The sequence below is a fragment of the Phyllobates terribilis genome, unplaced genomic scaffold (assembly GCF_046119375.1).
Source record: "Phyllobates terribilis strain yellow unplaced genomic scaffold, ASM4611937v1 Scaffold_2__4_contigs__length_985480577, whole genome shotgun sequence".
In the NCBI taxonomy this organism is placed as follows: domain Eukaryota; kingdom Metazoa; phylum Chordata; class Amphibia; order Anura; family Dendrobatidae; genus Phyllobates; species Phyllobates terribilis.
Window position 1 is genome coordinate 407,652,827 of NW_027362762.1, and position 144,179 is coordinate 407,797,005.

A 144,179-nucleotide genomic window follows, 5' to 3' on the forward strand; every position below is an offset into this window, starting at 1 on the left:
TTAGTATTTACCCTGGGCTCCAATACCGCTAGTTGCTGCTCAGAAGTGCCGTCTGCACAGTCAACGCTTGCTCCAGTGTTATTGGGGTTCAGTAACGTCAGCTGATCCCTAGCTGTGTGTCCGGCAAATTCTCCTGCTCTGTCCACATCCACTGTACTACAGATTTAAAACTTGCTCCAATTACACCTCTGGCTCCTCTGTTTTTAGCATTTACCCTGGGCTCCAATACCGCTAGTTGCTGCTCAGAAGTGCCATCTGCACAGTCAACGCTTGCTCCAGTGTTATTGGGGTTCAGTAACGTCAGCTGATCCCCAGCTGTGTGTCCGGCAAATTCTCCTGCTCTGTCCACATCCACTGTACTACAGATTTAAAATTTGCTCCAATTACACCTCTGGCTCCTCTGTTTTTAGTATTTACCCTGGGCTCCAATACCGCTAGTTGCTGCTCAGAAGTGCCGTCTGCACAGTCAACGCTTGCTCCAGTGTTATTGGGGTTCAGTAACGTCAGCTGATTCCCAGCTGTGTGTCCGGCAAATTCTCCTGCTCTGTCCACATCCACTGTACTACAGATTTTAAAGTTGCTCCAATTACACCTCTGGCTCCTCTGTTTTCAGTATTATCCCTGAGCTCCAAAACCGCCAGTTGGCGCTCAGAAGTGCTGTCTGCACAGTCAACACTTGCTGCCGTGTTATTGGGGTTCAGTAACGTCAGCTGTTCCCCTGCTGTGCTTACGGCAATTTCTCCTGCTCTGTCCACATTCACACTACTACAGATTTTAAAGTTGCTCCAATTACACCTCTGGCTCCTCTGTTTTCAGTATTATCACTGAGCTCCAACACCGCCATTTCGCGCTCAGAAGTGCTGTCTGCACAGTCAACACTTGCTGCCGTGTTATTGGGGTTCAGTAACGTCAGCTGTTCCCCTGCTGTGCGTACGGCAATTTCTCCTGCTCTGTCCACATTCACACTACTACTGATTTTAAACTTGCTCCAATTAGGCTTCTGGCTCCACTCTGTTTTTAGTATTTACCCTGGGTCCAGCACCGCCAGCTTTTTCCCAGCAGTGTCTTTGGCACGGGTACTCCCTCCTGCCCAGCCTGGTTCCAGCACGCCAGCTGTTTCCGGGTAGTGTCAACATCACTTTGCCTCCAATGCGTTGTCCTGTCCTGTTGCGGTCGGGTTAGCCGACTCTATGGTGCCTGCAGTTTAGGTGACTCCTTTGTGGGCTGCGGGATCTGGCAATGAAGGCTGGTTCCATAGTGCTAATAGGACAAGCACCCCCTGTAGGACTGTGGGTTTCGGTAACTCAGGCCGGCTCGCGGCCTTGCAACTTTTTTTTTCATGGGTACCTTCTGCTACCCATCCGAGTTCCAGTACCGTCAGCTGGTTCTCGGCAGTGCCTTTGGCTTAGGTGCCTCCTTCTCGGTATCCAAGTTCCACCAACGTCTGCTGGTCCTTGGTAGGTAGTGCTTTCTTGCACAGGTACCTCCTACTTAGTAACCGAGTTCCAGTACCGTCAGCTGGTTCTTGGTAGTTCCATTGGCTCTTGTACCTTCTGCTACCCATCCGGGTTCCAGTACCGTCAGCTGGTCCTCGGCAGTGCCTTTGGCTTAAGTGCCTCCTTCTCGGTACCCAAGTTCCACCAACGTCTGCTGGTCCTTGGTAGTGCTTTCTGGCACAGGTACCTCCTGCTTAGTAACTGAGTTCCAGTACCATCAGCTGGTCCTCGGTAGTTCTATTGGCTCTTGTACCTTCTGCTAACCATCCGAGTTCCAGTACCGTCAGCTGGTTCTCGGCAGTGTCTTTGGCACGGGTACTTCCTCCTGCCCAGCCAGGTTCCAGCACGCCAGCTGTTTCCGGGTAGTGTCAATGTCACTTTGCCTCCAATGCATTGTCCTGTCATGTTGCGGTCGGGTTAGCCGACTCTATGGTGCCTGCAGTTTAGGTGACTCCTATGTGGGCTGTGGGAATCTGGCAATGAAGGCTGGTTCCATAGTGCCAATAGGACAAGCACCCCCTGTAGGACTGTGGGTTTCGGTAACTCAGGCTGGCTCGCGGCCTTGCAACTTTTTTTTTCATGGGTACCTTCTGCTACCCATCCAAGTTCCAGTACCGTCAGCTCGTTCTCGGCAGTGCCTTTGGCTTGGGTGCCTCCTTCTCGGTATCCAAGTTCCACCAACGTCTGCTGGTCCTTGGTATGTAGTGCTTTCTGGCACAGGTACCTCCTGCTTAGTAACCGAGTTCCAGTACCGTCAGCTGGTTCTCGGTAGTTCCATTGGCTCCTGTACCATCTGCTACCCATCCGGGTTACAGTACCATCAGCTGATTCTCGGCAGTGCCTTTGGCTTAGGTGCCTCCTTCTCGGTATCCAAGTTCCACCAACGTCTGCTGGTCCTTGGTAGTGCTTTCTGGCACAGGTACCTCCTGCTTAGTAACCGAGTTCCAGTACCGTCAGCTGGTTCTCGGTAGTTCCATTGGCTCTTGTACCTTCTGCTACCCATCCGGGTTCCAGTACCGTCAGCTGGTTCTCGGCAGTGCCTTTGGCTTAGGTGCCTCCTTCTCGGTATCCAAGTTCCACCAACGTCTGCTGGTCCTTGGTAGTGCTTTCTGGCACAGGTACCTCCTGCTTAGTAACCGAGTTCCAGTACCGTCAGCTGGTCCTCGGTAGTTCCATTGGCTCTTGTACCTTCTGCTACCCATCCGGGTTCCAGTACCATCAGCTGGTTCTCGGCAGTTCCTCAGCCTTCTTGTACCTTCTGCTACATTTCCAAGTTCAAGCTTTTTGAAATGGTTCTTGGTAATCACTCTGGATCTCCCTGACGAGGACCCTGAAGACGAGGACCCTGAAGACCACCTCGAAGAAGACGAGGACCCCGAAGACGAGGACCCTGAAGACGAGGACCCTGACGACCAACCCGAAGAAGACGAGGACTCCGAAGATGACGACCCTGAAGACGACGACCCTGAAGACCACCCCGAAGAAGACGAGGACCCCGAAGACGAGGACCCTGAAGACGAGGACCCTGAAGACCACCCCGAAGAAGACGAGGACCCCGAAGACGAGGACCCTGAAGACCACCCCGAAGAAAATTAGGACCCCGAAGACGACGACCCTGGAGACCACCCCGAAGAAGACGAGGACCCTGAAGACGACGACCCTGAAGACGACCCTGAAGATGAGGACCCTGAAGACCACCCCGAAGAAGACAAGGACCGCGAAGACGAGGACCCTGAAGACGAGGACTCTGAAGACGAGGACCCCGAAGACAATGACCCTGAAGACGACGACCCTGAAGACCACCCCGAAGAAGACCAATTCAATGACCCTGAAGAATTTGACCAGGAGGACGAAGAACAAGAAGACAACCACCAAGATACAGAAGAACAAGAGACAGAAAACCAAGAAGCAGAAGTACAAGAAGCTGCAGAACAAAAAGCGGAAGAACATTAAGCATAAGACTAAAAATCAGAGCAAACGGTATTATCTAAATTATAAGCAGATGATGACTAAGCAGTGTATGGGGGTGAGTCCGTTCCTCCTCGTGGTGCCCCTGGAAAAGACCTGCTGCTGTAGGCCAAACTGAACGCGGACAAATCCTGTTGTAAATCTTTTGTGACGGGCAGAACGAAAGGTGTAATTTTCAAACTTTTATAGATAACAACTACAGGAATGCCTGTCACAAATAAGAATATGATGAAGAAGAAGAATATGAAGAAGATGAAGAAGTAGAATATGAAGAAGAATAATAGTTGAATAAGAAGAATATGAAGAATGTAAAAAAAAAGAATAATACGAAGAAGGTGAAGAAGGAGAAGATGAAGAAGAAGTTGATGAAAAAGATGCTGATGCTGAGGATGAAGAAGGAGAAAGTGTGGGAGAAGTAAAAAAGAAGGTGAAGAGCATGGAAGTAGTGAAACATAAATATCTGACAAAATATAAAAAAACTTAACATAGTCAATATTTCATAACTCAGAACGTCTTAAAAAAAATATTAATTCCTGCTATTCCATTTGATTGGGCTAAACCTCTATGCCTTTATTGTCTCCCCCACCTCCCCCAATACATTCTACATTATTCTTAGTTGCTTTCCTTCATGTAGAATTAACCTACAAGGAAAGAAAGGGTTTATTTTTATTCCGATATTTCTGTCCCATTGACTTGCATTGGGTTCCGGTATCGGAATCGGCGATATCCGATACTTTTTGGGTATCGGTCCGATCCAATCCGATCCGATATTTCCCGATATCGGAAGGTATCGCTCAACACTACCTATGACACATTCATGGTCAGAATATGTCAGAAAACATTATAAATATCATGCTCAAAGCACTGAAGATATCATAAGTAGCAAAGTAGTTAGTGCATATGTTTGATCTGTGGGGGATAGCTGAGAATAATTTGTTCATACTGTATGTTCAATAGCCAGACTAGGTCACTTCTCACACATCAATCAGGTTAAAAAAGGATTTGAATGGGATTGGCAGCTTCACCTGGTATGTCATATACGCTGCATAATTCCACAAAAAGATAGGCAGTTGAGGAACCACAGTAGAAAGATTTCAATATAAAGAAGTGTTACCCATTGTTATAGACAGGGCAGTGTTCCAGTCCTGACTCCCCAACGCGCATTTCATGGTTGTTGCGTTCTCAGGGGGCGTGCGTGTCAGAAGCTACTGTTTTTCTTGCACATCTGTTTTAGTAGTCAAATTTAACATCCAAACATATCACACCAGTTCTATGGCCTGTTGCTGCTTTTTGGACGTCTACCTAGCATATTTTGCTCAGAATTTTTGGGAAAGCTAGGAATTGTGGTTGAAAACACTAATAAAATGTAATTATAGTTTTGTAAGAAATATATGGTAACATTTAAATTGGCAATGGATGGGGTAATGTGAAAGAAAAAAAAACATACTGGCAATAAAAAGCTTAAAGCAGCAGCACCACTGGCACCATCTGCAGGAGTAAGTGTAGTACCAAATGCAGGTCACAATTGGCCACTTTTGCCTTCAGCAAATTTATTAGCTGGGAGGAAGAAGAGGATTTTATGAATATGTGGCACATCATTCGTCTTAGTCACAGCAGAATAATGTTACCTCTAAAAGCAACACTCTCAGTTTGAGTCTGTGTTCTTCACAGTCCTCCTGCTCCACTGCTATAAAAGTTAATTTTTTACATTGTGAACTTTCAATTTCATAAATGACACCTTTATCTTTTCTGCCACTTACTCCCCTAAAGTCTCAGACTAAGTAAAATATTTCATAACGACTTCCAGTTAATTTATTGCATGAGATGAATTTTTACTCAGATGAGATGGAGAAAAGGAAAGGGCTTACATGATTGAAATGCCTGTGTTGGTGGCTCTGTCAGTCATGGTGGTAGGGGCAGTGGCAGCTAAGGTAGTAAAGGAAATCTGAATTAAAGCAAACCTAAAGATGGGAATCAAAATTTGGGCATGGAGCTGAGGTAATTTCCCACAATGATAAAACTGTCAGTCTAGTCAGGGATGATGATTATTGTGTGGAGCACTGGAAGTGGGAACCAGATTGTGATGAAAAAGAGTTGATTGTGACACAGACTAAAAGGGTGGCGGAGTGAGTGATAAAGACCAGTTGCAATTGTGTCACCCAGGGGGAATATAGGGAACTCGGTACCCGGGCCTTTTACCTTGTTTAGGAGGTCACGGCAGTCGGCTCCCGGGCCCGTACTCTGGGTCTCTCTTTAAAAAGTGGTTTTAGTGTACAGTTTGTCTCGTGATGTCACCTGTGGTTTCCGGTAATGGTTAATGGCGCTGCTGCAGACCTCCAGGGGGGTGATGGGATGGCAGCTGAGATGTTTCTGCTCCCCACAGGCAGAGCGGGCCCCCGGGGCAGTGTAGGTGCAAATGGTGGTGATGCTGGGGTTTGTAGTGCAGGAGAGATGGCACAGCAGGAGTAACTGACAGAGACAGTGGATTCACTTCAGTACCTTTACTGGTGAGGATGTCAGGTACGGTCCAGGGTACTCAGTAGGAAGGGTGTGTGACACCCCAGGGGTCTGGTTGCCACAGTAATAGAGCTATTATGTCTGAGAGCAAGTGGGAGGTTTCTCTGGTCAGGAGCCCTAAGCATGCAACACTGCCCACCCAGACCTGGGAGGGGAGGAATCTGCCCTTATAAACTGGGTCTGGGGCGGGATTAAGTGAGTCAGAGCCTGGAGAGGGAAAGTGAGAACAGGAGCTCTGTAGGAGCAGCAGCTGAAGGCCAGGGGCTGTGAGCAGAAATATAGCTCGCCCTGGCTGAAGTTACTAAAACCGGACACAGGAGTCCGAGGCTGTGGGGACTGATATATACCCAGCAGCAGAAACCAGCCGGCAGGGGATTCCAGGTCCTCTGGCCATAGAAGCCCGGAGGCTCAGTCACAAAGAAGGGACCAGCGCCGCCATCCAGGAGCGGAGGCTAACAGAAGGCCCCAAGTCACCAGCCATACGGGTGAGCACCACACGGTATACTCAGGGACGTGGGCTACTTGTAACCGCTGACAGCAAGGTAGCCAGGAAGAGTGCAGATAAACGGGGAGGCCTACAACTCCACCTGGCCAGGGGAACTCCTGCTTGCTCGCAGACTGACCAGGCCCCTTATACTAGCCAGTACTCCCGGGAGGGTCTGCCTTGTACCATCAGTAAAGACCCTGAACTGCACCTCACGTCTCTGTGATTCCTTGCCGCACCAGCACCATTAGCACTGGGACCCTCACACCATCACTCCCATCATCTCTCACATTAGCTGCCCTGAGGCAATACTTCTCCCGTGGGGAGTTATCCCATACTCGGCTGCGCAAACAACATCAGCCTCAGCGGTCGGCAGCGCAGCGGCGGTCCCCACTGACCGCATTCCACGGGTGGCGTAGTCGGACATTTGCTATACATTAAGACTGCCACTGGTTTGACCACCCTGGGCATGGACCGGGTCACCGCCACACGGAGACTACCACCCCCAGCATTCTACAACAGGCCCGGTTCCGGGTTCCCCTGCACAACACAGACCCAGGGGGCGCGTCAGGTGCACTTCAGGACTTCTCCCCAGTGAGCAGGTATAAGGCCTCCTGGTCCGTGTCTGCCTCTCTCTAAGCTCCTGACTAGCCTGCAACTGTGCCTAGCTTCTGTGTCGTGCTGTTCCTTCACCTGTCGCTTGGTAGTAGGACCTTTTTCTGGTAACCACTATGCATGGACGCCGGGGCCTGTCCTGTCAAGGGTTTAGCTTCTGGTCGACCAGGGACTTGTAGTCCTCCTGTTATGCCGGTGATCCCTACTGGGTATAAAGGACCCTGTAAGCGCGGACTCGGTGTCCGGTTCGTGTCTTGGGGTGAGCCTATGATGCTCCTCTGCCCCCTCATCTCCTCTCTCCTCTCCTCTTTGCCTCCAGCCACACTCGGGGCCCTCAATCCAGCAGCAGACGTGCTGCGTCTTCACTGCTCTCAGTGGCAGCACATTCTCTGAACTACTAACTCTGACTGAAATGCCTGGCTCCACCCTCCATATATATATATATATATATCTATCCCTAATGGGCTCCCTCTGGTGGTATGAGGTGGAAGGGTGGAGGTGTTTGTTTCTAATGAGGGCCTCTTGTGGAGAAGTTCATCCGTGCACCCTCTTGGGTCCTGTGGTACCTGTGAACAGCAGGGTGCCACATTCCCCCCTAGTACAATTCAGTACTCCTGGACTGAACCATTTTGTAACAGGTTACAACAATAACAATAATAAAGTTACAGTAAGTCCCGTAACCCGGTGTCCATTTCACCGATGAAAGTGCAAAATGAGTAACATTAGGGACCCGCTTGAAAACCCTCAACGTAGGCCCTGGGCATGGCAACAGGGCATAAGTGATCCAGGTGTTGGACCACGTCTTCGGCCACGCCAAGCGGGTGTTTGTTCAGTGGTCAAATAAGGGGGCACTTTTGATGAGTGCAACTATTTACAAGGACAGTTTTTGGCTGCTCACAGTCCTCAGCCTACAAGTCTCTGTACCCTGACGGGTAACTAAATGAACACATATTATTTTCAGTTTACACAATAAACAATAGGCAATACCCAACTGGGTAACTATTTATAATATAGGCACTTTGTGCTTATTCCCTAAACCTGGCAGGGATTTGTCCTTGTGTGCTACGTGTGGACCTTCATAGCACTGGGGTGATACTGGTGTCTGTGCATGCACTCTCTGCTAACCTATCAGGTGTACGTGCTGGTAGCTTATAAAACTGCCTCAATCTCTCTGTGGGACTGGCAAGTGCACTGATTACTGGGCCTTCAGGCTCTGCTTCAACGGGTGATCCTCCTATGAGTGGGGACTCTTCCTGTTCCTGAGCAGGTTCCTCTAGGGCGCTCACAGGTTCTTCTTGTGGTTGATAGAAGTGTATTACTGGTATAATCAATGCTCCAACAAGTTGAGGCCAGTCTGCAGGGAAATCTCCTAGAACTGTGTAAAGCACATCTTCCTTGGGTTCTTCCAGTGCTATAGGAGGTACTTCTTCCTTCGTTGTCTTCAGTAGACCTGGGCACACTTTCAAGTGGTCTCTTGAGACTGTTGCGGTTGTCTTACCTCCATCCTTACTAATCAGACAGGTTTTACTGTTTTCAAATCTGGAGTTTAGCACAGTGTAGGGCTCTCTTTCCCACTGGTCATCGAGCTTGTGACCGCTTTAGCACTATCTCTCCAGGTGCCAAGGGTTCTGCTGGTGCATGTATATTGTACTGCTCTTCCTGTCTTTCCCTCACCTTGTTTAGACTGTCTTCGACACAGGCCTGTACCTTCCTGTACTGCTCTTGCCGACTTGTGTCCCAATCTTCAGTGGATGTATCTGCAGCAGGTTCTACCACTCCGAGCTCCAGGTCCATGGGCAATTTTCCAGGTCTTGCTCTCATAAGGTACGCTGGGGTACAATTAGTAGAACTCATGGGTATGTGGTTATACAGGTCCACTAGGTCAGGTAGCTTTTCTGGCCACTGATTCCTTTCTTCCAAAGGTAGGGTTTTCAACAGGTCTATAACGATGTTGTTCATTTTCTCGCACATACTGTTGGTTTGCGGATGATATGGCATAGTCCGGATCTTCTTGCACCCATACAGGTGGCAGAATTCCTTGAATAGCTCAGCTTCGAAAGCAGGGCCTTGATCTGTGAGCACCTTTTCTGGATATCCATGGGGTCTGCAGAAGTAGGCTTGGAATGTTCTTGCTGCAGTTTCTGCTGTCAGGTCCTTGACAGGGGCTACCACCAGGAACCAGGAATAGTGATCCACCATGGTCAGGGCATAGGAATAGTCTGATCTGCTGGGTGACAGTTTGACGTGATCCAGAGCGACTATCTCCAGGGGTTGGGTTGTTTTGATGGACTGCAAGGGTGCTTTCTGGCTGCCGTAGTCTTTCCTTCTGAGGCTACAGGGCCCACATTCCCGGCACCACCTTTCTATGGAACTCCACATTCCAACTCAATAGAACTGATCCTTCAGCAAGGTTTCCAGCTTCTTCCAGCCAAAGTGACCTGCTTGGTCGTGGTAGGCCTCTAACACCATCTGGATATCTGTCCTGGGTACAACAATCTGCCACACCATTTCATGGGTCTTGGCGTTGACATACCTTCTGCACAGATTCTCTCTGTAGATGAACAGCCGGCTTCTCTCATTCCACAGGTGTTTGGCTTGTGGGGGGGCACCCTTCTTCTTGTGAGAACCTTCTTGGGTTATCAGTCTTTTGATGAGGCTGACAACCAGGTCACTGACCTGGGTCTCCTTCCAGCTGTGATGTGGTAAAGGATTCAGCGTCCTACCATGACGTCTTCTGGAGGCGTGTTGCTTGTGGACCATTCCATTTCTGTGGAAAGCAGGTAGTTCAATTTCTTCGAGATCATCCACTTCATCCTCGGTGTCCGACTGGTGGGGCATTCTCGACAAGGCATCAGCATTGATATTCTTGTGACCTGCCCGGTACTTGATTGTGAACTGATAATTCGACAGTCTGGCCACCCAACGCTGTTCCATGGCTCCCAGCCTGGCTGTCTCCAGGTGTGTCAAGGGATTATTGTCGGTAAAGGCTGTGAACTTAGTTGAGGCTAGGTAATGCTTGAATCTTTCAGTGATAGCCTAGACCAAGGCCAGGAACTCCAGCTTGAAGTAACTGTAATTCCCCGGGTTCCTTTCAGTAGGGCGAAGCTTCCGACTGGCATAAGCAATTACCTTTTCTGTGCCATTTTGCTTCTGGGACAACACAGCTCCCAGTCCTTAGTTGCTGGTGTTGGTGTACAACAGGAAAGACTGGCTGTAGTCAAGGTAAGCCAGGATTTCTTCACCAGTTAGGACTTCCTTCATTGATGCAAAGGACTCAGCCTGCTCTTTGCCCCACTGGAATGGGGGACTTTTTCCTCTTTTGGACTGTCCTACCAGGAGATCTTGTAGAGGTGCTACCTTTTTGGTATAGTCCTTTATAAACCTCCTGTAGTACCCGACCAGTCCCAGGAATTGCCGTATTTCTTTGATGCTTTTCGGTTCAGGTCACTTCTGGTTGGCAGTGACCTTCTCCGGGTCTGGTGCTACTCCCTTTGAGCAGACTACGTGTCCCAGGAACTGAACCTTCTGCTTGAGCAAGTGGCACTTAGAAGGTTTTAGTTTCATCACATACCGGGACAATGCTTCAAATACCTCTGCCAGGTGCTTCCGATGGTCTTCATACGTCTTTGAGTACATGATAACGTCATCCAGGTACAGCAGCACTGTCTCAAAGTTCCGGTGTCCTAAGCAACACTCCATCAGCCTCTGGAACGTTCTGGGGGCATTGCGGAGTCCAAACGGCATGCTGTTGAATTTGCACAGTCCCATCGGGGTGGTGAAGGCTGTCTTCTCCCAGTCTTCCTCAGCAACAGAGACTTGCAAGTACCCGCTAGTGAGATCCAGTGTGGAGAAGTAATTGGCAGATTTTAGTGCAGCCAGGGATTCCTCTATACGCGGCAAAGGGTATGCATCTTTATGTGTTATTCGATTAATTTGTCTATAATCTACACACATCCTCATGCTACTGTCCTTCTTTCTGACCAGGACCAGGGGAGCTGCCCAGGGGCTACAGCTATCCCTTACTACCCCTGCCTTTTTCATGTCATGCAACATTTCCTTGGCTTTTTGGTAATGTGCTGGTGGTATGGGTCTATAACGCTCCTTAATGGGTGGATGGTTACCGGTGGGTATGTGATGTTGTACCCCTTTAACCCTTCCAAAATCAAGTGGGTGTTTGCTAAAAACTTGTTCATATTCCTGAACCAGTCTGTAGACACCGTGTTTTTGATGGACAGGAGTGGCGTCAATTCCAACATGGAGCTGTTGACACCAATCCTCCAGTTGAGCTTCGGAGTCATTGTCCTCCACTGTATCTGGTGGGGTCAAGGATTCCACTGTGTGTATGGCATCATTATTCACAGTATACAGTCTGGCAACAGTGGCGTATCTTGACAATTTGACTTCCTCCTCCCCATAATTTAGGAGACGTACAGGTACCATCCCATTGCGTACATCAACTACGCCTCTAGCAGTTAGGAGTGTAGGTCTGTGCTCTGAGCTAATGGGCTCCACTACAGCCTGGTAGTTCTGTCCCTTGAGACCTATTGCTGCCCTACACCAAATCAGCATTTCACTCATTGGGGGAATCACAAGGGGTATCGGGTCTGTCACCCGTACATTACCAATCTCACCCGTTTTACCCGTTGCTGGTACATGAGGGCTCGAATTTCTTTCTGGAGCACCTTCTTCTTCCTTGATTTTGCAGTGTCAGCCATCTGTTGGAGTATAAACAATACTTCTTCCAAACAGTTACCAACAATATTTGTACCAAGTATCAAATACGGATTGGTATCACCAGGGTTAGATTCTATGACAATTAGTCCTTGGTCCTTTAGCTCCACTCTCCCCACCTTCACTGTCACGTCCTTAATCCCTACTAGGTTAAGAGGAAAACCGTTAGAGGCATACACAGAGAGGTTCGAGACTGGCGGGTGGAGTTCATCTATGGACCAGTACCTTTTGTAGAGGACATCAGGCATGATGGTTACCTGTGAGCCAGTGTCCAGTAATGCTGGTGCTGTTATGCCGTCCAGCATGATGGACAGGAAAGGCCATCCTCCTACAAACCGGTCGTACCAGCTGGATGGGCCTGGTTGATCTACTCCTGGGTGTCGGCCCTTGGCCCCAGGGTTTACCCGTTTAAAAGACAGTTTCGCGCGGTGTTGCCTGCCTTGTGGCAACGGTAGCAGATGAATTCTCCTGGAGGGCGACGTTGGTCGTTGGGCCTCCAACGGGGTGGCGTTGTCCTCCTATGGGGTGGCATTGTACTCCTTCTTCTCCTCATCCAGGGGACATCCTCAGGACTGTCGGCGAGTAGGATCCTTCCTTCCGGCTCAGGCTCCGTCTGTAGCTGCAGGGTGCTCAGGACAGTGGCCAGGGTTTTACTTAGCTGACACACTTCAGAGCGCAGGCTGTCCAGCTCGCTAGGGGGCACTGTTTGCATTTTTGTTTCAGCCGTTAATGAAGGAGCAGTGGGTGCTGCGGTCACTGGGCTGGCCCTACCCTGGTAACGCTGGATAGCAGTATCTGATGGTGACAGGGGCTGCAGACTCTTAATAGCCATGTCCTTCAGGGCGTCAAAGGTGACATTTGGATGATCTAAGGCCCACCACCGTACAGTTCTGCTCTCTTCCTGGGACCTCAATCCCCGGATGAACTGTTCTGTCAGCATTTTGTCCTCACCATGTATGCTGGCTGGACTAACCTGTTTCAGGGCCCTCAGGGCTTCCTGTAAGCGCCAGGCATAGTCCCAGATACTGTCCTCAGGTTTCTGGGTACAGTGGTAGAACCTCATCCGGAAATCTTTCTCAGTGCGGTTTTCAAACACAGTTTGCAGTCTCTTAAAGGTAATGGATACTGATTCCTGGTCTGCAGCTGGCCAGGTTTCAACTTAGCGCTCTACGGCACCAGTCAATTGTCCCAGCACAACAGCGGCTCTCTGTTTACCAGTCATTGAATACATGTCCAATACACCGCATATCTTTCTCTTGAATCCAGACAAGGTGTCTGGCTTGCCGTCATACTGGGGAAGCCATTTTGCTCCAGGGATATACGGCAGGGCCATGGGTATTAACGGAGTCACGACCCCTGCTGGTGGGGTGGCCGCTCCGGCCTGAGCAGCGACGGGCGCGAGTTGAGCATCAGGAGCATTAACCTGTGCTTCGGCGTTTTGCTGGTCGTCGGCCATGGTTGCGCCCCCCCTTGTAAACCGTAGCCTACCTCCTGTTTCTTTTCCGGGTAGGCCACAGCTCCGCAGACGACGGTCTCCTTCCAGGACCTGACGCTTCCTGCTGCTGCGTCAGAGCGCAAGTCGGGGCCTGAGCTTCGCGCGCTTCTAGCAGTCACGCCTCTCTGATTCTCGCTGTTACGCCCCTCTTCTTCCCGCGCGGCGACGCGGTAATGGCGGCGATGTTCACCACAGTTAAAACACAGTTCAATACGGCACACAGTACCCGGTGGCAACGGGCACGAAATCGTGTTCGTGACGCCAGGAAGGAGAGCTGTGTCACGCAGGGGGAATACACTGTGTGTAGAATTATTAGGCAAGTTGTATTTTAGAGGATTATTTTTATTATTGATCAACAACTATGTTCTCAATCAACCGAAAAGACTCATAAATATCCAAGCTTAATATTTTTTGAAGTTGGAGTGGTTTTTTTTAGATTTGGCTATCTTAAGAGGATATCTGTTTATGCAGGTAACTATTACTGTGCAGAATTATTAGGCAACTTAATAAAAACCAAATATAATCCAATCTCACTTGTTTATTTTCACCAGGTAAACCAATATCAGTGCACAAAATTTAGAAATAAACATTTCTGACATGCAAAAACAAAAACCCAAAAAATTAGTGATCAATATAGCAACCTTTCTTTATGATGACACTAAACAGCCTTCCATTCATAGATACTGTCAGTTTCTTGATCTGTTTTCGATCAACATTGCGTGCAGCAGTCACCACAGCCTCCCAGACACTGTTCTGAGAGGTGTACTGTTTTCCCTCCCTGTACATCTCACATTTTATGATGGACCACAGGTTCTCTATGGGGTTCAGATCAGGTGAACAAGGCGGACATGTCCTTATTTTTTCTTCTTTTAGACCTTTACTGGCCAGCCACACTGTGAAGTAGTTGGATGCATGTGATGGAGCATTGTCCTGCATGAAAATCATGTTTTTCTTGAACGATACCGACTTCTTCCTTACCACTGCTTGAAGAAGTTGTCTTCCAGAAACTGGCAGTAGGTCTGGGAGTTGAGCTTCACTCCATCCTCAACCCTGAAAGGTCCCACAAGTTCATCTTTGATGATACCAGCCCATACCAGTACCCCACCTCCACCTTGCTGGCGTCTGAGTCGGAGTGGAGCTCCCTGCCCTTTATTGATCCAGGCTCTGGCCCATCAAGAGTCACTCTCATTTCATCAGTCCATAAAACCTTTGAAAAATAAGTCTTAAGATATTTCTTGACCCATTCTTGAGGTTTTATCTTATGTTTCTTGTTCAAAGGTGGTCGTTTTTCAGCCTTCTTTACCTTGGCCATGTCCCTGAGTATTGCACACCTTGTGCTTTTTGATACTCCAGTAATGTTGCAGCTCTGAAATATGGCAAAACTGGTGGCGAATGTCATCTTGGCAGCTTCACGCTTGATTTTCCTCAATTCATGGACAGCTACAGTTATATGAAAAAGTTTGGGCACCCTTATTAATCTTAAGCTTAATGTTTTATAAAAATTGGTGTTTTTGCAACAGCTATTTCAGTTTGATATATGTAATAACTGTTGGACACAGTAATGTTTCTGCCTTGAAATGAGGTTTATTGTACTTACAGAAAATGTGCAATCTGCATTCAAACAAAATTTGACAGGTGCATAAGTATGGGCACCTCACCAGAAAAGTGACATTAATATTTAGTAGATCCTCCTTTTGCAAAAATAACAGCCTCTAGTCGCTTCCTGTAGCTTTTAATGAGTTCCTGGATCCTGGATGAAGGTATTTTTGACCATTCCTCTTTACAAAACAATTCCAGTTCAGTTAAGTTTGATGGTCGCCAAGCATGGACAGCCCTCTTCAAATGATCCCACAGATGTTCAACGATATTCAGGTCTGGGGACTGGGATGGCCATTCCAGAACATTGTAATTGTTCCTCTGCATGAATGCCTGAGTAGATTTGGAGTGTTTTTTTGGATCATTGTCTTGAGGAAAGATCCATCCCCTGCGTAACTTCAACTTTGTCACTGATTCTTGAACATTATTGTCAAGAATCTGCTGATACTGAGTGGAATCCATGCGTCCCTCAACTTTAACAAGATTCCCGGTGCCGGTATTGGCCACACAGCCCCAAAGCATGATGGAACCTCCACCAAATTTTACTGTGGGTAGCAAGTGTTTTTCTTGGAATGCTGTGATTTTTTGCCGCCATGCATAACGCCTTTTTGTATGACCAAACAACTCAATTTTCGTTTCATCAGTCCACAGGACCTTCTTCCAAAAAGCAATTGGCTTCTGCAAATGTGCTTTTGCATACCTCAGCCGACTCTGTTTGTGGCGTGCTTGCAGAAACGGCTTCTTTCGCATCACTCTCCCATACAGCTTCTCCTTGTGCAAAGTGCGTTGTATAGTTGACCGATGCACAGTGACACCATCTGCAGCAAGTTGATGCTGCAGCTCTCTGGAGGTCGTCTGAGGATTGTCCTTGACTGATCTCACCATTCTTCTTCTCTGCCTTTCTGATCTTTTTCTTGGCCTGCCACTTCTGACCTTAACAAGAACTGTCCCTGTGTTCTTCCATTTCCTTACTATGCTTCTCACAGTGGAAACTGACAGGTTAAATCTCTGAGACAGCTTTTTGTATCCTTCCCCTGAACAACTATGTTGAATAATCTTTGTTTTCAGATCATTTGACAGTTGTTTTTAGGAGCTCATGAAGCCACTCTTCAGAGGAGATTCAAACAGGAGAACAACTTGCAAGTGGCGACTTTAAGTAGCTTTTCTCATGATTGCATACATCTGGCTGTGAAGTTCAAAGCTCAATGAGGTTACAAAACCAAAAAAAGTGCTTTAATAAGTCAGTAAAAAGTAGGTAGGAGTATTTAAAACAAGAAAATTATAAGAGTGCCCATACTTATACACCTGTCAAATTTTGTTTGAATGCAGATTGCACATTTTCTGTTAGTACAATAAACCTCATTTCAAGGCAGAAACATTACTGTGTCCAACAGTTATTACATATATCAAACTGAAATAGCTGTTGCAAAAACACCAATTTTTATGAAACATTAAGCTTAAGATTAATAGGGGTGCCAAAACTTTTTCATATAACTGTATTTTGCGCCTTTTTTGGCCAACACGCTTCTTGCGACCCTGTTGGCTATTTGCCATGAAACGTTTGATTGTTCGGTGATCACGCTTCAAAAGTTTGGAAATTTCAAGACTGCTGCATCGCTCTGCAAGACATCTCACAATTTTGGACTTTTCAGAGCCCGTCAAATCTCTCTTCTGACCCATTTTGCCAAAGGAAATGAAGTTGCCTAATAATTAAGCACACCTTATATAGGGTGTTGATATCATTAGTCAACACCCCTCATTACAGAGATGCACATCACCATATTTACTTAATTGGTAGTTGGCTCTCAAGCCTATGCAGCTTGGAGGAGGACAACATGTATAAAAAGTATCATGTGATCAAAATACTCATTTGCCTAATAATTCTGCACGCGGTGTATAGGGGGACTCGGTATCCGGGCCTTTTACCTTGTTTAGGAGGTCACGGCAGTCAGCTCCCGGGCCCGTACTCTGGGTCTCTCTTTAAAAAGGGGTTTTAGTGTACAGTTTGTCTCGTGATGTTACCTGTGGTTTCCGGTAATGGTTACCTGCGCTGCTGCAGACCTCCGGGGGAGGGTGATGGGATGGCAGCTAGGATGTTTCTGCACCCCACAGATGGAGTGGGCCCCCGGGGCAGTGTAGGTGCACATGGTGGTGATGCTGGGGCTTGTAGTGCAGGAGAGATGGCGCAGCAGGAGTAACTGACAGAGACAGGGGATTCACTTCAGTACCTTTACTGGTGCGGATGTCAGGTATGGTCCAGGGTACTCAGTAGGAAGGGTGCACTTCAGGACTTCTCCCCAGTGAGTGGGTATAAGGCCTCCTGGTGTGTGTCTGCCTCTCTCTAAGCTCCTGGCCAGCCTGCAACTGGGCCTAGCTTCTGTGTCGTGCTGTTCCTTCACCTGTCGCTTGGTAGTAGGACCTTTTTCTGATAATCACTATCCCTGGACGCCGGGGCCTTCGTGGTTCCTAGTCCTGTCAAGGGTTTAGCTTTAGGTCGACCAGGGACTTGTAGTCCTCCTGGTATGCCGGTGATCCCTACTGAGTATAAAGGACTCTGTAGGCGCGGACTCGGTGTCCGGTTCGTGTCTTGGGGTGAGCCTATGATGCTCCTCTGCCCCCTCAACTCCTCTCTCCTCTCCTCTTTGCCTCCGGCCGCACTCGGGGCCCTCAATCCAGCAGCAGACGTGCTGCGTCTTCACTGCTCTCAGTGGCAGCATACTCTCTGAACTACTAACTCTGACTGAACTGCCTGGCTCCACCCTCCATATATATATATCTATCCCTAACAGGCTCCCACTGGTGGTATGAGGTGGAAGGGTGGAGGTGCTTGTTTGTAATGAGGGCCTCTTGTGGAGAAGTCCATCCATGCACCCTTTTGGTTCATGTGGTACCTGTAAACAGCAGGGTGCCACACAATATCCGGCCAAAAAATCTTCTAGGGGACAGATCTTCTTTTATGGTCAGCTCAGGAGCAAGTGATATCATGTCTGCTTTTGGTAGAAGAAGCTCAACAGCAACTGATAGATCTGGTCGTGGTCGTTATGGTGGCAATTCCTACTTGCGTGCATCTCTGGTATGGGAATTCTTTTCCACGAATGTTTTACAGTGTGTAGGCTCTGGTGAAGGAAAATAAGTTGTGCTCAAATAGATTTGGTAGTGTGGATTCGCCATCAGGACATGAATCAACATCACACGCTCTTATGTCAAAAGCAAATTGGCCAGCAAAATGAGTAAGGTTCAGGGTGCTCTCCTACCCTTCCTCATCACATTTATCTCCCTGGTAACCATACCACATCCTCAAGTAGTATCCACCTAATATCATCATCATCATCTAATGCTTGTTGTAATCCAACTACTCTTTTTCTTCCTTCTCTGTTGCATCGTCAGATATACCTGATTATATGTCAAAGAAATAAACATATACTCCTAGTTATTTACTTGCATACCAAAATGTTGATGTACCACATGGTGGATTCCACTAACTTTTGAGAACTGATCGCATGTGCCCAGTCTTGCTGAAAGAGAAAGGGGGAGCCTGCTCTGTGCTCTCACATGCAGGGGAATGTGGGCCAATTTCTAGATTTGACATTAACCCTTTCACCCTAACTTCACGATTTTCCATTGTTTTTGTGTTTTCTTCCCCTTCTTCCAAGAGTCATAACTTTTTTATTTTTCCATCACTACAGCTGTTTGAGGGCTTATTTTTTTGTGCGACAAGTTGTACTTTTGAAAGACAGCATTCATTTTAGCAAATATTGTACTGGAAAAGGGGGAAAAAAATCCAAGTATGGTGAAATTGCAAAAAAAAGTGCAACTTCGCAATTGTTTTTTTTATTATTATTTATCATGGTATGGTAAAAAATGACCTGGCTATATGATATTTCAAGTCAGTATGAGTACGTAGATACCAAACATGAATAGGTTTGTTTATTTAAGTGGTGAAAAAAATTTCAGAAATTTGTATGAAAAAAAATTCTTGTTTTTGTCACCATTGCTGAGACCCATAGTGTTTTTATTTTTCGAGATATGGGCCTGTGTGAGAGCTTATATTTTGTGCCCTGAGCTGACGTTTTTACTGATACCATTTTGGGGTAGATACAATATTATGATCATCAGCACTGCTATGTATAGCAGAAATCATGGTCTCCTATGCATGCCTGCCATGGCATTGCAAAAACAGAAAGGTCATAGTGTATTGTCCATCTCTAGTGAACTGTCAGAGAGGGTATTCAGTACAGCAAGTGGCTTTGTCACACTCAAGCAGCTTGTGCTCCTCAAAAAGTGGAAAACCTTACATTTTTCAAAATGCATTTTTATTCATCTATAGCTGTTTGAATACATGGGCCATAGCATCTGCCTAACAGTCCATTGCTTTCTACACTGTTCTGCTGTAGCCAGTATTGATGCCGCACACCCAGTCAGGCATGTCTTGCCTGTGCATCATCGGATGGCCAGTGTTGGCCCTACACTGGTGGATATCTTCTTGCCTATTCCATTATATTCTATATACTGTGTCTGCTAACTTTGTCTATATTATACTGACTAGTGGTGAGCGAGTATGTTCTATTAACCCTTTCGCCGAGTATGCTTGGGCCGAGCTCCGAGTATTTATAGCTGCTCAGTGATATGGTTGAATCGCTCCCGTGTGTGTTTGCGACTGTTTGACAGTTTTATTACATGTGAGGAATGTCTATTTCTTACACATTCCTCACATGTAATAAAACTGTCAAACAGTTGCAAATCATGCACACGGGAGCGATTCAACCATATCACCGAGCAGCTATATATACTCGGAGCTCGGCCCGAGCATACTCGGACAGAACATACTCGCTCAACACTAATCCTGACAAAAGACAGCCACACATTTCCTGCCTGTCCATAGTTTTTTGTACAGCTATACTGTACGGCTATATACAGTGTGGTTGCAGCCATGATCAATCACCCTGCCTTGTTCAGGTTAAATGAACTTGAAATTGCTGCCAAAACTGGGATAGTTGTGTTAAGAAGCAATTACTTTTTAACAATTTTTTTTTTCACCTCCCAAACAGCAAACCCATTGCTGCTTTCAAAAAATGGATAATGTTTGGAGCCTGGATAAAACTATTGCTTCTTCTTTTTCAAATCAACAAACCTCTTATTATTCCTCAAATAAGGATAATTTTGGACCAAAGTCATGGCTTCTTCCATCTTTGATTAAACACTATCACCGCAGGCATCTGTTTTCAAAAAATGATCATTTGTACATCATTTTTACATTTAAAAAGCATAAAAAAAGTTTGTCAGTGCACTGTGTTATTAAACAGGCTATTAGCTCCCTCCGGTCACCATCTGTTTACCCATAGCCATATATGCTGAGGACAGTCTGACATTACTAAGACCGTGTTTGCATTCAAGAGCTTGAAAGGAAAGGGGTTAAAGTCAACTTGAGTTTTGTGAGAACTTGTCATTCATGGTGATTGAATTCTCTGCATATTGAATTTTTGGAAAAAAATTGGTGAATCTGGTAAATTCAGATTTGAGAAGATTAATAATTGTATGTTCAGACACTAATCTGAATGTGCAACATATGATTTCCCCCATGGCAGCCACAAGATAAATGTATGGCTGGCTGCTGGTTCCCCTATTTATAGAATCATAAGGGTTTTTGATGCAAGAATTAAAACAAATTATTGATTGCCAAGCTATACCGCATTGATAAATAGGTTATCTTCCTGATAAAAATAATAATTGGAAATAATAAAAAAATGAGGAAAATGTAGTCCTTTGAAACTGTAGGGGAGCCATGCTGTTTACTCTGTTGGATATTTTGTTTAACCAATACCGCGTTACTGAACATAACAGAATTAATAAAAGCCTGAATATGGAAGAGGGGGATTCAGAGCTCCACATGAAGCAAATTACCATCTTTCTATATTTTCTATATTAAAGCTACAGTAGCTTCACTTTACAGTTTATATTTCAATATTAAATATAAGATAAGCGCTAAATCGGAAATTATTTTCAACACAATATGTTGCTCTAGATGTATGGAAGTAAAGTTGTTGGGTATTAGGTCACATACAGTGCCTACAAGTAGTATTCAACCCCCTGCAGATTTAGATGGTTTGATAAGATGCAAATAAGTTAGAGCCTTCAAACTGCAAGCGAGAGTAGGTTTTATGAACAGAAGCATAAATCTTACAAACCAAAAAGTTATGTTGCTCAGTTGAATTTTATTACATTTTAAACATAAAAGTGTGGGTCAATTATTATACAACCCCTATGTTTAATATTTTGTGGAATAACCCTTGTTTGCAATTACAGCTAATAATCGTCTTTTATAAGACCTGATCAGGCCGGCACAGGTCTGTGGAGTTATCTTGGCCCACTCCTCCATGCAGATCTTCTCCAAGTTATCTAGGTTCTTTGGGTGTCTCATGTGGACTTTATTCTTGAGCTCCTTCCACAAGTTTTCAATTGGGTTAAGGTCAGGAGACTGACTAGGCCACTCCAACACCTTGACTTTTTCCCTCTTGAACCAGGCCTTGGTTTTCTTGGCTGTGTGCTTTGGGTCGTTGTCTTGTTGGAAGATGAAATTACGAACCATCTTAAGATCCTTGATGGAGGAGCGGAGGTTCTTGGCCAAAATCTCCAGGTAGGCCGTGCTATCCATCTTCCCATGGATGCGGACCAGATGGCCAGGCCCCTTGGCTGAGAAACAGCCCCACAGCATGATGCTGCCACCACCATGCTTGACTGTAGGGATGGTATTCTTGGGGTCGTATGCAGTGCCATCCAGTCTCCAAACGTCACGTGTGTGGTTGGCACCAAAGATCTCGATCTTGGTCTCATCAGACCATAGAACCTTGAACCAGTCTGTCTCAGAGTCCTCCAAGTGATCATGAGCAAACTGTTGATGAGCCTTGACATGACGCTTTGAAAGTAAAGGTACCTTACGGGCTCGTCTGGAACGGAGACCATTGCGGTGGAGTACGTTACTTATGGTATTGACTGAAACCAATGTCCCCACTGCCATGAGATCTTCCCGGAGCTCCTTCCTTGTTGTCCTTGGGTTAGCCTTGACTCTTCAGACAAGCCTAGCCTCGGCACGGGAGGACACTTTCAAAGGCTGTCCTGGCCGTGGAAGGCTAACAGTAGTTCCATAAGCCTTCCACTTAAGGATGATGCTCCCAACAGTGGAGACAGGTAGGCCCAACTCCTTGGAAAGGGTTTTGTACCCCTTGCCAGCCTTGTGACCCTCCACGATCTTGTCTCTGATGGCCTTGGAATGCTCCTTTGTCTTTCCCATGTTGACCATGTCTGAGTGCTGTTCACAAGTTTGGGGAGGGTCTTAAATAGTCAGAAAAGGCTGGCAAAAGAGATCTTTAATCCACACATGTGAAGCTCATTATTCTTGGTGCCTGAACTACTTCTTAATACTTTAGGGGGACCAAACAGAATTCTTGTGGTTTGAGGGGTTGAATAATAAATGACACTCTGAATTAACTTTTAACGTTTTAAAAAAAAAAAAAAATTTGCTGCAGTGCATTTCCCACTTCCAGGCTGATCTACAGTACAAATGTCACAATGCCAAGTTAATTCCGCATGTGTCAACCAGCTAAATCTGCAGGGGGTTGAATACTACTTGTAGGCACTGTATGTAAACAAAACACATATGAATATGAACTAGTGAACCACAATAGAACACAGGTGTGTACAGAGTAGAATGTAACAATAACAGTTGGTGTGATTCAACCGAGTGGTATATACAATAGGTATCTTCACCAACAATAAAGAGTAACTTATGTCCACAAAGAAATAAGTTAAAATAAAAATAAAAATACACCCTGAGAAAGAAAGAACGTATCTTCTTCTATTTGAGTCACAGCTTTGTTGTTAGTGACATCACACTTCTCATGCCCCCCCCCACTCGTGCTGCAACCTAGCAGCAGAGCTTCCAGCCAGAGCACATTGCCGTCTCAACATCTCCTGATAGGCATAGGAGAGTGGCATCCACGGGAGGACGCTCCAGAAATGGATTCACCTTGCAATAGGACCTTGCTATAATTACAACTCCGGATTGGGAGCTGGATGACTGCTACCAGCTAACACACAAAGCTCTGGATTGGGAGCGGGATGACTGCCACCAGTAATACACTACTTACATCAATTATTTTAAGAAACTGTTCTGCACATACTTAGGAAAATTGTATTTAAGCAGTCTCCCTGCGGTGGATTAGGGAACATCCTTTGGCCATTGATCCCCTGAATTTTATTTTTATTTTAACTTTATTTCATTGTGGGCACAGGTTACTCTTTATTGTTGGTTAAGATAACTATAAACCACTCAGTAGAATCACACCAACTGTTATTGTTACATTCTATTTTGTACACACCTGTGTCCTGCTGTATGTTCATATGTGTTTTGTTTACATTTGTAACCTAATATCCAACCAATTTTCCATACATCTATCCTGTACTATGTATATGTGTCTTGAGTAGTGTGTTAGTTTATACTGATACCACTCTTTACCCATTTTGCTGATAGACTAGCACACAGAGCTTGCCTCACCACCAGCAGCTTCACTATACCAGCACTCAGTGAGCACCAGTGTGTTTTTTCTTATTTTTTTGGTCAGGATTACTAAGCAGCTTGTTTAACTCAGTGAAATTACAGGGGGATACAGCACTCTTGAAATTGCTAAGATATTGGGGCATGATCACAGAACCATCAAAAGTTTTGTTGCAAATTGTCAACAGGGTCATAAAAACATTTTGACAAAAGAACACACATTACCTGCTTTGATGAGACAGCATTTATTCTTATTTATGCCAGACGTATATTTAGTAGGCCCAGGGACATGAGCTATTGTTCATATGAGTCTGAATGTTCACTCTTGTTATAGATTGAATTGATGTTTGTGAATTGTTGAATGGCTGCTGTTTACCTATTATATCAGCACCTACAGTTTATTATGCTGATATCCTTGGAGGACTGGGACCCAGGGTCATTAAACAATTGATGTTTGCTAATATGTTGATTACTCATTGTATCAGTCCATGCTGCTTGTTGACCTGTAAACATTGACAGGCAAACTATACAGATTGATTGAATATTCGATGAATGAGAGTTGACCTCATCCCACCTTCTCCCTGACTTGTGGATGGTGGCCTGAAGGACAGATGTGGGTATAAAAAGGGACCTCTATCCTTCTGCAGAGAGACTCTACAGAAAAGCAGCCAGGGAACAATGGCTCCAATATACAGATTTGACTTTCTACAGTATGCCAGCTTAAGGGGACACGTCCCCAACTAGAGGGATACAGATCTGCTCCATTGACAATTGCTGAACCCATGGAGACGTTCAGAGAAGCCAGGTTGGGACCATTAGATCATCTGGTCCCATGGAGAAATTCAGAAAAGCCAGATTGAGACTATCCGGTCATCTGGCCAAATGGAGACATTCAGAGAAGCCGGGTTAGGATCATTCAGTCACCTGGCCCCTTGAAGACATTTAGAGAAGCCAAGTTGGGACCATCCAGTCACCTGGCCCCATGGAGACATTCAGAGAAGCCACTTTGGGATCATCCAGTCACCTGGCCCCATGGAGACATGCAAAGAAGCTAAGTTGGGACAATCTTGTCACCTGGCCAGGTACCTCAATGGAATGGACTGTCAGCTGCCTAAGCTTACTTCCTTTCTGTGGGTGACCACCAAAATTGGGGTGCCATTGGTGGGGGTAGTTGGCCCTGTATGCTCCAAAGAGGCTGCTCTAATCCCGGTGAGTCAGCAGAAGGATGAGAATCTGTAATTTGCACCATCTTGTGTATCTGCTGGTGGTTCAATAAAGTATTGCCACACTGTTTTACCCTCACTCTGTGTTGAGTGAGTAATATTCTGCCCATGTCAAAGGAGTGCGGATGTTCAGTGGGATGAGCCCTAGTCCATGCAGTTTTTCTAAAGACAACAGAAACCCACTGACCCTCGTGTCTTCACACTTGCCAAATATTTGAGAAGGTTCAAGCATGAAGTAACCAGGAACCCATTATCCTCCAATGCTCTCATATTTCAAAACATCAACCTCCTTGGAGTACCCAGAAAAACTAGGCGTTCAGTGTTCAGTGTTCAGAGACATGGCTAAGATAACGAAGGATGAAACCTGACTACCACATAATAAGATACATAATCAATAGTGTTGAGCGAGCATGCTCGACACTGCTCGGTACTCGCCCGAGCATCACGCTACTCGGGATGTTCGGCGAGCATCGAGCAATTTCCGGGTTACTCGGGCGGGAGCTCGGGTCTCCACCCTGCATGTTTGGCGATCTTTATAGAGCCAATGAACTTGCAGGGATTTCCAGCCAGTCACTGTAATGCCGCAACCATGTTGTTTGTGGGCATTACAGTGATTGACTGGCCGCACAGCGTCACCTCGAGTATTTAAAACTGGGCGCCGCCATCTTGGACACAGTTGCTCCGGATTAGACAGTGTAGGGACAGCGCTGCTGAGCTAGGGAGAGATTTATCCTGCGAAATAGTTAGTGTAGGGTCTGTAAAGGCTGCCAGATCAAACAAACAGTCCTTCTCAGGACTAATATCCATCCCAGATATCAGGCAGACAGGCAGGCTGTATAGGAGACGCAGTGGGGTTATACGAGCAAACGCTGCATTACAGTCCTGTGTGCTCCTGTTTCTGAAATTGCTGGACTTAGCTCCAGGTCTCTGGGGCCAGGAAAAATCCTTTTTTTCATCTAAATCCTCTTTTTTTCCCCTCCTTCACGCTGTACAAATACCCGTCTTATTAACCTATTGGTCTCCCACCCCCCCCCCCAAAAAAAAAGTGTGTCTCTGAATTTTCAGACACAAATATATCTGTTGAAAAGAGTCTGGTGTAGGCCACAGAAACAGAAGTGTGGTTTTGCAGTTCCACGGGTGAAATCTCTGTATTATCCAGTTTTGTGCCTTTTGTATCTAAAAAGAACCAGTTTGAGTGTGTCGCTCACTGTACAGCCGCAAATATATATATATTTAAAAAAGTCTGGTATACACCAGTAAATTATAACTATGGTTTTGCTGTTCGACGTTAAAAAATCTCTATTATCCTGCTTTTGGCATTTTTGCCGTAAAAAAGAAATAATAGTGTCTCCTGATTGTTCAGACAAAAATATATCTGTTGAAAATAGTCTGGTGTAGACCCGAGAAATACAAGGGTAGTTTTGCAGTTCCACGGGTCAAATCTCTGTATTATCCTGCTTTTCGCAATTTTTGGCCGTAAAAAATAAATAATAGTGTCTCCTGATTGTTCAGACACAAATATATCTGTTGAAAATAGTCTGGTATACACCAGTAAATTATAACTGTGGTTTTGCTGTTGCACGGTAAAAAATCTCTATTATTCAGCTTTTGGTATTTTTTCCGTAAAGAAAAACAGTAATATTTTCTCCCTGATTGTTCAGATTGTTTAAAAGAGTCGGGTGTAGGCCAGAGAAATAGAACTGTGGTTTTCCTCTTCCACGGTTCTAATCTACTTTTTATTACCCTTTTTCCATTGATAGTGCAAGTGTAAGCTATTTTACTTCCTTTACAATGGGCAAGGCGCGTGGCAAGGGACGTGGAAGTGGACGTTCTGGTGATGGAGCGTGCAGAGGACGGGGCCGTGGCCTAGGTGAAAATGTGCCACAACCAACAGCCACATCTTCTCGCTCCCACTTCTTGACCGAATTACTAGGGAAGCACAGAACAACACCAGTATTGCGAACTGATCAGTGTGAACAGGTTATTAATTGGATAGCAGATAATACTTCCAGTTACCTGGGCACCACCACCTCCGGCCTGTCTTCTACACGGTCGACTCTTAGTAGCCGTGAGTCTCGACCGCATACTCCTCCTCACCCTGATGCTCCTTCCTCCCACCATGCCGAGTGTCGTCAGACAGCAACTGATCCCACACTTGGACACTCTGAAGAGATGTTCACTGGTCCATTTTCAGATTTGTGCCCCTCGCCTGCTTCGCTTGAAGTGGTGGAAGAGGAGATGCCATGTAGCGATGCACAAATATTTAAACAGCCACGGCCACAGGAAGTTGACGCTGGCAATTTGTCACAAGACGTGGACGATGACGAGACACAATTGCCAGGAAGTGAGGAGGAGGATCGTGGTGCGCAAGTGGAAGAGGAGGAGGTGGTTGATGATCTAGTAACTGACCCAATGTGGCAGGAGGACATGCAGAGTGAGGCCAGCAGCACACAGGAAGAGGGAGGCAGAGTACCCCAACAGGCAGGAAGAAGCAGTGTGGTGGCCGCAGACAGAAGGCGGGCAACCGTTCCCCGTAACACCAACACGAGGGACGTTGCCAGTCCAAGCGGTAGGTCTTCCAGAGTCTGGATTTTTTTTAAAGACTGCTGATAACTCCAAGAAAGCCATTTGTACCACCTGCCATGCCAGCATCAGCAGGGGTGACAAAACTACCAGCCTGACCACCACCAGCATGATCAGGCACATGGCAGCAAAGCACTCAACTTTGTGGGGCGAACCCCAGGGTCCATGACCAGTGTCAGCGGGTGTCACCACTGCTTCTTCCGCTGTTGTGCGTGCAATAGAACCCCCTGTTGTGTGTGCAAAGCAATCCCCTGTCCATACTGCATGCAAAAATGCCCCCTCCTCTCAGTCTTCACTTGTTATGGCAGTTTCTCAAGAAACAGCATCAACGTCCACGTCCACGTCCCACCGCAGCGTTCAATTGTCCATATCCCAGACCTTTGAACGAAAGCGGAAATTTGCAGCTAATGCCCTACAGGCCACAGTCCTAAATTCACACATTTCATGACTGCTTGCGTTGGAAAGGCTGCCTATTAGGCTGGTAGAGACGGAATCCTTCCGCGACCTTATGGCGGTGGCCGTCCCTCGGTACTCGGTCCCCAGCCGACACTATTTTGCCAAGTGTGCCATCCCCGCAAACACAAGCACGTGTCCCAAAACATCTGCCGTGCCCTCAACAACGCAGTTACTGGGAGAGTCCACATGACAACGGACACATGGACAAGTGCTTGTGGCCAGGGACGGTACATCTCCCTGATGGCACACTGGGTAAACATAGTGGAAGCCGGGTCCCAGTCGGACCTTGGGACTGAACACATCCTCCCCAAACCGAGGATTGCGGGCCCTATGTCAGTCAGAGTTGCCCCCACAGTGTACAGCTCCTGCGCATCATCCTGCTCCTCCTCCTCATGTTCAGCCTCCTGCTCAGATATCAACACATCAGCTACAAGCTGGAAGCACTGCAGTACTGCCTCAGCCAAGCGGCAACAGGCTGTGCTGAAACTCATAAGCTTAGGTGAGAAACCTCACACTGCTTGTGAGTTGTGGACAGCTGTGAAAGAGCAGGCAGATCTGTGGCTGAGACCATTGAACCTACATCCAGGCATGGTCATGTGTGACAATGGCCGTAACCTGGTGGCGTCTCTGAGGCGAGGCGAGATCACACACGTACCATGCCTGGCTCATGTGCTTAACCTCGTGGTTCAGCGGTCTCTTAAATCGTACCCCGAGTTGCCAGATCTGCTCGTCAAAGTACGCCGCCTGTCAGCTGATTTTCGCAAGTTGGATACAGCATCCGCCGCCCTTGCTGTGTTGCAGCAGCGTTTGCAGCTTCCATCACACCGACTGGTGTGTGATGTCCCCACACGTTGGAACTCTACCCTCCACATGTTGCAAAGGATTTGTGAGCAGAAGAGAGCAGTTGTGGAGTACCAGCTGCAACAAGGCCGTCGATATTCAGGTCAGACTCCACACATAAGACCTCAGGAGTGGACCTGGATGTCTGACATCTGTACCATCTTGACAAACTTTGAGGAGTCCACCCAGATTGTGAGTGGCGATGATGCCATCATTAGCGTCAGTATTCCACTTGTCTGTCTTTTGCAATGCTCTCTGCAGAGAATTAAAGAGGAGGCATTGCAGCCAGAGCATGATGAGATGGATCAAGAAGCCGTAGCGGTCGATTTCACACAGCCCAGCCTCATCTCTTCCCAACGTGCATTGGGGGACAATGAGGGAGAGGAGGATGAGGAGGAAGAAGAACAGGAGCTTGTGTCATGCGCTGTAGACGGTAGTAGCTGTACAACTGTCATACCGTCGCTTCAGCGTGGGTTGCCTGAGGACAGGGGGGGGAGGAGGAGGAGGAAAGCATGGTCAGTCGTCATCTTGGTGAGGACACATAAGTCTTGCCCGTTACCAGTCTGGCATGCATGGCTGACTTTATGTTATACTGCCTTAACCGTGACCCTCGCGTTGTCAAAATGTTGGGTGACAGTCATTACTGGTTGGTGACACTTTTAGACCCCCGCTACAAGGAGAACTTTCACTCTCTTATTCCTGAGGTGGAGAGGTCTACAAAAATGGGGCAGTAACAGAAGGCCCTTGCTGCAGAACTGTTAAAAAGTTCCCATCTGAACACGCTAGCGGCAGAGGTCACAGTTCGTTTACCAACCAAGGCGTACATGCGCGAGAGAGGCAACTCCAATCCAGAAGAGGCAGGGGAACACTGTCAACTTTCTGGGACAGTTTTCTGAGAGCCACCCAGCTTACAGGCCCTGAAGCGCGGGGTACTCTCACAAGGAGTGGAAAGTTTCAAAAGATGGTGAGGGAGTACCTTGCCGACCGTACCAGAATCCTCCGTGATTCCTCTGTGCCTTTTAATTATTGGCCATCCAAGCTGGACACTTGGAATGAACTCGCTCTGTATGCTTTGGAGGTCCTGGCCTGCGCTGCTGCTAGCGTGTTATCGGAGCGTGTTTTTAGTGCCGCTGGGGGAATTATAACTGATAAGCGCACTCGCCTGTCAACTGACAATGCTGACAAGCTGACCCTTATCAAAATGAACAAGGGCTGGATTAGGCCAGACTTCTCATCACCACCAAATGACAGCAGAGCAACATAAAGTCAAATCCACAGTGTTTTTTCGGGAGGTGTATTCACATGCACCACTTCACACCAACACATGGGTATACGCTTCTTCATTTCGGCTGTTTAATGTTCTTCTCCTTATCCTCAGCCTCCACCACCACTATACCACCAGGGTGACCGTGGTCCGTGTTGCCAATATTGAAAGTTCCTCCGTCCTTATCTTTGTCAGCTTTTGCTTGGAAGGCATAAGCCAAGACTGTGGTAGACCCACTCCTAATGGGAATAATATTTTAAAGATGCTGTAATGTATGGCTCTTGTAAGGGGCATTGCAAGTTCCTCCATCCTAATTTTTGGCAGCTTTTGCTTGGAAGGCATATGCCAAAACTATGGGAGACCCACTCCCCAATAATGGGAATAATGTTTGTAATATGCTGTACTGCATGACTCTTGTAGGGGCATATGAAGTTCCTCCATCCTAATTTTTGGCAACTTTTGCTTGGAAGGCATAAGCAAAGGCTAAGGGAGACACACTCCCCAATAATGGGAATAATGTTTTTAAGATGCTGTACTGTATGGCTCTTGTAAGGGGCATTAAAAGCGTCTTCTTAAGCTACTGCGACATCCACCACTTTTCCGAGGGGCATTAAAAGCATCTTGTTAAGCTAATGGGACCTCCATGTCTCTTCTGAGGGGCATTAAAAGCATCTTGTTAAGCTACTGGGACCTCCACGTCTCTTCTGAGGGGCATAAAAAGTGTCTTGTTAAGCTACTGCTACCTCCTCGTCTCTTCTGAGGGGCATTAAAAGCATCTTGTTAAGCTACTGCGACCTCCACGTCTCTTCTGAGGGGCATTAAAACTGTCTTGTTATACCACTCTGACCTCCACGTCTCTTCTGAGGGGCATTAAAAGCATTTTGTTAAGCTACTGCGACCTCCACGTCTCTTCTGAGGGGCATTAAAACCTTCTTGTTATACCACTCTGACCTCCACGTCTCTTCTGAGGGGCATTAAAAGCATCTTGCTAAGCTACTGCGACCTCCACGTCTCTTCTGAGGGGCATTAAAACCTTCTTGTTATACCACTCTGACCTACACGTCTCTTCTGAGGGGCATTAAAAGCGTGTTGTTATACCACTCTGACCTCCATGTCTCTTCTGAGGGGCATTAAAAGCGTGTTGTTATACCAATCTGACCTCCACGTCTCTTCTGAGAGGCATTAAAAGCTTCTTGTTATACCAATCTGACCGCCACGTCTCTTCTGAAGGGCATTAAAAGCGTATTGTTAAGCTACTGCGACCTCTATGTCTTTTCAAAGGGGCATTAAAAGCGACTTGTTATACCACTCTGACCTCCACATCTCTTCTGAGGGGCATTAAAATGGTCTTGTTAAGCTACTGGGACCTCCACGACTCTTCGAACGGGCATTGCATTTCCTCATAATTTTTGGCAGCTTTTGCTTGGAAGGCATAATCAAATACTATGGGAGACCCACTCCCCAATCATGGGAATAATTTTTGTAATATGCTGTACTGCATGGCTCTTGTAAGGGGCATTGCAAGTTCCGCCATCCTAATTTTTGGCAGCTTTTGCTTGGAAGGGATAAGCAAACACTATGGGAGACCCACTCCCCAATAATGGGAATAATGTTCGTAATATGCTGTACTGTATGGCTCTTGTAAGGGGCATTAAAACTGTCTTGTTAAGCTACTGCGACCTCCACGTCTCTTCTGAGGGGCATTAAAACCGTCTTGTTATACCACTTTGACCTCCACGTCTCTTCTGAGGGGCATTAAAACCGTCTTGTTATACCACTCTGAACTCCACGTCTCTTCTGAGGGGCATTAAAAGCATCTTGTTAAGCTACTGCAACCTCCACGTCTCTTCTGAGGGGTATTAAAACCGTCTTGTTATACCACTCTGACCTCCACGTCTCTTCTGAGGGGCATTAAAAGCGTGCTGTTATACTACTCTGACCTCCACGTCTCTTCTTAGGGGCATTAAAAGCGTGTTGTTATACCACTCTGACCTCCATGTCTCTTCTGAGGGGCATTAAATGCATCTTGTTAAGCTACTGCGACTTCCATGTCTCTTCCGAGGGGCATTAAAAGTTTCTTGTTAAACTACTGCGACCTCCACCACTTTTCCAATGGGCATTAAAAGCGTCTTGTTATACCACTCTGACCTCCATGTCTCTTCTGAGGGGCATTAAAACGGTCTTGTTAAGCTACTGGGACCTCCACGATTCTTCGAACGGGCATTGCATTTCCTCATAATTTTTGGCAGCTTTAGCTTGGAAAGCATAAGCAAATAATATGGGAGACCCACTCCCCAATCTTGAGAACAATGTTTGTAATTTGCTGTACTGCATGGTTCTTGTAAGGGTAGTGCAAGTTCCTACGTCCTAATTTTTGGCAACTTTTGCTTGGAAGGCATAAGCAAAGACTATGGGAGACCCACTTCCCAATAATGGGAATAATGTTTGTAATATGCTGTACTGTATGGCTCTTGTAAGGCGCATTAAAACCATCTTGTTAAGCTACTGCGACCTCCACGTCTCTTCTGAGGGGCATTAAAAGCATCTTGTTAAGCTACTGGGACCTCCATGTCTCTTCTGAGTGGCATTAAAAGTGTGTTGTTATATAACTCTGACCTCCACGTCTCTTACAAGGGGCATTATAACCATCTTGTTATACCACTCTGACCTCCACGTCTCTTCTGAGGGGCATTAAAACCATTTTGTTATACCACTCTGACCTCCACGTCTTTTCTGATGGGCATTAAAAGCGTCTTGTTAAGCTACTGCGTCCTCCACGTCTCTTCTGAGGGGCATTAAAACTGTCTTGTTGTACCACTCTGACCTACACGTCTCTTCTGAGGGGCATTAAAAGCGTGTTGTTATACCACTCTGACCTCCACGTCTATTCTGAGGGGCATGAAAAGTGTCTTGTTAAGCTATTGTGACCTCCACGTCTCTTCTAATGGGCATTAAAACCGTCTTGTCATACCACTCTTACCTCCACGTCTCTTCTGAGGGGCATTAAAAGTGGCTTGTTAAGCTACTGCGACCTCCAGGTCTTTTCTGAGGGGCATTAAAACTGTCTTGTTATACCACTCTGACCTACACGTCTCTTCTGAGGGGCATTAAAAGCGTGTTGTTATACCACTCTGACCTCCACGTCTCTTCTGAGGGGCATTAAAAGCGTGTTGTTATACCAATCTGACCTCCACGTCTCTTCTGAGAGGCATTAAAAGCTTGCTGTTATACCAATCTGACCGCCACGTCTCTTCTGAAGGGCATTAAAAGCGTATTGTTAAGCTACTGCGACCTCTATGTCTTTTCCAAGGGGCATTAAAAGCATCTTGTTATACCACTCTGACCTCCACATCTCTTCTGAGGGGCATTAAAATGGTCTTGTTAAGCTACTGGGACCTCCACGACTCTTCGAACGGGCATTGCATTTCCTCATAGTTTTTGGCAGCTTTTGCTTGGAAGGCATAAGCAAATACTATGGGAGACCCACTCCCCAATCATGGGAATAATTTTTGTAATATGCTGTACTGCATGGCTCTTGTAAGGCGCATTAAAACCATCTTGTTAACTACTGCGACCTCCACGTCTCTTCTGAGGGGCATTAAAAGCATCTTGTTAAGCTACTGGGACCTCCATGTCTCTTCTGAGTGGCATTAAAAGTGTGTTGTTATATAACTCTGACCTCCACGTCTCTTCCAAGGGGCATTAAAACCATCTTGTTATACCACTCTGACCTCCACGTCTCTTCTGAGGGGCATTAAAACCATTTTGTTACACCACTCTGACCTCCACATCTTTTCTGATGGGCATTAAAAGCGTCTTGTTAAGCTACTGCGACCTCCACGTCTCTTCTGAGGGGCATTAAAACTGTCTTGTTATACCACTCTGACCTACACGTCTCTTCTGAGGGGCATTAAAAGCGTGTTGTTATACCACTCTGACCTCCACGTCTATTCTGAGGGGCATGAAAAGTGTCTTGTTAAGCTAATGTGACCTCCACGTCTCTTGTAATGGGCATTAAAACCGTCTTGTCATACCACTCTTACCTCCACGTCTCTTCTGAGGGGCATTAAAAGTGTCTTGTTAAGCTACTGCGACCTCCAGGTCTTTTCTGAGGGGCATTAAAACTGTCTTGTTATACCACTCTGACCTACACGTCTCTTCTGAGGGGCATTAAAAGCGTGTTGTTATACCACTCTGACCTCCACGTCTCTTCTGAGGGGCATTAAAAGCGTGTTGTTATACCACTCTGACCGCCACGTCTCTTCTGAGGGGTATTAAAAGCGTATTGTTAAGCTACTGCGACCTCCATGTCTCTTCCGAGGGGCATTAAAAGCGTCTTCTTAAACTACTGCGACCTCCACCACTTTTCCAAGGGACATTAAAAGCGTCTTGTTATACCACTCTGACCTCCACATCTCTTCTGAGGGGCATTAAAATGGTCTTGTTAAGCTACTGGGACCTCCACGACTCTTCGAACGGGCATTGCATTTCCTCATAATTTTTGGCAGCTTTTGCATGGAAGGCATAAGCAAATACTATGGGAGACCCACTACCCAATCATGGGAATAATGTTTGTAATATGCTGTACTGCATGGCTCTTGTAGGGGGCATTGCAAGATCCTCCATCCTAATTTTTGGCAGCTTTTGCTTGGAAGGCATAAGCAAAGACTATGGGAGACACACTCCCCAATAATGGGAATAATGTTTGTAATATGCTGTACTGTACGGCTCTTGTAATGGGCATTAAAACTGTCTTGTTAAGCTACTGCGACCTCTACGTCTCTTCTGAGGGGCATTAAAAGCATCTTGTTAAGCTACTGCGACCTCCACGTCTCTTCTGAGGGGCATTAAAACCGTCTTGTTATACCACTCTGACCTCCACTTCTCTTCTGAGGGGCATTAAAACCATCTTGTTATACCACTATGACCACCAGGTCTCTTCTGAGGGGCATTAAAACCGTCTTGTTAAGCTACTGCGACCTCCACGTCTCTTCTGAGGGGTATTAAAACCGTCTTGTTATACCACTCTGACCTACACGTCTCTTCTGAGGGGCATTAAAAGCGTGTTGTTATACCACTCTGACCTCCACGTCTCTTTGAGGGGCATTAAAAGCGTGTTGTTATACTACTCTGACCTCCACGTCTCTTCTTAGGGGCATTAAAAGCGTGTTGTTATACCACTCTGACCTCCACGTCTCTTCTGAGGGGCATTAAAAGCGTCATGATAAGCTACTGCGACCTCCATGTCTCTTTTGAGGGGCATTAAAAGCTTTTTGTTAAACTACTGCGACTTCCACCACTTTTCCAAGGGGCATTAAAAGCATCTTGTTATACCACTCTGACCTCCACGTCTCTTCTGAGGGGCATTAAAATGGTCTTGTTAAGCTACTGGGACCTCCACGATTCTTCGAACGGGCATTGCATTACCTCATAATTTTGGCAGCTTTTGCTTGGAAAGCATAAGCAAATACTATGGGAGACCCACTCCCCAATCATGGGAATAATGTTTGTAATATGCTGTACAGCATGGCTCTTGTAAATGGCATTGCATGTTCCTCCATCCTAATTTTTGGCAGCTTTTGCTTGGAAGGCATAAGCAAAGACTATGGGAGACCGACTCCCCAATAATGGGAATAATGTTTGTAATATGCTGTACTGCATAGCTCTTGTAAGGGTATTGCAAGTTCCTACATCCTATTTTTTGGCACCTTTTGCTTGGAAGGCATAAGCAAAGACTATGGAGACCCACTTCCCAAAAATGGGAATAATGTTTGTAATATGCTGTACTGTATGGCTCTCGTAAGGGGCATTAAAAGCGTCTTGTTAAGCTACTGTGACCTCCACCCCTTTTCCAAGGGGCATTAAAACCGTCTTGTTAAGCTTCTGTGACCTCCACGTCTCTTCCGAGGGGCATTGAAATGTTTTAATTACTTCTAACATCCACGACTCTTCCAACGTGCATTGCATTTCCTCCTAATTTTTGTCAGCTTTTGCTTTTCAATGCAAAGGCGAAAACTAACGGAGACCCACTCCCCAATAATGGGTAGAAGGTTTATAGTACGCTGTAATCCACGTCTGTTTCAAGGGGCATTGCAGTTCCTCATAATTTTTGGAACGCCTTCCATTCACTGCTTAGGCCAACAGTGTACAGGAGACCCATTTGCTATAAATGGAAAAAACAGTTTAGTTAAGGCGCTCTGACCTCCATGTCACTTCCAAGGGGCATTGGAGTGCCTCGAAATGTTTGGTAGGCATTTCACTCACTAAATGCCCTATAACTGTGTAGCAGAACCGCTCCTTTTGTTACAGAAACATATCCTACATGACATGTGTGGTTGACTGGCCTGATATTGATGTGAATGGTCCCTGTTCCTCCTGCTCTTTCTCCTTTGCCACCACCTTTGTTTTAACAAAAGTCATAGAACTGGGATAGTAGCAGGAAAACATCCAGCAATCCTCGTAGGAGGTAGGATATGCGCCAAAACGCTGACCACCTCAGGCCTATCCGCTACTACATACATGTGCTTGCATTCCAAGAAAACAAAGTGGATGCTATCTTCTATCATCATCATGCTCCTCTCCTTGGCACTCTCAACTCCCCTGATGGAGAAGCCAGGGCCCAACGGAGGAGTCTGGTTCTCTGGTGGGCTAGTCCAATGCTGCCCTAAAGCAGGCCAGTCTAAGAAAAGTGTGTGGGTCGGTAACAGGAGAAATCGGGGCGGCTGGGGACCGTTTATGGACATCCGGCCGCCCCCAGGCGGCTGGGGACCGTGTGTGGACACCCGGCCATGGGGCGGCTGGGGACCGAGTGTTGACTCCCGGCCGCCCCCTGGCGGCTTGGGACCGAGTGTTGACACCCGGCCGCCGGGCTGCTGGGGACTGAGTATGGATACCTCGCTGCCGAAGCAGCCATGAGGTAGTGGCCAGCTTCGGCCTCCTCAAAACTAAAAGGCAGCATTTCAAGTGCAATCTAGCTGTATGGTATTGCAGCCTGTGGGTGGGTGGGTGGTTGGATGCATATTTGCGCTTGCATTGCAAGGAATGAGGGAGGTACAATTGAACACTGCCCTGGGACAAGGACTTGCATGGGGGTAGTAGCAAGTCTGCATCTTCTGATGCGGCAAGGATCACTTCTGATGGGCACACTTTTAGGCAGTGACCTGGGAGTCAGAGATGCTTCCAGGGGTCTTCCCCATGCTGTCCCCATGTCTTTTCAGCACTGTATGCATGTGTCACATAGCACATAGCAATACAAAAGTGCAAAAGCGCATAAAAAATGCTAGTTGTGAACATAGCCCAAGGTGTGGAGGAGTATTTTTGTTTTTGGTTATTTATTTTACCTTATACACAAGTCTTTACCCTGGAAAAGAAATTCCTTAACATATTTTACAGGAAAAAAGTTTCACTTTCGTTTTTGAACGTTTTATTATGAGCCTGTAAAAGTGGCTTAATACCTCTGACCACGTTGTTGACAACAGTGACCTGGGTGTCAGAAATGCTTCCTGGGGCGATCCCCATGCTGTCCCCATGTCATTTGAGCACTGTCACTATCGTTTTGGGCACTTGTTAGACTTTTAAAAGACTGCCGGAGGTGCCGCCGCAAAAATGCTCGGGTCTCCCATAGACTAACATTGGGCTCGTTGCTCGGGTCGAGCACCTGTAGCACCCTGAGGATTCGGCTGCTACAGGGGTATTGCACCTCAACCCAGAGGTGTGATATTCCACTCCCGGGTAAGGATGGAGTGTGGAACTGAGCTCGGTAGGCTGCATGCACTACACACATCCCATTTCCGAGGAGCAGACCGACGGTACTCCCACTTAGAAATGTGCAGGTACGACCGAGTCTGTTCCTGGCTGGAGTGGGAGGGGGGTGGTACATCCCAAGTAGTGTAGGGGCAGATAGGGGGAGCAGCCTGGGTAAAGATAGGAGCTCATTGGGTGCTGGTCGCCTGAGCTCACACATAGAGGGTGTATATAAGGTGGGCACCATCAAAGAACAGGGTCAGTCTGTCAGCCTTTGCAGAGAAGTCAGAGGAAGAGGAGCAGAGCAGTCCCAGAGAGAGAGAGAGGAGAAAGCAAGAGAGACCCAGAGGGGGAAGCAGAAGAGAGGACTCTGAGACCCCAAATCCAATCCACGGGTGAAGAGTCGGCATCAGGGTACCGGAACCCAAGCTGGTGGGGGCAAAAACACACCCCAGCCAGAGACCGGAGGCCGTGGGCAGCGTCTGCCACGGCCACCCACCACATCCACCCCGAAGGCATACCACGTGGAGGGTCAGGGAACCCAAGGCCAAGGGTCTCCCAACAGAAGGCCCGAGGGAGCTGGACCTGGGTGGATCACTAGTGGGGACGGCCAGAGAAAGGACAGAAGGAGAGCTCAGGGTCACGCTCCGGACTCGCTTGGGGGTTGGCTGGATCCAGGACCTGGTGGATGCAGCACGGCTCGGGAGGTCACTTGAAGCTGGAGTGACCGGAACATCAGCAGTGAGTAAATACCCTTAACTGCATAACCCGACTCTGTCTTCCTTTAACATCTATGCTGCACCACCACAACCCCCATCCTCTGCACCTGACCCCCTGAGGCTATACCCCACCCGTTGGGGGTTATACCATCAAAAGCTGCACCTACACCATCAGCCTCAGCGGACCCTGCTGCAGCGGCGGCCATAGTGACCGCAATACAACGGGTGGCGTAGTCGACATTAAGAACTTATTAACATCTGTAGGACTGCCACATACAACTGAGTTTGACACCCTGGGCACGGACCGGGTCACAGCCACTCGGAAGACTACAACTCCCATCTGATCCGGCTCCGGATATTCCCCCTAAAGAATATGGCCCAGGGGGCGCGTCAACTTTGGCGTGGTCGGCGGGATTGCGTGCCCGCAACAACCGGGTGCTGCGTGCCTGAAGAAAGGTGCAAGTTTGCCTCAAGGAGAAGTCTCCTGCCGGTTCCGGAGGGTCCCCGCCATCGGACCCCATCACCAGTCGATTCCCGCCGGTTGTCCGCCATTAACAGCTTTTTCCCGCCATCTGCAGAGTTTCCCGCCACTGGGAAGCGATTCCCGCCATTTCCAAAGGTTTCCCGCCTTGGAAGAGCGGACGCCATTATGGGCGTGCCAGAGGGTGGCGAGAGGCCACCTCCCATCGTGGGCCAGGACCGAAAATGGCGCCAAAAGTGGAAACCGCCCCCACCAACAGAGACTGTGATGCTAGAGGTGTCTGTCAGCGTGAAAGAACAGCCCCTGGAGCTGACAGTCACCAAGTGGCCCCGGGACCGCCCTCGAAGGGGGAGGAGACGAAAGGAGAGAACAAAGATGGGTGCCGCCTGGAGCAGTCTAGAGCGAGCGCACCCGGAGGCAAGAAGCCTGGAGAAGAGTATCGGAGGAGCTTACCCGGAGATGGCGAGAAAGCAGAGCAGCACCGGCCCAGTGGCCAGGAGCCTGCTAGAAACAGAGGAGGGAGAGCAGAGCAGCACCGGCCCGCTGGCCAGGAGCCTGCTGGAGACGACTGTAGGAGAGCAGAGCAGCACCGACCCGTTGGTCAGGAGCCTGCTGGAAACAACGACCCCACTAGGCCTAGTGGAGGTCCTAGCACAGCTCCCCCGAGACCGGGAGTGTGCACAGACCGCTCTGGAGGGCCTCGCAAGGAGGATGGCCCGGGTGCAGCGAGAGACGTTGGCGGAGTGGAGCCGTGAGATGGCCCAGCAGACCGAGACCTGTCAGCGGAGCACGCCACCCGAGACGAGGAGACAGACCGCCTCTGAGGATGGCGCGGGAGGACTGAAGGCCGGAGACGGCGCCGAGAAGGGAGCCGAACGAGTGGAGGCAGGTAAAGGGGACGTCTATACCCCAAACCGGGAAACCGCGTACCTGCCCCAGCTCCCCGTCGCAGAGCCCGAAGTCTATCCTGCCGTGCCCGTCGCTGCAACGTCACCGCCGCAGACTAGGCCTCAAACGGGAGCCGCGACCCCTGTGACGTCACACGCCTCGACCCCGAGCGTGACCAAGCAGGAAGTACCACCAGCCTGGTCGCAAGGCCTAGTACCCCCGGGCGCCGCAATACCAACAGCGCCCCCTACCTCCGCGGAGACCCCGGCCTGGTCGCAGGGCCAAGTAGCCCAGGGCGCCGCCGTCCTTACGGTGCCCTTTACCTTCCAGATACCCCAGGCCTGGCCGCAAGGCCCGGGCAACCCGGGCGCTAACACCACCGCGCCCATAAGACCAAGAGTGCCGCATCTGGGAGAGGACCTGTACGCCCAGCACACGTGCCCGGATGGGCAGCCATTTATATGGCCACCGGAGTTCCACCATCCCCGACTCCGGAGAGAGAGACCCCTGGATGAACCCCTGATCCCGGCTCCAAAGCCCGTGAAGAGGATCTCGCCCCCGCTAGCGGAAGCGCAGTTTGAGTGGGACCCCACCGGAGAAGATCTTATGGGGTTCACTCAAGAAACTCGGGCAGCTGCAGCGGAGCGTGCTGAGTGCTGCCGCCAACAGCTCGAGGACTTCGAGAGGGAGCGGAGAGAGAGGCGGGTCCGGGAACAGCAAGCTCAAATAAGGAGCGCGGAGCAGAAGAGCCGGGCCAGGAGAGACCCCCGTGCAGCGCATAGTCCCCGCACCACCGGGACTGTGATAAAGTTTAACCTGCAGCATGGGTGGGGCTTCATCCGAGACCACCACACCCTAGGCGACGTCTTCGTAACCAGGAGAGACGTTGAGTCCCACCTACCGGAGGGACACAGAGGTCGTGACCTTTACATCGGGGACGAGGTCACCTTCACCCGGCACAAGTGTGCCAAAGGTCCCTACGCCCTCCATGTGCATCGCCTGACGGAGGAAGAGCTGCGGTGTGAGGAGGAAGAACAAGAGGACCCGGACGGGTCTGAAACTAGAGCCAAAGGTAACCAAAAAGCAAGAGCAGGAGGACGCCGTCGCTAAGGACAGCGAAGCAGAAGCTGTATATAGTTGCCCGTCGGGGCACCGTAAACTGAAACCGTAAACTGAAACCGTAAACTGAAACTGTGAAACTGAAACTGAAACTGAAACTGTTGCTGTTGCTAATATAGTCCCCGTTGGGACCAGCATGTGTGAACTGTTACCCGTATTTCCCTAAATCCCACTGACCGAGGACTGAGAGCGGTCATTCCTCCCTAATACCTGGCCGAGGACTGAGAGCGGCCACTACCCCTTGTAAATAGTTACGCGTCCTAAAGCGCCCCCTACCGGTTTTATAGGAAAACCATTTTTCCAGAGAGACTGTCGCACTTTACCCGGTCACACGTTGCACAGTGACCGGAGGGAGGAGCCAGAGGCGACGAGAATGTTTTATATGAAAAGTTTTATGCTAATATATGTTGTTTTATATGTTTTATATGTTTATGAAAAAAAATTGTATGTTTTGGTGTTGTTTTATGTCTTACAGCCCGAGGACGTGCTGTGATTTACCAGGGGGGAATGTAGCACCCTGAGGATTCGGCTGCTACAGGGGTATTGCACCTCAACCCAGAGGTGTGATATTCCACTCCCGGGTAAGGATGGAGTGTGGAACTGAGCTCGGTAGGCTGCATGCACTACACACATCCCATTTCCGAGGAGCAGACCGACGGTACTCCCACTTAGAAATGTGCAGGTACGACCGAGTCTGTTCCTGGCTGGAGTGGGAGGGGGGTGGTACATCCCAAGTAGTGTAGGGGCAGATAGGGGGAGCAGCTTGGGTAAAGATAGGAGCTCATTGGGTGCTGGTCGCCTGAGCTCACACATAGAGGGTGTATATAAGGTGGGCACCATCAAAGAACAGGGTCAGTCTGTCAGCCTTTGCAGAGAAGTCAGAGGAAGAGGAGCAGAGCAGTCCCAGAGAGAGAGAGAGGAGAAAGCAAGAGAGACCCAGAGGGGGAAGCAGAAGAGAGGACTCTGAGACCCCAAATCCAATCCACGGGTGAAGAGTCGGCATCAGGGTACCGGAACCCAAGCTGGTGGGGGCAAAAACACACCCCAGCCAGAGACCGGAGGCCGTGGGCAGCGTCTGCCACGGCCACCCACCACATCCACCCCGAAGGCATACCACGTGGAGGGTCAGGGAACCCAAGGCCAAGGGTCTCCCAACAGAAGGCCCGAGGGAGCTGGACCTGGGTGGATCACTAGTGGGGACGGCCAGAGAAAGGACAGAAGGAGAGCTCAGGGTCACGCTCCGGACTCGCTTGGGGGTTGGCTGGATCCAGGACCTGGTGGATGCAGCACGGCTCGGGAGGTCACTTGAAGCTGGAGTGACCGGAACATCAGCAGTGAGTAAATACCCTTAACTGCATAACCCGACTCTGTCTTCCTTTAACATCTATGCTGCACCACCACAACCCCCATCCTCTGCACCTGACCCCCTGAGGCTATACCCCACCCGTTGGGGGTTATACCATCAAAAGCTGCACCTACACCATCAGCCTCAGCGGACCCTGCTGCAGCGGCGGCCATAGTGACCGCAATACAACGGGTGGCGTAGTCGACATTAAGAACTTATTAACATCTGTAGGACTGCCACATACAACTGAGTTTGACACCCTGGGCACGGACCGGGTCACAGCCACTCGGAAGACTACAACTCCCATCTGATCCGGCTCCGGATATTCCCCCTTAAGAATATGGCCCAGGGGGCGCGTCACACCCAAGTATCACGGCGAGCTCGGCCCGAGCTTTGAGCACCCGAGCATTTTAGTGCTCGCTCAACACTAATAATCAAGACTGGTCTAAGAAACAGCTGAGGACAGATTTTCAAAGGGTTATGGACTGATGAGATGAAAGTGACTCTTCACAGACTAGGTGGATGTGCACATGACTGGGTCAGAAATGTGCAACAGACCTCCACTTCAACTCAGATGCCAGCAAGATGGAGGTGAAGTTTTGATATGGGCTAGTATTATTGAATCTCAGCTATTTGGACCTTTTCAAATTGAAGATGGACTCAAAATCAATTCCCAAACTTACTGCAAGTTTGTATACGAGACTTTATGCAAGCAGTTCAAGAAAAAGTCTGCAGCTTTCAAGAAAAACATGATTTTTAAGCAGGACAATGCTCAATGAATCAAAGTAATCTGCTTGACTAGACAATCAATGCCTTAAAGATGAAAGAATAATGACATGGTACCCTTCCTCACCTAACCTAAATCCTGTTGAGAACTTGCAAAATCTTCTTAAAGAAGCACTCTCATCAAAGTTTTAATCCTTTTAATATATTGCAATCATCATATTATATACTACTGTGTACTTACAATTGCTCATTTTGCCTTTCTACCCAGTTAATTTTTCTATTTTCCATTAGGTCTATGATATCACATAATTAAAAACAGACTAGCTGAATCCTTCTATACTTTATGTAGAAACAGGAAGTCTCTATTCTCTACATGAGTTATTCCCCCTCTTCAACTCCTGACCCAGCTGCTCTGCAACCCCCCACCCCCACTCCGCCAGGGACTTTGCAGTGATGACTCATGCAGGGAAAAGAGACTTCCTGATTATACATAGAGCTTAGAAGAATTCATGTGATGTCATAGACCTAATGGAAAAGAGAAGACTTAACTGGGTAGAAATGCAAAATCAGGAATTGTAAGTTCACAGTGCTATATAATTTGACGACTGAAATGTATTTAAAGAAAAAACAATTTGATAAGTGTATTTCTTTAAATGGGAGATTTACGGTGAAGGAAAAAAGTACACTTCTCTGAACAGTGTCTTGCAGGCTGTGGCTGGTGCTGCTCAAAACTTTGATCAACAGATTAACAAGCCGACAAACTCCATGGATGCAAGGGTTATATCTGTTATTGAAAAGAAGGGAGGATATATTAGTCACTGATATTTTTACAAAATGTCAGTAATGTATTTTTGTACATTTTGAGCTGTTTGGTTATTTCTCTCACTTAAACAGATGAAAAAAAAACTACTGAGATCGGAAAATTTAAGGCTTTCATTTAGTTTCATAATAATTCTGCCCGCTGATAGTTGCCCAACAATTCTGCAAATGTAGATATTCTCCTAAGAATGCAATAACCTCACTTTTACTTTCTTACATATTCAGGTTTCAGGTTTATTAACCTTTTGGATTGAGCAAAAGCACTGTTCAATAATGGAATTAATAATTAAAAATACAAATTGCCTACAAATTGAGCACACAGTATATATACTCACCTTATTGATTACTCCCATAAGTATGCATGCAGGCTTTGAGGATGAAGTATATAATTATTTTCTCTTATTACTATGTCCTAGAACCATATCTATTCAATTTTTGGCTTTTTTAACATCGCCATAAGTGGTCTTATTTTCTGTCATGCAAGCTGAATCTTTTTCTATAGGCACAATTTTGAGGTATGCATAATGTGTTGAAAAACTTTTCAATTTGGTATGGATGGGAAGGGAATGGCAAACGCTGCAATTCTGTAATATTTTTCAGTTATGTTTATTTCGTGTTCACTGACAGGTATAAGTGACATGTTAACTTTATTCTGCAGGTGAGAATGATTATGGCTATAAATTTATATAGCTTTCTATGTTTTACACAATAAAAATGAATACCTAAATAGATACATAATTAATTAAATAAAACTATTTTTTTTTGTGCTTCCATATTCTGAGACATCATTATTTTTGTCTTATTCCTATGCAAAAGGATTTTGTTGTGGGGTTATGGGATGATGATTTTTTTTTGTACTCTGTCAGGGAATTTAGGATTTTTGGATGATTTTTTATTCTAGTTTTGGAAACAGGTGAAGGAAATACAGAAAATCTTCCTTGCTGCTTTTTTGTTACCTTTTATTGCACTTATGATGCATGTTAACTGCCATGCTTTTAGATATGCAGTCATTACTGTATACTGTATAGCAATACCAATTAAGAGTAAAGGTTTTTTTTACATAATGAAGCAATGGGTAAGGGAAAAAAAATTAACATTTTCCTTTATGTTTTTTACTATTTTATTTATTTTTATTATTCCACTAGCTATTTCCTTTTATTTAACCACTTAAGGGTAAAGGTGATAGTCTGCTAGGCTCCTGCTATTGATCTTGGAAAAACAGTTTTTTTAGTACGTCATAGAGTGAGAATTTCATCATGAGTATGTATGTATATGTATATATGGAGTGAAAGAGGTTGCTCAACGAGGATCATGCAAATATTTTTTATCATCCCTACCAGGCACCTATATAATGCATACATACAGTCTACACTCCCCTGTTAAAATGCCAGTTTGTCATGCAAAAGAACCATACCAAAAAGAAGAATTTAAGAGCATTTTCCACTTTTAATGTCACCCATCATCTGTACAAATCCATTGACAAACAAAACTGAAGTCATTTTGAGGAGGAAAATAAAAAAAAAAAACTACAATAATGTAATTTTATAAATTTAAACACCCTCTCATAATTGGGAATTAAGGGATGTAGTTGTGTTCAGATTTGGTCAATCACATATAAAATTATGTTAAATTCTAGGCAAAACACTTTTATAGTTAATCTGATTAACTCCATTTAAAGTATTGCTGTTCTAAGACGATTTTCCTAAAAAATAATGTTGTTGCATTTTCCAGCAAAAAACATAGACCATAAAGAGATTACAACCGAGGAAATACAGGAAATAGATCTTATTGTTGATAGTTATTACTAAGGGGAAGGGTACAGAAAAGATCAAAGGCATTAGATATACCATAGAACACTGTGAAGACTATCATCAAAAAATGGTTTAAATACAGCACAACAGTGACAATAGGAGGAAAAACTAATGAGCCAACATGGGATCTTCCTTAAAATCCTTTGTATTTATTCAACAAGTTCACATATGAAAAAGGAGGTCATAGCTCCACATCCAATAATGAGTTAAAATCGATAGCAAGCGCATTTCGGTCATCTGACCTTATTCATTGCATATGAAAATGTTTTTTCTTATATAATGAATAAAGTCAGACAACCATTTTCTATTAATATTCCTATTCATCATATGTCTGGCCTGTTGGGTGGGCTGGAATGGCAGAAGCCTTTTTTTTTTTTTTTTTTTTTTTTACAAAGAAACACATCCAAGCCTGGCTATGATTTGCAAAAACCTAAATCAAGTCTTCTAAAAGCATGTGAAAAAAACTTATTATAGTCTGATGACACCAAGGTTGAACTTTTGAGCCATAATTCCAAAAGGTATGTTTTGTGCAAAGCCAACATTGGGCATTACCAAAAGATCATTATATCCACGTTAAGCATGGTGGAGACAGCATTATGCTTTGGGGCTGTTTTATTGCAGCTGAAAATGGGGATTTAGTCAAGGCAGATAAAACTATGAATATTTCTAAATATCAGTCAATTTTGCAACAAAACTTTCAGGCCTTTGCTAAAAAGCTGAAAATGAAGAATGAATAGGAATTTCACCTTTCAACACAACACCAACAATAAGCATACTTCCAAATCAACAAAAGAATGCTTTAGTCAGAAGAACATCAAAGTTTTAGAATGTCTCAACCTGAATCCAATTGAAAATATGTCTACATAGAGCTGCCCACCATTCTCTTTTATTAGAGCACAATCATTTTTGTTTCAATTCACATCCATTGAGCTTCTGCCTTCTTAAGAATATCACCTTAAAGTGAGAAAAAAAACACAGCACACAGTTCAACTTCACAGTAATGTTTCTTTTTACACTAATTTGACTCAGTATGCTTGAACTATGTCTGAACTGCAGGAGGAGGATATATACACATTCGGCCTCGGACAGCTCATAGAATCCCACAGTTTTCGGTATCATCTCTATGCTGACGACACACAGATCTACCTCTCTGGACCTCATATCACCTTCTTACTAGTGATCAACGAACGTGCTCGCCACTGCTCGGTACTCGCCTGAGCATCACGGTGCTCAACAAGCTCGGCGATTATTTCCTGGTTGCTTGGGTGGGAACTCGGGTTTCCACAATGCATGTTTGGCACTCTTTAGAGAGCCAATGAACATGCATGGATTGCTTGCCATGCATTGTAATGCTGTAGCCATGTTGGTTGTGGACATTACAGTGATTGGCTGGCCGCACAGCGTCATTAGGTCTATAAAAGACCTGGCTCCGCTATGCTTGTCACAGTCTACCCCAGAACCAGGCAGAGTAGGGAGAGCTGCTGCTGAGTCAGGGAGAGATTTTCTTGTTTATAGTTAGTAAAAGTATTCCACAGCATATCTACATATCCATCTGAACTAACAGTCCTTCTGAGGACTAATCCAGCTGCATATATTCAGTGGTGATAGCAGGAGTTAGGCAGGTAGGCAGTGTATGTGGCAGACTGCCGTGCATATAGTGCAAGAGGGTCCATAGCATGTTCCTGCTGCTGCTGTTCTTACATATATTTGTAGACATAGCCCCCTGTATCAGGGGCCAGGGCAATTTTTTTTTTATCTTAATCCTGGTTGTTTGCTTAAAAAGCAATCCAGAGTACACCATTTTTCTGCTCCATTTGCTTGTTAGCACTACAGAATACAGCCAGATCTGTTCCATATTTCAGCGATAGAAATCACCACCCTGTCTTCCACAAGGTCAAGTCTCAGTAGCCGTGAGTCTGGACCTCATACTCCTCACCCTGATCCTCCTTCCTCCCACCATGCCGAGTGCCCGGATACAACTGATCCCACACTTGGACACTCAGAAGAGCTGTTCACTTTTCCATTTGTAGATTCTGGCCTCTCGCCCAGGCAGCTTCAAGCGAGTCAAGAGGAGAATTCGTGTAGCAATGCCCAAATATTTGAGCAGCCATGCTCACACAAAGGCAACGGTGGTGGATGATATAGTGACAGCACACAGGGGGAGGGAGGCATAGCACCACAACAGGCAGGAAGAAGCAGTGTGGTGGCCGCAGACACAAGGCGGTAAAGCATTTCCCATATCGCCAAAACGACGGAAGTTGCCAGTACAACTGTTACATTTTCCCGAGTCACGTTGTTTTTTAAAGACTTTGCAGATACCAACAAAAAGGCCATTTGCACCACCTGCCAGGCCAGCATCAGCAGGGGTAGCAAAACTAGCAGCCTCACCACCACCAGCATGTTCAGGCACATGGCAAGAAAGCACCCGACTAAGTGGGCCAAACCCCAGGGTCCAGAAACAGAGTCTGTAGGTGACACCACTGCTTCTTCCACTGCTTTGCGTGCATGCCAATCCCCTGTCCATGGCGCATGTGAAGATGCCTCCCGCCCTGCACATCTCGTTGCACACTCTCAACTAGTAGCATCAACAAGCACGTCCACGTCCTTGTCCCAATGCAGCATTCAGTTGTCCCTACCCCAGTCCTTGGAACGCAAGCACAAATACGCAGCCAATGCCCCACAGGCCACACTACTAAATTCACACATTTTGCGAATGCTTGTGCTCGAAATGTTGCCTTTTAGGCTCGTGGAGATGAAAGCTTTCCACAACCTGATGGCGGCGGCCGTCCCTTGGTATTCAGTCTCCAGCCGCCACTATTTCTCCTAGTGTGCCATCCCCTCATTACATGAGCATCGTCTCACAACATTAGCCGTGCCCTCAAAAACGCAGTTACCGGGAAAGTCCACCTAACCACGGACATGTGGACAAGTGCTTGTGGGCAAGGACAACACATCTCGCTGATGGCACACTGGGTTAATATAGTGGAAGCCGGGACCCAGTCAGACCTTGGGACGTGTCCTCTCGACAAAGAGGATAGCGGGCCCTGGTTCAATCAGTGTTGCCCCCATATTCTACAGCTTCTGCACCTCCTCCTACTCTTCTGCCCCCATCTCCGAAATGACCACATCAGTCAGAAGCTGGAAGCACTGCAGCACTGCCTCGGCCAAGCGGCAACAGGTTGTGCTGAAGCTAATATGCTTAGGTGACAAATTGCACAATGCTGAAGAGTTGTGGACAGCTCTGAAAGAGCAGGCATATCTGTGGCTGACACCGCTGACCCTACAGCCAGGCATGGTTGTGTGTGACAATGACCGGAACCTGGTGGCGGCTCTGAGGCGAGGCGAGCTCACACATGTACCATGCTTGGCCCATGTGCTTAACCTTGTGGTTCAGCGGTTTAACAAAACCTACCTAGATCTGTTGGATCTGCTTGTCAAAGTACGCCGCGTGTGTGACAATTTTAGAAAGTCAGCTACAGCTTCTGCTGCCCTTGACGTGCTTCTGCAGCATTTGCAGATTCCAGCACACAGACTGGTGTGCGATGTCCCCATGCGTTGGAACTCTATATTGCAGATGTTGGGAAGGATTTGTGAGCAAAAGAGGACAGTTGTTGACTACCAGCATCAACAAGGCCATCGGTATTCAGGTCAGACTCCACACATAAGACCTCAGGAGTGGACATGGATGTCAGACATCTGTACCATCCTCCAAAACTTTGAGTCACCATCCCGCTTCTCTGTCTTCTGAAACGCTCTCTGCTCACAATTAAAGAGGATGCATTGCAGGCGGAGCACGATGAGATGGAGCAAGGAACCATACATGGTGATTCCAAACAGACTTGCCTCATCTCATCCCAAAGTGGATTGGGTGACAATGAGGAAAAGGAGGAGGAGGAACAGGAACTAGTTTCCTGAGCTATAGACGGTACTACATGCACAACTGTCATACCATCTGTTCAGTGTGGATGGGCTGAGGACAGGGAGGAGAAGGAGGATGAAGATGAGGAGGAGAGCATGGTCAGTTGTCCTCTTGGTGAGGACACAGAAGTCTTGCCTGTTAGCAGTCTGCCACACATGGCTGAGTTTATGTTACGCTGCCTTTCCAGTAACCCTCGCGTTGTACAAATTTTGGATGACAGTCACTACTGGTTGGTGACACATCTAGACCCACAATACAGAACTTTCTGTCTCTTATTACCGCACAGGACAGGCCTAATAAAATGGTGCAGTAGGCCTTTGTTGCGGAATTATTTAAAAAATACCCATCTGAAAACGCTGGCGGCAGAGGTCACAGTTCGTTAGACAACCAAGGAGTGCAGGTGAGAGAGACACAAATGCAATCCAGCAGAGTCAGGGGAACACTGTCAAAGTTCTAGGACAGTTTTCTCAGACCCTCCCATCGCAGAGGCACTGAGGTGCGGGGTACTCTCACAAGGAGGGAAACATTTCGGAAGATAGTGATTGAGTACCGTACTGACCGAACCAACGTCCTCCGTGATTCTTCTATGCCTTATAATTATTGAGTATCCAAGCTGGACACGTGACATGAACTGGCTCTCTACGCCTTGGAGGTCCTGGCCTGCCTGACGCTAGCGTTTTATCACAGCGGGATTTTAGTGCCACTGCTGGAATTATAACCAATAGGCTTATCCGCCTGTCAACTGAAAATGCTGACAGACTGACTTTTATAAAAATGAACAAGGGTTTGTATTGGGCCAGACTTATCAACACCACCGAATAATAGCAGCGTAACATAAACTCAAATATAGTGTCTTTTTTGGGAGGTCTAACTTTATTCCCATTCACCTCTGTCTTCACACCCAGATATGGGTATGTGCTTCCTGATTTTGTCTATTTGCTCTTGTCCTCCTCCTTCTCCTCATCCTCATCCTCCACCACCATATCACCACCATATCTACCATATTACCATATCTACATCTCTTGCAAGGGACATTGGAGTTCCTCCAAATTTTTGGCAGTCGTTGCATTCACTGCATAGGCAAACAGTATGGGAGACCCACTTCCTAATAATGGGAGAATTGAATTTCTTTCAAGAAGCACTCTGACCTCTACGTCTCTTGAAAGGGGCATTGGAGTTCCTCCATTTTTCGGCAGCCTTTGCATTCACTGCATAGGCAAACAGTTAGGGAAACCCACTTCCTAAAAATGGGAACATTTTTTTCAGGAGGCCCTCCGACCTCTACATCTCTTGCAAGGGGCATTGGAGTCCCTCCAAATTTTTGGCAGTCATTGCATTCACTGCATAGGCAAACAGTATGGGAGACCCACTTCCTAATAATGGGAACATTGTTTTAAGGAGGCCCTCCGACCTCTACGTCTCTTCCAAGGGACATTGGAGTGCCTCCAAATTTTTTACAGCCTTTGGATTCACTGCATACCGTAGAACTGTATTGCAGACCCTCTCCTTTCTAATGGGAACATGTCATTACTGTCGCCCAGCTCTATGTATCTTTAAATTGTTAGTAGGGTTTTTCCTAAATTTTGGCAGCCGTTGGAGACACCGCATAACCTATAACTGGATTGCAGACCATCTCCTTTCTAATGGGAACATGTCATACTTGTTACTGTGGCCCAAGCACTATGTGTCCTTAAATTGTTGGGGTTTTACTCAAATTTTGGCAGCCCTTGCAGTCACTGCATGGGCATTACCACTATAGGAAACCCACTCCTTTATAATGGGAACATTTTTTTTTACTGAGACCCTCCTCTATGTCTCTTCAAAGGGGTATTGGGGTGCTTCCAAATTTTTGGCAGTCCTTGCTGTCACTGCATACGAAATAACAGTATAGGAGACCCACTCTTTAATGGGATCAACAAAGCATAGCCGACTGCTGGCCCTTTAAGAATAGTAAGGGCCACCTGATGGCCCTATAAAAATAGTGTTTGTGACTTTCAAAGTCCCTTCTTCATAAATGAAACAGGATGAGTCTGATGATGTCTCACACCACATGGCCAGATAAGGTAGTAAAATATTAAAATGACATTTCTCGGTGAATGCATTTTTCACCGTTGAAAGCAAAAGTGAAAAAATGCATCAAAAATGCTACGTGTGAATATAGCCCAAGATATAGAGGAGCATTTACGGTTATTTATTTTGTCCGTAAAAGTGGTGTAATGCCTCTGACAACATTGTTGACAGCAGTGACCTGGGAGTCAGAAATACTTCCAGGGACCATCCCCATTTGAGAACTGTTCCCATCCATTTGGGCAATTTTTAGGCCCTCTGCAGACCGCTGGGGGGGCCACCGATAAAATTCTCGAGTTTCCCATAGACTTACATTGTGTTCACTACTTGGACCGAGCACTTGAGCATTCCAATTTGCTCGACCCAAGCAACGAGTAACCGAGCATTTTAGTGCTCACTCATCACTACTCGTTACTAACCAGTATCTCACAATGTCAGTCTGCTATTTCATCTTTCTTCTCTGACAGATTTCTAAAACTTAACGTGGCTAAAACAGAATTCATCATCTTTCCCCCTTCTCACTAAACCCCCCCAACTGAACTTTCTATCATAGTCAATGGCTTCCCACTCTCCCCAGTCCCGCAAGCTCGCTGCTTCGGGGTAACCCTGGACTCTCATCTTTCCTTCAAACCACATATCCAAGTGCTTTCCACTTCCTGCCGACTCCAACTCAGAAATATCTCCCGGATCCGCACATTCCTCAACCACGCATCTGCAAAAACATTAATGCACGCCATCATCTCCAGCCTTGACTACTGCAACCTCCTGCTCTGTGGCCTCCCTTCTAATACTCTCACATCCCTCTAATCTATCCTAAACTCTGCAGCCAGACTAATTCACCTGACCCACCGCTATTCCCCAGCCTCTCCTCTATATCAATCCCTTCACTGGCTCCCCATAGCCCAGAGACTCCAGTTCAAAACCCTAACCTTGGCATACAAAGCCATCCAGAACCTGACTCCTCCATACATCTGTGACCTAGTCTCCCGTTACTTACCTGCACGCAACCTCCGATCTCCTTCTTTACTTCCCTCTTATCTCCTCTTCCCACAATCGCATACCGTGGAAACCTTCAAAAGGAACCTGAAGACCCACCTCTTCTGACAAGCCTACAACCTGCAGTAACCACCGCTGTACCATACCGCTGCACGACCATCTCTGCCCTCACCTACTGTATCCTCACCCATCCCTTGTAGATTGTGAGCCCTCGCGGGCAGGGTCCTCTCTCCTCCTGTATCATTCGCTGACTTCTATTGTTCATGATTATTGTAATTGTTTTTGCTATGTATACCCCTTTCAAGTGTAAAGCGCCATGGAATAAATGGCGCTATAATAATTAATAATAATAATAATGTTCCCATATACAGTAAGTAACTTTATTGTGCAGTTGCAAGGGTCCCCCCTGGCCTAGGTGTAATTCGGGGGCCCTAAACACCCCATATATATGGGGTGTGTGCACTTTTTGCGGTTTCTGATGCTGACACATTCAGGCAAGGCTCTGCCATGATTTGTGAAACACTGGGACCTTTTAGCTCCCCAGTGAATAAAACAGACAAGTTTACGAAAATAAAATCTCGTTTACTAGGCCTGCTACATATGTAAAATGGGTAGCAGAAGCAATGCTTAATTTCTCCATCTGCACAGTATGAGAGGTTCACACTTGATGTTATGGACGGCAGCGCATTACTTGTGTAGAACGTTGCAAATGAATAACAGGCTATGCTGAGGGCCTCCATCTTTCCTGTATAGGGCCACATGGGTCAATGTGTTACTCTGTGCCCACTGTACCTAAACTGCACTCTGTGAACAGTGTAAGGGAGTTCTCTCAGCTATCACCTTATTGATGTGCCCCAGCTTTGCTGATCCCGTATTTGTTCACAAAGATCTTAAAGTCTGCTTAACACTGAGACTGACTTCCAGTAGGTCCCCAACTTACCAGCTATTAGGAGAGACTACTGCCACTGTTATTTCTTGGCTGGAAGTGTGCTCCCTTGTATGTCTGCTCTTCACACACACTTGATGATGATCAGAACTGACTTTCTTCTCTCTAGCCCAACCAAGACTAACTATAAAAACAGTACTGAAACACTAGTGCCAATCTACTCTTCCCCATCTATGGGCTGGCCCTACAGTTAATGCTGTCAAACCCAACTAACAGGAAACTGTAGCCTTCCTGTGGATAAAACACACAATAATAAACAGGTCACATTAGAAATAATGACAGTGGTTTTCAGAGAGGATGTTCAGCCACCGTCAATATAATTCCCATCTTCCTCCAATATTAGTACACTTTCACAATCTGAATGCCAATTGACAAGACCATTGGGCAAGCAGTCTTAGCTATCAGCAATGGTGGATCTTTCTGAGTTCTTAGTAACCCCTATTGAGGACTTCTAGTTTCAAGACTCTAACCTCAAGAGACAAATTAATGTGGTTATATAGACTCACCTAAACCCCACCTATATATATTTAAAAGTCATGCTTTTTTCACACAAAGTGCAGTGTTAAATAATATAGAGATACCAGGGGCAATAATTCAGTTTGGGACCCCCCAAGCACATATGCAATTTGCACACTTTCTCACATGCTGTCTAGCAGCTCTCCTTAATTCTCTTAATGTTCAGTGAAAAACAGAGAGGCAGGAACCAAAGCTCATCTAGTTGAAATGCAGGTCGTGGACATTGTACTAGGGCAGTGCATTGAAACTGTGTCAGCAGCAGGTAAAGATGCAAATGTTGGATGTATCCAGCATCACGTCCACAGGTAATGATGAAAATCAAAGTCTTTTATTATTCCATGTTAAAATTAAAGATTAAAAACATTCTTTAAAAATAGTGCAAAAAATGCTTGGGTTGAAACGTACTCATTTCAAACAATTAATTTCTTATTCATAGAACTAGCACACATAGTACATAGTACACGGCGGCGATTCTAATGAGTGGTGATATCAGTATCCAGCGATTGCGAATAGCAGTAACATTATTGCTATTCACATCCATCTGGGGCTGATTCGTTGATCGTTGGACTACGTTGGATTCCCTGTACTACGTCAGAACTGCATGTTTTTTTTAAATTTTTTTAGAAATTTGTGAACAAGGGAATGTTCTGGGGAGTGTTTATTCAAATAAAGTATTTTTTGGTGTGTGTGTATTTTTTTATTATTACTGGGTTAGTAATGAGGATGTCGGATAGACACCTCTCCATTACTAACACCAGGGCTTAATGGCAGCTCTGTTTTGGGACAAGTCACAGCTGACATCAACCCCAACTACCATTACCCCGATTGCCAATGCACCAGGGCAATTGGGAAGAGCCAAGGCAAAGTGCCAGGCTTTGTGCATCTAATGTAATTTGCCACTTCTGGGGCGGCTGAGAGCTGGGGCGGGCCCAATAGCAATGGATCTTTCCAGTCTGATAATATCACAGCTGTCTGCTTTAACTTTGGCGATTATCAAAAATGGGGGGTGAACCCACATCATTTTTTTTATTTATTTATTAGCTAACACAGGTACAGTAAACTACACACACAAGGCATTATATATCTCATAGATATCTATCTAGCTATTCATATACCCCATATCCATCCATCTATCTATCTATCTATCTATATCTTTGCACATCTTTAACACCTAAACATTAGTGTTGAGCGAGCATGCTCGACACTGCTCGGTACTCGCCCGAGCATCTCGCTACTCGGGATGTTCGGCGAGCACCGAGCATTTCCGGGTTACTCGGGTGGGAGCTCGGGTCTCCGCCCTGCACGTTTGGCGCTCTTTACAGAGCCAATGAACATGCAGGGATTGCCAGCCAGTCACTGTAATTCCACAGCCATGATGATTGTGGGCATTACAGTGATTGGCTGGGTAAACATAGTTGAAGCCGGGACTCAATTGGACCTTGGGACGGAACACATCCTCCCCACACCGAGGATTGTGGGCCCAATGTCTGTTAGAGTTGCCCCCACAGTGTACAGCTCATGCGCATTATCCTCCTCCTCCTTCTCCTCATGTTCAGCCTCCATCTCAGATATCACCACATCAGTTACAAGCTGGAAGCACTGCAGTACTGCCTCAGCCAAGCGGCAACAGGCTGTGCTGAAACTCATAAGCTTAGGTGATAAACATCACACTGCTTGTGAGTTGTGGACAGCTGTGAAAGAGCAGGCAGATCTATGGCTGAGACCGCTGAACCTACATCCAGGCATGGTCGTGTGTGACAATGGCCGTAACCTGGTGGCGGCTCTGAGGCGAGTTCTAACACGTACCATGTCTGGCTCATGTGCTTAACCTCCTGGTTCAGCGGTTTCTTAAATCGTACCCCGAGTTGCCAGATCTGCTCGTCAAAGTACGATGCCTGTCAGCTCATTTTCGGAAGTCGGCTACAGCTTCCGCCGCCCTTGCTGTGTTGCAGCAGCATTTGCAGCTTCCGGCACACGGACTGGTGTGTGATGTCCCCACATGTTGGAACTCTACCCTCCACATGTTGCAAAGTATTTGTGAGCAGAAGAGAGCAGTTGTGGAGTACCAGCTGTAACAAGGCCATCGATATTCAGGTCAGACTCCACACATAAGACCTCAGGAGTAGACCTGGATGTCTGACATATGTACCACCCTGACAAACTTTGAGGAGTTCACCAAGATGGTGAGTGGCAATGATCACCATCATTAGCGTCAGCATCCCACTTGTCTGTCTTTTGCAACACTCTCTGCAGAGAATTAAAGAGGAGGCATTGCAGCCAGAGTATGAAGAGATGGATAAAGAAGCCGTAATGGGCAATTACACACAGCCCAGCCTCATCTCATCCCAATGTGCATTGGGGGACAATGAGGGAGAGGAGGAGGAGGAGGAAGAACAGAAGCTGGTATCATGTAGATGGTAGTACCTGTATAACTGTCATACCGTCGGTTCAGCGTGGGTGGCCTGAGGACAGGGGGTAGGAGGAGGAGGAGGAGGAGAGCATAGTCAGTCGTCATCTTGGTGAGAACACGGAAGTCTTGCCCGTTACCAGTCTGGCACGCATGGCGGACTTTATGTTACGCTGCCTTAACCGTGACCCTCGCGTTGTAAAAATGTTGGGTGACAGTCATTACTGGTTGGTGACACTTTTAGGCCCCCACTACAAGGAGAACTTTCACTCTCTTATTCCTGAGGTGGAGAGGTCTACAAAAATGTGGCAGTACCAGAAGGCCCTTGCTGCAGAACTGTTAAAAAAATTCCCATCTGAACACGCACGCTAGCGGCAGAGGTCACAGTTCGTTGACCAACCAAGGCGTACAGGCGAGAGAGATGCAACTCCAATCTAGCAGAGGCAGGGAAACACAGTCAACGTTCTGGAACAGTTTTCTGAGACCCGACCAGCTTACAGGCCCTGAGGCGCGGGGTAATCTCACAAGGAGTGGAAAGTTTAAAAAGATGGTAAGAGAGTACCTTGCCGACCGGACCAGTGTCCTCTGTGATTCCTCTGTGCCTTTTAATTATTGGGTATCCAAGCTGGACACTTGGAATGAACTCGCTCTGTACGCTTTGTAGGTCCTGGCTTGCCCTGCCGCTAGCGTGTTATCGGAGCGTGTTTTTAGTGCCGCTGGTGGAATTATAACTGATAAGCGCACTCGCCTGTCAACTGACAATGCAGACAAGCTGACCCTTATCAAAATGAACAAGGGCAGCATTGGGCCAGACTTCTCATCAACACCAAATGACAGCAGAGTAACATAAAGTAAAATCCACTGTGTTGCTTCGGGAGGTGTATTCCCATGCACCGCTTCACACCCACACCCGCTTCCTCATTTCGGCTGTATTTTGTTCTTCTCCTTATCCTCAGGCTCCATCACCGTCCTAATTTTTGGCAGCTTTTGCTTGGAAGTCATAGGCAAAGACTATGGGAGACCCACTCCCCAATAATGGGAATAATGTTTTGAATATGCTGTACTGCATGGCTCTTGTAAGGGGCATGAAAACTGTCTTGTTAAGCTACTGTGACCTTCACGTTTCTTACAAGGGGCATTAAAACCGTCTTGTTAAGCTACTGCGACCTCCACCACTCTTCCAAGGGGCATTGATATTGTCTTTTTATTCCACTGCGACCTCCATCACTTTTCCAAGGGGCATTAAAACCGTCTTGTTAAGCTACTGCGACCTCCACCGCTCTTCCAAGGGGCATTAAAACCATCTTGTTAAGCTAATGCGACCTCCACCACTTTTCCAAAGGGCATTAAAACCGTCTTGTTAAGCTACTGCGACCTCCACCACTTAATCCATGGGGCATTAAAACCGTCTTGTTAAGCTACTGCGACCTCCACCACTCTTCCAAGGGGCATTAAAACCGTCTTGTTAAACTACTGCTACCTCCACCACTCTTCCAAAGAGCATTAAAACCGTGTTTTTAAGCTACTGCGACCTCCACTGCTCTTCCAAGGGGCATTAAAACCATCTTGTTAAGCTACTGCGACCTCCACTGCTCTTGCAAGGGGCATTAAAACCATCTTGTTAAGCTACTGCGACCTCCACCATTATTCCAAGGGGCATTAAAACCATCTTGTTTAGCTACTGCGACCTCCACCGCTTTTCCAAGGGGCATTAAAACCATCTTGTTAAGCTACTGCGACCTCCACCACTCTTCCAACGGGCATTGCATTTCCTCCTAATTTTAGTCAGCTTTTGCTTTTCAATGCATAGACGAACACTAAGGGAGACCCACTCCCCAATAATGGGTAGAAGGTTTTTAGTATGCTGTAATCCACGTCTGTTTCAAGGGACATTGCAGTTCCTCATAATTTTTGGAAAGCCTTCCATTCACTGCTTAGGCCAACAGTGTACAGGAGACCCAGTTGCTATAAATGGAAAAAACGGTTTAGTTAAGGCCCTCTGACCTCCATGTCACTTCCAAGGGGCATTGGAGTGCCTCGAAATTTTTGGTAGGCATTGCACTCACTGTATGCCCTATAACTGTGTAGCCTTTTGGTACAGAAACATATCCTACAAGACATATGTGGTTGACTGGCCTGATATTAATGTGAATGGTCCCTGTTCCTCCTGCTCTTTCTCCTTTGCCACCACCTCATCCATCATTCATCACCTGAAGCTTTGTTTTAACAGGAGTCATAGAACTGGGATAGTAGCAGGAAAACATCCAGCAATCCTCGGAGGAGGTAGGATATGCACCAAAACGCTGACCACCTCAGGCCTAGCCACTACTACATACATGCGCTTGTATTCCAAGGAACAGAAAGCTTAGGAGATGGTTGGTCTCATGATCATGAATAATTTACTCGTTGTGTAGGAGGCCAACCACTGCTGCTGTCTACTTTCTGAACTTTGTGTTAAAGCCTGATTGACCGAGGACCCGCAATCCTGTATGACTGGAGGACGTGTTGCATCCCAGTGTCCAACTGTGTCCCGGCTTCCACAATATTAACCCAGTGTGAAGGCGTCAGTGAGATGGACCATCCCTGGCCACATTCACTTGTCCACGTGTTTGTGGTTAGGCTGTCTTTAAATATGGGCGGCTGGGGACCGTTTATGGACACCCGGCCGCCGCCTGGCGGCTGGGGCTCAAGCGTGGATACCTGGCCACCGGGCGGCTGGGGACTGAGTGTGGATACCAGGCCGCCAATGCAGCCATGACATGGTGGCCAGTTTCCTCCTCCACATGCCAAAAAAAGACCCAATTTCTAGTGCAAGCAAACTAGCAGTATGGTATTGCAGCCTAGAGGTGGGTGGGTGGCAGGCTGCACACTTACGCTTGCATTCCAAGAAAACAAAACAGATGCTAACTTCTATCATCATCATGCTCCTCACCTTGGCTCTCACAACTCCCCTGATGGAGAAGCAAGGGCCCACCGGAGGAGTCTGGTTGTCTGGTGGGCTCGCCCAATGCTGCCCTAAAGCAGGCTAGGCTAAGAAAAGTGTGGGTAAGGTTACTGGGACAAATACGGGCGGCTGGGGACCGTTTATGGACACCCGGCCGCCCACTGGCGGCTGGGGACCAAACATGGACACCCGGCCGCGGGGCGGCAGGGGACCAAGCGTGTACACCCGGCCGCCGGGCGGCTGGGGACTGAGTATGGATACCTCACCTTGGCACTCTCAACTCCCCTGATGGAGAAGCCAGGGCCCAACGGAGGAGTCAGGTTGTCTGCTGGGCTCGGCCAATGCTGCCCTAAAGCAGGCCAGGCTAAGAAAAGTGTGGGGAAGGTTACTGGGACAAATAGGGGCGGCTGGGGACCGTTTATGGACACCCGGCCGCCCCCTGGCGGTTGGGGACCAAGCGTGGACACCCGGCCGCCGGGCTGCTGGCGACTGAGTATGGATACCAGGCCGCCGATGCAGCCATGACGTGGTGGCCAGATTCCGCCTCCACATGCCTAAAAGGCCCAATTTCAAGTGCAAGCAAGCAAGCAGTATGGTATTGCAGCCTGGGGGTGGGTGGGTGGCAGGCTGCATACTTGCGCTTGCATTGCAAGGAATGGGGGAGGTACAATTGAACGCTGCCCTGGGACAAGGACTTGCACGGGAATAGTTGCAAGTCTGCATCTTCTGATGCGGCATGGATCACTTCTGATGGGCACACTTTTAGGCAGCGACCTGAGTGTCAGAGATGCTTCCAGGGGTCTTCCCCATGCTGTTCACATGTCTTTTCAGCACTGTATGCATGTGTCACACAGCACATGGCCAGATAAGGTTGCTAAATGTTAAAATAACATTTCCCGGTGAATGCATTTATCACGATTGAAAGCAATACAAAAGTGAAAAAACGCATAAAAAATGCTACTTGTGATCATACCCCAAGGTGTGAAAGAGTATTTTTGTTTTTGGTTATTTATTTTACCTTTTACACAAGTCTTTACTCTGGAATGGTTGTTCCTTAATATATTTCACAGGAAAGCACTTTCAGTTTAGTTTTTGAACGTTTTATTTTGAGCCCGTAAAAGTGGCTTAATACTTCTGACCACGTAGTTGACAGCAGTGAACTGGGGGTCAGAAATGCTTTCTGGGGTGATCCCCATGCTGTCCCCATGTCATTTGAGCACTATCATGTCATTTGAGCACCCGAGTATCACGGTGAGCTCGGCCCGAGCTTTGAGCTCCCAAGCATTTTAGTGCTCGCTCAACACTACTAAATATCTGTCATTTCTGTTCTACAGTCTATTCCAACACATCTCATATGGACGGCACAGGGATGATGCACACGTGCACATGGATAGCGCACACATGCCGCAAGTATTTCACACGGACATGCAGCTCTGATAACAGAGAACATGTGAAGGGAGCCTTAAATTATATAACCCCTTTAAAATAATGCAACATCTAAAGCATCTTGTGCGCCTGTGCATATAAATACAAACATCATACAAATTTTAAAAAAGTATCTAAGCAACAAACATAAGAAATAGTAAACGTGACATATTAGAACTTTATCAAAAGCTACATTTTTATGTAAAATCAAAATGGCTTTTTTAATTGTTATGTTATACCACATTGGTAAATAAATTAAATGGGAAAGCATAATCAGTTCACATCCTCCAGTCAAAACAACTAATTCTTTGTCAGGTAGAATGTGTTACAGGCACGCCGCTAGGTTCAGATAGGGGCGAGGCAGGTTACATGAATTCTTTGGAATCCTAAGGGAACCTTTACTCAGGGCGACCGTAGACCATGTGCTGCAGTTTCTCTCGGGTACACAGGGGTACCGACCCTCAGGCACAGACACGTAGGTTGTTTCACTTGCTGACCAGACACACTTGACAAGAGTCCTCATAAACAGTAGAATAGTAGCATTTAATAAGAAGCCGCACAGCCAGTGCAAGTTAAGTCTTATGAGCAACAGGCTCCAGTGACAAACACTACAGCTTACTTAGCAGCACAGCCGTTCACAGTCTTCCCAGTAGTACAGGACAGCACAGTTCTAATGCAAAGGCACATTAATGAACACAGCATTCTTTACAGCACAGTAAGATGGAGGTGGGGGGAGGGTTTGCTGAGGGAGATAATTCCTGTGACACCATTTCTTCCAGTCCTTATCTTTCTGACTGACAATACTCTGCACTGTTAGTTCAGGAACTCTACCTGACCTGTGCTTAGCTACAATCCTGAATTGAATCCTTTTCACTGCAGGGGTCTTCTGTGAAATACAGAACACACACACACCCTTTCTCATAGGGTACCAGCCAGACAGTAAACAACTTCCCCACAATCCACCTGGGGCTCTGCTAAAACACTCCCCTTCTCCTGTGACTGTGTTAACCCTTCTAGTTGCTGGATGCTTCTGGAGCACAACATCTCCTGTCTCTTGTGTGCTTGTGTTACTTCTAATAGTTGCTGAATGCTTTTAAAGCAACAGCACTACTTCTGCATGTCACACTCTGCAACAGCACTACTTCTGCATGTCACAAATGCTTATAATTTTTCAGATATTTAGGGAATCAAAATAACTGAAAATGCAAACTTTTTCAGTCAAATTAAATTCATCCTTGCTTAAAATAAGTCAAACTTGTAACTCAGAAGAAAAGTTTAATGTTTTAATTCAAGTTAATTATGTTTATTTTTGGAAGGTGTTTACTGATTCTGTTTGTTATCGATTTTCTTCAACAATATGTTCAGTAATTACCTGTACATTATAATTAAAACTTTGTGCACTAACTTTGGCACCCATAAATTGATTTAAACAGTGGAGTAAATTAGTAATAATTGCAATATGTGCAAACATACACAGTTTCTGCTTCTAAATTAGATTCATTGTGACAGCTGAAACTGCAATGTGTAATTATACTCTTTTAGTGAATGTATGTTGCAGAGGCAAAGTCTTATTTTTAAATATTCATCAATAATATTTTAGACAATACAGCGCATCATCATCAGTGTGATATTCTATACCATAAAACACTTAAAAATGGTATTGTGTTTAGGTGCTGCTTCAAGATATTGTGCCCACACACCTGTGTCAACAGCAGAGCAGAAGAGAAGGAATTGCTTTTCGACCTGACATCAAAGGAAGTAGGAGAATCTTCACCAGGAGTGGTTCTTGAATGCTCTGAGCTGGGAGAGATTGTTGCATGGCAGAACAAGCAGGTAGTTAGAAACTACTTAATAAGTGTTTTGCCCCATTGAAATAAAATTAAGTCACAGATGTGACGACATAGCATTCAATCTTCTTAATTACGCCAGATGTATATTCTCAGTAGGCCTGGAGACATAGACTATTGTCTTACCGTTGACTATTGAATTTATGTGTTTTTCTCCAGTGGATAAAGAAACATAGCCTATTGTCATATGAGCCTGAACGTTGACTCTTGAGTTGATGTTTGTTGCAGCTTATTGTCTGCTATCTTTGGGAGACGGAGTCGCAGGGTCATTGAACAATCGATGTTTGCTAATATATTGATTACTCATTGCATAAGTCCATGTATCTTGTTGACCTACAAAACAGTGGAGGACAACTGTGCAGATTGACTAAATACTCAAACAATTAGAGATGAGCCCCTGCCATCTTCTCCCAATCTTGTGGAAAAATGCCTGAATAAGAGCTATGAACTATAAAAGGGGGATCTGGCTCTGTTTCCAGAGACTCTTCAGAACTACAGTCAGGCCACCATGGCTCTTTCAAGAGGAGAGATTCTATAGAACAGCAGCAAGGACACCATGGCTCCAACTAGAGAGACACAGATTTGACATTCTATAGGAAGCTGACGCGCCCCCTGGGCCATGGGGTACTCGGCAGCCGGGCCTCTGCGGATGCCGGTGGGGGATATCATGGTGGCTGACCCGGTCCTTGACCCAGGGCGGTCAGTAAAAAGGGGAATATTTATAAGGGATTTAAAGTGTTTGTGACGCCACTTGTGGAATGCAGCTAAGGGGTGCCGGCGCTGTGGAGCAGTCCTCTGGAGCTGGTGTTACGGCAGCAGGGATGTTGTGGCTCTCCACAGGTAGAGCTAGCTCCAGGGCAGCGTGGGGTGTAACGGATGGTGGTGTAGGGAGAGATGGCAAGACGGTCCCGGAGGAAAGACGGACGCTCACATGGGGGTAAGCTTCAGTACCTTTACTGGTGATGGTGTAGGCACGCTCCAGGGTACTCCGGACGAAGGGAGCACTTTTGGACTCTCCCCAGTGAGCGGACATAGGGCCTCCTGATCCGTGGCTTTACTTGTTAAGCTTCTGGACTAGCTTGGTTACTGTCTCTCTTTGCACCTGCTGACCTGGTGGTAGGGCCTTCTCTTGGAGATCACTCTCCCTGGTTGTTGGGGCCTCCGTGACTCCGAGCCCTGGTACTGTAGTCAGCGTTTGGTAAACCTGGGACCTGTAGTCCTCCAGGGGTTCCGGTGGTCCCTACTGGGTATAAAGGGTCCCTGTAGGCGCAGACCCGGTGTCCAGTATATATCTCAGGGTGAGCCTGGTATGCTCCTCTGCCCCCTCGCTACTTCTTCCTTCTCCTCTCACCTTCAGCCCACTCAAGGCCCTCACTAGGCCTTCACACATGCTGTAGGCCTTGGCTCACCTAAGCACAGCAGCCAGTGTGCAGCTCTCTGAGCGTCAGCACGCTCCCAGACTCTCTCTCAGTCTGAGAGACTAACTTCTCACTTCTGACTGAGCTGCCTGGTGCCACCCTCCCTTTATATATCCCTAACGGGCTCCCTCTGGTGGTCTGAGGTGGTAGGGTGGAGGTGTGTGAATGTGTGAGGGCCTCTTGTGGAGAAGTCAATCCATGCACCCTTCTGGGTTCTGTGGCACCAATGCGCAGCAGGGCGCCACATTCCCCCCTCGTAAAACTCAGTACTCCTGGACTGAAGCATTTTTCTCAAAACAGGTTATGCAATAACATTTCTTCCCTTTATGGGAGGCACTTTTCTTGAACATTACAGGTAACATTATAATACAATAATAACAATTATAAATAACATTAATTAAGTCACAGTAAGTCCCGTAACCTGGTGTCCATTTCACCAATGAAGGAGCATGAGGGACCTGCCTGAAAACCCTCAACGTAGGCCCTGGGTGTGGTTACAGGGCATAGGTGATCCAGGTGCTGGACCACGTCTTCGGCCACGCCAAATGGGTTTTTGTTCTGTGGTCACTTAAGGGGCACTCCAGGGAGTGCAATTATGTTCATGACAGTTTTTGGGCTGCTCACAGTCCTCAGCCTGCAAGTCTTTGTACCCTGACGGGTAACTAAAGGCTCATATATTTAATTTCAGTTTATACAATAAACATTATGCAATACCCTACTGGGTAACTATTTATACTGTCAGTGTCTCTCTATTCACTCTCTATACCTGACAGGGGTCTGACCTTTTGTGCTACGTGATGACCTATGTAGTACTGGAATGCGTGTAGTGTGGATGCTTGCGCTATTTTCCGCTCTATGTGTTGGTGGACTGCAAGACTGCCTTAACCTCTCTACGGGACTAGCAAGTACACTGGTTACTGGGCCTACTGGCTCTGCTTCTACCGGTGATCCTTCTTCCGGGGATTCTTCCTGAGCAGGCTCTTCCGGAGCACTTACAGGTCTTACTTGCAGTGGAGGGTCTTGTGGCTGTTGGCAGAAGTGTATCACAGGTATTATTACCGCTCCATCCAGTTGAGGCCAATCTGCCGGAAATCTCCTAAGAAAGTATGGAGTACTTCTTCTTTAGGCTCCTCCGGTACGGTGAGAGGCACTTCCTCCTGGGGCTTCAGTGGACTTGGGCACAACTTCAGATGGTCTCTTGATACCGTTGCAGTTGTTCTTCCTCCGTCTTTGCTAATTAGACAGGTTTTCCTGTTGTCGAATCTGGAATTCAACACAGTGTAATGTTCCCTTTCCCACTGGTCATCAAGCTTGTGGCTTCTTCTCTTTCGTTTCAGCACAACTTCTCCAGGTGTCAAGGGTTTGGCTGGTGCACTCTTGTTGTACTGTGCTTAGCTCTCACCCTACTTAGACTGTCTTCGACACAGGCCTGTACTCTCCTGTACTGCTCCTGTCGCGTTGCATCCCAGTCTTCCGTGGACATATCTGCTTCTGGCTCTACCACTCCAAGCTCCAGGTCCATGGGCAACTTTCCGGGTCTTGCTCTCATGAGGTACGCTGGAGTACAATTGGTGGAACTCACAGGTATGTGATTCTACTGATCTACCAGGTCAGGTAGCTTGTCTGGCCACTGATTCCTTTCTTCTAGAGGTAAGGTCTTCAACAGGTTGATGACTATGTTATTCATCTTTTCACATAACCCATTGGTTTGGGGGTGGTACGGTGTATTCCAGATCTTCTTATACCCGTACAGATGGCAAAACTCTTTGAACAGCTCGGCTTCAGAGGCAGGGCCTTGATCCGTAAACACCTTATCCTGGTATCCATGGGGCCTGCAGAAGTATGCTTGAAACGTTCTTGCTGCAGTTTCTGCTGTCAGATCCTTGACGGGGGCTACCACCAGGAACAGGGAGTAGTGATCCTCCATGGTCAGGGCATACGAGTAGCCCGACCTGCTGGGTGACAGCTTGACGTGATCCAGGGCGACGATCTCCAGGGGCTAGGTTGTCTTAATGGACTGCAAGGGTGCTTCCTGGCTGCTGTAGCCCTTTCTTCTGAGGCTACAGGGTCCACAATCTCGGCACCACCTCTCTATGGAGCTCCGCATTCCAACCCAATAAAACCGACTCTTCAGGAGAGTTTCCAGCTTTTTCCAGCCAAAGTGCCCTGCTTGATCGTGGTAGGCCTCCAACACCATCTGGATGTCTGTACTGGGCACTACGATCTTCCATACTATCTCATGGGTCCTAGGGTTGACATGCCTTCGGCACAGCTTCTCTCTATGGATTAACAGCTGGCTTCTCTCATTCCACAGTTGCTTGGCTTGTGGAGAAGCGTCCTTCTCCAGGGAGGAACCTTCCTGGGTTATCAGTTCTTTGATACGGCTGACAACCGGGTCGCTGTCCTGGGTCTCCTTCCAACTGTGATGAGGTAACGGGTTTAGTGTCTTACCACGATACCTCCTGGAGGTGCGCTGCTGGTGGACCATCCCATTTCTGTGGAAGGCAGGTAGCCCAATCTCCTCCAGGTCATCCACTTCTTCATCAGTGTCCGACTGGTGAGGCATTCTGGATAGGGCATCGGCTTTGGCGTTCTTGTGGCCTGCCCGGTACTTGATGGTGAACTGATAGTTTGACAGCCGGGCCGTCCACCGTTGTTCCATGGCTCCCAACTTGGCTGTCTGTAGATGTGTGAAGGGGTTGTTGTCAGTGTAAGCCGTGAACTTACTGGAGGCCAAGTAGTGCTTGAATCGTTCCGTGATGGCCCAGACCAAGGCCAGGAGCTCCAACTTGAAGGAGCCATAGTTTTCTGGATTCCTCTCGGTAGGACGGAGCTTCCTGCTGGCATAGGCAATCACCTTCTTTTTGCCATACTGCTTCTGGCTTAACACAGCTCCTAGTCCCTCGTTGCTGGCATCAGTGTACAGCAGGAATGGTTGGATGTAGTCAGGGTAGGCCAGGATTTCTATGCCAGTCAGGATCTCTTTCATCACTGCAAAGGACTCAGCCTGCTCTTTACCCCACTGGAAGGTGGGGGGTTTGCCTCTGTGGGACTGTCCTACCAGGAGATCTTGCAAAGGCGCTGCCTTCTTGGTGTAGTCCTTTACAAACCTCCGGTAATATCCGACCAGTCCCAGGAACTGACGTACCTCCTCGAGATTATTCGGCTCTGGCCATTTCTGGATGGCAATGACCTTCTCCGGGTCTGTTGCTACTCCTTCTGGACTGACGATGTGCCCCAGGTACTGAACCTTCCGTTTGAGCAGGTGGCACTTGGAAGGCTTCAATTTCATCCCATACCGGGACAATGCTTCAAATACCTCCGCCAGTGCTTCAAATGGTCCTCATACGTCTTGGAGTACACTATCACATCATGCAGGCATAGCAGTACGGTCTCGAAGTTACGGTGTCCCAAACAGCACTCCATCAATCTCTGGAACGTTCCAGGGGCGTGGCAGAGTCCGAACGGCATACTGTTGAACTTGCAAAGTCTCATCGGGGTAGTGAAGGCCATCTTCTCCCGGTCCTCCTCAGCAACTGCTACTTGCCAGTACCAACTGTAGTGTCGGCGTCCCTGCCCCCTGCTAGGCAGGGACGCCGTTTCACTCACCTCTCCGCTCCGTGCCTGGCGGCTTCCTCCCGCTCTGCTGGCAGCGCGCGCTGCTTCCCGGCCTCTGTGCTTAGGGCGCGCGCGCGCTCCCCCTCTCTTAAAGGGGCCGCGCGCGCCGTCCTAAGGAGTCCCCGGCCAATGGCCGGAGGACCTCTCCATATGTAAGGCACCTCCTCCAAAATGGAGGTGCCCGAGCAATGTTGTTGCAAAGCCTTCACTCTGCTTCAGCCCTCAGGTCCCGTTACCAATTACCTGCCAGTCACCTGCCAGATTCCTGCCTGTTACCTGCCAGTCACCTGCCAGATTCCTGCTTGATACCTGCCTGATATCCGCTTACCTGCTTGCAAGCCTGCGGTCCGACGGTCTGCCTTCCGACACCTGTCAGTCTGTCTATGGACCAGCCTGCCCGCTCACCTGGGAGCGCTCACCTGCTACCTGCCTGCTAGCCTACCTTGAGGCTCTGCCGTCACTTGCCGTGACCACCTGCCAGTCCAGAGACTCTTGCCCGTTCACCTGGGAGCGCTCACCTGCTACCTGCCTGCTAGCCTACCTGAAGGCTCTGCCGTCACTTGCTGTGACCACCTGCCTGTCCAGAGACTCTTGCCCGCTCACCTGGGAGCGCTCACCTGCTACCTGCCTTCTAGCCTACCTGGAGGCTCTGCCGTCACTTGCTGTGACCACCTGCCTGTCCAGAGACTCTTGCCCGCTCACCTGGGAGCGCTCACCTGCTACCTGCCTGCTAGCCTACCTGGAGACTCTGCCGTCACTTGCCGTGACCACCTGCCTGTCCAGAGACTCTTGCCCGCTCACCTGGGAGCGCTCACCTGCTACCTGCCTGCTAGCCTACCTGGAGGCTCTGCCGTCACTTGCCGTGACCACCTGGCCATCCAGAGACTCTTGCCCGCTCACCTGGGAGCGTCCACCTTCTACCTGTCTGCTAGTCTACCCAGAGACTGTCCCTGTCACTTGCCGTGACTACCTGCCCTTCTACCCAGAGACTGTCCTTGTCACTTGCCGTGACTACCTGCCCTTCTACCCAGAGACTGTCCCTGTCACTTGCTGTGACTACCTGCCCTTCTACCCAGAGACTGTCCCTGTCACTTGCCGTGACTACCTGCCCTTCTACCCAGAGACTGTCCCTGTCCTTGCCGTGACTACCTGCCCGTCTTCCCTGGGAGCCACCCGCTTCCTTACAAGGACCGCCCCCTTGTATAGTTGCTCAGAGGTTCCGCCTCCCAGACCCGTTACAGTTTGCTCGGGCCCTGGAACCCGGTGGCACCCAAACTCCCTCGCTCTCGGAACTATGCCATGAACTGTCCCGTCAGAGGTCCCAACAGGAGTCCATCCTGAGCCACCTGCGGAATGTCAACTCTCACCTGGACACTCTGACTGCTCCACCAGCAACCACCGCTAGTGTCATGACTCGCAACCCGGCAGCGCCGCTGCCCACCAATACCATGGCATGCTGCCCCGGTCCCCGGCTTTCTGCACCTCCTCGCTTCGGAGGCGACCCCGCTCAAGCTCGGGGCTTCATAAACCAGTGCACCCTGCACTTTGAACTCCTGGCCCACCAGTTTATCTCCGACCGAGCCAAAGTGGCATTCATCATGTCCCATCTCACTGGGGAGGCACTGGCATGGCTTAACCCTCTGTGGGAGAGAGGGGATCCCCTGGTGTCCGACCTGTCGTCTTTCCTCTCTGCTTTCCGAAGGGTCTTCGATGAACCGGGATGAAAGATATCATCTGCCTCCTCTTTGCTACGTCTCCGCCAAGGGAGTCTCACCGTGGGCCAATATGCCACACGGTTCCGCACCATCGCTTCTGAGCTTTCCTGGGATAATGAGGCCCTGGTGTCCGTCTTCTGGGAGGGCCTTTCCGGACGGATTAAAGATGAGCTCGCCGGTCGGGACATTCCTACCACCCTGAATGACCTGGTGTCTCTGGCTACCCGGATTGACATCCGGTTTCAAGAACGTACCAAAGAGACCACCCGTGAGAGAAGGTTTCCCCGCCTAGCTCCTACTTTCCAGAAATCTGTCTCCTCTTCTGTCACTCCCCGGGCGCACTCACCTGAGTCCATGCAGATCGACCAGACCAAGTGGGTCAAATCTCACCAAGAGTCACGCCGAGCCGAGGGGAGCTGCTTCTATTGTGGCAGTAAGGAGCACCTGATTCGTTCCTGCCCGGAGAGGCCGGGAAACTCCAGTGTCTAGGACCGCTCGGAGAGGTCGCCCTAGACAAAAATAAATCTCTCCAACCCTGACTTTGTCTGTATCTATCTCCTGGGGAGAGAACTGTCACTTTGAACTCGCCCACCTGGACTCTGGATCTGCTGGAAACCTCATCTCTCAGTCCCTGGTTGAGAAATACCGTATTCCCACCAAGTCTCTGGCTGAACCTTTGTCAGTCGCCTCCGTGGATGGAAGACTCCTTCCGGTGACCATCCTGCTCGTCACGGAACCCATAACCCTGCAGGTGGGAATGCTGCACTCTGAGGTAATCTCCTTCCATGTGTTGTCCGGACTCTCCCACTCCCTATTGCTAGGTCTACCTTGGCTCCAGACACATGAACCCGTGTTGAACTGGCATTCCGGTGAAGTACTCCGGTGGGGGCCGGCCTGCCATAAGACCTGCCTGGTTCCGGTTCGTCCGGTTCGTCCTCCACCTATCCCAGCTAATTTACCCGGTCTTCCGGCTCCTTACTGGCCCTATGCTGACGTCTTCGGTAAGAAGGAAGCAGAGACTTTGCCTCCTCATAGGCCATATGATTGCCCGATCGACCTGGTACCTGGTGCCACTCCACCCCGTGGGCGTATTTATCCGTTGTCTGCGGCAGAAACCCGGGCCATGTCTGAGTACATAGAGGAGAATCTGGCCAGGGGATTCATCCGGAAGTCTACTTCCCCGGATGGAGCCGGATTCTTCTTTGTCAAAAAAAAAGATGTCTCGCTTCGCCCCTGTATTGACTATAGAGGACTCAATCAGATCACGGTTAAAAATAAATACCCCCTTCCGCTCATCTCTGAGTTATTTGATCGTCTTAAAGGCGCCAGGATCTTCTCCAAGCTGGATCTACGCGGAGCATATAACCTGGTCCGTATCCGTCAGGGAGACGAGTGGAAAACAGCATTTAATACCCGGGACGGACACTATGAGTACCGTGTGATGCCCTTCGGTCTCTGCAATGCTCCCGCCATCTTCCAAGAACTGGTCAACGACATCTTCCGTGACCTTCTTTACTCCTGCGTGGTGGTATACCTGGACGACATCTTGGTCTTCTCTCCGGATCTTCCCACACACCGGAGGGATGTTCGTCAGGTCCTGCTTAGGCTCAGGCAGAACCACCTCTATGCTAAATACGAGAAGTGCCTTTTTGAGCAGACCTCTCTTCCTTTCCTGGGCTATGTTATCTCCCAGACAGGCTTGCGAATGGATCCCGAGAAGCACTCTGCTGTCCTAAAGTGGTCCCGTCCGGAGGGCTTGAAGGCGATACAGCGATTCCTGGGCTTCGCTAATTACTATCGTCTCTTCATTCCTCACTTCTCGTCACGGACTGCGCCCATATCTGCGCTCACTCGTAAGGGAGCAAATCCCAAGGTATGGTCATCCGAAGCTGATGAGGCCTTCCTTTCCCTGAAACAAGCCTTCTCCTCTGCCGCTGTGCTGCACCGTCCGGACTGCAACAAACAGTTCTACCTGGAGGTTGATGCCTCCTCCTCTGGAGCCGGAGCGGTGCTCTCCCAAAAGTCTTCCTCCGGGAGAATGGTAACCTGCGGCTTTTTCTCTAAAATCTTCTCCTCCTCTGAGCGCAATTACTCCATAGGAGACCGAGAACTGCTTGCCGTTAAATTGGCGCTGGAAGAATGGCGTTACCTGCTTGAAGGGGCTCTATACCCGGTGATCATCTACACGGATCACAAGAACCTGGCATATCTCCAAAATGCCCAGAGACTTAATCCACGTCAGGCCCGATGGTCTTTGTTTTTTGCCCGCTTCGATTTCATCCTTCATTTCCACCCGGCGGACAAAAATGTCAAAGCTGATGCCTTGTCCCGATCCTTCCTGTCCTCCGACCAAGAGGAGGAGCCTATGCACATTATCGACCCCTCCAAGGTGATGAATGTGGCCCCCTTGGATTTGACTCGTCTTCCACCCGGCAAGATGTTCGTGGCGCCTCCAGACCGTGAGAGGGTTCTTCGCTGGGGTCATTCTTATAAACTAGCTGGCCATGCCGGCCAAAAGAAGACCTTCCTACTCATTTCCCGGCATTACTGGTGGTCTACTCTGCGTAAGGATGTGGTAGACTTCGTCTCTGCCTGTTCATCTTGTGGTCGCAACAAAGTTCCCAGACACTTACCAGCTGGTCATCTCCTGCCGCTTCCCATACCTGTTGCCCCGTGGCAACACATCGCTATGGACTTCATTACCGATCTTCCTGTCTCTGCCGGGTGTACTGTCATTTGGGTGGTCGCGGACTGCTTCTCTAAAATGGCCCACTTCATTCCCCTGCCTGGTCTTCCGTCTGCACCTGAGCTGGCTAAGGACTTTATTCGCCATATCTTCCGTCTCCATGGCCTACCCCTCCACATCGTGTCGGATCGAGGGGTTCAGTTTACCTCACGCTTCTGGAGAGCCACATGTAAACTGCTGGACGTCACCCTGGACTTCTCCTCCGCTTACCACCCTCAGTCCAATGGTCAAGTGGAGCGGATCAATCAGATCCTTACCAGCTATCTCCGGCACTTTGTTAATGCCCACCATTCTGATTGGGTGGATCTCCTTCCTTGGGCCGAGTTCTCTTATAATAACCACGAGAGAGAATCCTCTTCCAAGTCCCCGTTCTTTATTGTCCATGGCCAGCACCCCCGGATTCCGTTTCCCGTCTCCGCCTCTGTGGACAACCCTGCCGCGCAGTCTCTTGTCAGCGAGTTCTCTACCATTTGGGAGAGTACTAGGTCTGCACTTCTTCAGTCCTCCGAGCGGATGAAGCGATATGCTGATAAGAGACGTCTGGATCCGCCTCAGTTCCATCCGGGAGACAAGGTTTGGCTCTCTTCCAAACATGTACGGCTCAAGATACCCTCCTACAAGTTAGGTCCTCGCTTCATCGGTCCTTTCGAAATCCTCAGGCAAATTAATCCAGTGGCCTACAAATTAAAACTCCCGGCCACCTTACGGATTCCCAACTCCTTCCACGTATCTCTCCTCAAACCCATTGTCTTTAACTCTTTTTCCAACAATCCAGGTACTCCTCCTGCTCCGGTTTCCGCTGAAGACGTCTTTGAGGTAGAGAGTATTCTGGCCACTAAAAGGGTAAGAGGAAAGACTTTTTTTTTGGTAGATTGGAAGGGGTTTGGTCCTGAGGAGAGAACATGGGAGCCCCGGGAGAACATCCATGCCCCTCTCATCCTTGCTAAATTTCTCTCTGGCCTAAAAAAGGGGGACCTAAAGGGGGGGGTACTGTAGCGTCGGCGTCCCTGCCCCCTGCTAGGCAGGGACGCAGTTTCCCTCACCTCTCCGCTCTGTGCCCGGCGGCTTCCTCCCGCTCTGCTGGCAGCGTGCGCTGCTTCCCGGCCTCTGTGCTTAGGGCGCGCGAGCGTGCGCTCCCCCTCTCTTAAAGGGGCTGCACGCGCCGTCCTAAGGAGTCCCCGGCCAATGGCCGGAGGACCTCTCCATATATAAGGCACCTCCTCCAAAATGGAGGTGCCCGAGCAATGTTGTTGCAAAGCCTTCACTCTGCTTCAGCCCTCAGGTCCCGTTACCAGTTACCTGCCAGTCACCTGCCAGATTCCTGCCTGTTACCTGCCAGTCACCTGCCAGATTCCTGCTTGATACCTGCCTGATATCCGCTTACCTGCTTGCAAGCCTGCAGTCCGACGGTCTGCCTTCCGACACCTGTCAGTCTGTCTATGGACCAGCCTGCCCGCTCACCTGGGAGCGCTCACCTGCTACCTGCCTGATAGCCTACCTTGAGGCTCTGCCGTCACTTGCCGTGACCACCTGCCAGTCCAGAGACTCTTGCCCGCTCACCTGGGAGCGCTCACCTTCTACCTGCCTGCTAGCCTACCTGAAGGCTCTGCCGTCACTTGCTGTGACCACCTGCCTGTCCAGAGACTCTTGCCCGCTCACCTGGGAGCGCTCACCTGCTACCTGCCTGCTAGCTTACCTGGAGGCTCTGCCGTCACTTGCCGTGACCACCTGCGTGTCCAGAAACTCTTGCCCGCTCACCTGGGAGCGCTCACCTGCTACCTGCCTGCTAGCCTACCTGGAGGCTCTGCCGTCACTTGCCGTGACCACCTGGCCATCCAGAGACTCTTGCCCGCTCACCTGGGAGCGTCCACCTTCTACCTGTCTGCTAGTCTACCCAGAGACTGTCCCTGTCACTTGCCGTGACTACCTGCCCTTCTACCCAGAGACTGTCCTTGTCACTTGCCGTGACTACCTGCCCTTCTACCCAGAGACTGTCCCTGTCCTTGCCGTGACTACCTGCCCGTCTTCCCTGGGAGCCACCCGCTTCCTTACAAGGACCGCCCCCTTGTATAGTTGCTCAGAGGTTCCGCCTCCCAGACCTGTTACACCAACTAGTGAGGTTAAGGGTAGAGAAGTAATTTGCAGACTTTAATGCAGCCAGGGATTCCTCTATATGGGGCAAAGGGTATGCATCTTTATGTGTTATGCGATTTACTGTCTGTAATCTACACACATCCTCATGCTTCCATCCTTTTTCCTGACGAGGACCAGGGGAACTGCCCAGGGGCTACAGCTATCTCTTATTACTGCTGCCTTTTTCATGTCGTGCAACATTTCCTTCGCTTTCTGGTAGTGTGCTGGTTGGATTGGCCTGTAACGTTCTTTGATAGGTGGATGGTCACCTGTAGGTCTATGGTGTTGTACCCCTTTAATCCTCCCAAAATCAAGTGGGTGTTTGCTGAATACCTGTTCGTATTCCTGGACCACCCTGTTTACACCTTGTTTCTGATGGACAGGAGTGGCGTCAGTCCGAACATGGAGCTGTTGACACCAATCCCCCACCTGGGTTTCTGAGTCATTGTCCTCCACTGTATCTGGTGGGGTCAAGGATTCCACTGTGTGTATGGCCTCATCATTCACAGTATACAACCTGGCAACAGTGGCGTATCTTGGTAATTTAACTTCATCCTCCCCACAATTTAGGAGACGTACGGGCACCCTCCCATTGCGTACATCAACCACCCCCCTGGCAGTTAAGAGTGTAGGTCTGTGCTCTGAGCTAATGGGCTCCACTACCGCCTGGTAGCTCTGTCCCTTGAGACCTATTGCTGCCCTACACCAAATCAGCATTTCGCTCATCGGGGGAATCACAATGGGTATCGGGTCTGTCACCCGTACATTACCAATCTCACCACCTGTTAGCTTTACCTGTTGCTGGTATAGGAGGGCTCGTATCTCTCTCTGGAGCACCTTCCTCTGCCCTGGTTTGGTGGTGTCAGCAATCTGTTGGAGCAAAAACAACACTTCTCCCAAACAATTACCAACAATATTTGTACCAAGTATCATATACAAGTCTGTATCACCAGGGTTAGACTCCACTACAATCAGTCCTTGGTCCTTTAGTTCCGCTCTCCCCACCTTCACTGTCACATCCTTAACCCCTACTAGGTGAAGAGGAAGGCCATTAGAGGCATACACGGAGAGGTTCGGGGCTGGCGGCTGGAGTTCATCTATGGACCAGTACCTTTTGTAGAGGACATCAGGTATGATGGTTACCTGAGATCCAGTGTCCAGCAGGGCAGGTGTCGCGATGCCATCCAGCACAATGGACAGGAAAGGTCTTCCTCCCATGAACCGATGGTACCAGCTTGATGGGCCTGCTTGATTTACTCCTGGGTGTCGGCCCTCGGCCCCAGGGTTTGCTCGTTTAAAGGACAGTTACACGCTGTGTGGCCTGCCTTCTGGCAGCGGTAGCAGATGAATTCTCCTGGAGGGTGATGATGGTCGTTGGTCCTCCCACGGGGTGGCATTGTCCTCCTCCGGGGTGGCCTTGTCCTCCTATGGGGTGGCGTTGTCCTCCTTCTTCTTCTCATCCAGGGGACATCCTCAGGGCTGTCGGAGAGTAGCATTCTTCCTTCCGGCTCGGGCTCCTCCTGTAGCTGCAGGGTGCTCAGGACAGTGGCCAGGGTTTTACTTAGCTGATGCACTTCAGAGCGTAGGCTGTCCAGTTCACTAGGAGGCACTGTTCGCATCTTTGTTTCAGCCGTTAAGGAAGGAGCAGTGGGTGCTGTGGGCACTTAGGTGGCCCCACCCTGGTAACGCTGGATAGCAGTATCTGATGTTTCCAGGGGCTGCAGACCCTTTATAGCCATGTCCTTAAGAGTGTCAAAGGTGGCATCTGGATGGTCTAAGTCCCACCACCGTACAGTTCTGCTCTCCTCCTGGGACCTCAACCCCTGGATGAACTGTTCCGTCAGCATTTTATTTTCATTTTGTATGCTGGCTGGACTAACCTGTTTCAGGGCCCGTAGGGCTTCCTGTAAGCGCCAGGCGTAGTCCCGGACACTGTCCTCAGGTTTCTGGACACAGTCCTCAGGTTTCTGGACACAGTGGTAGAACCTTATCCGGAGATCTGTCTCAGTGCGGTTTTCAAACACAGTTTGCAGTCTCTTAAAGATGATGGATACTGATTCCTGGTCTGCGGCTGGCCAGGTTTCAACTTCCCGCTCGGCAGCACCAGTCAATTGTCCCAGCACAACAGCGGCTCTCTGTTTACCGGTCATAGAATACATGTCCAGCACACCGCATACTTTTCTCTTGAATCCGGACAGGGTGTCTGGTTTGCCTTTATACTGGGAAAGCCATTTCGCTCCAGGGATTTAGTATCAACGGAGTCACGACCACTGCTGGTGGAGCGGCCGCTCTGGCCTGTGCAGCGCCGGGCGCAGGTTGAGCATCAGGAGCGTTAACCGGTGCTCCGGCGACTTGCTGGTCGTCGGCCATGGTTGCGTCCCCCTAGTGAACCGGAGCCTACCTTCTTCACTTTCTTTTTCAGGTAGCTCCACGGGCGATGGTCTTCTTCCAGGACCTTGCGTCACTCGCGTCTGACGTCAGAGCGTCCTCTGGGCTTCTTCCAGGACCTGACGCTTCCTGGTTCGATGTCAGGGGCGGGGCGTGTCATGGGCTTCGCGCGCTTCCAGCGGTTACGCCTCTCCGATTCCCGCGGTTACGCCCCTCTTCTTCCCGCACGGCGTCAGGAAAAATGGTGGACAATGGCGGGAAATCTCGGGAATGGCGGGAAACCTTCACCACAGTGAGTATTGCAGTCCTTTAAGGCGCACAGTACCCGGTGGCAACGGGCACGGAATCCTGTTCGTGACGCCAAGGCTGACGCGTCCCCTGGGCCGTGGGGTACTCGACAGCCGGGCCTCTGCGGATGCCGGTGGGAGATATCACGCTGGCTGGCCCGGTCTGTGACCCAGGGCGGTCAGTAAAAAGGGGAATATTTATAAGGGATTTAAAGTGTTTGTGACGCCACCTGTGGAATGCGGCTAAGGGGTGCCGCCGTAGCAGAGCAGTCCACTGGAGCTGGTGTTATGGCAGCAGGGATGGTGTGGCTCTCCACAGACAGAGCTAGCTCCAGGGCATCGTGGAGTGTAATGGATGGTGGTGCAGGGGAGAGATGGCAATACGGTCCCGGAGGAAAGACGGACACTCACACGGGGGTAAACTTCAGTACCATTACTGGTGATGGTGCAGGCACGGTCCAGGGTACCCCGGACGAAGGGTGCACTTTTGGACTCTCCCCAGTGAGCGGATATAGGGCCTCCTGATCAGTGGCTTAACTCGTTAAGCTTCTGGCCTGCCTGGAACTAGGCCTAGCTTGGTTACTGTCTCTCTTTGCACCTGCTGACCTGGTGGTAGGGGCTTCTCTGGGAGTTCACTCTCCCTGGTTGCTGGGGCTTCGGTGACTCCGAGCCCTGGTACTGTAGTCAGCATTTGGTAAACCTGGGACCTGTAGTCCTCCAGGGGTTCCGGTGGTCCCTACTGGGTATAAAAGGTCCCTGTAGGCGTGGACCTGGTGTCCGGTATATATCTCGGGGTGAGCCTGGTATGCTCCTCTGCCCCCTCGCTACTTCTTCCTTCTCCTCTTGCCATCAGCCCACTCAAGGCCCTCACTAGGCCTTCACACGTGCTGTAGGCCTTAGCTCGCCTAAGCACAGCAGCCAGCGTGCTGCTCTCTGAGCGTCAGCACGCTCCCAGACTCTCTCTCAGTCTGAGAGACTAACTTCTCACTTCTGACTGAGCTGCCTGGCTCCACCCTCCCTTTATATATCCCTAACGGGCTCTCTCTGGTGGTCTGAGGTGGTAGGGTGGAGGTGTATGAATGTGTGAGGACCTCTTGTAACATAGTAACATAGTAACTGTTAAATAGTTAATTATGGATATTCATTTTTTCTTAAATCTGAGTTCTATGCATCAGCCATCGTGTCTAGTTGACATACGCTGTTTGTGTGTGTATTTTTAGTTCACTACCATATGTAGAACAGGTGTGCCATACGACTGGCTATAAAAGCCATGGTGCAGAAAGGGGGGCTCTCTTGCTCTTCCCACCCAACAAGACACAGAAGAAGAATCTTCATGCTGAGAAGCAGTTGACATGTAGGCCTGGACACGTGCTGGACAAAGACGTGATTTACCAGCCAGGATCCAAGGAAAGATGGGTGAATCTCAACAATTAAGCTAATTATGGACAAATGGGCAATTACTTTATAACTAATTATTGTATGTACCTGCTGCAATCTGATTCTTTTTAATGGACAATCCAAGAATAAATCGATACTTTTTTTATAAGAATATCGTGATGTTGATACTTTAAGAAGTCCTCAGTAGAAGAAAAATAATACAGAAAAGAGTATTATTTAACAATGGTGAGCCAGCCAGCCTGATTTTTTCTTTTTTTTAAAGTGAATTTCCTTTTTTGAACAAAGTGGGGGAGTCCTGACGAGCTGAACAGCTGTTGTTCACGTGTCAGTAAATTCACTAATTTGTCACGAGAAGCAGAAAGGACCTTCAGACTGAGGACTAACAGGAAGCAGAGGTACAAACAAGGAACAGAATCACACAGGAAAAGAATCAGACGAACTGAAGACAGGACGTGCTGATAAAGAGAAGGTAAGGAATCTTAAGGTAAGCAAAATATGGATATAATTTCTTCTTTTGCTAAACAAAGTAATATTAATTTCAAAGTTAATGTAGGAAATGACTTAGACGTTTTGTGGCTCAGGTTATACAAAGAATGTGAATTGCAGAATTTACAGTTAACTTTTACTAAATTGGTAAATAGAGAGAAACACAAATTGCGAAATATTCTACATCTTGTACAGGTATTTCATAATTTTGTACTTGAGAAATCTAAGCAGGACAATTGTGTAGAAATAGTGTCAGATGGTGACAATGATTCTGACTGTAATGTGGAAATTGAGCAAGAAGTAAGACACGTGTGTGTAACTGACGGTGACCTTGGGTCTGACCAAGAGACGGACATACAGAAACCTGACATGGGAGGAGACATGACTGACATACGAGAAACCGACATACTAGGTGATGTGGGAGGACACGTGAGTGACGTAGGAGGAACGGACGTACAAGAGCCACTAAAAATATCAGCGAATTCAGGAATTACCCAGGCTCAACTACAAATTAAAATGAGGAAAAATTTGCTGAAATTATACAAAATCATGGCAAAATATGACGTCAAAATTCATGCCTGTAGAAATTCAGAGACATTTGAGAGCTTTTCTGATAAGTTTGATTTATCCAATAAGGAGAGGAATCAATTATTTAAAATATGGATTCCTGTGACATTGTCCAGATGTTACTCTCCTAATGGATGGGAAAATGATTCGGACAGGTTAAAATATTTGATTTATTGTGTCACAAAGGATTTTGCCAACATAGAAGATCTGCAGAAACTAAGGATTGGTAGGAAGGAATGTACATATACATTCATGTCCATATTTGAACAGTTGTACAAAGCTCTCATCAAAAATGGAAAAGTACAACAAATGATAATAACTTTTGTACAAAAATTCAAATTCCTAAATCCAGTGTCTCAAGTTATGGCATCACAAAAAATTCATTATTTGAATGTGCTGAGTTGCTGGATTTTGTTAGAAAACATGAGAATCGTGAAAAGAAAATAAATCAAGTTAAATTTATAAAACCAGAAAAGGTAAAATCTTACCAAAAGCCAATATCAAACTCTCCTAGACTGAGTCATCCCCATAGTGAACTCTATCAAATACGCAGAAGATTTCATATATGTAATAAGCCATATCAGCCAGTGCAAAGGTCCATCTCTTCACAGAAAGAGTTAAAAATTCAAAGATGTGACTTCTCCCTGGAAAGGAAAATGGCTGAAACTGATGGACAGAGTCAGGTGAGACGACCAGCTCACAGTGACGTCATGGAATGTGGACTGAAGGACAGGCAGTTCTCTGAGGTTTTGAAGGATAGAAAAATGTCTTTCCTAAATAGGGCGTTTATGGAGATATTTGAGAGAGACAGAAAATTTGGTTTAGGGAGTGGCTAAGAAAAAACTGTAATTATAATGTAGCATAGAAGTGTTACAATGTCTCAATATTTATTTATAATCTTATACAGTAAAATTGTAGTTACATAGTTTCTAATAGTTCATATATATATATATATATATATATATATATATATATATATACACTTGTCTAAGTAGAGATTGTGTATAATTGTATTTATATATATATTTATAAAAATATATATATATTAATTAATAAATTAGAATTTCACATATAAATTAAAATAGCAATATTTTGAATTACATTAGAACCAACCAATATATGTATAAGATATTTAAATAATTCTGCTTCTGTATGAATTTGATATTTAATTTTATTTTCTTATATTTCCTTAGAGTTTTCATTCCAAAGCAGGATTTGATCAAACAACTCTAAAATGGATTTATTTCTTTATTCACACAGGAAGTTGAAAATTGCATGATTTATGTGTATAACATTTTAAAATAATAACAATATAACTAGTTGAATTATTTTGTGTTGCTAATATTTTCTATGCATGAAGTGTTTATTTTATAACAAGTAGCTTTACAGCATGACATGTGACAGCTGCGGCCTTTGAACTTTGAGCTAATAGTATAGAATCCCATTCATTCTATTTCCAGCTGATGTAACTTAAAACCTGGCAGCCAGTGGAAAAAAAAAATCTAAGTCAAGTCAAGAGTTTTTTTCAAGTATCTTAAATTTCAGTGACTTACTCTCATATTATATTATAGGTACGTGGGGAATATTCAAATAAATATTAAGATATTAAATTTAATTAATATGGCAATGCGCATTAATAAATTGGGATACAACAATTTTGGGCTAAATATATATATATATATATATATATATATATATATAACTTCGTATGTGGAATGTTTGAGTTGAACAGATCTGTGAATGTCAGAGTGAAAATGACAGGGGATGAATGTGAGCAGCTGCTAAGTTATTGAATGTGAAGCCTCATGTGTACGAGAAAAAAAACGTTTCTTTATGTGAAGGTACAAAACTATATTTAATTCTGATAAAATTATAATACATAATTAGGTATTATCTACATATGTATATTTCTATATTTATTTAATAATTATTATTTCTTGATTTAACTAATAGTGGATAAGGGCAACCACACATAAAAATGGTTTACAAAGCAAATTTACATTTAGAATAATTTCTCCACATGATAATATTCTTGAATATCTATGATATTATTTTTAATGGTTACCTAAATAGGTACACACCTCTCTTTAGACAAATCTATGCTACTCATCGATATGAAATTTATGCAAAATATTTATAGAAGAATAATTATTTTTAATTTGGTTCTGATATGTATACAAATTATTTTATAAAATAATATTTTTTGGTATTAAGGGGGAAAATGTGTTTTTGATCCTGATTACTTAATCACTTTTGATCAATACTTATTTTTCACACATTTTAATAAAGAAGAAACAATAATAAGGTACAATGGTATAATTAAGAAGGGTATTACATGCAAGTTGCATAGTTTAATAATTTTTGGTAATACTAGGCTATGACAAATATGAAATCATCCAGATAATGGAAATATAAAGGTATTTTCATGGAGAATATAATTACTCTTCATTTGTCATTAACATATGAAGGCCTTATTTTTATTTTCATTTTTTATTCTTATTTTTATTTTTCATTTTTAAATTTTATTCTTACTTTCTTCTTATTTTTCTATTTTTCATTTTTTAATTCTCATTTGATTTTATTTCGGTTCAATATCTCAATTGAGAAAACACATTAATATTTAATAAAGTAATGTCTAGTACAAAGAATATTGCTTCATTAAATATAATTATATTAATTAATATAAGAAAAGTGTTTAAATTTTCTGAGTAAACACAAGAATTCTTTCATTCATTCATTCATTCATATATTTATTCATTTTAGTTCAGGAGTATACATTCTTTGGTATTATTGGTTTAATAAAGATATAAACACTTGTTGTTTCAAAACACACTGACACCTATGGGTTGGAAAAGGTAATTACACCTATGACAAAAAAATATTTTATCACATGGAGAACTTGATTGAATTACTATCTATTATTGTTTATTATTCCAAACATAATTTATTTTAATGTTTTGATAATAATTAGATGGATATTATTGATTGCTATGGTACGCTGTGATATTATAGGTTAGGAAAAATTGCCAGATTTGGTATCAGATTAGGGAATGAAGACTTCAATCAAAACATCGCAATTATGAATTCTATCTTAATAAAGACTTTTCATATTTATAAATCAAAGAGACTCTCAAAAGTTACAAGAAGAAGCAACCGATATCCGGAAGTCTCAGAAGGTAACAGGTGTGAATGCTGAGTGTTATAATAGACTGTGTCAGATACAATTCACACCACTGATCACCAGGACGGCAGAGGATGATGATCCTATATGAACTGTGTAGTGTTCAAGTTTCATCACGTTCCAGTGGTTTTCTTATCACCTGCAACGCTTCAATGAAAGCTGGTGAACAGGTAATACCTGACATATGTGTCCTGTATATAAAGGACTGAGTACTGGTTATGTTGCTATATAAAGCAGGGAAGTGTCAAGATAACCCTTGCTTTGCTGACCAAAGACGTCACATCTGTTCCAAAAGTGACATGAGACCAGTGCGGACACACGGAAGATTCCAGAACTATCCAACGTAAGTCAAGGTGACACTGCACAGATATTAAAGCTACATTTCATCCATGGACTTTGTTTTCTTATCAATTGACACACATGATCTTTCTAATAAAGAGTACAGTTTATGGACTGGACAATGATGAATACAATTATGGACTGTACAATATCTACACGCTATAATTTGTTTCAAAGGAGTTTTCATCTAAAGACTGTGTTATAAAAGAACCAAGAAGGAGACGAGACGACGACCTGATGACATCAGATGATGACGATTGGACCCGTGATTGCTTCAATTTAGATATAGGGAAGTATAATTATACATGTTAAATGAATATTAGTCACGGCTTACCATAACATAAATTCACATCATTATATAACAATAATCCGATATTATTATTATTATTATTATTATAGAAATTTAATGATATTGCCAAGGAAGAAGGAAAGAAAAAATGATTGATGAATGTATCTTCTTTTGAGAATTTTCAGTTAAAGTCCTTTTATCCTCAAAAAGGGGGGAATGTTAAATAGTTAATTATGGATATTCATTTTTTCTTAAATCTGAGTTCTATGCATCAGCCATCGTGTCTAGTTGACATGCGCTATTTGTGTGTGTATTTTTAGTTCACTACCATATGTAGAACAGGTGTGCCATACGACTGGCTATAAAAGCCCATGGTACAGAAAGGGGGGGCTCTCTTGCTCTTCCCACCCCACAAGACACAGAAGAAGAATCTTCATGCTGAGAAGCAGTTGACATGTAGGCCTGGACACTTGCTGGACAAAGACATGATTTACCAGCCAGGATCCAAGGAAATATGGGTGAATCTCAACAATTAAGCTAATTATGGACAAATGGACAATTACTTTATAACTAATTATTGTATGTACCTGCAGCAATCTGATTCTTTTTAATGGACATTCCAAGAATAAATCGATACATTTTTTTATAAGAATATCGTGATATTGATACTTTAAGAAGTCCTCAGTAGAAGAAAAATAATACAGAAAAGAGTATTATTTAACAGTAACATAGTTTTTAAGGTTGAAGGAAGACTAAGTCCTTCTAGGTCAACCCATAGCCTAACTTGTTGATCCAGAGGAAGGCAAAAAAAAACCATGTGGCAAACACTAAGCTCCACATTGGGGAAAAAAATTCCTTCCCGACTCCATACGACAATCAGACTAGTTCCCTGGTTCAACACCCTATCAAGGAATCTAGTATTTATAACCTGTAATATTATACTTTTCAAGAAAGGCATCCATGCCCTTCTTAAATTTTAACAGTGAATCACTCATTACAACATCATGCGGCAGAGAGTTCCATAGTCTCACTGCTCTTACAGTAAAGAATCCCCATCTGTCATTATGATTAAACCTTCTTTCCTCCAGACATAGAAGATGCCCCCTTGTCCCCGTCTCTGGCCTCAGAGTAAAAAGATCAGTAGAAAGGTCTTTGTACTGTCCCCTCATATACTTGTACATAGTAATAAGATCACCCCTAAGGCATCTTTTTTCCACAGTAAATAACCCCAAGTGTAATAACCTGTCTTGGTACTGAAGACCCCCCAGTCCTCTCATAACCTTGGTCGCTCTTCTCTGCACCCTCTCTAGTTCAGCTATGTCTTTCATATACACCGGAGACCAGAACTGTACATAGTATTCTAAGTGTGGTCGCACTAATGACTTGTATAGAGGTAAAATTATGTTCTCCTCATGAGCATCTATGCCTCTTTTAATGCATCACATTATTTTATTTGCTTTTGCAGCAGCAGCCTGACACTGGCCACTAAACGTGAGCTTGTCGTCCACCAATACACCCAGGTCTTTTTCAGTTACAGTTTTGCCGAGTGTTTTACAATTAAGCATATAATTATACATTTTATTTCCTCTGCCCAAGTGCATTACCTTACATTTATCCCCATTAAAGCTCATTTGCCATTTATCAGCCCAAGCTTCTAGTTTACATAGATCCTTCTGTAATATAAAATTGTCCTCCTCTGTATTGATTACCCTGCAGAATTTAGTGTCGTCTGCAAATATTGAAATATTACTCTGTATGCCCCCTACAAGGTCATTAATAAATATGTTAAAAAGAAGGGGGCCCAATACTGACCCCTGTGGTACCCCACTGTTAACTGAGACCCAGTCTGAGTGTTTTCCATTAATAACCACCCTCTGTTTCCTATCACTGAGCCAATTCTTAACCCACATACATATATTTTCCCCTATCCCCATTTTTCTCATTTTATGTATCTACCTTTTGTGTGGAACCGTATCAAAAGCTTTTGAAAAGTCCATATACACAACATCCACTGCATTTCCTTGGTCCAGTCCAGAACTTGCCTCCTCATAAAAACTGATCAGATTAGTTTGACAGGAACGGTCCCTCGTAAACCCATGTTGATATTGGGTCATGAGGTTATTCTTCTTCAGATACTCTATCATAGTATCTCTTAAGAAACCCTCCAGGATTTTACCCACAGTAGAGGTTAAGCTTACCGGTCTATAATCTCCAAGTTCAGTTTTTGCCCCCTTTTTGAATATTGGCACCACATTTGCTATACGCCAGTCCTGTGATACAGACCTTGTTATTATGGAATCTTTAAAGATTAAAATTAATGGTCTATCTATGACATTACTTAATTCCTGCACTACTCGCGGGTGTATCCCATCCGAGCCCGGGGATTTGTCAACTTTAGTGATTTTTAGACGCCGCCGTACTTCCTGCTGGGTTAAGCAAGTAACATTTAATGGAGAAGTTTTGTTATCACTAAACATGTTTTCTGTCATACGATTTTCTTGTGTAAATACGGTTGAAAAAAAATCATTTAGCATATTGGCTTTTTCCTCATCCTCATCCACCATTTCACCCAGACTATTTTTAAGGGGGCCAACACTATCATTTTTTAGTTTTTTACTATTTATGTAGTTAAAGAATATTTTGGGGTTATTTTTACTTTCTCTGGCAATGATTCTCTCTGCCTCAATCTTTTCTGCCTTGATTTGTTTTTTACATAATTTATTTAATTTTCTATATTTATTTAATGCCTCGTCACTACCTACTTGCTTTAGTTCTCTAAATGCTTTCTTTTTGTCACTTACTGCACCCATTACAGCTCTATTTAGCCATAGTGGTTTCCTCCTATTTCTAGCATGTTTATTCCCAAGGGGTATATATTGTGCACAGGTCCTATTCAGGATGTTAGTAAATGTCTCCCATTTGCTTTGTGTAGCTTTATGTCTCAGGATATCATCCCAGTTTATTGCACTAAGATCATCTCTTATCCTGTTAAGGGAGGGCAATAACCCTTCACGGTTGACCAAGTGAGTGTCAAATTATTATGTTGATTGCAATCCACAGAAAACCAAACTGAAACAATGTTCTGTATTGGGAGGACTCGAAGAATCTCTGATCCCGTTTATTTTGCTTAGCATTTTATATTGTTTTGAGTATATCAAATAGCCAATCAACTCTACAGCCATACTACAATACTATAGGCTAACTGATGTGAGTACAATTATTACTGAAACACATATATGGTCATATTATCATTGTTAGTTTGAAGCATTATGGAAATTTTACAAGGTCAAACCTGGCCTAAGCAAGTTAGATAACAGCGTGTCTGACAAAATGTTCTCTTGAGAAAAGGTTAGTGTGAGATAAGTTCTATGGGAAGAGAAAGAAAGAATGTATGTTATGCAAGGAGTGATAATAACATGATTTTAAAGCGAGCAGACAAAATGGAATTTCTCTAGCATGAGTATCAATATGTCCTCTACATTCCCCCCTAAAAATTATGTTATTATCAACAATAGAGGTACTATCCCAGGGTCATGCTTTGAGCCTGAGGGACATTGGTCTTCACTCAATTAGTGCCCTTGTTACCAATTGAGGCTGGGCCTATAACCTGACACATCCCTTCTTGAGCTGCTGTCAAATAGTCCAGCACTAAGGTCTGTTGATTATCCACTATGATAAGTTAATTCTGCACCGCAACAGTAGTATTAATTACTTCCAAAATATTCTAATATTGTAAATCGGGTCATCCAAGAAATCAATGACTTCCACGAACTATCTTATCGGGTATACTCATTTGTACTAAATGAGGTCTTCCTGATGGGCGTGGGGTGTTGCCCTTGGCACGTTTATACAATGGTATGAAGAGGGATGGTTCTCAAATCTACTTTACTATGGGGAATAAGATAAGTGGCTGAAGTTAGCCGGGCCAACGTACAAGTCCCCCTTACTCCGACTGGGAGCCATTTATACGCATTATCCCCACACACCCAATATGTGGCTGATGGTAAATCCATCCCATAAAGCAGAGTGCTGTAATACTAATTTATGTACCAAATCAATAAAAACTGTGTTATTTGATAACATACACCATGAAGGCATTTGTCCCAGGGGCTGCAATATCCAACATTTGGATTGCCACATGTTGAATCACTAGGTTTATATTTAGAAAATTCATTACAAGGGACGTTAGCAGATATTTTATAACATGTGTCATTGGTGCCTTTTATAAACAGATTTGCTTGTACCCATGAGTGATCATGAATGTATCTTTCCAATAATGACGGTCTGGGACGGACCACCAGAAAGGGTATACTAGCGGCTGAAACTGGTGAGTGAGTACATATCCAATAGTCACTGATCGGGTTGTTTTCTAATTGTCTTAATTCTTGTACCAAAATCTCATGGTGAGTAATGAACTTATTATTAAAGTACTCTGTTGTAGGCTATTCCAGGTATTGACTAGTTTAACCATATATATTATCATAAAATATCTCAGCTGTTGGGATTGTCAGGAGCACTTGGTATGGTCCGTCATACAATGGTTCTAGTCCGTATTTCCGGACATGCCTCTTCACATACACATAATCTCCAGGCCTGAAGGTATGACAACCTTCTGCATCAGCTGGATCTGGAATAGAAGATGATACTAACACATGGGTGTTAGTTAAGGCTTTGGTAAGCTGAATCACATATTACACAACATAATCTGTTTCTTCTGATAATTGTTGTGGGGTAAATCTAGCTATGCCTGGTTGTGACCCAAACAGTATCTCATAGGGTGACAGTTTGTGTTTCCCTATGGGTGTGGTGCGTATGTGATATGGTGCAATGGGAAGGAGCTCAGGCCACTAGGCCGTAGTTTCCTGCATCATTTTGGTTAACTGCCTTTTCAGTGTGCCATTCAATCTTTCCACCTTGCCACTTGACTGTGGATGGTAAGGAGTATGTAACGTCACATTTGATCCAATCATGGTAAGTATTTCTTGATATACGCATGAGGGAAAGACTGGTATTTGATCACTTTTGATAACTTCTGGGACTCCATACCGGCAAACAACTTCAGAGACCAGCTTCTTGGCGGTAGTCTTGGCAGTCATGTTTGGAATGGCGAATGCTTCTAGCCAACTGGAAAACATATCCACTACCACTAAGCAGTCCATGGGCCCAGGCCGCAACGGCTGGATACAGGAGTCGAGGCAAACAGTACAGTTGTTTCTTCTTCCATAGCCCATCTATCAACTTAGCACCCGCCTCCTTCCACGACTGGCGTTCTTCTTTAGAGCGTAGAGCGTGTGGAGCGTAGCTTTGTGATTGGAGGGACCGGTTTATGCTCTTCTGCAGGTTGATCCTGGGTTTGCACGGAATTTAGCTGTTTGGCCTGTTGCCGCATAAGAGCCATGGACATGGATGTCAGAAGAAGAGCTGCTCGCTTAGCATGGAGATCAGCAAGTGTATTACCTCTTGCTTCAGAGGCATCTGGCTGGACGGGTACGAGCTTTTACCTTTATGACAGCCAACTGTCTTGGTAGTTGCACCACTTCCATCAATTGTCTAACGCTTTCAGCATTTTTCACAGGAGAACCTGCAGTCAGAGCTTTGAGCTCTGCTTCCTGTGCTGACATACTGGGAGGTAAGACTGCAGCCTCTACCAATGTATCTTCAGTTATGACAGCATATCCAGTATGAAACCTGCAAGAGGTGTTAGCATATCTGGATCCATCCGTATATAACGTAAGTTCTGGGTCATCCAAGGGTACTTCCCCCACTAGAACAAGTGGAGTTGACTCCGCAGTAATTTGTTCCAGACAATCATGCGTGGAGCCTCTTTCCCCTCTCCTTCAGGTGCTGGTAGCAGGGTGGCCGGGTTGATGGTGGTGCACCGGTGTAATTTCACATTGGCAACATCAACGAACACTGCAGCCACAGGTGTCTCTTTGTGGACAGATGTTTAGGTTGCTGTAAAGTCAGAACAGCCGCAATATCGTGCGGAGCATAAATGTGAGTCTCATGTCCAAGGATGATGTCTGCCGTTTTTTCAAGTAACTGCTGTGTGGCGTGAACTGCTCGTAGACAGCTGGGGGAGGCCCTGGCTACCGGGTCCAGATGCGCTGAGTAATACCCGACTGGGCGCTGCTTTGTACAGTGTCTCTGTGTGAGTACTCTAGCTGCATGCCCTCCCGTCTCAGAGACATACAAATGGAAAGGTTGAGCATTGTCCGGATTACCAAGGGCAGGGGCTGTCATTATCCTTGACTTTAGTTGTTCAAAGGCTTGTTGCAGCTGTTCTTGGTGGTCCTTGTTGTTTACATCAGCCACAGTGTCTGTCTTCTTTTAATGCGTTATATAAGGGCTGCATCAGACGTGAGGCGTTTGGGATCCATTGTCTGCAATGTGTACATAGTCCCAGGAACCGCTGCAGCTCTATGGAATCTTTTGGGAATGGTAGTGCATAGATGGCCATCTTCCTTTCTTCTGTGAGATGTCTGGCACCCTGAGAAAGGCAATGGCCTAAGAAGACCACTTGACCGAGGCAAAACTGAAGCTTCGAGGCTGAGACTCGACAATTCAGTTTTGCTAGATGCTTGAGGAGGCTAACACTGGCCCTGATGGACACTTGCTCCGTGGGGGCACACAAGAGAAGATCATCCACGTATTATAAAAATACTACCTCAGAGTTGTCCAGCTGCCACGGCAGCAGACAGCTAGACATGTTCTTTGCAAACTGATTAGGGCTATTTTGCGCAGTCTGCGGCATGACCACCGCACCGATATTTGCCTGCCCTGATATGTACAGTAAATGCAAACAGAAACAAAAAAAACAAAAACGTTTGCTAAATCAATTACTGTAAACCAGATGTGTATGCTCATCTATTAGAAGCTTAAGGATATATGACCATCTAGAAAATTTATTTACATAAACATATATAATGCTCTGTCACACACTGATCTTGATGATCTTCCTCATACACATTCTGGGATTCTGGGTGTAGTGTGTATTGCGGCCTGTATTCCGGGTGTGCTAAGATGGCTACCACCAGAAGGAAGCATACTACAGGAAGGGTGCACCAAGATGGCCACCACCAAAGGGACATGTGGTCCGAGGCTGGAGGTGATGCAATGGGTGTAGCAACATGGCCGCTGCAGGAAGGGTTGGAACTTTGGGTGGACATAGGTATAGCAGATGAGGATGGGGCACTAGGAGTGGCTTGGGTAGTGGCAAGGGGTGGGTCTCCTGGACGGGGCACGTGAAATGCAACACAATAATCTGCTGACAATGGATTCTGCTGGCCACAATTAGAACATTTCCAACAATTCATTACTCTGCCATTATCGGAGAGCAGTATCTTTGTAATACATATAACATAGCGTCTTTCCCTTATTGTCTGCATTTTCTTCCTCCATTCACCTTTTTTATCCCCTCTGCTCTGTATCAAGCCAAGGCCGTTTTGCTATACTAGCAGCTGTAACTGGGTGCATATCTGGCAGCGCGCATATTTCAGTTAACCATTTAAGTTCCTCCACATATTTACATACAAACTCAGCGCAACCTTTCCTCACATGTATTCACCACTTTCCAACATTTCAACATTCCATTGGTATCTGATATGTTAATCATAACCGTGGGTAGTGCCCGTAAGATGCAGACCTCCTCTATGTGTGCATCAGAGTTTGGATCTTTTAAAGTAAGGATCATCTGACCATTGTCATGGAATTGGATTCGGGATCGGAATTTAGAGAAGAGGTCTGCTCCTAAAAGATTTACCGGGCAGATCGGGAATATGCCATTACTTCTCGAAATAGGCCAATTGGAATAGGTTTGGTAAAAGTGTGTTTGTTAGGTCTGCCATCTACACTGATCAATGTTAGATTGTCGTTAGAAAATTGGACTGGGTCAGTTCAGTGGATTGATTTTAAAATGGAGTTGGCCGCCCCAGTGTCTACCATGAACTTTACCGGATGGATTCCCTCCCACTGGGAGAACTACAGATGAACAGAGCCCGGGGGCGATTACGGGCATCATGATGGCAGACTCTGGCAAGTCCCGTGGGCCGGGTGTCCTATTTATGAATACGGGGACTTGTGTGGTGCACTGACCAGCAGGGGTGTGACAGTCCCTTTTGAAGTGTCCTGCTCGGCGACACCTCCAGCACTGAAGATGGGAATTCACTACTGGTCTTCTCTCGGGATACATTACTTGCTGATCAGGTACCACCTTGGGGTAATAGTGGGGCTCTAAGGGAGGAGGAGGGATACTGTGCTATGGGTACTGCGGGTGCAGCAATTACCATTGTACTGATTGTGGGGAGATCTTGGAGGTAGGGGAATACTGGAGGAGACTAGATATCGGGTTTGATTAATTGAGCAGCATAATCAACAAGATCCCTGTCGATGGCCAAGAGTCTTATCTATCTCAATTTAGTTGGATGCATGGCAATACACTGCTTTATAGCCCCGACTATTATTTTGGCCGCAACCTCTTTTGGGTATCCAAATATACCAGTGGAAATGAATGGCAGGCTAGGGTTGGGGCTGCATGAAGCTGTGATGCGTATGCCAGGGTGTTTTGGATGGAATGTTTCTTTAAGCAGGTGTTGTGACCTGGGTAAATTAACGGACCATGGTCACGGATGTAATCATTAGATGCAGCTTGTATTGTAGGTCCCCCAATACGACATATCTCTGCAGCTAGCCCCCACCAATGCTACAGTTTCGCATTTGCTGCGTTTGCAATGATCCCAACCTGCTGTTGTGGTATACTCCCCATGCCTATTCTCAGTATAGTGGAGAAATTTGAAGGACTATTCAGTAAAACAGACGCCACTTCCTGATACTTGTGTCCATGTTCTATTTCCCCAGTTTGGGAGAGGGTGAATAGGGAAGAGTTCAGAGGACCCTGGGTCTCTCTGAATGGAGTATGGACCATGGCAGGGGCAGGTGGGGGTAGTGGTTTATAATACCCCCCCGTCTACGTTAAGTAATAGGTAGTGTTGAGCCACCCCCGTAGTGTTCGAGTTCGGTTCGGTTCGTCGAACACCCGTGTGTTCGCCGAACTGTTCGTCGAACTGTTCGTCGAACACCTTCGAACACAGTTAAAACCAATGGCAGGCAAACAAAAACACATAGAAACACATAGAAAACACCTTCAAAGGTGTCCAAAAGCTGACAAACTGCTCAGAAGACACAACTAACACATGGAAAAGTGACAAGTACATATAGTCATGCGAAAAGAAAAGAGGTGGAGGAGTAAAAGGAGGGGGAGACACAGATATAGGCATGTCATGCCCTTCTAAAATCCAAAAAGTGAGAAGCCGAGACGGCCAGTCCGCTCCTGCCCGTGCCACCTCCGTGTCGCCGGGTTTGTGCCAGAGCCGCGGTGAACCCTGACGGCCAGCCCCCCTCTCCCAATACTGGTGCCTGTCCGCTGGTGGGTCGAGAGAGCCCCCCTGTGGTGGAGGCAGCTCTAAGCTTTTTAATTTAAATTGTCCCTCTAATTTGAATGAATACACTTTAAATCCATTTACAAGGATCTATTGGAGGGCAAGTCTCATGCCAGCAGCCGCGTAATTCCAGCTCCAGTAGCGTCCACTAAAGCTGCTGCAGTTAAAAAGCTTTTATAAGGATCGAGCTCGGCTGTCCACCGCAAGGCATCCTAGTGCCAGTCCCAGCCCCTATGCCTTGGGGTGCCTCCTGATGCTCTTCACTAAGTATCCCGTGGTCCCGAAGCATTTCCTTTGAAAAAATTAAGTGTCCAAACTACAGGTGGTGTAGCTTGTTTAACAGCCGGGATAATCCGCTGACTAGCAGACACTGCTACTAGGCACAAAGTATTTCCTGGGCTAGAAGCAGTTAAAAATTTGTAAGTAGATACTCTCGTTGGATGCTGAGAAAGCATTCCACAGAGTCTCCTGGCACGCCATATATGATTCTCTTAAAAAGCTTGGGGTAGGGGTCTAGGGGACCCTTTTATAGCCAAAATCACGGCCCTGTATCACAATACGTCACCTAGGCTGAAGATAAATGGAACTGTAGCACCGAGGGCTCGGTTGCTACAGACGTATTGCACCTCACCCAGAGGTGTGATATCTCACTCTCAGATAAGGATGGAGTGTGGATCAGGACCCGACACCTGCATGCATTACACCACATTGCCGTGGGGCAGGGCGACCAATATGCCCCTGAGATGGGCACGACAGTCCCTGTCCCTGGCTGGAGTGGGGGAAGGGAACACTGAGGAAGGGGAACCCTGCAGTGCAGGAGCAGGGAGGAAGCAGTTCCTGGGTGCATTGAGAAGGGAGTATAAAAGGTGGGCACCATCTTAGTTCAGTGCAGAGAAGTCTGAGCAGAAGTGGCAGGGAGCAGGGGCTCTGCATGAGCTCTGCTCCGGAGGCGGGCCTAGTAACAGAGGCCCAGGCCTGCAAGAGGGAGAAGGAAGGAAGAGGAGCGGAGAAGGCTCCAGGAACGAGGAATGAAGGGATCCCAGGGGTGCGGACGGGCGAGTCGCCACCGCACGCCCGAATCCACCTGCGTGGAGGGGTCAGGCCAAAGGGGGAGACCGGTCCCCGAACTAGTGGAGGCAGGAAACGACCCTCAGCTAGAAACCAGAGGCTCTGACATTTTATGTGGCGCAGCCCCTTGCTCCACCCGCTAGGAAGGCACCACATAGGGTCAGGGAAACTGGCGCCAAGTTTACCAAGAGGAGGCCCGAGGCAGCCGGACAGAAGTGTTGGTAAGAAAGGCCAGACAAAGGACACACAAAGGGGGTCCTGTGAAGCGCTCCAAAGTTATCTGGGAGTTGTCTGAGCCCCTCACCTGGTGAGCACAGTACGACGTGGGCAGCCGTTACCTGCAGACGTGGTCTGGATAATAAGAACTGTGAGTAAAGGCCCTGAACTGCATCACTGACTCCGTGTCGTTACTGCTGCTGCCCTGCACCATCACCCCCATCCTCCGCATACACTGCCCTGAGGCTATACTCCTCCCGTGGGGAGTTATGCTACGCTCTGCTGCACCCACAACACCAGCCTTAGCGGTCTGCCCTGTAGCGGCGGTTCACTCTGACCGCAATCCACGGGTGGCGTAGTCGGACATTTAAACATCAAAACCACATAAATAGTTCCGCCACTGGTTTGACCGCCCTGAGCCACGGAACCGGATCGCCGCCACGAAGACTACAACCACCAGCATCCACCAAAAAGGGTCCGGCTCCGGGTGTCCCAAGGCCCAGGGGGTGCGTCAGAACATTTTCATCACCTTTCACAATCACCAATGGGACAAGGCAGGGATGTCCTCTGTCCCCTCTCTTATACATCCTAGTGACGGAGCACCTGCTCTCATCAATTCGCCATAACCCCAATATTAGGTGGATTGAGGTGGGAGGCACCGAGTACAAGTGCTCTCTATTTGCTGATGATGTCCTAGTATATATCACTCAATCACATATATCCATCCCTGCTGTTATGGCTGAAATAGATCACTTTGTTACATGGTAAACTTTTAAAATCAATGCAGCGAAGTCTGAGGCCTTCGATGTCTCCCTCCCTAAATCCATATAGGATTCCATCCAGTCCAACTTTCCCTTTGCCTGGCCCTCACAGGGTATCAAATACTTAGGAATTCCTATTCATAGAGACCTCTCCCATCTATGTTATCTTAATTTTGGGCCCTTTATTGAACAATTCCATACAGACCACGGTTGGCAAGTTAGAACTGTAAGATTCACTACGTGAACCACTGGTGTTTTGTGGAAAAGCACATGTACACCGCGTTCCAAATTATTATGCAAAAAGTGTTTAGGAGTGATAAGGGAAGAATTTGTTTGTTTGTCAGTTAAACTCATTGATGGTGATGTGTGTCAGGGCTCTTTATATCACTGTAAGCAATTGCAGACACCTGTGCTAATTAGTTTGGCAGGTGTGTCCAATGAAAGGCAAGACTACTTAAGAAGGCTCTCTCACATTATTAAGCAGCCTACATTTTCTGCCAAAATGGGAAAGAAAAAGGATGTGTCGGCTGCTGAGAAGCAACAAATTGTGGAGTGTTTAGGTCAAGGCATGACTACAATCAACATTGTGCGATGATCAGGATGAAGTGTCTTGGCAATCAAGAAGTATGTAGCTGATTCACAGTACACACGTGTGCGTGCTGATAAGGGCAAATTGAGGACTCTTTCCTACAGGCAATTACGTCAGGTTGAAACAGCAGCGGCAAAAAAGCCTTGTCATAGCAGCAGACAAGTTTTTGAAGCTGCTTGTGCCTCCAACGTCCCCCGAACAACAAGATGCAGGGTCCTTCAGAGGTTTGCAGCTGTGCATATGCCATCCTGTCGACCTCCTCTATCCACTTCACACAAGCAGAAACGGCTCCAGTGGGCCAAACATTACATGAAGACTGATTTCAAAACTGTTTTGTTCACGGATGAGTGCCGTGCAGCGCTCGATGGTCCAGATGAATGGAGTGGAGGATGGCTGGTTGATGGACACCCCACGCAAACACGGCTACAGCGCCAACAAGGAGGAGGTGGAGTAATGTTTTGGGCTGGAATCATGGGGAGAGAGATTGTCGGCCCCTTTAGGATCCCTGAAGGCGCTAAAGATGAACTCCATAATGTATGTGGATTTTCTCAAACAGCACTTCCTGCCATGGTTCAAGAAGAAGAACCGTGTATTTCACAGCAAGATCATTTTTCTGCATGATAATGCACCATCTCATGCTGCACATAAAACATCTGCATCTCTGGCTGATATGGGCATAAAAGGGGACAAACTTATGGTGTGACCCCCATGCTCCCCTGACCTCTACCCCATTCAGAACCTTTGGAACATCATTAAAAGGAGTGTCTATGATGGCGGGAGGCAGTTCACATCTAAGCAACAGCTCTGGGAGGGTATTCTGTCCTCATGCAAAACAATTGAAGCAGAAACCATCCAAAACCTGACAAATTCAATGGACGAGAGAGTTCAGAAGCTCCTTTCGAACAAGGGGTCCTATGTGAAAATGTAACATCACCTAGAATAAAGTTTTGAGTTGAAAACTGTTTGATTTCAGTTTCTAACAACCTGCTAATGCTTATAATTTCAAAAATGACCATTTTTTTGGTCTTTATTAAAATGAAAAGGTTGATCGAAAAGTTTGGGGGATCTAAGAGTGTGGCAACCCAGTAGTCATGATTACTTCGAATTCTGACAATATGAGGGTCATGCTGCAGGTAGTGCAGCAAGAAGGCACTTATGTGTCTTGCGCATCTCGGAGCCCCAAAATTATTTTCCGGGCTAGATGCAGCTAAAAATTATTTTTAATTTTAAATCTGGTGAAGCTTATTATAGATGGCCTAATAGGATCAGTGCTGCACACTGCTACAAAGCCCAAATTATTTTCCAGTCAAGATACAGATAAACATGATTAGTAATTTGAAAGCTTAAAACGGTTGGTAGGGTGATTTTAACCAATCATCAAGCTTTTACTCTCCCCAGGATGACACAGGGGTAGAAAAGTCGTTTCGGATCCATGATTTGTTCATCTTTATGAACGTGAGTCTGTCTACATTATCAGTGGAGAGCCGCGTGCGCTTATCTGTCAGCACACCACCAGCAGCGCTGAACACACGTTCAGACAGAACGCTGGCTGCGGGGCATGACAAGATCTCCAAGGCGTAAGTGGCTAGCTCCGGCCATTTATCCAGATTGGAAGCCCAAAAAGAGCAAGGGTCCAGTGACACAGTCGTGGCTTCAATGTTTACTTGGAGATACTCCTGTACCATCGTCTCTAGGCGTTGACTATGTGTCAGACTTCTTGTCTCCTGTGGCCTTGCAAAGGATGGGCTAAAAAAGTGGTGAAATGATTCCGCAAAATTGATGTTACCAGCAGATACTGTGGTTCTGTTACGGTTTGAGTGCTGAACACTTGACGGTCCCACGGTTGGCAAGTTGGAACTGTGAGATTCACTACGTGCACCACTGGTATTTTGTGGAAAAGCACATGTAAGATTCTGCAACAGTCTCTGCTGATACTCCTGCATGCGTGCATCCCTTTCTATGGCAGGAATAATTTCTGCAAATTTACTTTTGTACCGGGGATCTAACAGTGTGGCAACCCAGTAGTCAGGATTATTTCTAATTCTCACAATTCGAGGGTCATGTTGCAGGTAGTGCAGCAAGAAGGCACTCATGTGTGTTGCGCATCCAGGAGCACCAAGTCCCTGTTGTGTTGGTGGCGAGGTAGCAATCATGCTTCCTTCCTCTGTCCTCTCCCCCCAACCTCGCACAACAGAAATGTGATCAAGGTCTCCCTCATCTGATGAGTCTTCCATCAGTTCGTCCTCCACTTCTTCCTGGGCTCCTGCACCTTCCTCACTAGTTTGGCTGCTACCATGCGCCCTGGTAAAATCATCTCCCCCACCCTCACATGCCTGCCGCCTTGGTGCTGCCGACCGTCTGGACCTTGCAGATGTTAGCCCTTCCGCATACAACTCCTCCTCCTCTACTTCCTCCACCTCCTCTTGTGCCACCACCTGACTCCGAATTCTGTTTAACATGTGCTCCAGCATGTAAATCACCGGAATAGTCATGCTGATAATGGCATCGTCAGCACTAAACATCTTCGTCGCCATTTCAAAACTGTGCAGAAGGGTGCATAGGTCCCTGATCTGAGACCACTCCTCCAGCGTGATTTGCCCCACCTCTGAATCTCGTTGGCCCAGGCTATACGTCAGAACGTATTGCACCAGGGCTTGTCGGTGCTGCCACAGTCGCTGCAACATGTGCAGAGTTGAATTCCACCGGGTAGGCACATCGCATTTTAGCCGGTGAAGTGGCAGGCCCAACGACTTCTGTAGAGATGTAAGTCACTGAGCTGCGGGATGCGAACGGCGGAAGTGAGCACACAGCGACCGTGCCCTCTGCAGAAGGCCATCTAGTCTGGGATAGTGGGCTAAAAATTGCTGGACAACCAGGTTCAACACGTGAGCCATACAAGGCACGTGTGTGACATTGCCCCGGCGAAGGGCCGCACCCAGGTTTGCAGCATTGTCGCACACGGCCTTCCCTGGTTTCAGGTCCAGTGGAGACAACCATTCATGAAATTGGTTCTCCAGAGCTGACCACAACTCCTCAGCTGTGTGACTCACATTTCCCAGACATTTCAATGTAAAAACCGCCTGATGACGTTGAGCCCTACTGCCAGCATAGTAAGGAGGTGTGCAGGATCCCTTCTGCGCAGTTAGAAAGCTTGTGGCATGACCAGACAGGCTTTGGGTGCAGGTGGAAGACCGAGAGGAGGTTGAGGAGGCAGAAGCAGTGGAGGAAAAATGACATAAAGAGCATTGACGCACAACTCGTGGGGACGGCAAGACTTGGACAGCAGCCCCTTGTCCTGCTGTCACCATAGTTACCCAGTGCCCAGTCAGCGACATGTAACGCCCCTGTCCATGCCTACTCGTCCAAGTGTCTGTGGTGAAATGCACCCTGTCACACACAGAGTTTCTCAAAGAAGCGGTGATGTTGTGTGCGACATGCTGGTGGAGCGCAGGCACACCTTTCTTTGAGAAGTAGTGCCGACTGGGCATCTGGTACTGGGGCACTGCAACGGACATAAGGTCTCGAAAATCCTCTGTGTCCACCAGGCGGAAAGGCAGCATTTCTGTAGCCAAGAGCTTGCAGATGGTGAAATTCAACCTCTTAGCTTTCTCATGGCTAGGAGGAAATGGTCTTTTACTTGTCCACATCTGAGGGACCGAGGGCTGGCTATTGTGCTTAGACGGGGTTGATAAGGGTGTCCCCGGCAAACTGACGGTCTGTGAGGAAGATGCAGGCGGACATGTTAGGTTGCCTTGATCCAAAGGTGGTGCTATCGATGTCGGACAGCGCTCAAGACCAGCTGGTGTTACCACCTCCAAAGAAAATGATGACCTGCCAATCACGCTGGCTGTTGCGGGTAAAGAGGTGGCAGGTCTGCGCCCCAAAACAGGTGTGACTGCTGTCCCCCCAGTCACAGAGGATGAAGAGGCCGCGGATGCACAAGATATGGCAGACGGGGGTTGGCCCGGCCGGCTAGACCGCATTGTAGCACACTGAGCTTCCCACTGCAACTTATGCTTCATGTCCATGTGCCGGTTCATGCATGAAGTACTCAAACTATGTATTTTTTGGCCTCTACTTAGCTTTTGCTGACAAATGTTACAGATAACACGAGTTGGGTCATCTTTATCGATCTGAAAAAATGCCCAGGCTATGCAAGGCTTAGCACCCATGCGACCTGAAGAGCCACCACGACTTGTGGTGAGAGGCAGAGTTGTGTTTGAGGATGCAGTTGTTGACGTGCTTCCAGTACTACGTCTCTGTCCAGGAAGGTGCAACCTGACCTCGTCGTCACTAGCATCTTCCTCCACCTCCTCTGCTGACCTCATCTCTTGGCTGACTGTGGGTTGACAGTAAGTGGGATCTCCGACCTCATCATCATCACCCTGTGCGTTATCGCACCCGTCGTCCTCAGAGCCAACCTGTTCCTGCCCTGACAAAAAACTAAAGTTGTCACTCCAATCAGGTATTTGAGTCTTATCATCGTCTTCCTCATTGTCTCCACCAACAGGAGTTACAGTTTGGGAATGAGGGTCTACATTATGGTCAGAACCTTCTGCGTCTGGTCCTGGATCCGACTCATAAAGATTCTGGGCATCAGTGCAGATCATTTCCTCGTCTGGATTCACAGAAGCGCTGGAGTCGACCTCTGATTCCCAGGCTATAGTATGAGTAAACAGCTCTGCAGACTCAACCATCTGTTCTACCTCATACTCAGACGGGCAGCTGGAGATTTGGGAGCTGTGAGGAAGCAAGTGCGATTTGGGTGACACCTTTGAGGACTGGAGTATTTGTGATGTTGAAGTTGATGTGGAGGAGAGCCCACTTAAAGGAGCACTTGATATCCGTTGAAGCACCTGCTGTTTTTGTGCCTCATCTGGAATTTGTAGCGATTGGCGTGGCCGTAAGAAAGGGATCTTATCACATTGTCCGCTAAAAGAAGTAGACATTTTAGTTTGGCTGGAAGATGGTCTTTCTTCTGCACCTACCCCACGGACACAACCTTTTTTCCCCTTCCCAACACGCCTATTCCCCTTTCCACCAGCAGCAGGCCTTTTTCCACTCATTTTGGTGGTTAACTAATTCACAACTCTGGAGTTGTTTGCACAAAAAAACAATGGATGGTAACCGAGCAGAGCTGAGTGGCCAAACTGTGGTATTAGGCCAAAACTATTGGCTGGGTTAGATGCAGAAAAAAAATATTTTTAATTTGCAACCTGATGGAGGTCAGTATAGATGGACTAATAGACCAAGTCCCACACACCGCTAGAAGCCCAAATATTTTTTCAGAGCTAGATGCAGAAAATTTTTTTATTCAATTTTCAACCTGATGGAGGTCAGTATAGATGGACTAATAGACCAAGTCCCACACACTGCTAGAAGCCCAAATATTTTTTCAGAGCTAGATGCAGAAAAAAATTATTTTTAATTTGCAACCTGATGGAGGTCAGTATAGATGGACTAATAGACCAAGTCCCACACACTGCTAGAAGCCCAAATATTTTTTCAGAGCTAGATGCAGAAAAAAATTATTTTTAATTTGCAACCTGATGGAGGTCAGTATAGATGGACTAATAGAACAAGTCCCACACGCTGCTAGAAGCCCAAATATTTTTTCAGAGATAAATGAAGAAAAAAATTATTTTTAATTTGCAACCTGATGGAGGTCAGTATAGATGGACTAATAGACCAAGTCCCACACACTGCTAGAAGCCCAAATATTTTTTCAGAGCTAGATGCAGAAAAAAATTATTTTTAATTTGCAACCTGATGGAGGTCAGTATAGATGGACTAATAGACCAAGTCCCACACACTGCTAGAAGCCCAAATATTTTTTCAGAGCTAGATGCAGAAAAAAATTATTTTTAATTTGCAACCTGATGGAGGTCAGTATAGATGGACTAATAGAACAAGTCCCACACGCTGCTAGAAGCCCAAATATTTTTTCAGAGATAAATGAAGAAAAAAATTATTTTTAATTTGCAACCTGATGGAGGTCAGTATAGATGGACTAATAGACCAAGTCCCACACACTGCTAGAAGCCCAAATATTTTTTCAGAGCTAGATGCAGAAAAAAATTATTTTTAATTTGCAACCTGATGGAGGTCAGTATAGATGGACTAATAGACCAAGTCCCACACACTGCTAGAAGCCCAAATATTTTTTCAGAGCTAGATGCAGAAAAAAATTATATTCAGTTTGCAACCTGATGGAGGTCAGTATAGATGGACTAATAGAATGATGCTATGCCCAAAAGATTTTACTTCACTAGGTGCAGTAAAAAAATTGGTATTCTATACACAGGTGGTATATCTTGCAACACAGATAGGCTACTCCACTGACTAACACACTCTGCAATAGGCCAAAAAGGATTAGCTTTGCTAGATTCAGCCAAATGCTGTGAAAAAAACTTGCACAGCACTGGCACAGACCTGCCTGGCAAAAACTGATAGGAACTGATGTAACCTAGTCCTGAAAAGGACTCCAATTACAATTAGTCTTTACTCCCACAATCTATCTATTTAAGAGCACAGACCTGCCTGATAAAAGTCGTAGGAAATGCTGTAACCTAGTCCTTAAAAGGACTGCAATCACAACTATTCCCTACTCCCAAGCTATCTGTATATTTGTGCGAAAATTGGCTTGAAATTAACAAGGTATAGCGCACACAGCAACAGCGGTGCCGTCTAACACGCAGCTGCAGCAGTGAGAAAATGGTGGCGACGGGGAAAATGGCTTGGTCTTATAGGGCAAGGACATGTGACATACACTGCCAATCACACATGCCCTTGCTTGTGTGAAAAAAAGCACTTCGCTCCGTGTGTGCGCTGCTGATAGGCTGACAGATTGCACCTCCCCACTGCAAATGCGGGAAAGAGAAAAAAAAATGGAGATCTTCATTGTTCCTGCAGAGATCCATCCCCTGCCCCTCCCCCCGCCCCGCTGTACACTCAAACTGCGTATTAACATTAATTTTCATCATTACTGAGAAAAAATCCAGTTATGATTTTGGTGCACGAACAGTTATCGAACATAACCTCGAACAGCCGAATTTTTCTCAAATTGTTCGTGTTCGCCGACCGGCTCGAACACCGCCCAAAACAGCTCGAATTTGAGATTGGCGAACAGTTCGAGTAGAACAACGCTCATCTCTAGTAATAGGCAGGTTGGTGCTACAACACCGGGTTTATGTGCACCACAATTATAGCACGTCTTGCGCCATCCTGAATTAGTGACCCAACACACATTACAGAGCCAACCGTCTGGGTTATATGATGGTGGCTGGCTTTCAGTGGGAAGTGCAGGGTATTTAATCTCATAAGGTATAAATTGCTCAGTTTCCGGATTCAGGGGCTGGGGTACTGCTACATTTGTGGGAGATGCTTATTTAGGGGCTTTAGATTTGTATTGTGGACATATAAGTACTTCCTCCTGTACTTTTTCAACATATCCTTCATCACAAATCTCATGTGCCACTTTCCTAAACTTCTCAGCGTCTTCCAACAATCCACAGTCAACTAATCTACCCTTTTGCTGCCGGATGCCTTCATCCCACAACACAGGCTGAAGCCTCCTCCCCTCCTCAGGAAAATGTAACACTTTTGGTGCATTCTTGCATTCTTAAATGATCTTTTTCCTTCTCGAGACTGATCATGATATTCATCACATCCTCCCCCTCCTGCAGGGGAGACAAAATTCTTTCTGCTCCACGGAAACATTGATGATAATCACTACTGCCGCTTCACAACCAACAAAATTCTTAATTCTTGTGCACAACGGAGTCTGGCCAGAACTTCCAGCTGTTCCACTACTACTGACTACCTACTAACTACCTACTAACTGCTACCTGCTAACTGCTCCGGACACTCGATATATGCATATCTACTTGCGTGTCCTACTAACTAACTAACTAACAATGTCCAGTCTTTTCTAAGAATCTTTGTTGGAAGTTAAAGAAGGGAAGATTCACACAATATTCACTTGTCAATCCGAGGTGATACTGCTTTGAAGTTAAATAATATCAGTCCCCTAATGGGACTTCACCCCTTATAGTCTCACCTTTGACTACATCCAACCAGGACGTCCGGAGATACTGCAAACAACCACACACAACGTGGAAACCACGCCAAATGGTCAGTGTCACTAGTAAAGAACTTGTGCACTTACCGTGGCTTTTTGCGGGGGATGATCAGTCCCAATTCCAGTGGGGGAGGCTGAAGGCAGGTCTCTCTTTGTGGACGTCCAGAGGTGGAGGGGCGTCCCTGGTTAGGGATCCGAGTCACGGCACCAACTGTTAAGGGAGGGCAATAACCCTTCATGGTTGACCAAGTGAGTGTCAAATTATTATGTTGATTGCAATCCACAGAAAACCAAACTGAAACAATGTTCTGTATTGGGAGGACTCAAAGAATCTCTGATCCCGTTTATTTTGCTTAGCATTTTATATTGTTTTGAGTATATCAAATAGCCAATCAACTCTACAGCCATACTACAATACTATAGGCTAACTGATGTGAGTACAATTATTACGGAAACACATATATGGTCATATTATCATTGTTAGCTTGAAGCATTATGGAAATTTTACAAGGTCAAACCTGGCCTAAACAAGTTAGATAACAGCGTGTCTGACAAAATGTTCTCTTGAGAAAAGGTTAGTGTGAGATAAGTTCTATGGGAAGAGAAAGAAAGAATGTATGTTATGCTGGGAGTGATAATAACATGATTTTAAAGCGAGCAGACAAAATGGAGTTTCTCTAGCATGAGTATCAATAAGTCCTCTACAATCCGTTGGAAATTTGCCTTCCTGAAGTTTAGTGTCCTTGTAACCCCTCTTCTACACATCTTATTAAAAGTTACATGAAAACGTATTATTTTGTGATCAATATTACCCAAGTGACCCCCAACTCGTATATTTGATATGCGGTCTGGCCTATTGGTTAATATTAGGTCTAGCAGTGCCCCCCTTCTTGTTGGGTCCTGAACCAGTTGTGAAAGGTAATTGTCTCTCATAGTAGTCAAAAACCTATTTCCTTTGCTTGAACTACATGTTTCTGTCCCCCAATGTATTTCAGGGTAGTTGAAGTCTCCCATAATAATGACTTCTCCTTGAGTCGCTGCTTCATCTATTTGCTTTACGAGGATATTCTCCGCTTCTTCCATTATTTTTGGAGACTTATAACAAACCCCTATCAGTAATTTATTATTTTTTCCCCCTCTCCTTATCTCCACCCACAGGGAGGGACTCTACACTTTCATTAGATTCACATATATCCTCCCGCAAGACAGGTTTTAAGGATGATTTTACTTATAAACACACACACCCCCCACACTTGTTTGTACGGTCATTTCTGAACAGACTATAGCCCTGTAAATTAACTGCCCAGTCATGGCTCTCGTCCAGCCACGTCTCAGATATCCCTACCATGTCATAATTATTTTCCAACAAAATTAATTCTAATTCCTCCATTTTGTTGGTGAGGCTTCTGGCATTAGTGTACATGCACTTTATGTATCTCTCTGTACCTCTATTCCTTCTTACTTTAATGACTGTTCTAATCCCACCCCAAATTTCTTTATTTGTGCCCAGGTCACTATCCGCATTATCTTTCCCACCTATAAAATGAATACCCTCCCCCCCAATCCCTAGTTTAAACACTCCTCCAACTTTCTAGCCATTTTCTCCCCCAGCACAGCTGCACCCTCCCCATTAAGGTGCAGCCGGTCCCTAGCGTAGAGTCTGTAGCCAACTGAGAAGTCGGCCAAGTTCTCCAGGAACCCAAATCCCTCCTTCCTACACCAGTTCTTGAGCCACTTATTTATCTCCCTAATCTCCCATTGCCTCTCTGGCATGGCACATGGTACCGGTAGTATTTCAGAGAATACCACCTTGGAGGTCCTTGCTTTCAGCTTGCAGCCTAATTCCCTGAAATCATCTTTAAGGACCTTCCACCTACCTCTAACTTTGTCATTTGTGCCAATGTGCACCATGACCGCTGGCTCCTCACCAGCCCCTCCCAGTAATCTGTCAACCCGATCAGCGATGTGCCGGACTCGAGCGCCAGGTAGGTAGCACACTGTTCGACGATCCCTGTCTTTGTGACAGATTGCCCTATCTGTTCCCCTAATAATTGAGTCCCCCAATACCAGCACCTGCCTGGCCTGCCCTACTCTCCTATTTCCCTCTTTACTGGAGCTGACACTCCTCCGGCTTTCAGGGGACATGCCTTGCTGCAGTAGTGCTACCCCTGTACCGTCACTCCCCTCATCTGCCAACTTTGCAAACTTATTGGGGTGTGCCAGATCAGGACTAGCCTCCCTGGCACTCTTCCCTCTACCACCCCTTCTATCTGTCACCCAACTAGCGACCTCACTGTCCTGCAACTCCCGACTACCACTCTCCCCCACATCTACCCCAGTGAGCTGCTGTTCAGTGAGCAGCAGACTCCTTTCCATGTTGTCAATGGATCTCAGTGTTGCCAGCTGCTCATTTAGATCCAGTATCTGGGCTTCCAAACGCACAACGTGCACACATCTCGCACAGCAGTAAGCAACCTCGACCGGCTGTTCAAGGAATACATACATGTGGCAAGATGTACACTGGATAGCATTGTCAATAATGGAGCTCATTTCCTAATGGGGATTGCAATATATAGAATGTTAAGTAAAAAGAAAAGTAAAGAATTAATAAAATACAGTCAGCAATTCAGTCCAAAGTCCTCCCTTCCAAACTCACTGAATCCAAAGTCACTGAAAAACAAGTCACACACTTACTTTCGTTCGCACTTACGCTCCGGACACACGCAGCTCGTTCACACTCGCAAACTAAGAGATTTAAAGAGTTTTTTTTTTTTTTTTTCCCTATTCCAGCAATGCACCCTTCACCTCAATGCACTTCCAAAGCACTGTGGAGAAGTCCATCCATGCACCCTTCTGGGTTCTGTGGCACCAATGCGCAGCAGGGCGCCTCAAAGCCATCTTAAGGGACCATAGCCCTAGCTGGAAGAATACAGATCTTATCCATTGACCATCACTGAACCCATGGTGATGCTTGGGGAAGCCAAGTTGGGACCCTCTGATCACCTGGCCCCATGGAGACATTTGGGGAAGCCAGGTTTGGACCCTTCAGTAACCTGGCCCCATGGAGACATTTGGATAAGCCAGGTTGGGCCTCTGGTCACTTGACCCCATGGAGACATTTGAAAAAGCCAGGTTGGGACCCTCCAGTCACCTGGTCACATACCTCAATGGACTGTCAGCTTCCTATGCTTGTTGTTACCTCTTCTCTGTGGGTGCCCACCAAAAGTGGGGTGCCACTGGTGGGGGTAGTCAGCCCTGGAAGCCCTGAAGTTGCAGTTGCTCTAATCCCGGCGAGTCACCGGAAGGGTGAAACTCTGTAATTTTGCACCATCTTGGGTATTTGCTGGGACTGTTCTTTATGTTATTGTCTGTTGGTGGTTCAAAAAAGTATTGCCACACTGTTTTACCTTCAAGCTGTTTTGTCTGAGTTGTATTATGCCCATGGGAAAGGAATGCAGCCATTCAGTGGGATGAGCTCTGGTCCATGCGGCCTCAGACCAGCGGATGAGAGCACCCACTGACCCCCATTTCTCCACACCAGATAACGCTTAACTAAATCCATTTTGCATAACATTCTTGTAGCTTATTTTGATATTTATTTTTCAATTCTATGTAATAATATATCTATTGCAGCCTAATGAAGTACTCTTAATACAACCAAAACTTTGCATTATTGACAGTTCTGATGACAAGAGGCAGTGAAATTAAATTATTTAATGTTCTCATTCAGATGTCCATTTACCACATGTGTTCTATCTGTGATTTTCACAGATAGAACACATACCTATTATATTCTATGAGGTTGTTTACATATTCTTTTTTTTTGCAGAATGTGCATCCATGTAAAAATCATGGTGACATGTTCATTTTTTTTCAGCACAATGGATGAAAAGTGCCATCACAAGTCTATGAGTCCATGATAATCATGAACAGCTCACAAATTGTATCCGTGTGCCGTCTGTACACTGTCTGTGATTAACATTGCAAAGAATAGGAGAAACCTAAAACCTATGTATTTATCCAGTGAAAAACACTGATGAAACACTAATGGTAAAAATTGACATTTGTGCCAAACACTGATAAAACTTGGATTCAAAACAGTGATGACCATTTTTTGTTTATGTGAGCAAACATGGACGTCTGAATGAGTCCTCAATGCAAACAAACAAATTGAATGCAATCTCTACTATAGACTATAGATTTCAAACACGTTCTGAAAAATATTAAAATTTGAGAGTCCTCAGTGGCTGATACCTTTAAATTGCTAAATGAAAAGATGGTAACAAATTGCAAGCTTTCAAAATTACTCATAGCTCATGGATAAGGAGTGTGAAAGTTTTATTGTCCTGTGATTGAGGTCTGGTCCGTGGTTTTGATGCCCCTAAATGGTCTAAAGAACACATTCCTTAGCTTAAATGGGACAGTTTTCATCCAAAATGCATAAAAAAACAATATTGTCTACAGCCAAACCATCAGATACAATCGGATATGTTCCAACCCTATGGATCAAGACAAACACCTTGGTGGAATCAGAAAGACCTTTTTGAATAAGGGCTACCATCCAAAAATAAATGAAAATCAGATTGCAAGGGCCACCAGAATATCAAGGAATCAACTCCTACATTACAAAATTAAACAAGAAAGCAACCGGGTGCCTCTAGTAGTCACCTACAATCCAAATCTGGAGGTGCTAGAGGAGCTGCATGAAAACTACAACCTTTAATACAAAAATCTATATTTTCAGACCACCCACTTCTGTGTTTCAGGCAGCCCCCAAATCTAAGAAACATTATTGTCAGAAGCTTCCTGTCCTCTCCAACAGCTACAGTAACCTTTCCTTGCACCCAGAAAAAATGTAAAACCTGTTCATTTATAACAACCATGAACAAGATACGATCCCCATCTCATATCAGGACTTCAAGATCCCAGGTAGTTTCAGCTGCATCACATCTAATGTAGTGCACTTATCGTATGTTTTGGACTATAAGACTCACCGGATCATAAGACGCACCCCAAATTTTGGGGTGGAAAATAGGATTTTTTTTTTTTTATAAGATGGGGGTCCTTCTTATAGTCTGAATAGGTATCTTACCTGGGGGGGCGGTGGAGCTGGGGTCACAAGAGGTAGGGTCCTTCTGGAAGCCAGCAGAAGTGGAGGCATGCTGGTACCTGGGGGCCTGGTGGCTGAGGGCTTGGTGCCCTGGTACATGGGCTCCTGGGGGCCTGCTGCTGATGGCCTGGTGCCTGGTACCTGGGGTGCTGGTGGCCTGGTGCTGGTGGCCTGGTGCTTGGCGCTGGAGTGCTGGTGGCCTGGTGCCGGGGTGCTGGTGGCCTGGTGCCCTGGTGCTGGTGGCCTGGTGTCTGGTGCTGGTGGCCTGGTGCCCTGGTGCTGGTGGCCTGGTGGCCTAGTGCCCTGGTGCTGGTGGCCAGGTGCCTGGTACCTGGTGTGCTAGGGGCCTGGTACCTGGGGTGCTGGTGGCCTGGTGCTGGTGGCTTAGTACCTGGGTTGCTGGTAGCCAGGTGCCTGGCGCTGGGGTGCTGGTGGCCTGGTACCTGGGGTGTTGGTGGCTTGGTGCCCTGGTGCTGGTGGCCAGGTGTCTGGTACCAGGGGTGCTGATGGCCTGGTGCCCTGGTGCTGGGGGCCGGGGTTCTGGTGGCCTGGTACCTGAAGTGCTGGGGGCAGGGTGCCGGGGCCGGTGTTCGTGCTGTGAGTGGAGTGGCAGAGCAGAGTGAGTGGCTTCTAGAGGCCACGGCCATCTTTCTGAAGCTGTGATCTACAGGAAAATGGCCGCCGGCGCTGCAGAGCGCATGCGCCGGCTACGGTACCAACAATGGTAGATAGCATATTGTAAATATTTTATTCAAATACACATAACTTTAGATTCAGAAAAATATGTTCCTGCTAGTAAGATACATACAGCTGATGAAGGAAAGCAATTCAAATTATATTCCAGCTCTGGAAGTGGACATATATATAGCATTTGTAGCATACAGACTTTTTCTATTCCTAAAACCCCAGGTCGCATTATATTGGCATTGGGAAAAAAAATCAAAGATTTCAAGTGTGTTAGACTCTGTGTCCATCTATCCACAAGCAGAATCAGTCCATCTTAAGCAGCTGTCTACCTGTACTGTTTGCATTCCTTTGTGACCTGCCATTGCCGCATTTAATTTCTGCACTCACTTGCAATGTTTTTTTGTTTTTTTTAAGCTTCCAGGTTTCTTCAACAAATTTTATACTAGAAAAAAGTGACTGGGAATTGTGAAATCATATATGATAATAAAATCTTATACTATTAACTTGTTGTTAAATTAGCTGCCTCCAGAACAATTAACTGTTTGCCATATATATTCCATGTTAAACAAAACATAGACAGTAAACTTGGTGGGTTATATAATATAGATTTGTCTGCTTTATGCTTACAGCAGTTGTAGATCCAAAAATTGTGACAAATAAGCTATAAGTGGAATCTTGGCGCTTAACAAAATCTTAAAAATAATTACATACAAATGAGAAAAAATGTTAAACTGAAACTGAAATTATATTTAAAACCAAATAGAAATGGCTAAAAACAAACACCTTTGTTAGCCGTACTGTACCACAATGACTTTCTTGAGCCTTGGATGTTTTTTACATAGTGCATGTGCAATACTACGTATGTCAATGTAATGCAGAATATAAATGACCATAACTATACCTAAATTATTTCTTGATGTAATTTTTTCTTCTAATGCACAGTAAATAAAAAAAATAAAACATGTTTCATGTCCAATGAATGCTGAAAACTTAAAGTTCAAAAAGGTTTCATTGCAGTTAATTTAAATAAAAGAAAATATGTGAAGACAACTTAGCAACTGAAAACTAAGTTATAAATATTGCAGCACTTACAGGTTTAATGGTATGCATCTAATTACTGCATATGCCAGTTCTTTATATTCTAGTTTCTAGTGATAGATATCTAAAGCATGTCAGAGCAGAATAAGTAACATATCTGTTAACTAATAATGATATGTGTGGACCATCAAAAACAAAATAGATGCTTGAAGAATTACAGGCTGACACATGCAATTTCTAAGAAATCAAAGTCAATGCAAAGGCCAAACAGAGAATGAGAAAACTATTACAATGATAGTCATAGTGTTAATCATACTGTATTCTTTAAACAAAAACTGAAAAAGAAGCCTAATGAATGCCAAACCAAATTCCAAAATACATGGATTTAGTTGGAGATAGTAAGAAGCAATCTGTGGACCAATCAATTATGGACAAATTACCCCCAGGCAAAGTTGGAGGTGAAACCAGCATTGGGGTCTAAGATGGGTGGCTGATGTTCCTATTACTATTATGGCTGGCACAGTTCTGTAATTTTGGTATTATTAGCATGAATATGCTGGCATACTATGTTTTTTAGGTATTCCATTGCACATATTTAATGGTAATTACTTAATAGTTTTAATGGTAACATATATTTATTGACTGTCCAAAAATCCAGCACTCAATCAGGTGAATTTATTTACAACATGAAGAAAGTGTACAAAAACGTTTCGGTCGTTAGACCTTCATCAGTTATACTCTAAATGGTTCAATTAAATTCAGAGAGATTCAAAACATATAGCATATGCACAGTGGCGTACCGCCAATGGCGGCAGACAACCCAACTGCTATGGGGCCCGTGAGCGGGGGGCCCCATAGCAGTCCAGGGGTGGACATACTGCCGCCGGTGCAGCTGCGCCGGGTCCCCACCATGCAGCTGCACCAAGGGGCCCGCAAGGTGCAGCTGCTCCCTGCACGGGGCTGTCAGGGAGCGATCCCTGCAGCTCCGCTGCTGTCAAGAGGAGAATAGCAGCGGAGCTGGAGGGTTCGTCCTCTGCTTCCTCTCTGACCCCGGTGCACGCAGCTTGATGACGTCATCATGCAGCGCGCGCCTGGGTCAGGAAGAAAGCTGCCGGCAACCTGGAGGATGCTGCTGCAGGGGAGCGAGCTGAGGTAAGCTGTTGTTTTTTTTTTGTTCGTTTGTTTTTACTGAAATGCTGGGGAGGGGAGGTGGGGGGAGAGCGATGGCGGGGCTGGGGAGAGGAATGATGGGGCTGGGAAGAGCAATAATGGGGCTGATGGGACTGAGGAGAGAAATATTGGGGCTGGGGAAAGGGTTGATGGGGCTGGGAAGAGTAATAATGGGATTGATGGGGCTTGGGAGAGCAATAATGGGGTTGATGGGGCTGGGCAAAGGAATAATGGGGTTGATGGGGCTGGGGAGAGCAATAATGGGGCTGATGGGGCTGGGGAGAGGAGTGATGGGGCATGGGATAGGAATAATGGTACTAATGGGGCTGGGAAGAGCAATAATGAGGCTGGGGAGAGGAATGATGGGGTTGATGGGGCTGGGGAGAGGAATAATGGGATGGTGGGGCTAGGGAGAGCAATGATGGGGCTGGGCAGAGGAATGATGGGGCTGGGGAGAGCAATGATGGGGATGGTGGGGATGGGGAGAGCAATGATGGGATGGTGGGGCTGGGGTGAGCAATAATGGGGCTGATAGGGCTGGGGAGAGGAATAATGGAGTTGATGGGGCTGGGGAGAGAAATGATGGGGGTGCTGGGAGAGAGCAATGATGGGGGTGCTGGAAGAGAGCAACGATGAGGATGCTGGGACAGAGCAATGACGGGGGTGCTGGGACAGAGCAATGACAGGGGTGCTGGGAGAGAGTAATGATGGGGGTGCCGAGAGAGAGCAAATGTGGCGCCCCTGAGGGTTCGACCGCCACAGGGATGCTGCACCTCTTTAATGGGGTGTGGTGTTCCTCCTTCGAGGTAAGAACGGTGCAATGGTCAGGACCCCACCTCCACATCCAACACCTCACTTCTCCCACCAGAGGGAGCTAATTGGCACTAGGGTGCTGCCCCTACTGGAAATTGGGAGACTGGGGAACCAAGAGATAGGGGGAACCAATTAGTGGGTGAGGGTGGAGGACTCACATTTAGTTACACTTAATATTTCATATTTAATAAACTTGGGCTCATGGTTCTTTGATTGTGTTCTCCATCCCTGAACGTGGCTTCTGGGTGAACCTACAGCGGATGGAGACACGGCCCTCGTACCCTGGCCTTGAGTCGAGGGACAGGTTGGAGTAAACAAATGTCTCAAACCCGGTCAAGGACCATAACCAAGAAGACCTGGAGCTTAGGAGTGTAGCTCCATCGCAAAAGGATCCCAGGGGGATGCAGACGGAGCGGTATACGCCACCTGTCCTCGCTATTCTGGCCTAGTAAGAGGGATTCCGGCTGCAAGAGGGGTTACCGGCCCCCGACACCTGACTTTGCTACTCTACGTCCTAGTCAGGGAAGCCCGGCAGGCCCTGAGGATCCCACCGGGTAACAGACGGAGCGGAGCTGCCACCCGTACCCTTTTTCTGAGCGAAGTCCAGAGGGAGACCCGGCCTATCTACACACACACAGACAGGAAAGGGACTCGGTCTGAAGTCTAGGAACACTCTGGTGCGGGGTCCTGATTAAGTACTTGAATTACTCGGAGGTTGTCGGACCCCCGTCCCTGGTGACTGCAGAACTCCATGAGGAGCAGGGAGAAGCCTTGCAGCTGTACCCTCCAACGTGAGTAAAAACGCTGGAATTCGACCCCTATGGCCTCTGGACTCTATTTCTGCACTGCACCGCACCACGTAGCACCAGACCTCCTACACTACAACTCCCTCCTTCCTCGTCTCTGCCCCGAGGCCCTGCTCCGCCTGTGGGGAGTAGTATCAACGTCGGCTGCCACAACATCCCGCCTCGGAGGACTGCTGCAGCGCTGGTGGCCTTCACCAGGTACCACAGGTGGCATAGTCAATAGCAACCACTCAACCCTGATAGTCCATTACATCCTTTTTAATGTGACGGCCCTGGGCACGGAACGGGTCCAGGCCACGGCTACAACCCACCGAACATCTCACCCGGCTCCAAGTAACCCCCATCTTCCCAGGGTAGGGCTGCGAGCGTCACACACAATGATGGAGGTGGAGGGAGAGAGCAATGATGGTGGTGCTGGGAGAGAGCAATGACGAGGGTGCTGGGAGAGAGCAATAACAGTGGTGCTGGGAGAGAGCAATGATGGGGATGCTGGGAGAGAGCAATTATGCGGGTTTCACTTTGCTTGTACTGTGAAGCCTTGTATGTTTTCCGTGTGCACATAGCCTTACAGTTAATTGGGGAGAGTCACAGAGACTGAATAATTTATATTATTTGCCGGTGCAGATTATAGTTAATGGGGGGCACAGTGCTTCTTATCACTTTATATCTTGATTACTAAGTGTCTAATAGTATATTAATGGGGGGGGTTACATATCTGTATTCGAGGACACAGAGAGGGGAGACATATGTATGCATACAATATGTGACCTTGTTATTTTCTAGGCTGGAGATCATCGTGACAAGACGAGTCGTGGCTGGGAGATGTCGACATGAAGGTCCGACCAGATGGAGAAGAAGCAGCAGAAACCGACTCTGATCAGATGAGACGTCAGCGGTAAGTGCCTGGATGTAAATATTATTCTATATCTGCACTGTGTGACTTGAAGTGATAATGTTACCTGTAAAATCCCTTAGGCTGCATTCTTACATTTGTGTGAAATGTCCGTGTGCTGCCAGATCTTTTTATCGGATGGTCCACGGACTCGTACAGTTTTATAGATCCATTCACACGTCCATGAAAATCACGTATCTGAGAATGAGATCTAAGAGGGTCAGAGAATGTCCTGTTCTGATCCGATTTTGAGGAATAGAATAGGACATGCTCAATGTGTCTGTAAAACAGGGCAGCACACTGACACTGCACACAGATGCAGGAATGTAGCCTTATTATGTATAGCACAGTCCCTTAGTATATAGTGTACTCACTTATTATGTATAGCGCCATTCTTAGCTAAATAGTTTCCTCTTTTATTATGTATAGCGCCGTCCCTTATTATGTACCATCCTCTCTAGCGGCTCACAGTTGGGGGATCATACTGTGTTGGGGTCAGCATACTTTACCCTGGGAGTTGAGGTGGGGTACAGAAGGGTCATTATACTGTGCATGTGGAGGAATTCACCAGGGGTTTCATACTGTGTTTGGGGGGCCCTTTTATTGGCATCACACAGGGGTGGATTAAAAGCAGCAAGGGCCCCGGGCAGTTTAGAAGGCGCGGGCCCCCCCACACACACACACGTGATAGATCATGTGATAGCTCACGTGAAATTAATTTGGCACAATATTAATTATAATATTTTTTTTTAGGCTGTGTGCCCACTATGCATTTTTTAAGCATTTCCGCAGCGGCAATTCCGCTGCAGAAACGCTTAAAAAACGCTTGGTAGAAGGTCTGCCATGTTCCCCAATAATCCGCATGTGCTGTGTACATGATGCGGAAATTTCCGCTGCGGATTATCATTGCGGAAAAATCCGCAGCATTACCAATTATTTTGCAGAAGCGCGGCATTTTCGCCGCCATTGACTTGCATTAGAACGCATGGAATCCGCATCCCTGAATCTGTAGATGCGGAATCCATGCGTTTCAATGTGCGGATGGTACCCGGGTGTGGAGGACAGGAGACTCTACTCCGGACCCGGGTACCATAAAACCTGTAAAAAAAGAATAAAATAAAAAATAAATATTATACTTACCTTCTGATGGCCCCCGGTGTCTTTATCCGATGCGTCCTGGCTTGCCGGCAGCTCGCGATGGTCTGAAAAGGACCTGCCGTGACGTCATTTATTCATGTGATGGGTCACGCGACCGCTGACGTCGGCAGGCCATCAGAAGGTAAGTATATATTTTTTATTTTTTACCATTCTTTTACGGTCACACTATATAAATGCATGCTGGTTGCATGGATTTATATAGTGTAACCAAGTTGTCAAGCACTTTCCAAGTGATGCTAAAATCGCTTGGAAAGCGCTTGTCAACCCGCATGCGGAAATGCAAGTGAAGAACGCTTCACATCCGCATGTCCCTGGCAGGAAAACGCATGTACAATCTGCATGTAAAATAAGAATGTACAATCCGCATGTAAAATCCGCATGTGTTTTTTCTGCCAGGGAGATGCAGAGACGCTCAAAAAAAATCCGGAACATTTCTGTATCGTGGGCACATAGCCTTACATTAATTGTATGACTCAATATTGAGCACACGTAGCCATCTATACACAGCGGGAGGCTGCAGGTGCCATCTATACACAACGGGAGGCCGCACGTAGCCATCTATACACAGCGGGAGGCCACACGGCGCCATCTATACACAGCGGGAGGCCGCACGGTGCCCCCCCAGAGACAGCAGGAGGCTGTACGATGCCATCTATACACAGCAGGAGGCCGCACGGCGCCATCTATACACAGCGGGAGGCCGCATGGCGACCCCCAGAGACAGCAGGAGGCCATACGGCGCCATCTATACTCAGCAGGAGGCCGCACGTAGCCATCTATACACAGCAGGAGGACGCACTGCGCCATCTATACACAGCAGGAGGCCGCACGTAGCCATCTATACACAGCAGGAGGCCGCACTGCGCCATCTATACACAGCAGGAGGCTGCACGGCGCCATCTATACACAGCAGGAGGCCGCACGGCACCCCCCCAGAGACAGCAGGAGGCCGCACGGCGCCATCTATACTCAGCAGGAGGCCGCACGGCGCCATCTATACACAGCAGGAGGCCACATGGCGCCATCTATACACAGCAGGAGGCCACATGGCGCCATCTATACACAGCAGGAGGCCGCACGGCGCCATCTACACACAGCAGGGGGCCGCACGGCGCCATCTATACACAGCAGGGGGCCGCACGGCACCATCTATACACAGCAGGGGGCCGCACGGCGCCATCTATACACAGCAGGGGGCCGTACGGCGCCATCTATACACAGCAGGGGGCCGCACGGCGCCATCTATACACAGCAGGGGGCCGCACAGCACCATCTATACACAGCAGGAGGCCGCACGGCGCCATCTATACACAGCAGGGGGCCGCACGGCGCCATCTATACACAGCAGGGGGCCGCACGGCGCCATCTATACACAGCAGGGGGCCGTACGGCGCCATCTATACACAGCAGGGGGCCGCACGGCGCCATCTATACACAGCAGGGGGCCGCACAGCACTATCTATACACAGCAGGAGGCCGCACGGCGCCATCTATACACAGCAGGGGGCCGCACGGCGCCATCTATGCACAGCGGGAGGCCGCACGGCGCCATCTATACACAGCGGGAGGCCGCACGGCGCCATCTATACATAGTGGGAGGCCGCACGGCGCCCCCCTCACAGAGACAGCAGGAGGCCGCACGGCGCCAACTATACTCAGCAGGAGGCCGCACGCAATCACGCATGCAGTCATGCACACACACAAACAAATACAGACATATACATACACACATAAACACATTTGAAACACAAAAATACATATAAACAGACATCACACAATGATATCTGCCTACACACACACACACACATACACACACATACACACACATACATACACACATACACACACACACACACAGACTCACCATCCCCCGGCTCCATTCCTCCTGCCTGCTCTGACTTCTCCGTTGCAGCAGTGCAGGCCGGGCGCGCACTGTGTGACGTCACAGCTTGGAGACACGGCCGCGCACAGGGCCGTGTCTCCTAGCAGTGACGCGTCCGGGCCAGCACAGGGAAGTTAACTGCTGCAGTGCTGGTCCAGCCGATGAAGAAGTAGCGGCGGCCGCTGCTGGGGGAGCGTTCCGCGGCCCCCCTTTCCGCCACTGCTACCGGTATGTGCCGCAGCGGCCCGCACATATAATGAGGGCAATCCGGCATTAGACACCCCGCCCGGAGCTGCGGGCCCCCTGCAGGCTCAGGGCCCCGGGCGTTAGCCCAGATTGCCCTCATTATAATCCGCCTATGGCATCACACTTTATGGGGCAATGAAAGAGAGATCTAGGACCTCAGCAGGAGGAAAATTACTATGTAAAGGATGGAAAGTTGTGAGATCTGATCTTTGGTGACCCCGACAATTATTTTAATTTTTTTTTTGAGGGGGGGCCCAATTAGAGCTTCTGCTATGGGGCCCCATGATTCCTATGTATGCCCCTGCATATGCATATCTGGCTCTTTTTGTTTCAAGCATAAGCTTGTGTCTAGGGAGAGAGAGCCTATGGAAGCCCACAGGGTTACGACTCCTGTTGCTGTAGTGACCAGACCAGATCACTATATTTTTCATTCATGTGGATGTTAGTTATTGATAGGTGATACAATTGATATTGCAATTTTGATGCATGCTCCAGAAAACTACTGTAGCCCATTCATCTATATCAATCAAGCACATGTGACTACAATGTACTTGAGGCATATCAAAAACAAATGGGTCTCCAACTACATAGGTATTCCGGCAGTGTCATGGCAAACCAAGTGTCAAATGGTCATGTGCACGTGTAGGACAAGTATACTTACACTGTGTTCACTCAAACATATTAACTTTTATGAAAATTTAACCCAAACAAATTACCTTTTATGAAAATTTAACCCAACAGCACAAATATTATTTAATTTTTTTTTGTCGAAATCAAGCACATTACTTCACATAAAACCACATAAAACATTTTTTCTTAACTTCTTATGCATTGAAGCAACAGAAAAAAAAACAGGCGTTGTGGGATTCCATAGACCGACTTAGTGCTAGCCACTACGTCTATGCAATCCCAGGGTTTTCCCTGGCCTTCATCTTTTAAACCCTGTACAGAGATCTAGACTTACACAGGGGTCCCTGGAGTGGGGCCATTAGTTGGTGGAGCAAGCTGGAAGCAAGAAGGGTTGTCATAAAAGGTCGTTACCAAGAGGTCAAGTCAGAGACAGAATCTTAAAGCAAAATACAAACCTAGATCAAAAAATAGAATAATCAAAATAGCATCAGATGAGCAAAGAGAAGGAATTTGAACAAGGTCAAGCTAAACTTAATAACTGACAATGGGGAACAGGCTTACATGATACACAAATAGCGGGAAACCTTACTCAGGGTGAACCGCAAGAATCTAAGACAAAATTTAACCTTCAAACTTCTGGCCAAGATGGTTGAAGGAGTCCAAGATAATACTGGATCACACTAAATTAAATACTCCCTAGTGACTACAGATATTGCCACTCTTTTTTCTTCAAAAAAATTCAGTGCAATATTTTGACACCTTGTAAATCTCTTAAAATACTGTAACTCACATCTAAAGATGAATTAATCTACTGAAATTCGAATTCTGCAGATTTGTTTGAATTAGGTCAAGAAATACGGCCACTAGCTTGATGAATTAGAGAGGACTGGGAAGCGGTTGAAAATAAAAATAATTATACTCACTTGTCCCTTAACTGTCCGGCCATATAGCAATACTCTGGTCATCTTCTTCATTCCAGTCAGTTCTTCAGTGGCATCTTCAGCACCTGCAAAGCTGATCAGGCTACGCTATGTCATGATGTTGTAGGGCTATGCACATCATGACATCACGTGAGTCCTAGTTACTAGGCCTCATGCAACATAATGATGTGCGCCTCCAAGTGACGTCATTATGACTCTGGGCCTAGTCAGTGCCAGAGTCACCAAAGATGACACTGAAGACCGGACTGAAGGTGATCAGAACAAGGCTGGGCAGTGGAACAGGTGAGGGCAGTGTGAGCATAATTGTTTTTATGTTTTAACCCATTACTCCCCCTCTATAATCCAGCAAAATGGGACCGTACACCGTTCTGCTTGATTTGCTCAAAGCAAACTGCAAAACAACAATGATTCTGGCAATTAAAAGTAAATTTGATTTTCCACGGCGTCTTTCACTCATGTCTCTTGACATCACAACTGATTGGTGGCCAAAAGAAATACAGACACATAGTATAAAAATCAGAGTCATATATTAATGTTTCCATTAAAACTTACCAATTTCAGGCCAAACATTTGGGGATATAGTGAATTTGGAAGTGAGGTAGTTTGAAGTCACGCATTTTGGGATATGTTTAGCCTAAAAACATCACAAAAAAAGAAACAGACTTATCAATATCAGGTGAGATTACCAATGCACTAGCAGGATGCAGTACACCCCCTTGATAATGGCCAGTGCAGCACAGGTGCAAAATACTGATGGAGCCACCATTCACAAACCTACCAATTTATGGAGGAGTTGGTTACCTAGTATTAAAAATGCACACAGATGAGATGATGCTTGCACAGAGTGCTAGTCACACAGGTACATGGGATGCACAGTGTCTGGCCAACAGCTTATTGATGATGCCAATACTATTAAATGAGCCGTGTTGCGAAGCACTACATAAGTGCACCCCACAAGTACTGACATCCCAATTCACCCAACTAATTATAAAGGACCTGGCTGCATCCTGCATAAAAATGGAAAAATGTGCAAAAAAAACATAAAAACTGATGTAGAAAATACATGAGATATTGGTCGATATTTTGGCCAAAATATGTAAGCTCGCAACCCACGTCAAGGGTCCTCATACTTGCAAGTTGCCACACTAAATTAAAAGATACTGTGATGTTTTTTGAATTTATGTCCTTCTGTGAGCCAATATGTTGATACTTGTAGAAAGGTAAAGAAGGACACATCTACAGAAGTAATAACATGGTACTACCATACTACCAGATGTTTTTCTTCCTTGTTCATACGTCCTTCAGATACTTTGTGTTCCCATTGCAGTTTAAATTGTGATTTAGTAATGGCTAACATTATCTATAAAAGTTTGCCAACATACTATAGATGTAAAGGTATGCGGTATGTAAAGACTGTTCAAAAACATATGTTTAGTTGAAGAACCTTTTGCTGAATGAGCAAAAATATTTTACTTTCATTACAGAAAGCTGAATATATCATGCACCTGAATCTTGCCAAAAAAGTAATTTGAGCAAAATACTATAGTAATAAAAGGGATGACACTTCACATTTTTCTTTATTCTTGACTTACTGTAAATTAATCATGATGTATGTAAGAAATAGGATTATATTGTTTTAGCTGGGACAAGCATGCATTTTTTGTTTAAATAAACTGGCCAAAGAATAAGACTAAATTGCTCCTTGAAATACAGTTATACATTTAGAAGCATTTATGAAAAGTGATACTTCCAAATAAAATACAACTAAATCTTGATTTCTCTTCAGTCATCATTTCTTGGGTCTCAGAATTTTATGCAAAAAATTAATGAGGTATTCATTTTTATTTCATTAAACTGTAGAATAGTAAAATAATTATTTTAGTTTGTTCGACATTGGCTTCCAATAGAGGCTCTATAAAAGGGAATCTGTCACCCCTGCAACTTATAAGACCTATAATTTGGGCATACAGGTGATAGAAATGTAAATCTATACATACAGTGTACCTGTATGCCTTATATTAGAGGCCTGATTGCTTTGAAATGTCTTTTTATTTAGTCCGTTTTCTCATTCTTGCGAGCCAGGGGACAGAAAAAATCCCCGCCTACTTTGCTAATTATAATGTTTCCCCCCTCCCCTGCACATCACAGTGCCTTGTGATGTGCAGTCTCATCTTCCAGATCCTGCGCATGTGCAAATCCCCTATAACGCAAGGCGCACATTTTTTTCTCCCGGCTACATTTTTTCCAGCAGTGATCTTGTGCTCAGGTGCTGGGAATAACCTTGTTATTTTATGGACTTCCGAAGCTGGATTCTCTTTTTCTGATTGATTGCTTTTCCAGCAGCACTGCAGGTGTTCCGAGCATTGGAGTCTACATGCAAAAGGTGAGCAGAGTATTTTTCTTTGTTAAATATGAAGATAGGCTATGATTGGATGCTGTCTGCACTAACCTGGTACGACACCCAGCTTTCAATATGTGTGATCTATCATACCATTCCTGTCTGCAATAACCTGGTACGACACCCAGCTTTCCATATCTGTGATCTATCTTGCCATTCCTGTCTGCACTAACCTGGTATGTTTGTAAGCTGACCACAGCACGACCCCTGTTCAACACTTTTCTTTTCTTTATGTCCAGCCTGTTTTACTTTGCTTGTGTTATATCCTGCATGTGGCCCAATTAGTACTTATCTGATAAACATGGGTCAGAGGCCTTTCCCCTCTGCTTAACACTTGAATGCACTTGTTAGCATATATATTGTGTAGTTTAAGTCTAGCATATACTGTATATTGTGTAGTCTAAGATGGCAACACACTGGACCTCATCCTCACCCGCCTCTGTTCCCTATCTAACCTCTCTAGCTCACCTCCTTTCTGACCACAACCTACTTACATTCTCTTCCCTCTCCTCTCCAGGTGCACAAGCCCCACTCCACAAACTTGCACACCCTTGCAGAAATTTCAAACACCTTGACCTACACTCATTCTGAATCCCTTCTCCCTATCACAGGCATAAGTTCATTACACGATGCAGATGCTGCTGCCACTTTATATAAAACCACAACAGTTGCATCTCTCAATTTGGTCGCCCCCCTCAGACATACCACAGCTCGCCCACTCAACAGGCAACCCTGGCACACCAACCTGACTAAAGTACTGCAAAGGGCCTCCAGGGTTGCTGAGTGGCAATGGAACAAGCACTTCATTGCATTCAAACAGTCCCTCACTTCTTTCAAGTCCACACTTACTGCAGCAAAACAAACCTACTTCTCATCCCTCATATCCTCATATAAATTTATAAGAATATCTCAGCACAGGAACATTTTATTTAAACATATCCATATGTGGAAGTTATTATTATGCCAAGATCTATTGATTAAAATGAACTTTTGTTTGTGGGAAAACCTCTTTAATGGGTATAATTCATATCCATACTCTTTGCTTAGCAGTGATTTGATTTTTCTTTTGGTTGCTGCATTGTGGAAGAGGAGTTTGAACCACCTCTAACACTGATGTTATATTTGTGGTGCCTCCGTTCACTTAAAAAAACACTGAATAATACCCAGACAGGTGCACCCTAAACTAAACCACTTTTTTTGTACATACAATTGCATCAGTACCTATTAGAAGTAGGGCTCACAGGGGATTTGGCCTGACCGCTGATGGAGTCAGCTGCTTGAGATCTGAACTCCAGCAAACCTCCTTAGAACCTTAGAAGTGCCACATACCGGCTCTTGTGCAATAAAATGACCTCTCCTGTACACGAGCACCCAGTGATCTGGCGGAGTATGCCAGATCACATAATTGATCACATCTTATTGATGCCAATGCGGCAGAGAAGAAGAAGTTTCCCTCCTTAAGATTAAGGTTTTACGACTTGGAAGACAGATCCCGCTGTAGGGAATTTGCTGTGGTAGCAAGAGTATTAAGAGTCAATAATATCCCGTACAGATGGGGCTTTGCGGTTAAGATGGTAGTCCATTACTCAGGAAGTTCTCATATCTGTCTCTCACCCTTTCAAGCAGAAAAAACTTCTACATAATTGGAACCTATTTCCTCACACAAATGTTGACTCTCATCCAACTCATGGAGTACAGAGGAAACAGGACCCTGAATAGTCGAAGACCTGATTTATCGAAGTCTCTATGAGACTTGCTGGACTTCAATTCTTAGTTTTAACTAGGTTCTGAAGGGGTTTTTTTGCTCATCAGTGAGGTGGGCTAGCTCAGATACTTTGTTGCCTCACTAAGCAGAATACCTGCCCAATTGTTCAGTTTATATTTTTTGCTTGTATGTATTTCTCTGGCTTTTGTTCCCCCTGGATCTCTGGCATGATTCTGAAACTATTTTGCAAAGGTTTGCAGATATGAGTATCCAATTTTTGTCATTAAAGGAGTTAAATTCTCCAGCTAAGAGATCTATGATGTGGAGAGAAATCGCTAAAGCTCATTGTGATGTTGTTTGTATACAAGAATCTCTCTTACTTGAAAAAGATAATTTTCAATTGAAGCATTAAAAATTTCCTGCATCCTTTTTTCGTCAAATAGTAATAGTAAAAAAATGGGGGTTTGTATTTTAGCCTTTAAAATATTTAAGGTATTCAATGATCCTGGGGAAAGATTTATTATATTGGTATGTTATTTAAATGGGGTGGTATATACTATTGCATTGCTCTATAAACTCAACTCCTCAAATACTCATAAATTCTTACAGAAGCTTAAAGAATTTTCCCAAGGCTTCCAAATTATATGTGGTGACATTAATTCTCCTATGTCTAGCGACCGGGACTGCTCATCAGCCAATTTAGAGAGAAAGGAGCTTGGTCCCCTAATTGCAGAATTTAATTTAAATGACCTCAAAGTATCTGGCGATATCTGCATGCCAATCAGAAGGACTACTTGTTTTTTTCCTCTAGGCATTGCTCATATAGAAGAATTGACTATTCCTTTGTCGATAGCTGTTACGGGTCCGGGTGATGGAACCTCTGTGCTTTGGTGCAAGGAGGGACCAGAGGGGCATGACTAAGTGCTTACTCGGCCTGACCAAGGTCGCACGGCGGCTCAATCGACTCCATGAACCAGGGAGGGACCGAGCAGGGGGACCAGGTGCCACTCTGGGACCGACCTTGTGTGAGAGCAGGTGACTCCCATGGGTCAGATGGCAGAAAATGACCGGTACCGCGGATGAGCACGGCAGGAAGGCTGACGGGTGGTCCAGATAGATAAGCAGGCTGGTTCGGCAGATAGCCAGACGGGTGATCCGGGTAGGCGAGCTGGCGGGCACAACAGGTAACTGGCAGGTGCTCCAGGTAGGCAGGCTGGCGGGCACAACAAGTAACAGACAGGTGCTTCCAGGTAAGCAGGCTGGCGGGCACGGCAGGCAACTGGCAGTTGCTTCCAGGTAAGCAGGCTGGCGGGCAGAACTAAAGACAGGCTGGCAGGCTGGACTGTAGACAGACTGGCGAGCAGGACTGACAGGCAACGTGACCTGAGGGCTGAAGCAAGTGTTAGCACACAGAACAACAACTTTGCACAGGCACCTCCATTTTGGAGGCGATGCCTTATATAGGAGAAGTCCTCCGGCCATTGGCCGGGGACTCTTTAGGATGGCCCGCGTGGCCCCTTTAAGAGGGAGGGAGCGCACGCACGGCCCCTTTAGAAGGGAGGGAGCGCACGCGCGCCCTAAGCACAGTGCCCGGGAAGCTGCGTGCGGTGCGCGCCACAGCAGCAGGGGAGCGGGAGGACCTGGACCGCGGCGGTGAGGGGAACGGCGTCTCTGCCCGGTAGGAGGTAGAGATGCCAATGCTACAATAGCAAGGTCCTAGCTAATTGTATTGAAGCATCTATAGTGATGATATCTTGGTCAGACCATGCCCCTATCTCCCTAAAAATAAAAGATCAGTTTTCTAATATTAGACCTCCTAGATGGCATTTAAATAACCAACTGTTAACTAATACGGGTGTTGTAGCTCAAATCTCTAGAAATCTTAGACAATGATAATGGCGTGTTCCCAGATGAAATGTTATGGTCAGCCCCAAATGCCTATATTTGGGGTATATTCATCAAAATTGCATCTTTTGAAAAGAAAAATAAGGAAGAAACAAATAACCGACTAACTGTCCAATTCAGCAACAAGAAGAAATAAATAAGACCACTCCTTCACCTACTGTCTCTAAAAATATTTTAAACCTTAGATTTCAAATCTGCTCCCATCTTCTGTCCTCTTATGAGAACAATTTGAGGAAGCTAAATACCGATTCTATGAATTAGGTGATAGGGCTGGAGCAATCCTAGCCAAAAGAGTTAAAAAGCAAGAGGTTAGAAATAAAATAGAATTCCTTGAGGGGCTCAATAATTCTAAAATCCACAATCCAATAGAAATTGCAAATGCATTTGCCAAGTACTACCATAATTTACATAATTTAAAAGAGGACCCCCTTATAACTCAACCTTCTTTCGAGAGTATTCAATTCTACCTTGATAAATTGAATCTCCGGCAAATCTCTAAAAACATCTTGCATCTCTTACTGCCTTTTTTTTTTACCATAGAAGAGATTCAAAATGTCATTAAAGCAACTAAATATAATTTGGCACCAGGCCCAGATGGTCTATCAAATGAAGACTATAGCTAATTCTCATCTAGTCTTGCTCCTTACTTACTTAGGGACTTTAATATATGGCAATCATCAGAATCTAGTGCTTCATCAAATTTGGAAGCTATGATTACAACTCTTCCAAAACCAGGTAAACCCCCAGTCTCTCCAGGGAATTTCAGACCCATTTCTCTCTTAAACTATGATGTTAAAATATTCTCAAAAATTCTCACTTCTAAGATAGACAAGATTATACCCTTTCTATTTGCTCCCGATCAAGTAGGTTTTGTGGCAGGAGGCCAGATTAAAGTTGGTACATGGACAATGACTGATTTAAATAAGATAGCCAAACTGTCTAGGGAACCCAGTGTACTCTTATCATTGGATGCAGAAAAAATATTTGATAGAGTGCACTGGGGTTATGTGGATCTCTTTAAAAATACCAAATAAGACTATGGGCAAACTTTAATACCTGGTTGGGAATTTTATATGGGCTAACAGAAAGCCTAGAATGGCATATAAATCCTTGTTTTACCAATATGTATTGGGTGGGCTTGGGACACCTAGTCTGTTGGCATATCAAAAAGCAGCAATTTTGGAAGCCTCCAAAGACTGGTGGATGTCTAATAACACTCATAAGTGGATACAAATTGAATCCTTTTTTGCAACTCTTGGTTCAACTAGGAGGTCCCTGGAGGTAAAACTCATTAAACCCACCCACCTTTAACCCAGCCTTTCAACCATATCAGCCACTTTGTTTTTCTTGAGAGACTGGGCGAGGACAAACCTGGCCTTGTCTCTCTCAGAGATCTCTATAAGATCCTTAGAACCTCATATTAACTACCTTAACCTTACTAATTTAGAGGCTAGTGTGATTAGCTGATTTATTTCAGAAATACATACTCCTACCCTTTTATAAACTTACCAAAAAGTTCTCCTAGAATCGTAATTGCTTCTATCAATACAAATTATACACTTTCTTAACTCATGCCCCCCCTAAAAAAAAAATCATCCCTTCCCTCTGCCTTGCAGCGGTTTCCATTTAAAGATAATATAACCACTAAAACTCTTTCGTTTATATATAAAATACTAACTTCACCACCTGAAGATATAAAATTACCTTACATGACTAAGTGGAAGCTCAATCTATCTATCTCTCCTTCGTTACAACAGTGGCAAAATGCTTCAAAGTGGAATAAAAAAAAACTCTTATTGCATGAATTATTAATGCATTAATTATTATTAATTATTCCCCACTTTGTTGGAAAGTTTGTGTCCATAAAGGTTCACTTAGTCATGCTTGGTGGTCTTGTCCCAAGGTTAAAGCCTTCTGGCTACTGGTGTTTGGATTAATCTCTACAATTACTGGAGTCCACTTCACAGCTGATCCAGAGCTGGTAGTTTTAAATATTGTGATTGAAGATATTCCTCTGGACCTAAGATGGCGGTTGTATATTTACTTGATGAGCTTTGCGGGAAGATAAATACACATTTTCATCATGAATATGCTCTCTCTTCGACTCTCCAGACTCAAAACAGAGTGCTCAAGGATTGACATGTTTGGGCTTCCTCTCCTCTAGCTACACCTGTTATTATCAGCCATTATCTTTTAATTTTTTCTTTTTATTTATCCCCTTTATTGTCACTTAATTGTCTTTCTATTTAATGATCTATATATATATATTGCATCTGCCTTTAACATTTGTTTACACACCAGTCCCGCCTTACCCCTTATCCCCCCTTCTTTTATTTTTTGTTCCTGGTATTTGGTTAATTATCAGTGTTGAGCGAGCATGCTCGACACTGCTCTTTACTCGCCCGAGCATCACGCTACTCGGGATGTTCGACGAGCACCGAGCATTTCCGGGTTACTCGGGCGGGAGCTCGGGTCTCCGCCCTGCACGTTTGGCGCTCTTTGCGCAGCCAATGAACATGCAGGGATTGCCAGCCAGTCACTGTAATGCCGCAGCCATGTTGTTTGTGGGCATTACAGTGATTGGCTGGCCGCACAGCGTCACCTCGAGTATTTAAAACCGTACGCCGCCATCTTGGTCACAGTTGCTCCGGATCAGCCAGTGTAGGGTCCGTGCTGCATGTTTGGCGCTCTTTGCGCAGCCAATGAACATGCAGGGATTGCCAGCCAGTCACTGTAATGCCGCAGCCATGTTGTTTGTGGGCATTACAGTGATTGGCTGGCCGCACAGCGTCACCTCGAGTATTTAAAACCGTACGCCGCCATCTTGGTCACAGTTGCTCCGGATCAGCCAGTGTAGGGTCCGTGCTGCTGAGTTAGGGAGAAAAATATAGTGCGAAATAGGTAGTGTAGGGTCTCTAAAGCCTGCCAAATCAAACAAACAGTCCTTCTCAGGACTAATATCCATCCTAGATATCAGGCAGGCAGGCTGTATAGGAGATGCAGTGGTTATACCAGCAAATGCTGCATTACAGTCCTGGGTGCTCCTGTTGGTCAAATTGCTAGACTTATCACCCCGGTCTCAGGGGCCAGGAAAATTTTTTTTTTTTTTTCATCTAAATCCTGTATTTTTTTTTTCCTCAGTCAGCCTGTCCAAATACGCGTCTTATTAACCTTTTGGTATCCCCCCCCCCCCCCATAAAAAAATTGAGTGTGTCTGTGAATGTTCAGACACCAATATATCTGTTTAAAAGAGTCTGGTGTAGGCCAGAAAAATAGAACTGTGGTTTTGCAGTTCCACAGGTCAAATCTCTGTATTATCCTGTTCTTGGCATCTTTTGCCGTAAAAAAAAAACTGTAATAGTGTCTCCCTGACTGGTCAGATAGTAATATATCTGTTTACAAGAGTCTGGTGTACGCTACATAATTATAAATGTGGTTTTGCAGTTCCACGGGTCAAATCTCTGTATTATCCTGTTCTTGGCATTTTTTGCCGTAAAAAAACTGTAATAGTGTCTCCTTGACTGGTCAGACACCAATATATCTGTTTAAAAGAGTCTGGTGTAGGCCAGAAAAATAGAACTGTGGTTTTGCAGTTCCACGGGTCAAATCTCTGTATTATCCTGTTTTTGGCATTTTTTGCTGTAAAAAAAAAACTGTAATAGTGTCTCCCTGACTGGTCAGACACCAATATATCTGTTTAAAAGAGTCTGGTGTACTCCACATAATTCTAACTGTGGTTTTGCAGTTCCACGGGTCAAATCTCTGTATTATCCTGCTTTTGGCATTTTTTGTCGTAAAAAAAATTGTAATAGTGTCTCCCTGACTGGTCAGACACCAATATATCTGTTTAAAAGAGTCTGGTGTACGCCACATAACTATAACTGTGGTTTTGCAGTTCCACTGGTCAAATCTCTGTATTATTGTTACGGGTCCGGGGGGTGGAACCTCTGTGCCACGGTGCAAGGAGTTACCCAGAGGGGCGTAACTAAGTATCAACTCAGACCGACCCTGGTCGTACGGCGGCTAACGACTCTGTGACCAGGTAGGGACCAAGCAGAGGGACCAGGTGCTACTCTGGGGATGACCTTGTAAGAGAGCAGGTGGCTCCCACGGGTCAGATGACTGGGACTGACCGGTATAGCGGATGGGCACAACAAGCAGGCAGAAGTCTCTGGGTTAGCTGACAGGTGGTCACGGCACATGACGACAGAGCAGGCTGAAGTCACTAGGTTAGCAGACAGGTGGTAACGGCAAGTGACAGCAGGAGCCTCCAGGTAGGCTTTCAGGTGGTCACGGCAAGTGACGGCCGAGCCTCCAGGTAGGCTAGCAGGTAACAAGCAGGTAACAGGCAATTGCTCCCAGGTGAGCGGGCAAGCAGGCACGGCAGGTAGCAGGCAGGTAACTGGCGAGTGCTCCCAGGTGAGCGGGCTAGCAGGCACGGCAGGTAGCAGGCAGGTAACTGGCAGGTGCTTCCTGGTATACAGGTGGACTTGCCCATAGACAGACGACGGGTTGAACGGAAGACAGACTGTCGGGCTGGAGAGTAGTCAGGCTGGCGGACTGGAACAGAAGTCAGGCTGGCAACTGGACCTGAGGGCTGAAGCAGAGGTAATTATACTGTGCAACAACTATTGCTCGGGCACCTCCATATTGGAGGAGGTGCCTTATATATGGGATGTCCTCCGGCTATTGGCCGGGGACGCCTTAGGATGGCACGCGTGGCCCCTTTAAGAGAGAGGGAGCGCGCGCGCCCTAAGCACAGTGCCCGGGAAGCAGCGCGCGCCGACAGCAGCAGCAGGAAGAGGAGTGCTGGAGGACGCCGAGCGGGGAGCGAGGAGGTGAGAGGGACGGCGTCTCTGCCTGGCAGAAGGCAGAGACACCGATGCTACAATTATCCTGCTTTTGGCATTTTTTGCTGTTAAAAAAACAATAATAGTGTCTCCCTGACTGTTCAGACACCAATATATCTGTTTAAAAGAATCTGGTGTAGGCAAGAAAAATAGAACTTAGGTTTTGCAGTTCCACGGGTCAAATCTCTGTATTATCCTGTTTTTGGCATTTTTTGCCATAAAAAAAAACCTGTAATAGTGTATCCCTGACTGTTCAGTCGCAAATATATCTGTTTAAACAATTCTAGTGTATGCCACATAAATATAACTGTGGTTTTCCAGTTCCACGGGTCAAATCTCAGTATTCTCCTGCTTTTGCCAATTTTTTCCGTAAAAAAAACCTGTAATAGTGTCTCCCTGACTGGTCAGACACCAATATATCTGTTTAAGAGAGTCAGGTGTAGGCCAGAAAAAATAGAACTGTGGTTTTGCAGTTCCACGGGTCAAATCTCTGTATTATCCTGCTTTTGGCATCTTTTGCCGTAAAAAAAAACTGCAATAGTGTCTCCCTGACTGTTCAGACACAAATATATCTGTTTGAAAGATTCTTGTGTACGCCACATAACTATAACTGTGGTTTTGCAGTTCCACGGGTCAAATCTCTGTATTATCCTCTTTTGGGTCTTTTTTACATAAATAAAACAGTTTGAGTGTGTCGCTGACTGTTCAGCCCCAAATATATCTATTTAAAAAAGTCTGGTATAAGCCAGTAAATTAGAACTGTGGTTTTGCAGTCCAACGGTTCAAATCTCTGTATTATCCAGCTTTGGCCTGTTTTACCTAAAAAAAACAGTAATAGTGTCTCCCTGTCTGTTCAGTCACAAATATATCTGTTTAAAAGATTCTGGTGTAGGCCAGACAAGTAGAACTGTGGTTTTCCTCTTTCACGGTTCTAATCTCCATTTTATTACCCTTTTTATTACCCTTTTTCAATTGATAGTGCGAGTGTAAGCTATTTTACTTCATTTACAATGGGCAAGGCGCGTGGCAACAGACGTGGAACTGGACGTTCTGGTGATGGTGCGTGTAGAGGATGGGGCCGTGGCCAAGGTGAAAATGTGCCACAACCAACAGCCACATCTTCTCGCTCCCACTTCTTGACCGAATTACTAGGGAAGCACACTCCAACACCAGTATTGTGAACTGATCAGTGTGAACAGGTTATTAATTGGATAGCAGATAATACTTCCAGTTACCTGGGCACCGCCACCTCCGGTCTGTCTTCCACACGGTCAAGTTTTAGTAGCCGTGAGTCTCGACTGCATACTCCTCCTCACCCTGATGCTCCTTCCTCCCACCATGCTGAGTGTCGTCAGACAGCAACTGATCCCACACTTGGACACTCTGAAGAGCTGTTCACTGGTCCATTTCCATATTTGTGCCCCTCGTCTGCTCCGCTTGAAGTGGTGGAAGAGGTGCCCATGTAGCGATGGCCAAATATTTGAACAGCCACGGCCACAGGAAGTTGACGCTGGCAATTTGTCACAAGAGGTGGACGATGACGAGACACAATTGCCACGAAGTGAGGAGGAGGATCGTGGTGCGCAAGTGGAAGAGGAGGAGGTGGTGGATGGTCTAGTAACTGACCTAACGTGGCAGGAGGACACGCAGAACGAGGCCAGCAGCACACAGGGGGAGGGAGGCAGAGTACCACAACAGGCAGGAAGAAGCAGTTTGGTGGCCGCACACAGAAGGCGGGCAACAGTTCCCCGTAACACCAACACGAGGGACATTTCCGGTACAACCGATAGGTCTTCCAGAGTCTGGAATTTTTTTAAAGACTCTGCTGATAACCCGAAAAAAGGCCATTTGTACCACCTGCCATGTCAGCATCAGCAGGGGTGACAAAACTACCAGCCTGACCACCACCAGCATGATCAGACACATGGCAGCAAAGTACCCGACTTTGTGGGGCGAACGCCATGGTCCACGACTAGTGTCAGCGGGTGTCACCACTGCTTCTTCCACTGTTGTGCGTGCAATATAACCCCCTGTTGTGCGTGCAAGGCAATCCCCTGTCCATACTGCATGCGAAGATGCCCCCTTCTCTCACACTTGTTATGGCAGTTTCTCAAGAAACAGCATCAACGTCCACATCCACGTCCCACCGCAGCGTTCAATTGTCCATATCCCAGAGCTTTGAAAGAAAGTGCAAATTCGCAGCCAACGCCCCACAGGCCACAGTCCTAAATTCGCACATTTCACGACTGCTTGCGTTGAAAATGCTGCCTTTTAGGCTGGTGGAGACGGAATCTTTCCGCAACCTTATGGCGGTGGCCGTCCCTCAGTACTCGGTCCCCAGCCGACACTATTTTGCCCGGTGTGGCATCCCTGCACTACACAAGCACGTGTCCCAAAACATCTGCCGTGCCCTCAACAACGCAGTTACTGGGAGAGTCCACCTGACAACGGAGACGTGAACAAGGGCTTGTGGCCAGGGAAGGTACATTTCCCTCATGGCACACTGGGTAAACATAGTGGAAGCCGGGACCCAGTCGGACCTTGGGACAGAACACATCCTCCCCACACCGAGGATTGCGGGCCCTCTGTCAGTCAGAGTTGCCCCCACAGTGTACAGCTCCTGCGCATCATCCTCCTCCTCCTCCTCATGTTCAGCCTCCATCTCAAATATCACCACATCAGTTACAAGCTGGAAGCACTGCAGCACTGCCTCAGCCAAGTGGCAACAGGCTGTGCTGAAACTCATAAGCTTAGGTGATAAACCTCACACTGCTTGTGAGTTGTGGACAGCTGTGAAAGAGCAGGCAGATGATCTGTGGCTGAGACCGCTGAACCTACATCCAGGCATGGTCGTGTGTGACAATGGCCGTAACCTGGTGGCGGCTCTGAGGCGAAGCGAGATCACACACGTACCATGCCTGGCTCATGTGCTTAACCTCATGGTTCAGCGGATTCTTAAATCGTACCCCGAGTTGCCAGATCAGCTCGTCAAAGTACGCCGCCTGTCAGCTCATTTTCGCAAGTCGGCTACAGCTTCCGCCGCCCTTGCTGTGTTGCAGCAGCATTTGCAGCTTCCGGCACAATGACTGTTGTGTGATGTCCCCACAAGTTGGAACTCTACCCTCCACATGTTGCAAAGGATTTGTGAGCAGAAGAGAGCAGTTGTGGAATACCAGCTGCAACAAGGCCATCAATATTCAGGTCAGACTCCACATATAAGCTCTCAGGAGTGGACCTGGATGTCTGACATATGTACCATCCTGACAAACTTTGAGGAGTCCACCAAGATGGTGAGTGGCGATGACGCCATCATTAGCGTCAGCATCCCACTTGTCTGTCTTTTGCAACGCTCTCTGCAGAGAATTAAAGAGGAGGCATTGCAGCCAGAGTATGATGAGATGGATCAAGAAGCCGTAGCGGGCGATTACACACTACCCAGCATCATTTCATCCCAACGTGCATTGGGGGACAATGAGGGAGAGGAGAAGGAGGAGGAGGAAGAACAGGAGCTAGTATCATGCGCGGTAGATGGTAGTACCTGTACAACTGTCATACCGTCGGTTCAATGTGGGTGGCCTGAGGACAGGGAGGAGGAGGAGGAGAGCATGGTCAGTCGTCATCATGGTGAGGACACGGAAGTCTTGCCCCCTACCAGTTTACCACGCATGGCTGACTTTATGTTACGCTGCCTTAACCGTGACCCTCGCGTTGTCAAAATGTTGGGTGACAGTCATTACTGGTTGGTGACACTTTTAGACCCCCGCTACAAGGAGAACTTTCACTCTCTTATTCCTGAGGTGGAGAGGTCTACAAAAATGGGGCAGTACCAGAAGGCCCTTGCTGCAGAACTGTTAAAAAAATTCCCATCTGAACATGCTAGCGGCAGAGGTCACAGTTCGTTGCCCAACCAAGGTGTACAGGCGAGAGAGATGCAACTCCAATCCAGCAGAGGCAGGGGAACACTGTCAACGTTCTGGGACAGTTTTCTGAGACCCGCCCAGCTTACAGGCCCTGAGGCGCAGGGTACTCTCACAAGGAGTGGAAAGTTTCAAAAGATGGTGAGGGAGTACCTTGTCGACCGTACAAGCATCCTCCGTGATTCCTCTGTGCCTTTTGATTATTGGGTATCCAAGCTGGACACTTGGAATAAACTCGCTCTGTATGCTTTGGAGGTCCTGAACTGCCCTTCCGCTAGCGTGTTATCGGAGCGTGTTTTTAGTGCCGCTGGGGGAATTATAACAGATAAGCGCACTCGCCTGTCAACTGACAATGCTGACAAGCTGACCCTTATCAAAATGAACAAGGGTTGGATTGGGCCAGACTTCTCATCACCACCAAATGACAGCAAAGTAACATAAAGTCAAATCCACTGTGTTATTTTGGGAGGTGTATTCCCATGCACCGCTTCACACCCACACATGGGTATACACTTCCTCATTTCAGCTGTATTTTGCTCTTCTCTTATCCTCAGCCTCCATCACCACTATACCACCAGGGTGAACTTGGTCCATATTTCCAGCATTGCAAGTTCATCCGTCCTAATTTTTGGCAGCTTTTGCTTGGAAGGCATAGGCAAAGACAATGGGAGACCCATTCCCCAATAATGGGAATAATGTTTTTAAGATGCTGTACTGCATGGCTCTTCCAAGGGGCATTTAAACCATCTTGTTAAGCTACTGCAACCTCCACGTCTCTACCAAGGGGCATTAAAACTGTCTTGTTAAGCTACTGCGACCTCCACCACTTTCCCCAGGGGCATTAAAACCATCTTGTTTAGCTACTGCGATCTCCATGTCTCTTCCAAAGGGCATTAACACACGTCTTGTTAATCTACTGCAACCTCCACATCTCTTCCAAGGGGCATTAAAACCGTCTTGTTAAGCTACTGCGACTTCCACGTCTCTTCCAAAGGGCATTAAAACCGTCTTGTTAAGTGACTGCGACCTCCACCACTTTTCCCAGGGGCATTGATATTGTCTTTTTATTCCACTGTAACCTCCACGTCACTTCCATGGGGCATTTGTACCATCTTTTTAAGCTACTGTGACCTCCACCACTATTCCAAGGGGCATTAAGACCATCTTGTTAACCTACTGCGACCTCCATCGCTCTTCCAAGGGGCATTAAAGCCGTCTTGTTAAGCTACAGCGACCTCCACCACTCTTCCAAAGGGCATTGATATTGTCTTTTTTTTCTACTGCGACCTCCACCATTCTTCCAAGGGGCATTAAAACCGTCTTGTTAAGCTACTGCAACTAATGTTGAGCCACCCCCGTAGTGTTCGAGTTCGGTTCGGATCGTCGAACACCCGTGTGTTCGCCGAACTGTTCGTCGAACACCTTCGAACACCGTTAAAACCAATGGCAGGCAAACAAAAACACATAGAAACACATAGAAAACACCTTCAAAGGTGTCCAAAAGCTGACAAACTGCTCTGAAGACACAACTAACACATGGAAAAGTGACAAGTACATATAGTCATTCGAAAAGAAAAGAGGTGGATGAGTAAAAGGAGGGGGAGACACAGATATAGGCATGTCATGCCCTTCTAAAATCCAAAAAGTGAGAAGCCGACACGTTCAGTCCGCTCCTGCCCGTGCCACCTCCGTGTCGCCGGGTTTGTGCCAGAGCCGCGGTGAACCCTGACGGCCAGCCCCCCTCTCCCAATACTGGTGCCTGTCCGCTGGTGGGTCGAGCGAGCCCCCCAGTGGTGGAGGCAGCTCTAAGCTTTTTAATTTAAATTGTCTCTCTAATTTGAATGAATACACTTTAAATCCATTTACAAGGATCTATTGGAGGGCAAGTCTCATGCCAGCAGCCGCGTAATTCCAGCTCCAGTAGCATCCACTAAAGCTGCTGCAGTTAAAAAGCTTTTATAAGGATCGAGCTCGGCTGTCCACCGCAAGGCATCCTACTGCCAGTCCCAGCCCCTATGCCTTGGGGTGCCTCCTGATGCTCTTCACTGAGTATCCCGTGGTCCCGAAGCATTTCCTTTGAAAAAATTAAGTGTCAAAACTACAGGTGGTGTAGCTTGCTTAACAGCCGGGATAATCCGCTGACTAGCAGACACTGCTACTAGGCACAAAGTATTTCCTGGGCTAGATGCAGTTAAAAATTTGTAATTAGATACTCTCGTTGGATGCTGAGAAAGCATTCCATAGAGTCTCCTGGCACGCCATATATGATTCTCTTAAAAAGCTTGGGGTAGGGGTCTAGGGGACCCTTTTATAGCCAAAATCACGGCCCTGTATCGCAATACGTCACCTAGGCTGAAGATAAATGGAACTGTATTACCCTGAGGGCTCGGTTGCTACAGAGGTATTGCACCTCACCCAGAGGTGTGATATCTCACTCTCAGGTAAGGATGGAGTGTGGATCAGGACCCGACACCTGCATGCATTACACCACATTGCCGTGGGGCAGGGCGACCAATATGCCCCTGAGATGGGCACGACAGTCCCTGTCCCTCCCTGGAGTGGGGGGAGGGAACACTGAGGAAGGGGAACCCTGTAGTGCAGGAGCAGAGAGGAAGCAGTTCCTGGGTGCATTGAGAAGGGAGTATAAAAGGTGGGCACCATCTTAGTTCAGTGCAGAGAAGTCTGAGCAGAAGTGGCAGGGAGCAGGGGCTCTGCATGAGCTCTGCTCCGGAGGCGGGCCTAGTAACAGAGGCCCAGGCCTGGAAGAGGGAGAAGGAAGGAAGAGGAGCGGAGAAGGCTCCAGGAACGAGGAATGAAGGGATCCCAGGGGTGCGGACAGGCGAGTTGCCACCGCACGCCCGAATCCACCTGCGTGGAGGGGTCAGGCCAAAGGGGGAGACCGGTCCCCGAAACTAGTGGAGGCAGGAAACGACCCTCAGCTAGAAACCGGAGGCTGTGACATTTTATGTGGCGCAGCCCCTCGCTACACCCGCTAGGAAGGCACCACATAGGGTCAGGGAAACTGGCGCCAAGTTTACCAAGAGGAGGCCCGAGGCAGCCGGACAGAAGGGTTGGTAAGAAAGGCCAGACAAAGGACACACAAAGGGGGTCCTGTGAAGCGCTCCAAAGTTATTTGGGAGTTGTCTGAGCCCCTCACCTGGTGAGCACAGTACGACGTGAGCAGCCGTTACCTGCAGACGTGGTCTGGATAATAAGAACTGTGAGTAAAGGCCCTGGACTGCATCACTGACTCCGTGTCGTTACTGCTGCTGCCCTGCACCATCACCCCCATCCTCCGCATACACTGCCCTGAGGCTATACTCCTCCCGTGGGGAGTTATGCTACGCTCTGCTGCACCCACAACACCAGCCTCAGCGGTCTGCCCTGGAGCGGCGGTTCACTCTGACCGCAATCCACGGGTGGCGTAGTCGGACATTTAAACATCAAAACCACATAAATAGTTCCGCCACTGGTTTGACCGCCCTGAGCCACGGAACCGGGTCGCCGCCACGGAGACTACAACCACCAGCATCCACCAAAAAGGGTCCGGCTCCGGGTGTCCCAAGGTCCAGGGGGTGCGTCAGAACATTTTCATCACCTTTCACAATCACCAATGGGACAAGGCAGGGATGTTCTCTGTCCCCTCTCTTATACATCCTAGTGACGGAGCACCTGCTCTCTAGTGTTGAGCCACCCCCGTAGTGTTCGAGTTCGGTTCGGTTCGTCGAACACCCGTGTGTTCGCCGAACTGTTCGTCGAACTGTTCGTCGAACACCTTCGAACACCGTTAAAACCAATGGCAGGCAAACAAAAACACATAGAAACACATAGAAAACACCTTCAAAGGTGTCCAAAAGCTGACAAACTGCTCAGAAGACATATCTAACACATGGAAAAGTGACAAGTACATATAGTCATGCGAAAATAAAAGAGGTGGAGGAGTAAAAGGAGGGGGAGACACAGATATAGGCATGTCATGCCCTTCTAAAATCCAAAAAGTGAGAAGCCGACACGGCCAGTCCGCTCCTGCCCGTGCCACCTCCGTGTCGCCGGGTTTGTGCCAGAGCCGCGGTGAACCCTGACGGCCAGCCCCCCTCTCCCAATACTGGTGCCTGTCCGCTGGTGGGTCGAGCGAGCCCCCCTGTGGTGGAGGCAGCTCTAAGCTTTTTAATTTAAATTGTCTCTCTAATTTGAATGAATACACTTTAAATCCATTTACAAGGATCTATTGGAGGGCAAGTCTCATGCCAGCAGCCGCGGTAATTCCAGCTCCAGTAGCGTCCACTAAAGCTGCTGCAGTTAAAAAGCTTTTATAAGGATCGAGCTCGGCTGTCCACCGCAAGGCATCCTACTGCCAGTCCCAGCCCCTATGCCTTGGGGTGCCTCCTGATGCTCTTCACTAAGTATCCCATGGTCCCGAAGCATTTCCTTTGAAAAAATTAAGTGTCTAAACTACAGGTGGTGCAGCTTGCTTAACAGCCGGGATAATCCGCTCACTAGCAGACACTGCTACTAGGCACAAAGTATTTCCTGGGCTAGATGCAGTTAAAAATTTGTAATTAGATACTCTCGTTGGATGCTGAGAAAGCATTCCATAGAGTCTCCTGGCACGCCATATATGATTCTCTTAAAAAGCTTGGGGTAGGGGTCTAGGGGACCCTTTTATAGCCAAAATCACGGCCCTGTATCGCAATACGTCACCTAGGCTGAAGATAAATGGAATTGTAGCACCCTGAGGGCTCGGTTGCTACAGACGTATTGCACCTCACCCAGAGGTGTGATATCTCACTCTCAGGTAAGGATGGAGTGTGGATCAGGACCCGACACCTGCATGCATTACACCACATTGCCGTGGGCAGGGCGACCAATATGCCCCTGAGATGGGCACGACAGTCCCTGTCCCTGGCTGGAGTGGGGGGAGGGAACACTGAGGAAGGGGAACCCTGTAGTGCAGGAGCAGGGAGGAAGCAGTTCCTGGGTGCATTGAGAAGGGAGTATAAAAGGTGGGCACCATCTTATTTCAGTGCAGAGAAGTCTGAGCAGAAGTGGCAGGGAGCAGGGGCTCTGCATGAGCTCTGCTCCGGAGGTGGGCCTAGTAACAGAGGCCCAGGCCTGGAAGAGGGAGAAGGAAGGAAGAGGAGCGGAGAAGGCTCCAGGAACGAGGAATGAAGGGATCCCAGGGGTGCGGACGGGCGAGTCGCCACCGCACGCCCGAATCCACCTGCGTGGAGGGGTCAGGCCAAAGGGGGAGACCGGTCCCCGAACTAGTGGAGGCAGGAAACGACCCTCAGCTAGAAACCGGAGGCTCTGACATTTTATGTGGCGCAGCCCCTCGCTACACCCGCTAGGAAGGCACCACATAGGGTCAGGGAAACTGGCGCCAAGTTTACCAAGAGGAGGCCCGAGGCAGCCGGACAGAAGTGTTGGTAAGAAAGGCCAGACAAAGGACACACAAAGGGGGTCCTGTGAAGTGCTCCAAAGGTATCTGGGAGTTGTCTGAGCCCCTCACCTGGTGAGCACAGTACGACGTGGGCAGCCGTTACCTGCAGACGTGGTCTGGATAATAAGAACTGTGAGTAAAGGCCCTGAACTGCATCACTGACTCCGTGTCGTTACTGCTGCTGCCCTGCACCATCACCCCCATCCTCCGCATACACTGCCCTGAGGCTATACTCCTCCCGTGGGGAGTTATGCTACGCTCTGCTGCACCCACAACACCAGCCTCAGTGGTCTGCCCTGTAGCGGCGGTTCACTCTGACCGCAATCCACGGGTGGCGTAGTCGGACATTTAAACATGAAAACCACATTAATAGTTCCGCCACTGGTTTGACCACCCTGAGCCACGGAACCGGGTCGCCGCCACGAAGACTACAACCACCAGCATCCACCAAAAAGGGTCCGGCTCCGGGTGTCCCAAGGCCCAGGGGGTGCGTCAGAACATTTTCATCACCTTTCACAATCACCAATGGGACAAGGCAGTGATGTCCTCTGTCCCCTCTCTTATACATCCTAGTGACGGAGCACCTGCTCTCATCAATTCGCCATAACCCCAATATTAGGTGGATTGAGGTGGGAGGCACCGAGTACAAGTGCTCTCTATTTGCTGATGATGTCCTAGTATATATCACTCAATCACATATATCCATCCATGCTGTTATGGCTGAAATAGATCACTTTGTTACATGGTAAAATTTTAAAATCAATGCAGCGAAGTCTGAGGCCCTCGATGTCTCCCTCCCCAAATCCATATAGGATTCCATCCAGTCCAACTTTCCCTTTGCCTGGCCCTCACAGGGTATCAAATACTTAGGAATTCCTATTCATAGAGACCTCTCCCATCTATGTTATCTTAATTTTGGGCCCTTTATTGAACAACTCCATACAGACCACGGTTGGCAAGTTAGAACTGTAAGATTCACTACGTGAACCACTGGTGTTTTGTGGAAAAGCACATGTACACTGCGTTCCAAATTATTATACAAAAAGTGTTTAGGAGTGATAAGGGAAGAATTTGTTTGTTTGTCAGTTAAACTCATTGATGGTGATGTGTGTCAGGGCTCTTTATATCACTGTAAGCAATTGCAGACACCTGTGCTAATTAGTTTGGCAGGTGTGTCCAATGAAAGGCAAGACTACTTAAGAAGGCTCTCTCACATTATTAAGCAGCCTACATTTTCTGCCAAAATGGGAAAGAAAAAGGATGTGTCGGCTGCTGAGAAGCAACAAATTGTGGAGTGTTTAGGTCAAGGCATGACTACAATCAACATTGTGCGATGATCAGGATGAAGTGTCTTGGCAATCAAGAAGTATGTAGCTGATTCACAGTACACACGTGTGCGTGCTGATAAGGGCAAATTGAGGACTCTTTCCTACAGGCAATTACGTCAGGTTGAAAGAGCAGCGGCCAAAAAGCCTTGTCATAGCAGCAGACAAGTTTTTGAAGCTGCTTGTGCCTCCAACGTCCCCCGAACAACAAGATGCAGGGTCCTTCAGAGGTTTGCAGCTGTGCATACGCCATCCTGTCGACCTCCTCTATCCACTTCACACAAGCAGAAACGGCTCCAGTGGGCCAAACATTACATGAAGACTGATTTCAAAACAGTTTTGTTCACTGATGAGTGCCATGCAGCGCTCGATGGTCCACATGGATGGAGTGGAGGATGGCTGGTTGATGGACACCCCACGCAAACACGGCTACAGCGCCAACAAGGAGGAGGTGGAGTAATGTTTTGGGCTGGAATCATGGGGAGAGAGATTGTCGGCCCCTTTAGGATCCCTGAAGGCGCTAAAGATGAACTCCATAATGTATGTGGATTTTCTCAAACAGCACTTCCTGCCATGGTTCAAGAAGAAGAACCGTGTATTTCACAGCAAGATCATTTTTCTGCATGATAATGCACCATCTCATGCTGCACATAAAACATCTGCATGTCTGGCTGATATGGGCATAAAAGGGGACAAACTTATGGTGTGACCCCCATGCTCCCCTGACCTCTACCCCATTCAGAACCTTTGGAGCATCATTAAAAGGAGTGTCTATGATGGCGGGAGGCAGGTCACATCTAAGCAACAGCTCTGGGAGGGTATTCTGTCCTCATGCAAAACAATTGAAGCAGAAACCATCCAAAACCTGACAAATTCAATGGACGAGAGAGTTCAGAAGCTCCTTTCGAACAAGGGGTCCTATGTGAAAATGTAACATCACCTAGAATAAAGTTTTGAGTTGAAAACTGTTTGATTTCAGTTTCTAACAACCTGCTAATGCTTATAATTTCAAAAATGACCATTTTTTTGGTCTTTATTAAAATGAAAAGGTTGATCGAAAAGTTTGGGGGATCTAAGAGTGTGGCAACCCAGTAGTCATGATTACTTCGAATTCTGACAATATGAGGGTCATGCTGCAGGTAGTGCAGCAAGAAGGCACTTATGTGCCTTGCGCATCTCGGAGCCCCAAAATTATTTTCCGGGCTAGATGCAGCTAAAAATTATTTTTAATTTTAAATCTGGTGAAGCTTTAGTATAGATGGCCTAATAGGATCAGTGCTGCACACTGCTACAAAGCCCAAATTATTTTCCAGTCAAGATACAGATAAACATGATTAGTAATTTGAAAGCTTAAAACGGTTGGTAGGGTGATTTTAACCAATCATCAAGCTTTTACTCTCCCCAGGATGACACAGGGGTAGAAAAGTCGTTTCGGATCCATGATTTGTTCATCTTTATGAACGTGAGTCTGTCTACATTATCAGTGGAGAGCCGCGTGCGCTTATCTGTCAGCACACCACCAGCAGCGCTGAACACACGTTCAGACAGAACGCTGGCTGCGGGGCATGACAAGATCTCCAAGGCGTACGTGGCTAGCTCCGGCCATTTATCCAGATTGGAAGCCCAAAAAGAGCAAGGGTCCAGTGACACAGTCGTGGCTTCAATGTTTACTTGGAGATACTCCTGTACCATCGTCTCTAGGCGTTGACTATGTGTCAGACTTCTTGTCTCCTGTGGCCTTGCAAAGGATGGGCTAAAAAAGTGGTGAAATGATTCCGCAAAATTGATGTTACCAGCAGATACTGTGGTTCTGTTACGGTTTGAGTGCTGAACACTTGACGGTCCCACGGTTGGCAAGTTGGAACTGTGAGATTCACTACGTGCACCACTGGTATTTTGTGGAAAAGCACATGTAAGATTCTGCCACAGTCTCTGCTGATACTCCTGCATGCGTGCATCCCTTTCTATGGCAGGAATAATTTCTGCAAATTTACTTTTGTACCGGGGATCTAACAGTGTGGCAACCCAGTAGTCAGGATTATTTCTAATTCTCACAATTCGAGGGTCATGTTGCAGGTAGTGCAGCAAGAAGGCACTCATGTGTGTTGCGCATCCAGGAGCACCAAGTCCCTGTTGTGTTGGTGGCGAGGTAACAATCATGCTTCCTTCCTCTGTCCTCTCCCCCCAACCTCGCACAACAGAAATGTGATCAAGGTCTCCCTCATCTGATGAGTCTTCCATCAGTTCGTCCTCCACTTCTTCCTGGGCTCCTGCACCTTCCTCACTAGTTTGGCTGCTACCATGCGCCCTGGTAAAACCATCTCCCCCACCCTCACATGCCTGCCGCCTTGGTGCTGCCGACCGTCTGGACCTTGCAGATGTTAGCCCTTCCGCATACAACTCCTCCTCCTCTACTTCCTCCACCTCCTCTTGTGCCACCACCTGACTCCAAATTCTGTTTAACATGTGCTCCAGCATGTAAATCACCGGAATAGTCATGCTGATAATGGCATCATCAGCACTAAACATCTTCGTCGCCATTTCAAAACTGTGCAGAAGGGTGCATAGGTCCCTGATCTGAGACCACTCCTCCAGCGTGATTTGCCCCACCTCTGAATCTCGTTGGCCCAGGCTATACGTCAGAACGTATTGCACCAGGGCTTGTCGGTGCTACCACAGTCGCTGCAACATGTGCAGAGTTGAATTCCACCGGGTAGGCACATCGCATTTTAGCCAGTGAAGTGGCAGGCCCAACGACTTCTGTAGAGATGTAAGTCACTGAGCTGCGGGATGCGAACGGCGGAAGTGAGCACACAGCGACCGTGCCCTCTGCAGAAGGCCATCTAGTCTGGGATAGTGGGCTAAAAATTGCTGGACAACCAGGTTCAACACGTGAGCCATACAAGGCACGTGTGTGACATTGCCCCGGCGAAGGGCCGCACCCAGGTTTGCAGCATTGTCGCACACGGCCTTCCCTGGTTTCAGGTCCAGTGGAGACAACCATTCATGAAATTGGTTCTCCAGAGCTGACCACAACTCCTCAGCTGTGTGACTCACATTTCCCAGACATTTCAATGTAAAAACCGCCTGATGACGTTGAGCCCTACTGCCAGCATAGTAAGGAGGTGTGCAGGATCCCTTCTGCGCAGTTAGAAAGCTTGTGGCATGACCAGACAGGCTTTGGGTGCAGGTGGAAGACCGAGAGGAGGTTGAGGAGGCAGAAGCAGTGGAGGAACTTTGACATAAAGAGGATTGACGCACAACTCGTGGGGACGGCAAGACTTGGACAGCAGCCCCTTGTCCTGCTGTCACCATAGTTACCCAGTGCCCAGTCAGCGACATGTAACGCCCCTGTCCATGCCTACTCGTCCAAGTGTCTGTGGTGAAATGCACCCTGTCACACACAGAGTTTCTCAAAGAAGCGGTGATGTTGTGTGCGACATGCTGGTGGAGCGCAAGCACACCTTTCTTTGAGAAGTAGTGCCGACTGGGCATCTGGTACTGGGGCACTGCGACGGACATAAGGTCTCGAAAATCCTCTGTGTCCACCAGGCGGAAAGGCAGCATTTCTGTAGCCAAGAGCTTGCAGATGGTGAAATTCAACCTCTTAGCTTTCTCATGGCTAGGAGGAAATGGTCTTTTACTTGTCCACATCTGAGGGACCGAGGGCTGGCTATTGTGCTTAGACGGGGTTGATAAGGGTGTCCCCGGCAAACTGCCGGTCTGTGAGGAAGATGCAGGCGGACATGTTAGGTTGCCTTGATCCAAAGGTGGTGCTATCGATGTCGGACAGCGCTCAACACCAGCTGGTGTTACCACCTCCAAAGAAAATGATGACGTGCCAATCACGCTGGCTGTTGCGGGTAAAGAGGTGGCAGGTCTGCGCCCCAAAACAGGTGTGACTGCTGTCCCCCCAGTCACAGAGGATGAAGAGGCCGCGGAAGCACAAGATATGGCAGACGGTGATTGGCCCGGCCGGCTAGGCCGCATTGTAGCACACTGAGCTTCCCACT